This window comes from Phodopus roborovskii, unplaced genomic scaffold (assembly GCF_943737965.1).
Source record: "Phodopus roborovskii unplaced genomic scaffold, PHOROB, whole genome shotgun sequence".
Taxonomy (NCBI): Eukaryota; Metazoa; Chordata; class Mammalia; order Rodentia; family Cricetidae; genus Phodopus; species Phodopus roborovskii.
In genome coordinates, this window is record NW_026126459.1 from 8,486,513 (window position 1) to 8,630,336 (window position 143,824).

A 143,824-nucleotide genomic window follows, 5' to 3' on the forward strand; every position below is an offset into this window, starting at 1 on the left:
TACACCCACTGGAGTGTCATGTAAGAGTGCATCTTCTTCATGATGACTGATGGGGGAGGCACAACTCATTGTGGGCAGTGCTACCCCGTGGCTGGTATATCTGGGTGTGAGAAGGAAGCAGGCTGAGCAAGCCGTGGGGTTGAGCAGCATTTCTCTATGGCTTCTGCTCTCAGGTCGCTGCCCTGACTTCCCTAAGCTTAAACACACCCTTTCCTCCTCAAGTTGCTTTCGGTCAAGGGTGTTTTATCATGAACTGAAAATGAAACCCTAAGGCAGCTGTGAATTCAGGTCCTTGTGTTCGCAAGGCTAGGGCTTTAACAACTGAGTCATCCCTCTGTCTCCATGACCGACCATCTTTAACTATGAGGTTCAGCAGTGCTGAGTTCATTGACCTCGCTGAAGGACCATCACCACCTTCTCCACACCAAACTGTCCTTATTAGGTAACAGCTCTGCCCCCTTCCCCAGCTCTTGGCAGCCACCAGGCTATTTCCTCTTGATTCAGCTCACATTTACTGTCTAGAGCCTGGCTTCTGCTGGAGTGCCATTCAAACCCCTCACCTCCAAGTCAGCCTTGCTCTCCCTGACCCCACCTCCTGCCTTCCTGCCTTGCTCTCTTTGATCCACCCTTTAGTGTCATATCCCCCATATCTGAGATCAGTGGCCCATTCTTCCCCAGTCTGAGCACCAAACCCCTTCGCTTCTCTCCAGTCTACCTTCTCTACTTATCCCCCCCCCACACACACACACAAGTCTAGATCACTGGTCTCCCTGCCTTATCCCCTCTAACTGTAATTCTAGACAGCCTGTGTGACCCTGTTTTAGGACCCTGGCCTCTTTGAAAGTTGTTCTAACCCTCTGCCTAGTCTCAGGCACAGAGGAAGCTGCTGACTCATGGTCTAGTCTCCCTCCTGCCTCCATCCAGCCTCAGTTACTGCCTGGCATCCCCAAGCTCTCTCCAGAATGCCTGATGTCATCTCTGCCCAAGAGGCCCGATACCATCCATCCAGAAAGACACCATCCCCCGTGGGAGTGGGGCATCCCCAGAGTTTGGGAGAGGATGCTTGCAGGGGCAGGGGGTTGCAAGTGGAGGAAGCCCCACAGGCCCACAGGAGGCTGAGAGGAGAGAAGCCCTTCCCATGCTTGCTCCGCAGTCCAGCGGCTACTCCTGCCTCCTCCATTGCATGAAATCTGATTCCAGTTGCAACTGCTGTTGAAGATGGAAGCAGGATAATTATAGTGGGCTGAACGGGAAGATGGGAAGGCATCCAGGACGGGAGGAGAGGAGAAACTGGCAGCTCTGGTGGGGCACACAAGCAGCTTCGGAAATGCCTGGAAGGCTGGGGTGCCTCGGAGTTGAGCCTATTCCTAAAATAATCTAGGGGCAGCTGTCTCAGCTCTTGAAACTGGGTCTGGCCACGGGAGCCCCCGGCCCCACACTAGCCCCGCTGTGGGAACAGATGGTGTTAGTGAGTTTCCTTTCTCTTACCAAAGTCAGCTGGTGAGGAACAGCTTGCCTGCAGAAGTGTTGCCCACTCCCTGCTCTTTTGGCTACGGATCAAAGTCACCCTTCCCCCCTCTCCTTTCTTCATAAGTCTTATAGAGGGACCTGCAGCTCCTCCCATTCTAGAAGGATCCTCACCAGGTCTATACCAGCTCAGGAGTGTAGCCCAGGGAGCATCCTGGCCTCCTCTGTCAGTGGGGGTCTTGATTGAGATAGGGCCACAGAATCTGAAGAGGCCTGGTTGGGTAGAGAACAGTTGACAAAGAGATCACCCCAGAATCGAGTCTTCCAAGACCTGGCCCACTGTCCCCCACCCCCAGGCTGGCCTACAATTACCTGGATTCTTTCGTTCACCCACATGGCTTTCATACTGACTGACAACTGAAAAAAGGGTTCACCACCCAAGAGCCTTCATTATCTAAACTATCAACAGTACTTTCTGAATGCAAGGCTTGGATCAGGGAGGGGGTAGACAGACTGTAGCCTGAGGAGCTCACTGCTTGGCCTGCTGGTTTGGATATAATGTTTGGGCCAGATTTTGCCATATGATCCCTGCATGCATCCTTTCCTCACAAGAGACTTTGAACAGATTGCTTACCTCCCTGAGTCTCATAGCCCTTGTCTGTTAAGTGAAAACAAGAAGGAATCTATTCTTCATGAGATTTTTATGAAAGTTACAAAGAAAATCCATCTAAAGAGCTTGAAGTAGGACTAGACATATGATACTCAAGTATTGCAAAATATCATTATCACCATCACCATCATCACCACCACTATCATCATCTTTACTGTCATCATCACTATCACTATTACCCTCAATACCAGACTACCATCATTGTCATGGCCATCACCACCACCATCATCACTCTCATTATCTTTACTGTCACCATCACCACCACGATCACCACCACCATTATCTTTACTGCCAACACCACCATTATCACCATTATCATTATCTTTACTGTCAACATCACCATCATCACCATCACTATTACCATTAATGCCAGACTATCATCATCATCATGGCCATCACCACCAGCAGCACAATTATTATCACCACAATCACCATCACTATAACAACAGCAACACCATCACCATCATCACTATCCTCTACCAACATCCTATCCTCATTATCATCACCATCAATATCATCCTCACCATCACTATCACCACTCCTCTCAAAGACCCCTCCTCCATTCTAGTGAGCATGCAGTGACATGAGGTGTGTGTGAGGTCAAAGGCCTGGTTCACAGTTGGCGTTCAGGGTCAGGAAGTAAGAAGCATTCTATATGTCTTTGCCCTAGGCTTGCCTGTGGCCACACAAGTGGCACTGTGTAAATACTTGGGGGAAGACAATGGTGGGCTCTTAAATACTTGCACCCCAGACCCCAACCTCCAAGACCTTAGCACCCCCCAGAACTCCAATGTTAAAGCTGGAACAGACTTCTGGCACTTCCCTGACCCCTGGGCAGGTCCTGTGGGATCCTCAGTTCAGCCAAGAAAATGGGGATGAAGGAGTTTACTCCTCTATTTCTTCCCGCTCCTGCTATCTAGAGGGAGTAGCAATGGTGTAAGATGGGGAGGCTGGGCCCCATCTCTAACCAGTCCTCTCAATAGCCATGTGCTCTTGGGCAAATGATGGCCTCTTTCTGAACTAGAGTTTCCTTATGTCAAAAACGAGAGTGAGCCTCCCTGATTGGGTTGAATAGCAGGGAGGGAACTGACAATGTAACTGAGATAGTGATGGATAGTGTTTGAACTGGGCTATGTGCTAGACAAAGGCCACAGTTAGCTTTGGCTAAATCCTCCCCTTTCATCAGCAGCCATATCCCAGACAGTCCAGATGCTTCCCAATCCCCTTTCTTCCTCCCACTGGACTTCCATTGGACTACATTACCCAGCCCCCTTTGCAATCTGATGTAGCCCAGTGAAGCCTAGTCAACAGAGATGAGTAAAGTGAGATGCAGGCTCATGAGCCTGGTTCTGGCTGATGCATGGTCTCTCTGACAATCCAACATGGCAGTCTTGGAGACTGTGTGCTCAAGGTGGTGAAGTCACAGACAGAAGCACCAGAGAGCAGAGCGTGGCAGTTGGGAGCACCTGTTTCCAATTCCAAATTCATCGTCTGGTACTTCTTACAGCAGCTGGTGCACCAAACCTGTACACCTTGGTAGGATGGCTCCATCATTCACTTTGTTTCTGTCACAGTCTGGATATGTTGTTTCTAGACTTTCTAGCTGTTCCTTTACCAAAATGCCACAGCCATTTCATAGTCTTTCAATTCTTGCTAAGCAGAAACCATTGCATCTATAACAGGAAATATGTTAGGAGTAGAAAAGAAAGCTCTCGTGAGTGGGGCCCCTGAGTGGCCACCTCCATTTCCTTATTATGTGTTCTAGCTTTGGCCTTGAAGTGAGGTGGTAAATGCGGTGTAGGGGGCTGTCATGTGCTTCGTGGCCCTGAAACACAGCCCCATCCATGCTGGAATGCCAACCGTGTCTCTGGGGATCTTGAACGAAGACTGGCTCTGTCTCCTGGCTGACCGTGATATTGGCTGAGGGGGGATCAGAACCATCAGTGAGGATAGGGGTCAGGGGAAGGCCTGGAGTGTGCTGGCTATGCCAGTCTGTTGCTTACCTTCTGGTTAGTTGGCTTGGCTGTGTCCTTCTGAGCCACATAGGTGATGCCTGTCCAGCCTGGAAAGGTGGGTGGCTGCGGTCTGTGTGGCAGTCAGCTCATCCTATTGTCAGGCCATCTGTTGTTTGTTCAAGTAGAGCAGTTTGGGTGTGTTTTAAGGCTATGGTGGTGATGATGGGGATGGGACCCAAGGCCAAGGGAAAGCTCCGGATGTCTAGCCTTGCTCCATGTCCCAGAGCTCCTTGGAGTATCTACTTCCAGGTTATTTCTTTGCTTTCTAAGTTGTCCTCGTCATTGTAGCTGTTCACACCAGCAGAGAGGACCACCTGTCACACCTCATCCTGTTATCCTGGGCTACAGGATTTTCCTTCTGCTCTGCGGTATGTGCTCAGGCTCCAGCAGATGTCAGAGTTAGCGCAATAGCCACCATGCTGGTCTAGAACATTCTAGATGCTTCTCACCTTCCCTCTACCCTGGCTTTGTTTCCATAGCAGCCTGGATCAGCTTCCAGTAAAGGACAAAATCAGCACTGGAACCATGCTGGAGGCAAGTAAGACTCCTTTGCCTGGGGTGTTTAGAAAATGTTAAGCTTTGGGGTAGAGAAGAAACTGGCATTGCACCACAACCACTAAAACCACCCCCACATCTGCTTTATGGGGGTAGCACTCTTGTGTGTGTTGTGACTGGTCTCACAGGTCTTTCCTATAGGCACACTTGATGATGAGAGTATACCAGGTCTCGCTTCCAATGGATCAGCACCAAATGACCACTGAGAGATTATGGACAGCAGAGGTGACTTGAGGTCCAGCAGGAGATGTGGCCCCATAGGCAGCAGAGTGGGTCACACTGTCACCCCCAGGTGCCAGCCTAGTCCTTCTCTGAGTAAAGGCAGAGGGTGTGTTGGACCTGGGTTTCCCAGAGTTCAGATTCAAGAGCATCTATAGGCCTGCATGGCAAACCCAAGGGAGCTATGCAAGATGCTGGGAAGGTTCTAGGCTGTTTAATTTCCAGGCACAGAGTTCCCATTCTCTCAAGCATTAGAAAAGAGCCACACATGCTGCGCAGCTAGACTTTAGCTGTGCAGTGTCACAGAGGAAGGACATCCTACCCCTTGATTTCTGAATACCTCTAAGGAACATCTTACAGGATGACTTGCCGCACCTGTGGGAAAGACATCAGCCTCAGCATACCCTGTGTTTGGTGCAAGGTGCAGGGTAGTGACAACTTTCCCGAAAGGTGGAGGAGATACATCGGTGTTACTGCAAGCACACCTACCATGTGTTGCTCCTGGCTATGTGTTTCCAATCCCCTCCTTTGCCCACAGCAGAAGCCCACATATGCACATTCATCAGGAGCCTGGAATCTCCAGGACACAGTGACAGGCTGATCCAGGAGAACCATGCATGGCAGGCATTGGGCAAGGCTGGGATTTCCGAGGGGACCAGATGAGGGGGACTTTTTGATGTTAGCAGCAGCAGGAAGACCAGCTTAGGGATGCTTGGTTATGCTTGTGCTGGACCAATCACCCATCACCCTTTCTGCTAATGTTTGCAGAGCCCTGATCTTGTTAGCATGTTTTTTCCCTTGGTGCTGAAGATGAAACTCTGGTCTTGCTAATGCTAGGCAATGTCTCTGTCACTGAGCCTCATCCTGGCCCTCCCCCAAAATGGTAACAGGTGATAGATAACAAGTTGGGCAGTTTCATAGAACAAGGCTGGCTTGCTCACAGCTCTGAAGATTAGCATCTGCAATTCAGGTGTTTGCTGGGCTGAGGCTCCCTGGAATCCTTGAGGGAATCTAACCTATTCCCGGCCCTTTCCAGATCTTGGTGGTTCCTTGGCTCTCTGCTTCATCGCTCCCGCCTCTGTCCCTGTCCTCATTTGCCTGCCCCTCTGGATCTCTTCCCCATTGTGTGGCTCAGACCTCTCTCCCAAACACTCATTACATTTTAAAGTGTAAACTAGGAGTCTGGGGAAATGGTTCATTTAGTAAGTAGCTTTCCGCTCAAGACCTGAGTTCAGTCCGCAGCACCCACCTAAACACCAGGTGCTGTGCACATACTTGCAATCCAAATGCAAGGAGCTGGGAGGACAGTGACAGACAGTACTCACTGTCCAGTAATGCCACCTAATTGGTGAATCCCAGGTTAGTGAGAGGCCCTCGAAGAAAGTGAGGTGGAGGTGATCACACACAGACAGACACACTCAGTCATATGCACACACCCATGAACTAGGCTGGGTCCAGTAGTGCACACCTATAATCCCAGCACTCTGGAGGCAGAGACAGGAGATTGCCACAATTTTGAAATCAACCTGGGTTACATAGTAAGTTCCAGACTACCCAGAGATATACAGCAAGACCCTCAAAACTCCCAAACAAAACCAAACAACAACAATAAACAAAAATCAAGCTACAAAGGGGAGGCTGTAACACTTCCAACTGTCCCGGGAGGGTGTAGACAGAGTGGCTGTGTGCATGGAGGTCAGCTTAATATCATCAGATAACAAAGAGACTCTCACCAAAGTCTTCACCTTCACAAAGCCTGGGTCCTCCCCCCCAGGAGGCTGCCTGCCCTCATGGGAACAAGCCCCTCTGTCCTCAGCTGAGGCCACATATCCCCTGCCTCGGGGCTGCACATGAAGTGAGGCTCCCCCATTGAGCCAGTGACTGGCCTGTCACTTACACACTTGTATGCATTTCACTTCTGTTATGAGAGTTTGAATGCCTTTTCAGAGGGGCATTTTAATCAATGTGTTCTGTAAAAGAAAACTCCAGGTTTTGAAATGAACATTTTCATGGGTTTAATTAAACAGCAGAAGCTTAATAGGGGAATAATTCTGTACAGTTTAAAGTAATTCACATCTGCAGGGATGTGTTCAATTGAAAACATAACCAAGGTGAGTGGTAGGATTCTGGAAACCAACCCTGGCCAGGTCTGATGGAGCAGGCCTGTAGTCTTAGTTCAAGTCCTGCCTGGGGACTTAGTGAAACCCTGTCTCAAAGAGGAAAAAAAGAAAAGGGAAAGAGATGTAGTCATTGACAGACCACTTACCTATGGTCTGTGAGGCCGTGCCTGGTAGTTTTTTTTGTCAGCTTGACACAGCTAGGATCGTCTGGGAAGAGGGAAGATCAATAGAGAAAAGCCTCCACCATTTTGACATGTAGGTGAGCCTCTGGGGCATTTTCTTGATTAATGATCGATGGGGGAGGGCCCAGCTCTCTGTGGATGGGGTCACAATTGAGCAGGGGGCCCTGGGTCTTATAAGACATTAGGCTGAGCAAGCAGGTAAGCAGGTGACTCCATGATCTCTCATCAGCTCCTGCCTCCAGGCTCCTGCCCTGACTTCCCTCAGAGATAGGCCGAGATGTAGTCAAATAATAGTAATGATGATAACATTAACAATAAACCTTTATTCTCCAAGTTGGGTTTAGTCAGTGTTTTATCACAGCAATGAAAAACAAACCGAGACAGAGGTCACGGGTTCAAACCCTGGTACTGCAAACAAATGATAAAATCCCAGCCAGCCAGGCCATGGTTGTACACACCTTTAATCCCAGCACTTGGGAGGCAGAGGCAGAGGCAGATGGATCTCTGTGAGTTCCAGGCCAGCCTGAACTACAGAGTGAGTTCCAGGAAAGCCAGAGCTGTCATACAAAGAAATCCTGTCTCAGGGAGAAAAAAAAAAAAAGAAAAGAAAAAAAAAAAGATATACCCAGGCAGCCACTGAGGACTCAAGGCAGTTTCTCCTTGGTGGCAATGGGCAGCATTTGCAATAGCAGCACTGATGTTATCTGTTATCTTTTTGTGGTTTCAGATGTTCTGGTGAGTCTTTTCCCCTGCTTCCTCAGTACCACCTTGAGAGGCAATTTAAGATTGTTAGTGCAGGGACTGGAGCGATGGTTCAGCAGTTAAGAGCACTGGCTATTCTTCCAGAAGACCTGAGTTCAATTCCCAGTAGGTTCCACCTGTCTGTAACTCCAGTTTTCCATGGGATCTGACACTCTCACACAGACATACAGGCAGGTAAGACACGAATGCACATAAAATAAAAATAAATAATTTATTAAAAAAAAGATTATTAGTGTTCTTTCTAGTCAGAGGTTGAGCATCGATGGCTGCCATGTGTGAAGTGCTGGCCATGCAACTTTCTCCAGCCATTTTCCTCACTTCCTGCACTGGCTGCACCCTAACTAATCCCTGGGACATATGGGAGACAGTCAGGCCATTGCCACTTGCTCAGGACAGGTGCCTGTGGAAGCTGACAGGACCATGACCTGCCTGCCATTTCCTTGCACCCTGGCAAGGAGCAAGGGGAGTCCGTCTCTTGTCAATCTGTGAGTCTAGACACAGCTTCTTTGTAACCGTATCTTCAAAGATCCAACAGTTTACATCATACCTTCTGGGGCCTGGGGTATGAACACATCTTTTAGGGACACTCTTTAGCTTGATGGAGTAATGGTGAGGGCCCTGGAGGGACAAGATTTTCCTTTGAGGGCCTGTTTGAGGTCTCTGTAGAGCTGTCCCCAGGGACAGTCGGCAGGAACATGGATCTCCTGGGCAGGAGTGGACAGTAGGAGAGGTGGAGAGAACATGCTCACTGAGGGCACAAGCCCATTACCACACTCTCATTCCTCTGTCTACAGCGAACTACTCCCTCACCCTCACCTTCTCTCCTCCCCATACCCCCACCCCATCCCCGCTCTAATTTCTAGTGTTTCCCTTTGCTGCAGTGGCTTTCTGTGAGTCTTTCCCCTGAGGGCGGGAGCCCTGGAAGTCTTATTCAAGGCACCCTGTGTCTAGAGCACTGCACAGATTTCAAAAAGAACCTTGTCAGATGGAGAAGTTGGGTTCATTTGACAACAGAGACTACCAGACCCTAGTGAGCTCCCCACCCTGGTGGCATGTCAGCTGAATCTAGAGACAAATGACTGTGACCTGTGTCTTCTGTCCTCTAGACCCGAGTGACCCCCCTATCCTTCCTTGGGCATTCCTGCAGTCCTGAAAAACAAGAGGCAGCAGCATATTGCCGCAGAAGGAAGGACAACTATTCATTATCATCTTTAGACATTAGATGGAGAGCCACAAATAGATATCACTAGCAACTGTTCCTGCCTGCAGGGCTCTCTGCACTTTCCTCCCTCCTCACATCTCACCACCTCCTCTGAGAATTGGATATTTGCCAGTCGCTTGGTTATTTCATGGGGGATTAATGAGAAGGTGGGCCATCCGAATGCCTACAGGGTATTATTCTGAAAACAGGCACCCCCACCCCCAATTTGAGCACCAAGGCCACATGCACAGAGGTTGGCCTTCTGGGACAGGCAGCAGACTAAAGGGCCATGAGGCACCCTTGCAGAGCTGGGGCTTCAGCTTGGGTGCAGTACACCGACTTCACCTTCTGGTGTGCGCTTGGCTGGAGTCCCTCTGCACCGGCTCAGGATAGGTGTGTGGATAATGCCCTTCCACCTTCGGCTCCCAGCAGCTATATTCACACAGCTGTTGTTTCTCTAATTTCATCCATTCTCCTTTTCCCTGCCCATTTCTTCCTCCCAACAAAGCTCCATGATACGATGCTCTGGACCAGCTCCTGGTGAGGCAAGCAGGGATTTGTCTGCATGACACAGAAGAAACTGAAACTGGAAATAATAACTGGATGTTATAAAGGGTATACTAAGGAAATACTAAATAACATGATGTGGAATTTAGCTAAAAGAGTGCTCGATGCTGCATAGTATATGCTGACCAGATTGTCATAGAAATGTGCCTCTAACATAACTAAGCTTTAAGTCTGTTTCTTAAAATTCTGTCATAAGTTCACTAAGATTGATGCCAGCCTCTATAGGGTACTTCAAAGGGGACAATACTGGGTCAAGGCTGCATTAAGTCCAGGTCCATCATTAAGCCCTTGCCTCTTATTGGGAAGAGCATAATTCTGCCAGGCAGGCAGGATGACCTTGGTACCGGCCCAAGAAAAGCAGCCTTGGTCTGTCTCAGGATAACTATGGCAGTTAAGTATTTCCAAACCTTGGAGCTCTATCTCTGTGGAGCACGTGTTACTGCTCAAAGTGTAACTCGGGGCCATGAACCTATATAAACGGGTTTCCATTCAGGGCCTCTTCCCTTTTGTGCATTTGCCAGAACTGGTCTAATGCTATTATTAAAGAGTTTCCCTCTTATAAATATCTGTGTATTTGAAATGATTTCTCAATGGAAAGGCAAATTAATTCTTTGACACTAACCCAGAGCTCAGCATCACCCCTCAGTCACACCAGTCTTTGGGAATATTTGTTCCCAACACTAAGTCACCTCCCTTACCTGCCTGGCACCCCCAGGAACTACACAGTGTGAATTGCTCCAATCTCTCTAGTTGGTCTTCCTTGCCCTTCCTCCTGTACCTGTTGGTCCGCTTGACCTTGATTGTATTGGAGTTCTCTTGAGTTCTATATCTCCCCCCACCTCTGCACTGATCTGACTTTGTTTGGCGGCTTTACATGCCACTGAGATGCCCATGTCTCAGCTGTCACCTCCAGTTGAGTTTCTACCTGTCTCCATGGCCGTGGCACTTGCATGTCAGAGCTAAGTCTACACAAGGACAATGAAGTAGCTCCCAACTGTCCTGCCTCTCAGAGCTTTAGAGCCCAGGCTGATCCACAAGGCTTACAGCCCAGCTATCAGAAAGGCCCTAGCTCTGCTTGCTTCTGTCCATCAGCAATGCCCCCTGGCCTTTCCTCCTCCATCCTGGCTCCCTGCAGTCAGCTCTTCCACAGTGCTATGGATCTTTACAAATGGGAAGCCTCAGCACACCACCCCTCTCCTCTAAACCTCCCTGAGCCATCCTGCCTTAGAAGTACAGCTCAAGTCCTTACCAAGGTCCCCAGAGTCCCCTCAGGGTCTCTCTGTGTCTCCTCTCATGTTACCTTCCTGCACTCTCCTCCCCTTTTTGTGGAATCATGCTCAGCTCCTTGAGATTCCCCTGACAATGCACCAGGCACACCCACCCCAGAACCATTGTACTCGACATTCCTCTTCTTGGATGCCATGCCACTGGGATCATGCTTTACATCCTTTAATTCTGTTCATCGTCTTGGTGGGACCCTTCCCCACACTGTACATTCTTGCCTTGTTGTACTCAGTCTTCTCAGAGTGCCCACTGACCTTCTATTACACAATGTTTAATTGGTTATTGTTGCTTTTCCATCCTCTACTATTGAGATGAAGGTTCCTTCAAGGGTATACAATAGGCAGTCAATGTATGTTTGCTGGATCCTAAGTAAACAGGTGAGCATGTATAAAAAGGTGTGTGCACAGCTAACTTCAGCAGGCACTTCTTGATGTTAGCTGTCAGATGTGGGAATCATTGTTAATCTTTCTGACTCGCAGCATTGTCATCCATAGAAGAGGACAACAGTGGACCAACTTCTGAGGTTAATTACAAAGAAGTGAGGCAATAGACTACTGCAGTGCCCAGTGCCGTGCTGGGAGCAATATGTGCCTATGTTTTCCTGTGATAGTGACATCACGAGGATGCTGGATACTGATTGTTACTGCTTTTCATGATATCACTGATACTGGGGGAGCATGAAAATGCAACTTGTGTAGTGCTTGCTCGGGACTTCAGGAACATCTTTCTCTATTGGGGCAGCTCCTTCCTCACCTGTCCATTAATGGGAATATGGCTGAAGCCCTCTGTTTTACTATGATATAATGCTACTCACAGGCCACCCAGCCAGCCTCCAGGACTGTCACTGATGGTTACAGGCTGGAAACTTACCACAGGGAAATGAGGACTGAGGAACAAGGACTGAAGTGATTCCTATAGGAAAGTCAGGTGACAGGCATCCACAGGTATGCCAGGCTTCAACATCCAGCATGGTGCCCAGGATGTGGGTAGGTAGACGGAAGGGTACCAGGTGAATGGAGGGGCAGTGTATTGGTCATTTTTCTCATTAGGGTGACAAAATGCCTGACAAAAACATTTCAAAGCAAGGGGAATTAATTTTGGGTCACATTTTAAGGACACAGTCCATGGCAGAAGGAAGGCATGGTGGCAGGAAATTGAGGCAGCTGCTGGTCGCACTGCATCTGCAGTCAGGATGGAGAGAGAGAGAGAGAGAGAGAGAGAGAGAGAGAGAGAGAGAGAGAGAGAATGAGATGAAAGCTGGGTTTCAGCTCACTCTTTCTCGCATTTACCTTAATCAAAAGGCTATGGAGTGATCAATTTCTTCTTGTTGTTCAGTCTAGTACCCACAGCACGTGGGATGATTCTACCCATGTCCAGGATGGGTCTTCCTTCCTCAGTGAAATCTTCATGGAAACACCTTATAGGCACACTCAGAAGTGTGTTTCCATGTTGACTCTAAATCCAGTCACACTGACAGTGAAGACTAATCATCACAGACAAATGAGTAGGCAGATGGATGGGTGGGCAGATGTGTGCAGGTGCATGAACATGCATGCTTCTAATTATGTGCAGATGGATAGTGTAGTGGTTGAATAAGAATGGCACAGAGGCTGGAGACATGGATCAGTGGTTGAGAGCACCTGCTGCTCTTACAGAAGACCTGGGTTCAATTTCCCAGAGCCCACATGGCAACTTACAACTGTCTGTAACTCCAGTTCCAGGGATCCGACATCCTCATACATACCTATATGCAGGCAAAACACCAATGCACATAAAATAAAAGAAATGAATAAAAAAATGACCCTCATAGGTTACTATATTTGAATGCCTAGTCATTAGGGAGTGGCACTATTTGAGGAGGATTAGGAGGTGTGGCTTTGTTGGAGGAAGTGTGTTACTAGGGGTTAACTGAGGTTTCAAATTCCCATACCAGTCACAGACTCACTTGCTCGCTCTTTCTCTCTCTTTCCCTTCCCCCTCATCTCCTCCCCCCTTGCTTTCTGTGCCTATGGATCAGGATGTTGCTCTCAATTACTCTAACATCATGTCTCCTGCATGCTACCAGGCTTCCTGCTATAATGATAATATATTAAATCCCTGAAACTGTAAGCAAGTCTCCAATTAAATGCTTTCTCTTATAAGAGTTGCCTTGGTCATGGTTTCTCTTCACAGCAATAGAACAAGGTCTAAGACAGATAGATATGAGGTTTGCGTAGGTGGGTGGGTGGGTAGGTAGGTGAATGGAGAGATGAATGAGTGGATGGTGGATGGTGAATGGAAATACGTGTGGTCCAGGCAAGGATGGTAAAACTTGTCTTACCAATCAAAAGTCTCTAGAGAAACAAGAATGACAAAGGTGCTGTTTTGCCTGTAGACATAGCTGGCATCTGTTCTCTGTCTCTATGTGAGGGCAGACACATCGCCTTGCCTTCTTGATTCTCTATTTTCCTGTTACCAAATGAGATATTTGTTGGATGCTCACTAATGATCCCGCCATCTCCCAGTCTCAATGAATCCATGATTCTGTGTGGATTGTGTGGACCTGGAGGACTCTGATGATTTCCAGAGGGCCCCACAGTTTCTGCTACCATAGGCAGAGGTCTCATCCAGTAGCTGCCAGTATTAGTCACCAGCCCAGGGAGTTCATGTGAAGCCCCTACACCCCACACAACGCAGAGCAACAGGAATACAAGCACAGTCCACGACTTTGCCACAGAACATGGTGATGGATGACTGCCTGCTCTACATCATGCTGGCTCAGCAGCATGCCCCATAGCCAATACTTTATTTATAATGAATAGAAATTTATGTTCTTGTAGTTCTGGTGCCCAGAAGTCCAAGATAGAGTCCAGCATCTTGCTGCACCTTCAAATGTTTGAAGGCAAAGGGCAGAGAGTATAAGAGCAACCCTGCTTGCCTGGACCTTTTTATGGTGGCATGAATCTACTCCTGAAGGTACAGCTACTATGATCTAAGCATGTTCTAGAAGTTTCCACCTCACAGTATAGTCACTTTGGGAACCAAGTTTTCCAGCTGAGGCATGCTGGGAGTGTTTCAAACCAAAGTAGCAGTTTCAACTGGGAGTGGCTCACTGCATAGGCAGAGACTCTAAACCACTGTCCAGAGAGACCTTGGCTGAAAAGTAGAATTTTAAGCAACATAAATAAACTAAATGCATCCATAGATTTTACACAAATGCCAAATGGGTTAACATATGCATGGTTTGCTTTCTTGGCCACCTCTTTGGTTCTGTTTTCCTATTTTGTTTGGTTCCTTTTTCTCTTTCCCACCCAGCCAATCCTTGGGGCAACCAAGCTCTGTTTTATTCTTCTGAGGCTTATGGTACTGTGCAAGTGTTCACAGATGCATAGAGAGAAGTACCAAGGGTCACGGTGCTGTAAAAACACGACCAACAGTCTGCTTTTTGCCATCTTAAGTCTTCTCTGCTTTGTTAATTGACAATCCTTTTAAATCTACTGCACGACACCTTTTTAATTCATCCTTCTAAAAGTTGCATGGAAGTCCAGGCCCTTCCATCAGTCAGCAGTGGGCTGAGACAGTATGGATGCCTGTGATGGTAGATTGTGTATGCCCCAGGGATTTTATGAGTCAGCTATTAGAGTCAATGAAGGTTCATAATGGGAACTTGCCTAAACACATTATGCCACCATCCCCCACCCTAGCTCTGGGACTATCCTGGAAGAGGGGATGGAAAGATTGTAAGAGCCAGAGGTCAGGGAGGACCTGAATGACACAGTGTCTCTGGGACATGACAGGGCTGCCGCACACATGAGTTCACAGCAGCTGTGGTTGTCTGCACAAGATCAAGCCCATTAACACTGCAGCATGGAAGGAAGGAGCTCAGAGCCCCGCCCTTAGCTGAGATCTCTGGGGAGCGAGAGACAGTTTTCTTTCAGGGTGTCCCTGGCCCCTGGTAAGTCAACCGCACTCCAGTGGATGGCTGCACACAAAAGAGTATATGTGCAGCTCAGTGGATTTTCTTTTAAAGGAGAGAGAGAGAGCATGAGGTTGGGAGTGTATGAAAGGGATGAGAGTGGATCTGGGAGGAGTTGAAGGATTGGGGAAGAATATGATCAAAGTACATTGTACAAAATTCTCCAAGATAAGTAACAATTTAGAAAAGCAAAGGTAATTCATGTTCAGAGTATTCCTGGTGCCTCCTTTACCATTGTAGGTGTTCTGAAAGTTGTTGACTGTTGCTATGGAATACGACCCAGTGGTGCACGTCAGATCTCTCCCAAGATAGTACTCGAGGATGACATGTTGGCATTTTGAGTTGGCTATGGGCCGTGGGTGCCCCATGGAGCCTGGCAAGCACTGCACCTCAGGGCCAGATGGATTGCTTTGTTGACTGTCTAGACTTGAGCAAATCACAGAGGGAACATTACCAACCCGGTCAACTTCAAGGTGTGTCGTGTCTGTGGCTGCTGTGTCGTGAACAACAGGATGAAACTGGAAAAATGTTCTTCTGAGATCTGAAAACTCTTACTCCATCCAGAAAGAGGAGGCTCATGCCAAGGAGTGAAGCACCTGCCCACACCATCACTGCACCTTACCCATCTCACTGTAAGAGTGAAAATCACACTGTTATCACACTGAGTGTTCTGGATGGAAGATTGTTTATTAATTACTAACACATCCTGGGGCCTATCCTTTGTAGATAGAACACACACACACACACACACACACACACACACACACACACACACACACACGAATTTGTTCCCACCCAACACAGAATTCCATTCTATTCATGCAGAAGCGTAGGGGATGTTCCTTTTTGAAAAGATATTTTCAGGTTATTTTTAGACTCTTTTCTAGAGTACAGAGCAGGTGGCCTACTCATGGACTTACAGAATTGTTCCTTCTAGTCTGGTGGGTGCCTCATCAACCAGGTGCCCTGTCTCATGGCAGCTTCTCATGATCAGTGTGTCTCCATGTCCCTCACATTTTCCTGCTGAGTCCCTTGTTCCCTTCTATCAGTGTGCCCATGTTCACAGCATGCTCAAACGAGACTTGCTGTGATTTTTGTGTTCTGAGTCTCTGCTTCATGTGTTGATGTTGACTGTGTCATTTTCTATCAGGTGAAAATCAATTTATTTTTAATGACCAACTGTTCATCTGCAACAAGGCCATACCTCCTAATCCTTCCCAAACAGTTTCACCAACTGTGGACCAAGTGTTCAAACATATGAGCCTGTGGGGTCATTCTCCTTCAGATCGGCACAGACTGTTGAGGAGACAGGACAAAGGGTGCCCAGTTTCCTCAGCCCAGTACAGGGGTAGCTTCTCACTGATTCACATTAGATTCTGTGTGAATGATGGGTGTGGTTTTCTTATGCCTGCCTATTTTATTTTCAATTACTTTGAAATTTCTGCCTACACAATCATAACAAGTTTTCAGGACACAGGCAGAGTGCAGCCAGATTCTTGGCTCCAGCCCAATTCCTGGAAGAGTTTGTTTGCCTCTCTGACACCTCAAGTGTTTATCCCTCCTTTTTAACATAATGGTTGTATTGATTATTAGGGAATTTCTTATAATGCACCCCTATCAACTCACTTCTCATTCCTCCCATATTCACCCTTTCATTTTGTGCCTTCCCCCAAAGAAAGGGAAAAGAAAAAAGCATATATACAGAAGCCTCCTATGTCTCCCATTCTCAATTATGAGTCAAGTCATCACATCAATACCGCTGCAAAAGCTTTCTTTCTCATAACAGCCAGTGGCAGCTTGGATCATAGTCTTCCACAGGGTTTCTGGCAGTAGCATGAACCAAAGACATTCACACAACCTCAGGTGACAGCATGGAACACTGACTTCAAATTGGTCCCCAGTGGCATCACAGACCATGGACTTCAACACGGCCATAAACATCTATAGTCTTTACGATTCCTACTGTACTTGGCATTCTGATCTTCTAAACTCCCACATGACTGGTCTGTTACTCTCAGCTCAAAGCATTCTGGGGTTTCTTCAACTCTCAGCTCTAAACTCTTCCACATTCCTTCCATAAACCAGTTCCAAGGGCCCAAGAACCACATGGCCAGGTTTATTACAGCAGCCCTGATCCTCTACATCACTTCTTTGTACCAGTTGCCTTCTCTGTGAACAAACACAGGCAGTCTTGGAAGAGAGACTTATTTTGGCTTATAAGTTGAGGTGATACACTCCATTGGGATAGGGAAATGGCAGCAGGTGTCTCCATGGTGATGGGGCTTGTGGCAGATGTCTGCTGATACCTCAGCAGGACAGGGAAGGCTGGAAGCAGGGTCACTCTATAAACTTGGATGCCTGCCACCTTCCTCCCCAGAGACCTACTTCTTCCAGACTGATCCCACCAGCTAAAGGTGCCATAGCTTCCCCAAATAGGGAACTAAATGTTCAAAACACTGAGCCCCAGGGGGATATTTCACTTTCAAACATCTCTGTCCTTTATAAACAATAAAAATGTATGGAGCTTGACACATTGTCTAACCATACTAAAGAGGCAACTGCATGATTGGATTTGAAGGCCAAGATCAAGGTGACTGCAGGCATGGTGCTGGGTGGGGGCTACCCTCTATCTCTGAGGTATCCTTGTTGCTGGCTTTCTGGGAGAGCATGCTGTGTGCTCACACAGTGAAAGGGACAGAGGCTATAAGGGCTGTGGCAGGAGAATCAGAAGAACAGGGCCTGGTACTTCACCGAAGTCCTTTATAAGGTCACTAATCCTATTCATGCGGGCTTCATGGTCCCAGCTTCATCCCATGGCAGCTCCCAGACTCTGTGTGGTCCTTATTTTCACCCTGAAGAGTTTCACTGAGGATCGGTGGGATGTATTAGCTTCTCTTGCAAAGCATCACTTGGCCTTGCGGCCCTCTTTGTTGTGTGTAATTTCTTCCCGCTTGGTTGTACGTTTATCATCATTGCTCTTTTCCTTCTGTCTTGTGTTTCTCTAACTATTCTATTTTTAATCTGTGGGAGGTGTGGCTCGATCACTAGCCTTCAGCTAGCTAGCTAAGCTCCAGCATCAGTTTGGAAGCAGTTTCTGATCATGAGCTGTCTACTTCTTAGTCATTCAGATCTTTTCCCTCCCCTCCAACCCCCCTGCCCCATCCCTTCCCCTCCCCTTCCTTTTCTTCCACTTCCCTCTCCTCTTCCCTTCCCTAATTTCATCAGTACAAGCTCTGCTTGCTTTGCTGGCTTGGGATTAGTGACTTTAGTATATTTTCCTGTCCTTTCACTTTAATTTCTCCCTATATATTCATGCTCTGAATAGCTTTTATAAATACCCATTTTATAAAAATTTCAACAGCATTCTCATTTATTTATCTTCTGTGCATATGCACATGTGCACACATGGATATGTCACATTACACGTGCGGAGGCATCATCAGAGATTTCCATTCACACCTGCTTAGTGGGGTCACTTTGGGGCTTGGGTTGAAAGTTTAATTATGTGCTCATGTACTCTCTGTTTTTTGTTTTCAAGCATTCCTGGAACTACCTAGACCAGGCTGGCCTCAAACTCACGGAGATCCCCTGCCTCTGTCTCTTAAGTGCTGGGACTAAAGGTCTGACCTACCCCTCCTGACTTCTCATAAGCACTCCCACTTCCCTCCACCCTCCTACTGGTCCCTGGCAATCATTAATATATTAGCCATATCTTTGATAAACTTTAAGCATGGTGTAGAAATGGAGTCATCCAGTATATAACTTCTATATAGCGTGCAGTATATTACAACATATAACTTCTATATAATATTTAATATATTACAACATATAACTTCTAGATGATGCACAGTATATCTTTTACTTATTTTTTTAAAATTTTACGCACATTGGTGTTTGTCCATGGGTGTCAAATCCCCTGGAACTGGAGTTAGGTAGTTGTGAGCTGCCATGTGGGTGCTGGGAATTGAACCTGGGTCCTCCTGAAGAGCAGTCAGTGTTCTTAAGCACTGAGACATCTCACCAACCTCCACAGTATATTAGTTTTATTTAATATATAGTATGTTACAGTATATAACTTTTCCCCCTCTGAACACTAATTCTAAGATTTCTGTATTTATCAATAGTTCATTTTTGTTGCTATCTGGTATCCTGTGGAATGGATGTCCCACAGTTTATTTAGTCACCAGCCTGGAGAAGAAAATCTATTTGCAGCCTGATGCTCTTTCGAGTGGAGCTGCCCCATGAGTAGATCAGGTTTCCTATGGATTTTAGTTTGAATCATCTGGAGCAGATGCTTGGAGTGTGACTTCTGGGCTATGTGCTAGTTTCGTGTTCAATTTTTAAAGATTAATCTCTTATTTTTAATTACATGCAAGTGTGTGTGTGTGTGTGTGTGTACTAGAGTACAGTGTCTGGGGAGGCCAGAAGAGGGCATCATATCCCCTGGATTTACAGGCAACTGTGGCTGCTGGGAATTCGGGTCTTCTGCTCTTATCTACTGAGCATCCCCACCTCCTGCCCCTTTAAACAGAAACTGGCCGATTGGCTGCCCACTGTGATGTGGATGTCACCCCCTTTTCCATGTGCCCTCCAGTGTTTGCTGCTCTTGTTGACTTTGCTGCTGTGCTGGGTGTTTGAAGATGTCCCACTGCAGTTTCAGTTTGAATTTCTGTTGTGAGGTCTTACACTTTCACATTTTTTTAAACATTTAACTAAAACAAAAAGGTGTGCTGATTTCATTCAGATGCTGTGATAAACACCATGACCAAAAAGCAACGTGTGAAGGGAGGTTTTTGTTTTTGTTTTGTTCCCCTCCCCCTTACAATTCTAGACCATAGTCCATCACTCAGGGAAGCCAGGACAGGAACCCAAGGCAGGAACCTAGAGCAGAAACCATGGAAGAACACCGCTAATTGTCTTGCTTTCTGGTTCATGTTCAGCTCTGAGAATGGAAATGGAGTAAGATTCAAGCCAATGATAAGACACCCCACGTTCATGGACTGGACAATGTGGTGGTGTTCAGATGGCCATGTTCTTCAGGCTGATCTGTAGACACAATAGAGTCCCTCTTGGCACCCAGATCGCTTCACTGAGTAAACTATGAGACAGCTCCTAAAGTTCACACCCTCCACAAGGAATCAGAACAGTCTAGACAGTATGGAACAGAACAGAGAGGGCTCAGATGTCTACAGAACCTGCTAATCAGAACAGTGTGTTCTTGGCTTTGGAGATGTATTAGTCACTGGGAGAGAATTTAGAGTTCAGAAATAAACCTCACATTTATAATGAGTTGATTTTTTAATACAGGATGATTTCTCACAGTATTGAGACTATTGGATATTCACATGCAAAAGGGTGAAGTTGGATGTAAACTTCACCATACACAAAATGAATTCAGGATGGACCAAAGAAGGCATATATGAAGAGGCCAAACTGTCAGGCTGAGAGGAATCTCCATGGCCTTGGATTACGTTTTTTTTTTTTGGGGGGGGGTTTGTTTTTGTTGTTGTTGTTTTGTTTTGTTTTTTTGTTTTGTTTTGTTTTGATACAAGGCTAAAAGCACAAACAATAAAATAAAAATAGGTAATTGGCCTCCATTGGAATCATTTGCCTCCTGGGCTCTCTTTAGTGAATGTCTCTTCATGTCTAGTTTGATTTTTAAACCATTTTCTCATCTCCTTCCCATTCTCTCTCTCTCTCCTCCTTCTCCCTCTTTGAGACAGGCACTAACAAATCTCAGGCTGACCTCCAACTTGCTTCGTAACTGAGGGTGATTTTGAATATCTCATCCTCCTGCCTCCATCTCCAAGCCGTGCTTCCCCATGCCCAGTTTATGTGGTGTTGAAGACTGAATGCAGGCAGGGATTTGAGCATGCTAGATGAGCATGCTACAAACTGAGATACAGCCCCAGAGCTTAATGTGATGCTTCATTGTTAGGTTCTGAGTCTCCTTTATGTATTTTGGCTACTGGTTACTTGTTGCCTATGTGTCTGCAAATGTTTTCCTCTGGTCTATATAGGGCTTGTATTTTTTTCTTTTAAACAGGACCTGTCACAGAGCAGAGCTTTGGGGAGGAAGAGTTTATATTTTTATCATGCTGGGTCTTTTTATTTGTTATTTTTGGCCCATTTATGAATTTTTAAAAATATTTTGTTTTTCAGACTGTGCTCTGTTTGAATGTTTGCCTGTTCACCATAAGAGGGCATCAGACCTTATTATTGATGGTTGTAAGCCACCATATGGTTGCTGGGAATTGAACTCAGGACCTTTGGGAGAGTAGTCAATGCTCTTAACCTCTGAGCCATCTCTATAGCCCAATGCTGGGTCTTTCAATCCACAATCAAGATATGTCTTTCTTTGGTTTAGAATTTTTTAAAATTTCTTTTGTTTTTTTTTTTTTTGTTTGTTTGTTTTGGGGTATCTAAATCATGTACATTATTTTCATATCTGCATCTAACTATTTACTTTGGGGTAGAGGGGCTTGTGGCTGTTACAGGATTTTAAACGTTCTTGTTCTTACATTTGAGATTAGTAGGTGGAAATCAATTGGTTAATGGCTTCTCATCCAGTGTTCTGCATCTCTTTGAACTCATGCTTCTGAATCTCTGAAAATTCCTTGGAATTTTTTATGTCATATGCAAGGAGGGATTTTTTCTTCCTTTTCTGTCTTCTTACTCTGGTTGCAGCATCCAGTACTACCCTGAGTAACACGGATGAGTGCAGGCATTTTGCCTTGTTTCTGAAGACATTTGCTTTTGATTTTGGAGCAACAGTTTTTTAGAGCAGTTTCAGGTTTGTAACACCACCAGCTGCCTCCCCCCCAACACTGCCCCAGTATCCCCAATTCCAACATTCCACTAGAGTCATGTTCACACCACAGTCAGTGGCCATGTTCACAAGTCACCATCCCTGGGCTTTGGTGAGGTGATAGGGACCCAGCCTTACAGCACCATACAGGGCCACTCCAGCAGAGTGCCTATAGAGCAGCAGGACAGCCACACCCAGGCTTCCAAACCTTACCCTGCTGTCATCACGCGACCCAGGCTGCACCCACTCAGAACAGACTCTGCCTGGCCCTGTTTTCTGTCCTGGACTTTGAACAAACCTTGAGGTGTTCAGGATGGACCTGTGACCCCACTCCCACCCCTTGCTTGGCTGAGCCCTCAGACTCTGGTCCTCAGCCCACATCGACAAGTTACACTGCTCAGATTCCCAGCGTGTGTTTGAAACATCAAGACCAACTTCAATCAGGAGAACAGTTAACTGGACTTCTCCTTTATTAAAACTAAGGACGTCATTATAAAAACCACTATGTAGAAAGACAAACGCAGCGAGACAGCGCCAGTGTAAAACACATCATTACATCAGATTCGGAAGGGGAAGATTATCTGATATCAGTATTTTGTTTTGTTGTGTTGTGTTTTGGTTTTACAGGTCATGGGATCTGAGAGAGACCCCCATGCCCTCTCAACACGAGCCTGGCACTTCCAGCGTAGAGATACCTTCCTGCGCCACCCTGCCTGCCTGCTTTATTTCACTGACTCAGGGAGGAACACGTCCTTTGCAGGAAGGCCCCTTGCCCCTCTAGGGTGGCCGGGCTCTCGCCCTGCAGCTTTGTTGGTTATTGCACGTTGCCCGTAAGCTCACCCGTGGGTATTAGATGGGGACATTTTTCCCCTAGCTTGAACATGGACTGTGGGGAGAAATGGGAAGAGACTGGGTCTGAGAAGCAAGCCTAAGAGCTCACTCTAGTCAAGTACCAGCTATGACCAAATGGGAGGCCATGGTGGCCTGTGACTCCAGCTGCTTAAGGTTGACACTGACAGCAAGGGGACTCTGTGTGTTTCAGAGGGTCGTTTGAGTTTGTCAAGGGTAAACAGGTCAGGGCTTTGACATAAAGATAGGAGTGTTAACCACCGAGTGACTGACTAATGGTTAAATTCACTCACTCACTAGCATTTCTAGCACCAACTACCTGGCAGGAATTTGGACTGGAAACAGGGTGGGGTGGGACAGGCAATGTCACCTCCAAGGTCACTTTGTGGGAGGGATAGATGAATGTTCTGTTTATTTTGTGGGTGGGAGTGTTTCTGTTAGGCACCGTGAGTCAGGTCCACAGTGGCGGACCCCAGCCTCTCACTGAGCCAGTGCATGTTCTCTGATGCAACATATCTGTCTACACAGGAGGGGCTTCTGGTGGACGCTGGTGACAGAGCAGGGTGGCAGGGGCTACTTAGCAAGTGTCTGTTGAACAGTTGAGAATTTGTGCAGTGTGTGAGTGGTATGTGCCTCTGCTCTGGACCTCAGTGGCCGTTCTTTCCGACCACAGCCCATGAATTGCAGACACATTGTTGAGGCTACAGAAGGGTTAGGGAACCATGGTGACACCCAGCACACAGTAGACATGAAGGCTCATCTTCTAGAGGGTACAGGACACCACATTTGTCCTGTGACATCATCTCCTCATAGTCTTCTGACCGGGCAGACACTGGCACACACATGGTGAGCTGTGTCTGCCAGAGCTCCCTGACAAACAGTGTGCTGGCTCCCTGCCCTTCACACACACAAGAAATGCCCAGGAGGCCTCTCATATAGTCACTTGTGCCCAAATGCCTGGGGAATCTCGTGTTTACCTCCCAAGCAATTCCTGTTAGTGGGAACCAAGCAGACAGATGGAAAATTGAAACAAGCTGATAAGAAATGTCTGTAAGCCTGAGGCTCTGGATGCTCTCACAATCTCTTGAAGAGCCAGGGACCAGCTGTGAGGAGCAGTCAAGAGGACAGTGGCTGGGATGGCAAGTGAGGCTTGCCCCATTGGTATGGACAGGGTTGAGGGTTGGTGGCAGTCAACACAAGGCACAGCCACATCATGTCCTTCTGTTTGCAAGGACCTGGGAAGGGGCACTAGACAGGATGACTGAGACCCAGCTCTTGACTGAAGACAACCTCAACCATCATCGCTGGCTTGTTTGCCTGCTACCCAAGTCCTTCTTTCCACTTTGGAGCTAGGGTTGCCTGATGGGGCTTTTGGATGACCTAGGAAGTGGCTGTGGCCTTGTAGCACAGCTGCACACACCACTGTTTTCTGCAGTATCAGAGCTTTTGAGGGACCAAATCAGAATCATGTGTGTGCATGTATGTACGGTTCACATGTAGGTGCATATGTATATTTGTGAGTGTGTTTGTGGACATATGTGTACATGTGGCATACATGGGTTTGTATGCATACACAGGAGCTTATGCAGGTATTTATTACTGAACATGTAAACATGTGTAAATTACACTCACAGGTGTGTGTACATGTGCACACATGGATGTGTGCATATTCATATACATGTGACTGTGCATGTGTAGATACATGAACAAGTACAAGTTATGTTCATGTGTGTGGGTACATGTATACATATGTATGTAAATATATATACAGGGGTATGTGTGTGTGTGTGTGTGTGTGTGTGTGTGTGTCTGTATGTGTGTATGTTTGTGTGTATGTGTGTGCTCCTGTTTGGATTAAGGCCTGTTGCACACTGGTGACAGTCACCAACAGATGCTTGGCCACTCCCACACAGAATGAACAAGCCATTTCCTTGGTGATTACAGCCAGCCAGGGAGGAATTCTGAATGGAGGTTCCAGATCACACAGAGGACAGGGCATTAAACTGCTCAGTAAGGACATACAGTTCCCAGAGGAAAAATGTCAGACAGACACAGGGATGTCCCATGACCTTCTTGAGCACACAGTGCTCTTTGGTTCCTGTGGCTACTCGTTGCTACAAGAGTATACTGTGGCCTGAGGTTCACAGAAAAAAAAAGTGTGTGGGGAGGGGGGGGACACAGGCAGCTGGAGGAGGCAGAGACAGCTCAATACCTATTCAGGAACTTGTCTCTGCTCTGTGTGTTTTCAGGACACATCTGCAGCCACAGACACCATGGGCAGGGAGCAGATTTTCATCATGGCCACCTGGGGTTCTGCATCCCACCCCAGTGCTCTCACATCTGCACAGACATAGCTCTTGTCTTCAGTAGCTCTGTGAGGCAGCATGGGGTAAGAGCCTGACCTTTAACCCCTGATTGCCAAGGGAGGAAAGGGGATCAAAGGCTGGGTGGGTAAGCCAATGTCACTCAGCTGGAAAGAGTAGGGTGCCCAGGGCCTGCAAAGTCAAGGCCTATGCTGGCCTCGGTGTCCTGGAGAGTATTCAGACTAAGCCTCAGACATGTATTTGAGACATGCAGACCCTCAACCAGAATCTTCATGGGGCTCTTCAGCTATTCCCTAAGAGACCTCTGTTGGAGAACCCCACCCCCACTCAGTATCCTGCTGTCTGCATGGCTATGGCCGCCTGTGTCTGAGGAATCCTATGTAAGCAGCTACAAGGGGAACTCAGAGTCATCCAAAGCCAGAAATCCCCTCAACATCCAGTCTGACTCCTTCCTCTCACTACTAGGGAAACTGAGGAAGGGGGCTTTTTATCTTGCCTGTGATCTATTTGCTGGGGTGACATCAGGATCTGTGCATTGGGGAAAGGGTCCCTTCTTCTGCATAGTCTCTGCCTAGGGGCAGCACATGTAGCCTGATCAAGCCAGTCCATTGCTAAGAAGCCTTCAGGGCAATGGCTGGCCCACATACTAGGATGCTTCAGCATGTGGGAGAGGGTCCATGTCATTCCTTAATCAAGATCCAAGCTTAGGCTTTCCAGTCTGTGGGCGGGGCAAAGCAATGCATCTGAGGAAAACCAGCTGGGTGCAGAGACAGAGGCCTTTGACCCAGTAGGCCTCTAGAGACAGCAGAGCAACAGCCTCCAGGTGATGTGGGATGTCATTCTATAAATATGTTTCTCATATTGATTAATGAATAAAGCACTGTTGGCCAATAGGAAAGCAAGATAGGTGGGACTAGGAGACAAGGAGGATTCAAGGAAGTAGTAAGGAGGAGTCAAGATGGAAAGATGGGAGAGAGCAGACACCAGCCGCACTCTCTGGTAAGATGAGACCACATGGAAGAACTTAAATTAACAGAAATGGGTTAATAATTAAGACAGAGCTAGCCGATAAGAAACAAGCAACAGGCCAACAGAATTATATCAAATACAGGGTCTCTGTGTGTTATTTGGGACAGGCATGGTGGTGGGACCAGGGGGGAAAACCTTACTCACAACATCCAGGTCCACAAATGGGACTATCTCTCCCTTATGTGGGGCCAGCCAGAGTGGAAAGAGCTCTGTGTTCCAGCACACAGTACTCTTGATGGAGAAACACTGTATGTGTATACCATTATGGTGTACCTGCATGGGAACCATCCTTTACCTCTGCTGTGCTTTGTCCTGGCCACCCTAGTTTGTTTGGGAATTTGACAGTCGTGTGTCTCTTGTGGCCTCCTCTTTGACTCCTCTTTTCTAGATCCTATTGTTGGTCTTGTGTGTCATTTGGACCACCCAAGCCTCCACACTCAGCCTCCACACTATACCATTGTGATCTCCAAGGGCACCTCCATACTGGCTCTTCCTACCTCACTGCCCCTTGCTCACTGTGCCCCACAGTGTGTGGTGGGCAGGTGGCCAGCTCATGTGGGGATATCACTGATCAAGTGAGGATGCAGATTCAAGAGAATGGGTCAAAGGGCTGAGGGCAGGAACACTTTGACCTCATTCATAGAGGTGGGATAGCCATGTGTACATTGTCAGTGTGGCCGCTGAAGATTGACAGGGTCACTGGGGGGGGGGGGGAGGAGGCGTGTTTTCTTCCGTGTGCCCCAGGGCAGTGGGTTTGGAGTAGTGATGATGAGCTCTGTGGGCTTACTTGTAAAACCCTCATTTTAAGTAAACAGAATCATAGAACCCTCTGTTCTAGGTTTCTTTAGGAACCTTCATCTTGTCTGTGTGGTTTTCTCCCTTCAGTGTGCAGCACCCCAGAGCAGAGCCTGGCATTCCTACCCCCTGGATCTTATCGATCCCTGGCCTGGTGTGTGGCAGGTGTGTGGCTAGTGTGAGCTCATGGGGGAGGCTCAGACAGTGATGGTGGAGGACCTGGGTTGCAAAGGTGCTGTACTCACTGTGAAAATGTCAGGAACCTGCTCCAGTGACGATACTGGGGGACCTCAGTTAGGAGCTGGCCACTTCCTAACCATACGATGGTGGCACCCTTCCCCAAGCTGCATTGTTAACCACAGTTTTATACACCCACCTTCCAGGAACTGTGATAGTGCACACAACACATCCAACCTAGGCTGCCCTAAGCCAGGTGAAATATTTCCTTATTACTGCTGCCTTGGGAATAAATTCCACCACAAGCCATCCTCACTGGTATGCTCCAGTTCCTGTGACACAGGAAGGCTGGGTCCCATGCTCGCCCACCCTACCAGCTCACAATTGCTGGCCATAGCAAAAGGCCTGAGCCTCAGAAAGGACATGGGCAAGACTCTTCAGCCACACAGTGACCTGTGCCCACCGGAGAACCTACAGCCAGTGGTGATGGGGCTCGATTAAAAACTAGCTGAATGAACATATAGAAAGAACACCCTGATCACACATGTGCGCGCACACACGGTCAATATTCGGACATGGATAGGCCTAAGGGGGCCACTATTGGAGGGAGTGGAGGCAGGGAAATGTCAGTGTTTGGGCCATGGTACGACTCACGGCCCCAAATCCTTCTGGCTGGGGTCAGCCAGGGCAGCTAAGTGTTGGTCATCTCAGTCCACACTGAGTCTCTTCTCAGAAGCCACCAGCCCAAAAGAGAACTATTGCTTGCAGACAGGTGGCTCAGAGCCCCTGTCTGTCCCCAGACCCTGAGGTCGCTCCTAATCTCAGAAGTTCTCAGAAGGGGTTTCTGGGCACAGGTGGTATTTCCTCTTCTGTTACCACACCACTGCCCCGGCTCTCCCTGGGGTCTTGGTTGAAGCTGTTCTCGGAAGCTGGGCCAAGTGATCTGGGTCTAGCCTCCTCCATCCTGAGGCACAGCAAAAGGGTTTTCTGGAAGAAAGAAGTATCAAGCATCAGAGTGAGGAGAAGCCAAGAACATGTGATGTTTGTACTTTGGATGCAAGAAACTCTGTGAAACTGTGGTTGCAAGGGATATTAGAGCTCCTGCACACTAAGACACACACACACACACACACACAAAAAAAAAAAAAAAAAAAAAAAAAAAAATGGAGTGCCAGGATTTGAATACAAAAACCCAAATCACGATTAACTGTAGATAGTCTGCCTGGAAAATCTAACAGAGCCAGCAGGGCTGCTTGTAAGAGCAGAGCTTGTAAAGGTAAATATAATTATCAGTCTTTAAACCATATGATCAACTTATGAGACCCAGTGAGTTTCCCCTCCCACAGCTTGACTCTATACCTTGGCTTGAGATGGTTCCAGTGAACATAGTTATTTTAACTTTAGCCTTCCAAAGTACTCTGATTTGAATAAAAATGTATATGGTGTCTTTGTGTAATTATCTAACAATTATTCAAATCAAATGCCATTCATATGACTAACAAAATCCATTATGCCTCCTGGACTCACACCATTGGACAGGTCTCCATGGTTTCAGACCAGATGAAGTCATGAAAAGGAACTCAAGGCATTCCTGGACCAGGCATGGGCAGGAGACCAGTGGGTAAGGACAAGAATGTAACTGAGAACTGAGGACTGAGGGCCCTGAGCTATGGGCTATAGGCAGGACAACTGGGAATGGGAACAAACCCCATCTATTCCTGTTCCACAGACCTCCATGCTAAGAACAACTACCCAGGACTGGTGATCTGACTTGATGGTAAATGTGCTTGCTCCCAACCTGGTAACCCATGTGGTGAAAGGGGAGAAGTGACTCTCAAAAGTTGCTCCTGATCTCAGACATGTGCTGCTGTGCACACACTCACACACATGAAATAACGAGATCATTGTAATTTTGAAAAAATAAATATAAGTAAATAAAACAGCTACCCAAATACAGATCCCTGTCTTCCTAGAAGCATTTGCAGATGAGGGTGACCAAGTGATGGGAGTGACTGACATAGGGAAGTCAAAGTCTACTAGACTGCAAGAGGGCCAAGTTGGCTGGCTGTTTCCTTATCCTGTATTTCCAAGTTCTAGAATGGCAACTGGCACCCAGCAGGACTCAATAAATACTTGTTGGATGGATGAATGAAGGAATGAATGAATGAACTAGGCAACTTCAAGCCTGGGCATGGAAATCATCTTTCAAGTGTGAGGCTAACCAAAAGACTTTTTTGATATATTTTCGAATTACTGTCCAGTGGACTTGTCTTAAATACATTACCAGAGGACAGGCTTGTGCATGTGGCAGGGCATGGAGGAGGTGCTCACTCTAGGAGTATGTTTGAAAAAGCCCAAGGGTTCTGACAAGTACAGAAGAGAATGGAAATGAAAACAGGGAATTGGTATAAATAACAGATCGTAGGAGGGACGAGGTGAGGAGGAGGCGGTGTAGATAAACGAGGTCTGACTCATTTAGAGTTGGGGGTCTGAAGAATTCCTAGCAGTTAAGGTCAAATCAGAGGTATGAAGAAGCAAACGACTAAAGAACACTGTGATCGGGAGACAAGAGGAGAGAAAGGCGAAGACACTGAATACTGACACTGCTCATTGTGGGGGAAAATAAATGCTGTATCACTAAATAAATGATTAAGCCTATTGCATCTCATTATAATTATGGAGGTAACCATGGCATCCAAACACAGCTTTCTGAGTGATCAGAAGACATTTACACGGAAAATAAAACAAAGAAAACCCAGGCCATATGGGGGAATTGACAGCCCCCACCAAAGCTATAAACGCAAAAATGTATCATAAACCAGGATGACAAAAATGGGACTGAGTGTGTCTGCTGCAGCAGCAGACATTAGTGAGCCATACGGTCTTGCTGGAAAAGATGCTTGGCGGGGATCGCAGTATATTGCACTGCAGGTCAAGCAACTCAGAAGAGCCAGCACTTCCCTCCACTGCAACCTATGCTTCAAAATGGTCAGGTTCTGCTTCATGCATCCTACTCTATTTCAAAGGAAAGCATGCGTGGTGATATATGCAATAGTACACCAGGAGGAACTCAGGGTCACAGAATACAGACAAAGCCGAAGTTGGGTTTAGCTGGGATGGAGCCCAGGTCAGTGCTTTTCCGGGGCACAGTCCTGGGGTCCGTCCTCAGCACTGAATGATCTGGGTGTGGTTGGAGTTCTAGGTTACCTGGGCTACATGAGACCAAAACAAAATGGGGGCAAGTCAAGAGGCAGAGAGAATAAGAAAAGCAAGGGCAGTGTGTGAGAATGGTAGGCACAGTCACAGTGAGGTCCAACCCTAGTGAATCCCTGTGCTCAAGACAACACAGCTTTGCTCTACAGGGACAGCCAGGAATGCAGGAGAAAGAGGCAGAGTGCACTATCGTTGGTACATCCAGTTCCACTCTCTCCATGACAGATGGAGGGGCCAACAGAAGGGAATCTCTTCTCTCTGTGTCTCTCTCTGGCTCTGTCTCTCTCTCTCTTCCTCCCTCTCTCTCTCTCTCCTTTCTCTAATGCACACACACATACACACACACACACGCACACGCGCACACACACACACACACACACACAAACACACATGCTAAAAATCAAGCCTAAATTTCAAATAACAGAAATAAAACATTGGTCATAAAGTAATAGAAATTGAGCAAAAAGTACAATTCAGGTGTAAGAGGTTTAAGTGGTACATATTTGTAATCTCTGCTCTCAAGACACAGAGGCAGGAGGATTGCTGCAAGTTTTGAGGCCAGCCTGGGCTATATACCAAGACTCTAAATAAACAAATAAATGGCTGGAGCTCAGCTAGTAAAGTATCTGCCAGATAACTGTGAGGACCTGAGTTCAGAGCCCCAACATTCCCATAAAAAGCTAGGTGCCATGATAGCTCATGTAATCCCAGCACTGAGTAGGCAGGTAGGAGGATTCCTGGGTTTGCTGGTCATTTAGGCCAGCAAAATTGGTGAGCTAGTTTATTGAGGGACCATGTCTCAAATAATAAGATGGGAAAGAAATTGAGGAAAACACATGATGTTACCCAGTAGCCTCCACATGCATGTGCACACACATATACACATGAACACATACAACACAAAGTAAAGTCTACCCCTAAAAACTTTTTAAACATTTAAAAATAGCACCTAAGTCAAAGAGTGAGAGAATGAAGAATGAAAATCACAAGACAACAGACAAGAAAAGCAGGAGTTTCAAAATTGCCCAAAAATGAAAATAACATTTCAAAGCCAAGTGATGTAGTCAAAGCTGCACCAATGACATTTTAAATATCTTATATATAAGGAAATATTTTAAAATCAATAAATTTGGGGGAGAATCCATTCTATATTGGCTTTCTCAGTGGGTTCAGTCCTGATACCTGGGCTGGGACCTCAGGGCCTCTCATTGCTGGACTGTACCTCTTCTAAGTTCATGGCCTCCATTCCGAAGGTCATTTCAGAAATCCCAGTATACTTTGCTAGACACATTCTCCTCCTTTTTCACCTGGGAAACTCCTACACACCCATCAAGAACCCTCATTGGGTGTCCATTACTGAGGCCACGGGCATCAGTAACATGTTACCCATATCCCACATCATTGTAGAGGGGCCTGGGTTTTTATTGAGCACTGTCCAGGGTTTCAAAATGCTGTGTGACTCAGGGCAAGTTATTTAACATCTTAGGGCTTTAGGCATCGGCTTGATGCCACTCCTAGCCTATAGGAGTTTTTCACAGAGTGGTCACTGTTAACCACTATGACACACTTTGCCAGGGCATTAGCCACAGCATAGACTGTGCATGTCTGGATGCCTAGCATTGGCCTAGCCTTTTGGAAGGAACTGTTGGCTTTCATGGTGATCACAGCCGATCATTTGGAGCCCAGCACATAGAAACTGTCCCTGACTGACTGCCGGCTCCTGTCCCTCAGGGGTGCCTGTCTCCCATAAATCTTGCTGGACCCAGGCCCTCACTGGCTCCAGCTGCAGGAGAAGTAGGCCCAGGGCCAGCCATACTCCTTCACTCATGGTCAATAACACTATCTCTCACATGAGTTTTGGAAGCCTGTCCTGGTAATGTCTTCTCCAGTCTATCTGAGCTTGTGCTGGGATCATGGACGAAGTCACATGTCCAGAACTCTGAGCTGGGACAGAACAGGAGAACCCCAAACAGGAACAGGATATACCTGCTGTGTTAGTCACATTAGAAATTGGTTTCTAGGGGCCTGGCCTGGTCCTCAGCTCAGCAGGGGCCTGAGAAGGAAGTTGGTGGATGCTGCATATGGCTGGGAAGGGGACAGCCTGGTTGATGACATTCAGAAAACCATAGCAGGCCTGGTAGGAGGGACAATGGCTACTACAGGCTTCTAGATGAAGGTCCTCAGACTCCATCCCCGGGCCATGGGATTCTAGAACATTCTTTGAAAGGCAAGTTAGAGCTGGGCAGTGCTCCTGACCCAGGCATCCTCAGAATTCTCTCCCCTGTACTGGTCAGCTCCATCTTCAGTAGTCTATTAAAAAATTTTTCTAGAAAAGGACTTAGGCTCTGAGGGGCTCTGAGGGGACAGTTGACTTGCCCAGGGTCAAGGTCCAGTCTGTGCTGGTAACCACTGGACCACACTGCCTCCATTCTGCATAGCAGCACCGGTGAGTGGTGTTGAGCCAATCAATGGGCAGGGGCACAGGAGGAGCAGTGTAGCTGGTAGGTGGGGCGGGCTAACATCTGCTGCCTGGTTGGAATGAGATGGAGCACCTGGCAATTTGAATAGTAATGAAAGCTTCCAGGAGAGTCTGGAACAATAAAGGCAAAGGAGAGATGAGAAGCTTCTGTCTAAATGCAGGTGAAGTGTGGACATGGCTCCTGGGATGACAATAGCTTATAGCCATTTAGTGCTGGCTGGCTGCCTGGCCAGGGCAGGAGCCGTGACACATTTCCTGGGGGGTTCTCCCAGCAACCCCACAGTTGGGACAGCTCTAAGTACATTTTTACAAGGGAACAGAAGCAGGGATGCTGGGAGAAGCATTGGAGGAGGGGTAGATGCAGTACCAGGGTGCAGTGGCAGCCTGGGTAGCAGATGTGGTCACAGCAGGTGGCAGGTCTCCAGGAGGAGGTGCTGTCCCTGCAAAGGATGGAAAGCGGCATGCGTGTGTTCAGATGCAGCATGCTGTCAGTGGGGCTGGGTGAGGATGTGAGCTGGCCAATCCCATCCTCTAAGCTGCAGGAGAGCTGAGTACACACCCACCCTGACCATCTTACACCTGAGTAGACATATGTGGACAAGGCCTCTAAAGTCCCCTGCCCTGATGTCTGGGGACTGTGGTTCCACCTTGTAAGTCAGACAGCTTGCTTCTGGGATCCCATTCAGGGTCCTAAGAAGAGGCATGCTCAGACTCATCTGGCTGGGCATACCCAGGAGAGTCTTAGACATGAAAGAGTCTCAGAAGCAGTGGTTGAAGAGATGGCTCAGCAGTTAAGAGCACTGGCTGCTGGTGCAGAGGACCCAGGTTCGATTCCCAGCAACTACATGGAGGCTCACAACTGCCAATAACTCCAGCTCCAGGGGATCCCCTCCCTCTTCTAGCCTCAGCAGGAACCAGACTTGCAAGTGGTATACAGACTTAGATTGAGCACCCATACACATGAAATTTTGAGAAAGTTTTAAAGAATGAAGCAGAAACAGGGGTCAGAGAGCAGCTGCTGGGAGGGTGCATGGGCCAGTGAGGGTAAGTACCTCAAGAGTCCCCATACAGCCTCCTGAAGGAGCAGGCCTGTCACCTTGACGTTAGAAGTCACAACATCCGTGGCTCTGAGGTCCTGGGTTCTGGGGTCCCTGGGTTCCAGGGTTCTAAGACTCTGAGGCCCCTGTGTTCTAGGGTTCCTTGGCTCTGGCGTCCCTCAGCTCTGTCCCACACTGTAGAAGTGTGTGTGTTTGCCTCTGCACCCAGATGCCTACAGCTCATTTTAGTGTCCCAAGTCTTGGGTGGTCAGCAAGGATTCAGGCCCTGGCTTGGCTGCTAGCAGCATGAACCGGGTCCTGGTTAGCCCTCAGGATGAGATACTCCCTTCCTCACAGCTATCGTCACCTGCCTCCAGCACCATTAAATGGTTAAATGGCAGGGAGAACTCCCACCTGAGAGGTTGGTAGGGAGGTCTGGCTTCCTTTCACTCCCAGCTGGATCTCCCTGAGAAAGAGTGATGCTTCTCTATGATGACGCTGTCAGCAAAGAGTGTCCAGTCTGCCTGTGGTACTGTGAAGAATTTAATGTGTGAGATGAAGGTGTGTATCAGTTGGTGGAAGGCTTGCCTGGTATGCATGAAGTCCCGTGTTTCATCCTCAGAACCACATAAATTGGTTATGGGAAGGTAAGAGGATCAGAAGTCCAGGGCCAGCCTAGACTACGTGAACATGAGCCCTAATCTCTCCTTCAGACGGAAGCTGTCTGGCAGCTGAGTACACGGCCTCGTCATGCTGGCCAGGGAGCCTATGCAGGGTTACAGCCTGGAGGACAGGACAGGTATCTCTAGGGCATAGGACAGCAGGCAGCACATCTTGGGATGGGGCTGCAGGGTGGGTTGGGGGCCCTGGAGTTCCCTGATTCTAGTCCTTCTTGCTGCCCTCCTTCCGGTCTTTCTCTCTCTCAGCTGTGGGAGGCTCCGGCCTTTTAACACACACATCCTGGCAGTTAATTTTTAATGTCACACTGGTCAATAATTGATGGGACTGCTTTAACAGGAAACTTGTGTTCTACATCAGCCGCCGCTCAGGCCATCATCCTTCCCTCAAAGGCTTCTGTCTGGAACTGCTCACCTCCCCTGTGGGAATCAGGACAAGATGCTTTCACCTCCTGTACCAAAGGTTTCAAAGCACTCACCCACCCTTGTGCTATTAGCATCGCCAGCAGCCCAAGAATGTCAGGAGGTTCTGTGTGCAAAGGTGACATGGAGGGTCATGGCTGCTCATGGTCAAGCAGCAAGGGGGGGTAGAGGGTAGAATAGGGTACCCACTCCTACCCAGGACTCTGCTACGGCCTTCTGGTCTCTGGTGACTTAGGCATGCCTTGCCCTCCTCCCTCAGGGTGTGAGGGGGTGCAGACCAAGTGACTAGGGCTCTTACTGTAGTGGACATAGGGAGAGAGGGTCCTCAGAAGAAGGAGCTCCCCTCCATCAAAGAAGTGCTCTCAGCAAGGTTCTGAGGGATGAATAGGAGTTTGCTGTGGCTGGGAAACTGTAATAAGTGCTGGGATCAAATCTATTCTGTTAGTCTGCCCTGATCTGCAGCCCAGTCTTGGGTATATGTCTTGTGAATCATGTGGAGTAAATGCCATCTACTGTGCCTAGGGTGTCACTCCTTGTCCCTGGTCATCCATGACTGTTGGTCACGCTGGTCCCACTTGAGTTCTCTCAAGTTCTCTCAAGCCTGAGTACAGACTGGGACCTGTTTCTTCTTTCTGCAGTCTAACCTGTGAGTCACTCAGGCCCAGGGCAGGCTCTCTGTCATGGTTAGCTTTAGCAGTCTACTTCGCACATGCCTGGAGTTGTCTGGGAAGAAGGACCCTCAACTGAAGAACTGCTCAGATCAGATCAGACTGTGGGCATATCTAGCTACAGGGCATTTCCTTGATTGCTAATTGTAGTGGAAGGGCCCGGCCCACTATGGACAGTGTCATCCCTAGGCAGGTGGGTGTGGGCTGTATAAGAAAGCCAGCAGAGCAAGCTAAGAGGAGCAAGCCACTAAACAGCATTCTCTGTAGTTTCTCCTTCAGTCTCCAGCCTTGACTTCCTGCCTTGGCTTCCTGAGATGTAATGCATAAGTCAAAAAACTCTACCCCCCCCAAGTTGCTTTTGGTCAGTGTTTCATCACAGTTACAGAAAACTAACTAGGACACCATCCTGCTACTCTCTCACAGAGGTAGGGTGTGGAGAGAAGCTCCCTCCATCTAGGGTCAAACCCAAGCACATTCACTTCCTGCCTGGTGTACAAGGACATACTATGTCACACAGATACCACAGCACACCAAGTGCTGGTACACATTCAACCATGAATCAGAGATCATAGACACAAAACTCCACACACACACACACATGCGCGCGCGCACACACACACACGCACACGCACGCACCCACCCCCCCACCCACACACACACACACAGACACACACACCCCACACACAGACACACACACCCACCCACACAGACACACCCACACACCCACACAGACACCAACACAGACTTACATGCACACAAACAGAGAAACAGACACAGACATTCACACACAGGCACACAGACACATGCACACACACCACCCCTTACCCTTGTCTACTGTTACCAGAACAGCTAGAAACAAGCTGTTTTTTAGGAGTGGTGGGTTACTCAGCATCCCTCCTGGGCCACCATGCCTGCTGGAGACCCACCTGTCCTTTGGGCATCTCATGCCTCCTGTTCACCTGTGACTTGTTCTGGCTGCTCAGCATCCACCCCACCTTCCTGTTCTCCCCCGAAACCTAGAGCCCTCAGTCCCTTAGTATAGTGACCTACCATGCCATGCCCAAGTCTCTTTGGAGTCTATTGTGCTCCTTTACTAAAGCCCTGAATCCACCTTTCCCAAGTCCCACCCACTTCTAGAATTGCCCTTGCGGCCCCCACCCCTGGCCTGGGCACAGCCACGGTTCTCTTGGTGCTACCTGCCCACTGTGGTACTAGGCCTTCCCAACCCCCACCTGGCAGCTCAGATTTCTCAGACTAATGGACTACTGTGCTCCTGTCCCCAGGCTCCACAAAGAGTTCTGCCCCCCTCCTCCTGCTGTCAGTTGGGAGACACACTATTGCCATCGACTGACTAATGGCTTTTAGGAAGACAGCATCGGTCCATTACATGCATGTATTGATTGGGACACATCTGGATTTGAGCTCTGTGAGGCAACAAAGATGCGTCCTTGGAAACGTGAATGGCCACAGTAGAGGCAAGGACACAGTGATTATAAGAGAGACTTGGAGGTGCTGCTCTGGTGTCAACTAGCCCTCCCTACACCCTCTGACCCCTAACCCCAGCCTAGAGAGGCTATCGGGTAGCTCAGGTCAGGAGATCATGGTGGGGGGTCAGTGCAAATGAAGCCTGTCCCCCTGCTAAGTAGCAGCCAAGGATCCCTGGATGGGAGGAGGCTCCTGTCTCCACAAGACTCCAGCCAAGTGTCTTAGGTGTTCACTTGGCTGGGGTATGGATCTTGGAAAGGAGGACTGGAGAGTGATGGAGACTGCCGAGGCGCTGGGGCTGTGGGCCCTGTACAACTGTGCATCCTGGCTCTTCCCACTCAGAACCACAGCACCCAGTTCCAGATGTTGAGTCTTTCTAAATGCCAGTCTATGGCAGCCAGTATGACTGAGGAAGAGAATGATGCATTACAAAGATCCAGGGTCTAAGCAGATAGTAACAAATTCGACCCCAGCTCCCTTCTCCTGTGTGGCTGGAGGAGCAGTGGCATAAGGTATCCTCTACTTCCAGCTGGGGTAGGGCCTGGGGCAGTGTCCCTTCCTCCAAAGCACACTAGCGGGAAGGCGTTTGGTGCCCTTCTCATGGGTAGGTTGCTGTGGCTCAGACTGTGATTATAGGGTTTCTGTCATGGACATGGAAGGATGGCCCCTCCTCTCATGAAGGGTTATACCTGGCCTTTATGAAATGCCTCTTTACTTGTGACTCATGGGGCTGGCACCTCTACTTATGTAAGTACTGTGTTAGGAAGTGTGTGGATTGGATCACTGTGGTCTCCACAACTGGGTGCAGGCCTGTGTGAGGGTAGCCACCTGGGAAATGGATGCCATGTTGCCAAACTCCCAGCAGACCTTCCTGCAGCCTCCCAAAGTCCCTGTTTTCCTAGGTAGGCAGGTAGGGGTTTACTCAAAGATGCAGGGATCCAGACCCAAAGGCTGCCCTCCCCCACCCAGCCTGCTGAGAGGCTCCTCGCCTTCCAGACCTACAGTCTGCTGGTAACTGAGGCTGGAAGAGGCGCCTGTAATCTCATCAAGGTCACTCTGGAGTGGTCTTTGAAGTGGTTTCCCTGGCTGTCTCTAAGGTGTCATTGATTTTTCCAAGCAAAGCAGGTGGAGGTCAGCATGGGCCTTCTCCAAGTCAGTAGTGACTTCTGAAGGCTCTGGGCTGTGCCTTCTTCGTCTCTTGGCTCTTAACCCTCAACACAGGGCCTGGACCCCAGTAGCCGTCCTCCAACAGGCACCGGTTGTCTGAGTGAGGGTTCTGTGATGTCTGTGCAACCATTGCTACCACTCAAACTGACACAGAAGCAGGCTGGGACCAGGAAGCTGGTGGAGAGGAGCCTATGATGACCCCTTCAGGCACAAAGGATCCAGCCATACAGAAAAAAGTGGCCAGTCTGGCTTTCCACCTACCCTGGAATGGCCCAGAGCTGGAAGGAGCTGATAAACACTGACCTTCTAGAACCACGGTGGTCCTATGTGCTGACCACCTGTGGGTGACCCTGTAGACACCGAGTGACTTGTTAATATGTGCAGAAGAGACACATTCGTCCCCAGAGAGGTCACAGTCCAAGGGGCAGGTGAAGCTATTTAAGGTGGCAACATTTCTCATGCCTGGTGACAGGAAAAGAGTTGGCAAGCACTGAACATCCTGTCCTCAGAGGCCAGCAGAGTCCCCACACACTGGCTGAACCCAGCATACTGGGCAGAACACACACTGCTTGTTTTTGAGGTGCAAATACCCCAGCTCACTATCACTAAATGCAGAAGGGATGCCCCAGGCTACCCATCCTGCAGATATCTCCCAGACAGACAAGACAGACCAGTACATACATTCCTTAACTCAGTAGCACAGCAATAGCCAAGGCAGAGATGTAATAAGAAGAGTGGAGCTTTGAAGGGTTGCCCTGGCCGTGCCCATTACAGTGTATCTAATCATTAGCTTACACAGCTTAACTTTTTGGCCATTTAACAAGAAATCTCTATCTTTCTAGCCAGTCATGGTGTGGAATAGGGAACTCCATTGCATGTGGGACATGAGTAGGAAACCCTGAAAGTCCAGCCAGAGTTGTGCCACTCAGATCAGGCCTGGTTTTTACAGAAAAGCAACTTGACTGAAAGTTAATTAAAAACGTACTTAGTAAACAGCGAGAGGGGAGTGGAGCAGAACCCCAGGGAACCAAGATTTGAGAAATAAATGCTGCTTTATAGAAACAGAGACAATTATCAATGGTCTTGGAGGCACAGGAAAATAGAGGCTCACTAAGAGAAGAGACAGAATGGATTAATAATATCTCCATGACAATTAAAGAGATAGCACCCCAGAGTTGCATCAAGAACCAACCTGTCTGTGGTGTCACTAGACCCAGCAGCTGTGCATGGAGCCATCAGACTGTCATTCCAGGCTCAGGCTGGAGTCTGCCCAGAAGAAGAAACTCACTTTGGGGAGAGGCCAGGGCCAGTGAAGTGTTGGTTGCACCCCTGGTTTCCCACAGCCCTGCCACTGTCACTGATATTTGTCACAGCGAAACAAAAAAAAAAAAAGTGTGAGCGATCTTAAATGTCGCTCTGTGGGGAACTAAGTTAATGCCAGCCTGCGGGAACTTCACAACCTAGTAGATGCTAAAACGATGTTTAGAGACATTAAGGAAATCCGCATGATAATGGCCAATTTACTGTGAATTAAGCTAGAATGCTAAGTGCTGCACATCTTTGAAGGGAAGGCAAAAAGCAGGCACAGGGAGACAGCAGGAAACTGAACAGCAGCCAGGTGGGCCTGATGGCTTTTCCCTCTCCATTGTTCACTAATTAAATAACAGCAATAATAATAACTCATGTTCACTGAGAAACTGACCATACCTGGAACACTGGAATCCTCGATAGGAGTCTATGAAGTAATCTGGTGTGTACCCATTTCACATAAGGGAACACAGAGGTTCCAAGCAGCTAAATGATTGGCCTGAGGTTCCTCTAGTGGCCCCAAGAGGCAGGTGTGTATGAATCCAGGTTCAATTCTGAGACAGCTGCTCTCAGCACTGCAAATCTGCCAGAGTCTGACAAAGAAACATGGGGATTAAACTAACCGGAAATAAGTGTGGGTGCTGCACAGCTGCACTGCCCAGCCTCCTATGGTGGGAGGGAAAGACAGACAGACCAGAGAGCCGGTAGTTGACTGGCTAGGTGGACTGTCAGGTGAGGGGGGACGAGGGGAGCAGGCAGGTGGGCAGGCAATGGGCAGAGGTTGGGTGGGGGTGGGCTGTAGGCAGGGAGTGGGCAGGGGGTGGGCATGGGATAGGCAGGTGGCTACTTCAGCTAGATCCTTGAGTGCTAGGAATGACCTTGGTGCTGGATAAAGACCCTGCAGCCCAAGTTCCCCAGCCAGACAAGTACCAGGACAACAAACCAGGCCTCCCGAGGAAGCGCAGACTGAGTTCTGATCACTGCTGCCTCCATGCCAGAGGCTTCTTATGAGGCTACTTGGAGCCCTAGGCTTCCTGTATTTTCAGGGACACTCGGAGCCCCTCCAGGGACAGGTGAAGCCCACTTAGGGAATCTGCCACTCTCCAGCTGGTGATATTATACCCAGCCTGGGTCAGGTGTCCCAGGTGTCTTAGGAGGCAGATGTCCCGATAGAGAAGGAACTTACATTTCCAGAGCATGGGCTATGGCATCAGCCATCCTGAATCCCACGTCCTGCCCAGCCTACAGACCACTATAGTTCCCCTGGGTCTGTCTCTTGGATTGGCTCTAAGGACACTGATGCCACAGGGCTGTTGGGGACATTTAGCGGCCCATTTGTAGGAGCTGCATGGCTGTGTTGTCTCAGGCAGTGAGAACACCTGTTGGGCACTTCTTGGTTCGCTGGCTGAGCTGACCTGCATGGGGAGCCTTCAACATACCTACCATCCTGAGTGACACTTAACCTGTGTTTGCTGGGCACCCACCGTGAGTTAGGTGAGTTTTCAGTGCTGGAGCCCCACAGAGGCCAGCTTTCTAGGGTTCCCTTCCAGTGGGACAGACAGACAGACAGACACCAAACAGGAAACCAGACACACTACCAGGTGGCAGTAACACATCAAAGGGACAATGCAGGGAGTAGACTGTAATGGGGGGGGGGTAGAGGAGATGGAGGGGAGATATAGGCAGAGACTCTGGGCATGTGCCTGGCAGAAGGAAGGGAGCCAGCCCTACAGGCTTGGGAGAGGTGCTTGTTGGGTTGGGAGCAGCGGCTGCTGAGGCCCTGGGACACCGTCAGAGAGGGCACTGTGCTGGGTGATCAGGTGAAGAGGATTTTGATTCCATTAGCTGGTGTTGATTTATGTTTTAAAAGGGTCACTCTGCTGTGAGGGACAAAGGATAGGGCAGGGAGACAGGCCTCAGTGTGGGCAAGAGGGGACGGCCAAACCAGCCAAGCATCCTTCTAAGCTGGCTGGAGTCAGTCCGTTTGCATTCAAGTTCTGACCACTGACTGGCCTGGTGACCCAAGGGCAGTCACCTAATTGCTATGTGCCTCAGTTTCCTTACCTATAGACATAAGAGGTGTGGGGTGTTGGGCAAGGAACATAGCAGATGAGCTGTGCAGATATTTGAAATGTTCCCTCCTGGCACAAGGGGAGAAAGGAACAGAAAAGTGACAAGATGCAGGCCCTGCCAGGAGTTGGTAAAACAGTGAAGCTCAGCTGGGGAGTTGAGACTTCAGTGGGGCTGACTGTGAGGTGTACAAGGAAATCCGGGGAGTGCTGTGAGCCACCACACATTCCAGAGTGGCCTTTTAGTGATGCAGCTCCCCCAATGGAGTCACCTATGCTCCATCTCTTCCTTCAGCACCCTCACGGTCCAAACCCATACTGTACAAGTCTCAGTTTCCCCATCTGTGAAGCGAGGACAACTCCAACCCTGAGATCCTGATGAGCCAGCTGCCAAAGGTGTGTGTGTGTGTGTGTGTGTGTGTGTGTGTGTGTGTGTGTGTGTGTGTGTGTGAGCACACTCTTACCCATCTTCCCCAGATAAGGATGGGATGACCAACCTGACAAATGACCCTTCCTTACCTGTCACAGGACAGGCAGATGCAGGGGCAGATATGCTGATCTTGAGGGCACCAGCAGCTCCCCCAAGGTGGTTCTGGGGGCCTGGGCTGGAGCGGGCCACACTCAGCCAGATCCTGCACTGCACCTGTGCACTGGTTGACCTGCTGCACAGTCACAGCAGACTCGCAGAGCATCTGCTACGAGCCACAGGCAGTCCCAACATGGGCTGAGAGCCTGCAACCACCAGGAACCACAGTGTGACAGGAAAACAAGCTTTGGGGCCATCAGCAGGGGACAGGGCCAGAGAGGAAACCTATTAGCCTGGGTAGGCAGATGGTCTGGGGATGGCAGAGGCCACAATCCGCAGCCAAGGAGGAGGCTGGAGTGCTTCCTCCTGAGGAAGGCAGAGCCCTGGGGAAGGTAAAGAGAGATTCAGGCGTGGAGGGCACTGGGGCCTTAAGGAGCTCAGTCTTGGGTCTCCTGAACAGAGATGAAGCCTGAGAATCTCAACAAATGTTCCTCTGTAAAATTCAACGAAGGCCAAGTCTCCAGCTCCCCTGCTCCCTAACTTGGTTAGAGACATGGGACAGGACAGCTGGTTGAAGTGCCATATGCCTGGCTGTTTAATTTGGCACTTGGTTCTGCCTTCAGCCAGGGAGTCACATTGCTCAAGAAGATGAATGGAGTGAATGTTCACAGGGCCTGAGGGGCCAGGGCTGTGCCACAACCCCCAGGGTCTCCAGCATTGCTACAGAAATGGCAATTTAGGGACTACCCAGGGCTTACCATTCACTAAGGCCCATCTGGGAGCTACAGGCAGGGTGGTGGCCCTGCTGTTAGCAGGGTGGTCGGTGGCACAGCTTTCCCATCTTCCCCATAGCAGGGCAAGGGTACCTTAGAACCCGGGCAGTTGAGACCACACACAGCTGCCTGGATCTCCATCTTGCAGGGGCCATTGACCTGACCTGCCCAGCTGGCCACCTGGCCTTTAGCCTCAGTCTCCCTAGAGAGTCCAGACTCAGCTCAGCTCAGCTTTCAGAAAGCCTCTCTTTGGGGCCAAGTGGCATACAGGTCTGCCATCATCACCCTCTTGGTAACCTGGCTCCTCTGCTGGAAGAAGCTCTGTGCCTCAGTAAGGGGAGGCTGTGTCAGAAACCAGAGAAGCAGGCAGTTATGATGCTGAGGTCTTCAACACAAGTCAGGATGAAGAGGAAGAAGCCGCAGGCAGAGCTCAGATGTCCTCCATGATCTCATACCATGTCCCTCTAGGCTCCCAAGGGATCCCGGGGTGGCAAAGGAGGAGGTCCCACATGGTTGTCCAGCCCTTTCTCTTTGCTTCTCCCTGACAAACCTGAAGCCTCATCCGATATCATGGCACATCCAAGGGCAGAAAGGGACTGGGAGGTGGTGTGCAAATATGGGCAGTGACTAGAACATTCCATCACACGCATCTAGGCCATGGTTTGAATGGGCTCTCTGGTGGCCTCATGTACAGTTTCCAAAGTCGGTAGAAGGAACCATGAGAGCAGGAACATCTGAGCTCCACGGTATGTGAGTCCCAAATGGCCAGGCTTACCCTCTGCCTTAGACTCTATAAACTCTAGCTTTTGTGCAGTTCCAAGCTCTGGGCACACCCCTGCCACCTCCTCTACTCCAAAGGTGCAGCATGACATTTGGCATACAGTCAGTGCACAATATGTTCATGTTGGTGAAAGCCAGTATGGGAAGGGGGAACACAGGGCAGCCACAGCACTCACAGCAGGTAAAGCCAGGGACATCGGGAACAGAAGTGGCGATTCAGTACATCTCCAGGTACCATGGGCCTCCATGGAGGCAAATGCCCAGCTGAGTGTAGAACACTAATAACCTTCATTGCCCTCTTGGGAAGCAGGTGGGGACTCCAAAGGACAGGATGAAGGAGACCTGTTCCACCTAAAACTTGTCCACATCAAGATGTTTCCCAGTGACTCTCAGCACCCCACCAGACCAGGCCCTCTTGGCCAGTGAACTCTGGGTGCTCTGTGACACAGATGTGAGGATCACACTTCGGGAAGTCCTGCCATTGGGTACAGTAAACAGACTGCTCACTGTGTAGATTTCCCTTCATCTGTGTCCTGCTCTCCACCTGAATGGCGGCTCTCCACGCCCTCCCCTCCTACCACAGGAGCCAGCCCAGGGCCCATGCAAGGGAAGACAGACAGTGGCTGTCTCCTGCATGATAGACAGGCAGTTATTCTTCCATAAGCACAAGAGGCTGTAAATGCATCCCATTAATTATTTATGCCATTCATTATTGAAAAGGTCACTACCTGGGAGCTGCTTCAGTGGTGGCTAACAAGCTCAACTGTACCTCCTAGGAGAAGCAGGCACCCCAGAATAACCCAAGAAGGGGTACACAGCCCTTGACTTCTCAGGAGGACTGGAAGGTCGAAGGGTGACAAAACAGCCTGAGCTTGTAGTACTGGGGAGTGACAGACACTAGGCTTGTGCCGGTCAGTTGCCCACGGAGTCCAATGGTCACTGTGCTAGGAGGTACAGGTCACAGACAAGAGGGCTCAAGATGACCTTGTAGCCTGGGCTCTGGGCTGTAACCCCCAGGGAAGCTGTGCTCAGAGTCTGGGTGCCCAGAGTCTGTGCCCACAGCTACTGCCTAGGCCCCCAGACTCTACCCACCCAAGACCCTAGGTCAAGGAACAGGCCATGCCCATCTCTGTCCTTGGGTTGGTTGGCCCCATGAGACATCTGCTTTCAAAGTCTTCAGCTCTGGGCAGCAATGCTGCCACCTTTTACCATCACCATCACAATGGAGTATAGGGCAGAGATGACAGCTGCCCAGATGAGACCAGACCTGGCCATCCCCAAAGCCAAGTCTTTGATATGTCACCTCCTTTGCCAGCAACCTTCTCTCTGAGTCACTACAGGACAGCCTGCCTGAATCACCTTCAGATGTGTACAGAAAAGGAACTAAAGACCAGGTTTCTTTCCTGGCCTCATGCTGAAAACTCTCCCCCTGATCCCTGACAAGTTTCCTTTTCTTTTGACCAAACCACAAAAAAATTGAAAAGCCATCCAACTTCCCCTTTCACCTTGGCAACTAGGAAACTCAAATGACAACCTGTCCTTTTGGCTTCTCCTCTAGACACACGTGTGCCAGCATCAGTGGCTTCAAGTCCTCCTTGGCAAACAAAAAGGACAGCAAACAGCCTGGTCATGCATGATCCAAATTCAACAGCAATAAAAGCATCAAGTCCACCCAAGCTGTTATTGCAAACACTCACCAGGCAGATGAGCTTTGGAAGGCCATCAGGGGTGGGCTGTGTGTGTCTCCCCGCAGCATGTGCACAGCCTGAGGGGCTTGCGGCATGGCACCAGGGGGAGGCTGTGGCTGTGGGGCTGGCTGTCCAGGCCGAGGGGCTCGAGCAGGGTTCCCCCACCGCCGGGGGGCCTGTTTCATCCACCGTCCGTGGATGCCCCACCGGGTCAGGTAAACCTTGCAAATGTCGTAGTTCATAGCAGAATAATAGAGCAAATCCAGGACCAGGAGGGTGAGCACGAAGAAGCCGTAGATCCACACTCCAAGAAGTGCTGTGTAGTTACTGGGAAAGGAGAGGCAGAGACTGAGCCACACTCCCAACAGCACCAGCCCTGTCTGCCAGCATCCACTGCAGGCATTTGGGCTCACCATCAGCTGCCTTGCCTTATCTCCCTGGTATCCCATTATCCTCTGCCCTGCCCTGCCCTGCCCTGTGCTCTAGGCTAGGCTCCCTGGGTCCCTCCCTAACAGGCACTCTGCAAGAGCTCTGAGCTTTCTCAGTTGAGTATCTGGGCTCATAACTGGGGATCCTACCTCACCCTACTGCCTGTGTGCCCTGGCTCCCTGCTGGCTTTGTGCACACCACAACTGCCCCAGGGCACCCCTATTCCATCCCTACTAGCCTCACTCCCAAGGGCAGAAGCTGGAGGCCTGCTATTGTCTTGGAAAAAATCAAACCAAGTCACACCACATGTGTCTCAGAGCCCCATGCTACCTGTCCTCTGCCAGCATGGGTGCTACTCCTCCAGGCCCTCTGCAGAAAACTCCCTTCCCAAATGTTTGTGAGTCCCACATTAGTTCAGCACCACCTTTGCTGAGTTCCTTTCACTCTGATCCCAGAGAAACCTTAATCTCCTCCATCCACGACATCATCATCATTATTATTACTATTATTATTATTATTATTTTAAAGTCAGGGCTTTATGAAGCCCTGGCTGGCCTTGAGCTTGCTATGTTGACAAGGAACCTCCACTCCCAGAGCCTTGGGATGACATATGCTTGGTTTTTGTGGTGATGGGAGGGGAATGTGGGGCTTCAGGCATGCTAGGAAAACACTCTACTGGCTGAGTCACATCCATGGCCTCTCTATTTCCTCACATAGCATTTTCCCCATAGAAGCTACAGACACCCTGCAGAGGTAGCCAGAGCCCTTAGGACTTAGCACTTCAGATGCTCTTAACCTGTGGCAAGCCCTGATGACTCTTACAAGTTGGCTGAACACTGAGGCACACATCTGGCCACTCCCAGCACAGGTCTTCTGTACAGGCCACGCCCTCTTTCCTGGTAGCCTTTTCCACTTAACCATCCCTTTCCCCACTGCCCAGCCCAAGCCTTCCTTAAGCCCAACCTCTCTTCTAGTCCCTATCACCTGGCATGTCTGTCTCACTCACACCCCCTCCCCCAGGATGGGGTCTTAGTCCCCTTGAGTGGGCTGGTTCCAGGTTTGCCACTGAAGCTGCTGACCTTCTGATAGCACCCACCAGGGATTGGTTTATCAATGGCTCAAGTGACACCCACCTTAGTCTGTTCCCTGCCATGGGCATCTGCTTGAGTGGGTGTGGGCCAGCCAAGGTGTTGAGAAGAGTCTGAGTGGCCTGGCAAAAGCAAAGAGGACACCTCCACTCCAGGGAGACCTGTGGCTCTGTCCAGACAGGACCCTTGAGTGCTGCAGCCCCTGGAGGCCCCATCTGGAACTGGGGCTCCTGCCTGCCTGAGCTAGGAGCCTTGGCCTGTCTGCTTTACTGTGTGATCTATGAGAAACCTTGCCTATCTCCGGGTCTGTAAGGTACTGTCTTAAGTGTGTCCTCAACTTAGATTCCTGGCTCTGCATCTTCCAAAGCTGGCTCCTAGTTCCAGCTGTGGCCTTAGATGGTGAGATGGTGGCTATCCCTTACCGAGCCCTGCCAAAACAGAAGCAAACCCAATAAGCCCACTTTCATTCACTACTCAGGGGAATGTTTCCCAGCTGGCCAAGTTATCGGTCTGAAGACTTTTCCTGGGAGTCAGGGCAGTGGGGAGGGGGTTGGGGCAATGGGTAGGCTCTGCTTGTTGTGCTCATGGAGCCTGGCAGCCTCAAGATAGGTGTTCAGAACCTGGGCTCAGTATCATTCAGTGTCCAGATCCCAGCAAATCCTAAACACTAGAAATCTTAGCTCCTTCCTGCAACTCCACCTCTCAGCCAATAATACCACTCAAAGGTGTGAATGACTGACAGCCAAACCCGGGGCCTTTTATTAATGGACACTAGCTTTGCCTGGAAGTGCCAGGGCACAGCAGAGAATGCCTGGCAGAGACAAAAGGCCAGGAACCCAACTCAGCCCTTCTAGGCTGGAGTCTCATGGGAGACAGATGTCTAGGTGGGCTCTGGTCCCAGGCACCCAGCTCTCCCCAGATTTCTCTCTCTTGCATGGCGCGGCTCTGAGAACCAGGCTGTTCCTGGTGGTTCCCATGGCAGCAGCCTGGGGGCTGAGGAGGCGGGGAGGGAGCAGGGCTATTCTCTGCAGATGCTGCTTGGCACCCAGAGCATGAAGGGTGGTGGCCCTGCCTGGAGCTAGGAACACTCCAAAAGTGAGCACAGGGCAAGGGGCAGCTGCAGGTCTCGGCTCTGCATAGAGCCGGGCAGGAAGGAAATGGACCTCTCATGCCTAAGAGGGAAATTGGGCAATCCCACCTCTGGGGGACTGAAGTCTACTCTCTCTAAGACACCCCCCCCCAGCCATGTCAGCAGTACTAGCATTCAGAGCACCTGGGCCAAACCCAACACAAACAGCTCCAGAGGTGTCCCACCCAAGACTTAGGGACCAAGCCACCCCACCTATGATTCATCTCTACTGCATTCAACTCCCCATCTGGTATGTGCAGAGCAGGCTCTGGGGCAGGGTCACAGCTTGGCCATAGGAAGCAGCCTTCTAGAGCTTCATGTGGGTCTCAGTATCACCAGGCTTCTGAGGTCACCCTGTGACCAGTTTTCATTCATTAACACTGTTGCCCCATGATACTGGGGACTCCCTGAAGGCAGGCAAGGATCAAACTTGTCATTGCATACCCAACACAGTGTTGTAGTGTGGACACAGTGAGAACTGAGGATGGGCAGGGCATGCTTGGGTAGATGTGGCAATGACCAGCGCTGACCAGGTGCTATAATTGTGTGAATGACCAATGGTGGGAGCTTATGCTGCATGTCCTGGTCTCAGAGTGATGACCCGATTTTCCGGATGAGCCCCCTAGGGACAGTCACATGCCACTACTCACAGTGATTAATTCACTACTGTTTTATAGAAATGGAAACTGAGGTCATCTCCCTAAGACTATGGAAAGTGAATTTTGAAGAGTTGAAATTGGGTCCCCATGACTCCCACCTGCTAAGTTGACTGGGACACTTCTACAGTGCGTTCTTGCTTCATAGATGAAGTCTGCAGGGGGCTGTTTCCATTCCCACCCAGCCAACCCAACCACAGGCCAGGGATGCTGCAGCCTGTGTCTTCCTGCTCTGATGCACAGACTAGGACATTGTTCCCATGATTTTATGGTGGAGATGGGGAGTTCTATCCTGGGCCAGGAGTTTGGAGCCAGGTCCCTACAACCTCAGACTGCTGAATCCTGGGAAATCCCAAGGTCAAATCTAAGCTAGACTTCAGAAAGGGAATCCCCAACTTCTGTGCTCTAACCCTGACTCCACCTGTGCCAGCGATAAGAACAAGTGCTGTCCCCTCTCCCCTGAGCATTCTGCCTAAGGAAATGTCTCTGTTCCACCTGTGGGCATGGCTTGGCTGTAGGCCCCTGCAGCAGAACAGTACCCCCTTTCTATTTGTACTTCTACAGAAGGTGCTGCCTACTGGGAACATGCCCTGTGTGTGGCAGGTGGGGTGCCAGGACTGCAGACCTCTCTGCAACAGCTTGCAGCCCCCAGGCCATGTCCTCCAAGGTTGCCAGCTGCAAGGATTTGAGTTTTTAATTTTTAAAATGTAATTTGAAATATGCAATCTGCAAATTAACTGCACCCAGATGTCAGGGCCCGGCCCCTGCCTGTGTATAGGGAGAAGATAAAAGACAGAGGCTGTGGTGGGGCATCTGTGACCGCCCAGCCTCAGACAGCGGCAGGCGCCTGTGCGGGACTGTGTGACTCAGCTTCCCTGGGGTTTCCAAAGTGATAATAGAGCCTTACCACTGGAGGAATTGCAGTGTGTCTGTGGAGTAGAACCGCTACGTCGGCAGCCATCAGCAGACAGCTGCAGACTGGCCTGGCCTGGAAATCCCCATCCCCACCATAAAGTCAAGGGAGCAATGGCCCAGTCTGTCATTCAGAGCAGGAAGACCCTGGCTGCAGCATCCCTGGCCTGCTATTTGGGTTGGCTGGGTGGGAATGGGAACAGCCCCCTGCAGACTTCATCCATGAAGCACAAATGCAGAACACACTGTGGAAGTATCCCGGGTCAGCTTTACAATGGAGACACATGAGCTCTGCAGGTGGGAGCCTGGAACCTAAATTCTGCTTTTCAAAATTGAAGTAGGAGTGACATGTCCTACTTTGGGGATGTAACTGTGAGGCTTTGCAAATTGACATGGGGTCCAGGAAAGAGAAGGGACCTTGGAGGCTGCAACTGGTAGAGTTCTTTTTTTTTTTTCCCCTGGAGTGCTTGAAGCCTTGGGTTTTATTTCCAGTACCACATAAAGGGTTCATGTTGGCATATGTCTGTAATCTCAGCACTTGGAATGTGGATACAGGAAGATTAGACATTCAAAGCCATCCTTGGCCATACAGAGAGTTGGTAACTAGCCTGGGTTACATGAGACCCTGTGTCAAATAAAACAGAAAGAGACAGAGAAGAAACCAACGAGGACAGGCTCATGCAAAGCACAGAAGAAGCCAGGTGTGGTAGCACACACCTGTGACCCTAGCACTCGGGAGGCTAAAGCACAAGGACCTTCAAGTTCATGGCTAGCCAGGGCTATACAATGAACCACAAATAAAAACCACAGAGAATGTGCTTAATAGGTCTAGGCCCAGGTAGGCACAGTACCTCACCTAAGGCCACACATCAAGACAGAGGTCAGACAGTGCAGTAGTGGGTGGCACAGGCCTGAGTCTTGGGTAACCTGGGGGGTAGAGTTCACTTCTATCAAAAACGCCATCTTCCTTGCCAGGGAGATGTCCCAGTAGAGTCAGCTGCCTTCTTTTCTGGCCCTGCTGCTAACAGGCTTGACCAAAGGACTGGGTTACTGGATCAGGAAGCAGCATGCTGCATGCAAGAGCCAGCTAGACCCAATGGCAGACCCAGGCCCAGCCCCTGAATAAACCCACAAACACCTATCTCCAGGGCTGGGGAAGAACCGGGTATGACGGGGCTGGCACTGGCTAAAGCCGTATGAGCAGAGGTGCCATGGCCATTCCTAGCAGGAGCCACCAAGTGCCACATGTGATCTCACCACTGCTCTTTCCCTTTGCCACAGATCATCCATCCTGCCCTAGATGGGGACCACTACACCAGCCTGGGCCATGACAGTCCATGTGTAGAGCCACTAGTGTCCCAGGAGGACATCCCCTCAGTGCAGCTGGATCCAGGTGACAGCTAGACAGGTGTTGCTGTGCTTTGGTGTGTTGTGTGGTTTCAGACACACTTCCACCATCCCGTCTCTGGACCTCAGGCCTGGCAATTGGACTTTTCCACATGTAACCACTCTGTATGGATGGCAAGGAAGTTCCGGGGGAGTCTATTTGGAGTTGGAGGAAGGGGTGTTCAGGCAAGAAAGCATGGTAGTTCTAGAAGATCTCCTCAAAGAGGAGGATATATGAAGAGCCTTTACAGCCTGACAAGCCCTGGCAGGACTGTGGGTTGTGTTAAGTGACTCGGTAATTCTCACCCTACTCTGGCCAGCCAGATTCAGAGTTCAAAGTATGCTTCAAGATGCCAGGAGGGCAAGGAAGGGCTACACGGGGGAAGCAGGGTGCTGGGACCCAGGCTGACAACTCCACACTGTGGAGTTTGCTGTGACCACTGAGAAAGGAGGGCTTTGGCCAAGCCCAGGAGGAAGAGGCCTTGACAAGCCTGTGAGGCTCAGGAGGGCCAGCTGCCCTGCCTCCCCGGAGACACCATCCCCCTACACCTGCAGGCCCCTCTGCTCAAGCCAGCTCCTGGTGTCCTGTCCCCGGAGACAGAGAGAGACAGAGACAGAGGGGAAGGGGGGAGAAAGAGACAGGGAGATAGAGAGACAGAGAGACAGAGGAACAGAGGGAGAGAGAGAAGCAAAAGGAGAGAGACAGACATAGGGAAAGAGAAAAGGAAGGGAGGGAGAGAGGGAGGGAGGGAGGAAGGGAAGGAGGAAGGAAGGAAGGGAGGGAGGGAGGAAGGGAGGGAGGGATCTGACTATAACTCTAACAAAGGCCTCCCCTGACTCATCAGGGGCAAAGCCTGCCTAGGACAGGGGTGCAGGGATGCCTGGCTGGCCCCCATTTGGCCCTTGGCTGCCTACATGGCTGGAAGCAGGCATCTTGCTGCGGTGGTGGATTGGCAAAGCAGCCTCCTTTCATTCCATGGCTTGCCTTTCTGCCAGGCAGCCGGAACCGTCACACACCACTCTGTTCATCCAAAAAAACAAGTAAATAAGGCAGCAGGGAGAGACACAGCTTCACTAGGTCACCAGCCCACCTCCTGCTGACTCACGGTGGAGAAGGTGGAGCCTGCACTCTGAACAGGGCCCTCTGGGGTCACCATGGCTGGCCTAACATCAGGCTGTGCCCCCAGAGATTCTGGGTCTCCAGCCTCAGTGGAGATGTGACAGCTTTTCTGGCTTCAGACAGCTTCCTAGACATGAATATGGAATGACAGTACAGACCTCTTGTGTCCCTAGCCTCAACTCTTGTTATCACCTGAAGACCTCATCAACTTGTTTCTGGTCCCTCCCTTATTTTACCCAAGGGTCTTTGAGACCGATATGACACTGGTGTGGCAAAGGCCCTAGATGGTAGGACAGGTGGATTCTCACTATAAGCCTACCCTGCAGTGACCTTCTTTGGTTCTGTGCCAGGCTATCACCCTGACTTCTGCTTCCAACGACTCATCCTCCAGTCACCCCTGTGCTACTGACCCCACCTGGAAGCCAAGCCCTACATGGCAGCTCCCTGGGCCTTGGTCGTCCCCACAAAGTCCATGAACCTGGAAGCAGGACAGAGGGCTCTCATGGATCCCTTAATGGGATTTGCTTCCTTCACAGACCACATTCTGGCTTCTGTGAACTGATTAGGTACTCAGAGGCCTCATCCTAAGAACAGGGTTCTGTGATACAAAAAGGATTCCAGTTCCAGCCAATTGAGAGGCCCTGACCCTGGCTGGCAAGCCCTGTCCTATCTGGGAGGCCAGGCCTAACAAGGTCCTACCCCTGTCCCCTCCTCCTGTGCAAGGAGTCTGCCCAGAGTTACCCTTCCTGCCACCTGTGTCTACCCTACTTTGCTTCTACATCCAGCTGCTTCATCTCCCTTAGAAGAGGTGCTAGCTTGGTGGTGAGGAGCAGGGCCTCAGCTGTCCAAATGGGCTCACCTCACATCCTCAGAGGGCCATGCTCTCATCTGTGGAAAGGGGGTATCAGGAAGGTGGCTACTTACAAAGGAGGATGCCCTAGGACAGCAGACCCCACATCTGTCTGCAGAGTGTGCAGACATCTGGCAGGTAGAGCCCAGGAATGGTCCTACAAGGCATAGGCCTAGGTGATCTCACAGCGAAGAATGACCAGACCCCAGCATGAGCAGTCCCTGCCTGGGACTCTCCCCTAAGGTATGCCTATATCAGAAGACTCTTCGGAATTCCTCTTCTCCTTATGTGTCAAATAAACTGTGGCTGGGAGTCCCTATGGCTTCACAGCAGGATGAACAGACAGCATAGAGTCATGGATGCTGTACCCCAGGTGTGCTTCTGAAGGCCAAGGAATAAAAACTCAAGCCAAGCTTTGGAGAATCACTGTTCCCACTCCCTCTGGGGGAAGGCCCTTGTACTGGCAGCCAGAAGCTACAGTCAGGTCCCTGTGTCTACATTGTGGGAAACCCTGTGTGAGCAGATTATAGAAACCTGTGGGTTTCTAAGGGAGGCTCCCAGACCCTAGGTGCCAGACCTTGAGGAAGTGTGGCTATGGGGCTTTCATGAGCTCCTGTGGCACCCTGAAATGCCAGCCGCAGTCCTGTACTACACTTCTCCCTCGTGGAATTAGCCCGTGGTCTCACAGAAGGCTTAGGCCAAATTCCAGGCTTGGTTCCAGCCCTGCTGTGATGGACTGGGGGCTTGCTGAGCTACTTCACACACAGGATTATTCCAAGGCCCAAGCAGATGGCAGGATATTCAGGGGGAAGCACCATGCATCTGAGAAAGGAGCTCTCAGGAGCTGGCCTTGGTGGATGGAGGAGGGGTTTGGATGGTAGTCAGAGAGTCTGCATCTCCTACCCACCCAAAGGAAACAGGCTCCTTCCCCAGCCTGAGCAGAGTCTGGTAGCGAAACCTCAAGCTCTATCATCAGATAGAGGTAGAGGCTCCACTTCTCAACCCTGCTCCAGCACTACCATGGACCTTATCTACAGGCACTGCACAATACCCCTATCCAGCCTATTACTCCTACCAGGGGAAAAATGCTTCAGCAGCAGGACTCAGCTTTGTGTGTCCTGGGAAAGTATTTGAAGCTTCCCAAAATGGCAAGGAAAAGAAGAATGCCTGACCATTGACCTTTTTAGAGATACTAGTCTACAAAGCTGGAGAAAGAAAGAAAGAAAGAAAGAAAGAAAGAAAGAAAGAAAGGAAGGAAGGAGGGAGGAAGGGGTGGGAGGAAGGAGAGAGAAAGGGAGGAAGGAAGTGGGAAGAAGAAAGGAAGGAGAGAAAAAAGAAGGAAGGAAGGAAGGAGAAAGAAGGAAGGAAGGAGAAAGGAAGGAGGAAGGAAGGGAGGGAGGGATGAATGGAGGCCAGAAAATTGTGAAAGTAAGCCTGGCATCAAGGCCCCCTCTGTGACTCCAGGCCTAGCATGCAAGTTCTGGGGCTATCCTGTGAATTCTTGCTTCGAAAGCAAGGAAGAAGGGATACAGAGTGATTGCTTCCAAGTGGCATGATTGGAAACAGGAGAGAAACAATTGAAAAAGTGTTCCAAAAACTGGGGAGGAAATTCACAAATAAAGATCCCTAATTTTTATCATCTATAGTCAGAAGAGTAAAGGGGAAGAGACTATTTCTGACAGCAACGTGAAAAGAACAAGCTAGAAACAAGTGCAGATGACACATACGACTTGCTTATGAAGAAAATCAAAAGCATTACAAAAGGAAATTTGAAGGCCTGGACTTAGCTCAGTGAGGAAACACTTGCCTAGAAAATTTGAATCAGTGGGCAAAGAGGCTGTGTGTTCTTTTTTTTTTTTTTTCTCCAAGACAAGGTTTCTCTGTGTAGCCCTGTCTGCCCTGGAACAAACTCTGTAGACCAGGCTGGACTTCAACTCAGAGATCCACCTTCATCTGCCTCTCAAGTGCCAGTGGTGGCGCCACCCACCACTAGTGAGACTGTGTGTTCTTGAGTAGAAACAGTAAACATCCCTCATCCCCCAAATAAAGAAAGAAAGAAAAAAGAATATCACAAAGCATTGTTTCTTATATGAAGCTGTAACTCGGTAACTGCAGTAGTAGAGGATACTAATAGGATTTTGGCTTTGTTTTGATGGGGGAGGGGGAGCAGGAGCCTCATTTAAGCAAGTTCTAAAACTCAGGTGCTAAAGAGCCCGGGATGATTAAACCACAGAAACAAGAAGACAGATCAGAAGTTAGCAGCTCGAACAGTGTCACACCAGCATATTACATGGGTCAATCAGTGAAGGCCACAGAGCTATGATACTCAGCAGACAGAAGAAGGCAGACAGGCCAGGTGGTATTGGTGCACGCCCAGCACAGGAGGCAGAGGGAGGTAGCTCTCTGTGAGTTCAAGGCCAGCCTGGTCTACAGAGTGAGTTTCAGGACAGCCAGGGAAACACAAAGAAACAAACAAACAAAAAAACAAAACAAAAAGACAGACATTCAGCAGGGACATAGGCTTTGTTGGCCTTGGAAGGTGAAATGGTTCTCACAGTCTCTGGTGCTTGAACAAACATATAGTCCCCAGCTGGTGGCACTGTTGGGGAAATCTGTGGACCGACTGGGAACCTTGCTGCAAGAGGTGAGTCTAGAGTGTGGCCTTCGGACTTTATAACCTGGGCCCACTTCCTCTTCGCCCCCTGCAGGTACAATATGACCAGCCAGCTTCCTTTCTTCTGCTACACTTTCCCTGCCTGCTGCCATGTGTTTCCTGCCGGGCTGGCTGTATCCCCAGGAACCATGAGCCAAAATAAGCCCTTTCTCCCTTAGGTTGCTTTAGTCATGGTATTTTATCACAGCGATGTGGAAAGAAAGTAAGACACTCCCTGTGTGGAACAGATGATGATAATAAAATCCAGTTCTTGTTGGAAAACTTACATCAGAACAAATCTGACCTAAGCAACAGATCAGAGGCTGGGAGGGAAAATCCAAAACACAAAATAGAAGACATAGGAGAACTTTCAATGATCTTAGAAGGAAGGTCTTTCTCAATAAGGGCCAACATTAGCCACCATGAAAAAAATTAATAGTTGTCCTGTGAACATAAGACTGTTAAGCATGTGCAAAAAAAAAAAAAAAAAAAAAAAAAAAAAAAGGAAAGGCACACTGAAAAACATTTGTGTCATTTATCCTTCATATATAAAGATTTCCTGTTAAAAAATACAAGAATGTAATAGACGAGAAATGCCAAACCCACATCAACAGCCAGCACACAAGAAACTCGATGACCCTGAACACAGTGAAGGGCGGTCAACTCCACTCAAAGATGTGTGTGCCACTTTGACCCTCCTCTCCGTACAGCCCCCTGCAGCTCTGCCAGCAAATCCCTCTTGAAGACCTGACCTCAACATGGTACCTCCAAGGGATAGATCTCCGCATCAATGCTATTACCAATGCTATTGGATGAAAACTAAATACACGAAGCCAGGAAACAGTTCTGGTAAATTCTAAGCTTCACAGACTTGATCCCACTCTATTTCTGCAGCAGGACTCCCAGGCAGACACCCTACCCATTTCTCAGGTGGGAACAGTAAAGCTCCGAGAGTCAGGCCGGGAACCTAAGTTGCCTGAAGTCTTTGCAGGCAACCTCCTTCTAGGCCTGCCTTCTTGAACATGCTGTCTTGAGCATCCCAAGGGTAGGGGTGGGCAGTGGCTAGAGCAGTTGGTGGGGACTGGGATGGTACTCACTTGTGCATGTAGCCCTCGGGGCCAGCCGTGAGGTTTGCCTGCATGACCGCCTGGAACTCTGTCTCGTTGCAGCAGTATTTGAAGACCGTGTTGTTATGGTGACAGCAAAGGACGAAGGTCTTGTTGTCTGAGAGCCGGGGACAGTGGAAACCGAAGTGGTAGCGGCCTTTGTGGTCTGTGTAAGGCTCACAGACCCGGAAATGTGCGGACAGGACTGGAATACAGAGACACCAGGTTCACCAGGGTCCCTTTGGCAGCCTACAGGTGCCAAGCAGAAGGGACCAGCAGCCTGTTCTAGGGTCCTGTTGTCTTCTCCCTTCCCTAGAAGTCTTCCTGCTCCAGGAAGGGTCTCTCCTCTACCCCAAAGCCTCCTGGACCCCTGGTCCCCAGCTCTGTCACAACAACAGCGCTACTATCCCAGGCTGAGTACACCTTGGGGCTCCTTGAAGCTCACCCATAGGTGGGTCCCCTCCTGCATCTCAGCCCTTAGTGACCAGGCACCTATTCTGTGTATCAGGAACCTCCCGACTCAATCCACGTGGTCATCGTAGCAGACAGACTTCTGATGTCATTTCATAGGTAGAGAAACTGAGAGGTCTAAAGGACTTGATGTAGTTGGTCAGTGGAGATCACAAAGGACTTAAACAAAGCTCCTGCAATCTCCTGCCCCTTCCCCACATTAGCTTGCTTCAGAGTAGGTTGGGTATGAGCCAGGCTTTCCTCAGTGTCAGCCTACATACAGGCACAGGACCTAGGGTCCACCTGTATTGAAAATGCCAGTTCCTCAGTACCTCACATTCTAGGAGTTGTTGCCCCAGACCCAAGCAAGGTCCTATCTGGGCCCCACACATACAGGGCTGTGCTGGCCCCAGATCCTCCTCATCCCTGGCCCACAGAAGGAGGCCCTATTCAGGCTCTGCTGCAAACCAGGATGAACTGATGGTGATAAACAGGACTGAATGTGAACAAAGCAACCATGGAAAAGCTGGAAAGGCTGTCTCTGGCTTAATTAGTATCTTCATAAAGGGCTCACTGTATCTAATTTGTATCACTGAAAAGGGGCTTCTTGGCTCAGGCATCTCCCAGGCACAAAGGCCCTGGCTTCTTAGAGCTCGCACAAGAAGCCCTATCCGTTGAGAGGTTATTAGATTACAGCCCACACAGTGCCACCACAGGGGAACCCAACAGGCCAGCTGGCAGGGTGCTGGCACCCTGAAAGCTGGCACATAGGCTGGCTCCAAAGGCCTTTTCCTGAAGGATAATTCCTCCTTCTGTGGACACAAGCGGGAAGGTAGTATCTTTCCAGGCTCCAGCCCACTCTTGTTCTTGAACAGAGCCCTGCCTAGGGATGCAGAGGCCTTAGTGTGATGCCCCAAGGAGACATACCACCAAGTCCCATCTACTCCATCCAAACAGAAGAGAAAAGCAAGACTCAGAGCCATGGCTCACCAAGCATGCTAATCAGAATGGAGCCTTTTTGATGCCTCCGCAGCACAGAGTTCTGGGGAATCGTGTGTGGGGGGTGTTGATCTATTTTGCCCCTGCCACAGGGATGTCCATGTACGTGACTTGAAGCCCTCTTGTGGCTCTGTGTGCTCAGTGTGGGCACCTGGGGATGCTGGACACACCTAGAGTGTCTGCTGAAAGACCAAGCCTGGCTCTGGGACTGCCATGAGATACAGCACACAGCCAAGGGCCATTAGGCCCTTGCAGAGGCAACTGTGAACCCAGAGGTGAGACAGGCAGGTTCTGTCCAGGACCCAGCTCACAGCCCCACAGCCTTTCTGGATGCTCTGGCCACCAGCCTTAGTCATTTGCCAGTGACCAGAAAATCCTGCCACTTTCCCAGAGACAGAGGAGCCCTGGACTGGGACCAAGATGGTTGGGCAGGAGCCCTGGTGGAGGATGATACCCCAAACTCTTAGTCTCCTCCCTCCTCCTCCCCTTGTTGGAGAAGGAGCAGTATCCCTGTGGTGCTCTTTGCACACTTCCAGGTGCAGGCTCACTGCCTCCTGTTCTGGTAGGTTTTAGCATCCCAGCACTTGCATGAAGCATGGTGAACCCCAGCTCTGGAGTCAACAGTCTCTACTTGTGTTACCACTACCCACTTGCCTTCTCTGATAACAAGAAGTGACTGGTTCTTCACACCCAGGATGATGAGGACATGAAGAAGATCTGGGGAGGTGAGGGCCAGCCCCTCCATCACAGAGACAAGAGCTAGGGAGGTGAGGACCAGCCCCCCCCCCCCCGCATGGCATGGAGAAGAGCTGGGGCGGGGGAGGCTCCAGACTCTGGCCTCAGCTTAGCCTCTTCTCTGCTCTCCTGGGAGTCCTGTCCCCACCCCAGCCCCTTCACAATGTCTTTCTGAGCTACATACACCCCAAGCAAAGAGTGAAGGAAGGAAGCTTCCAGTCCTGAGCAACAGCTTGGCCACAGTGTGGGAAGGTTCAGAGAGAAGAGAGAAAGAGCCACACACAACAGACAGAGACATGAGATTGAGAAAGAGATATAGGAGAGACATATGCAAGAATCAGAGAGACACATAAGAGAGATACACAAAGAAGTGGGAAATGTACAAAGAAACAGCATGGCACAGAGACAGGAGAAGAGAGAGTGAGACAAAGGCAAGAGCTTCTGTGCAGGACCAGACTCCACTAGGTCCTGCCTGGCCAGCTGCGCTGTCTTTGTTCTTGACTCCGCTCTAGTTTGGAGGCACGGAGGGTCTGGTTTCTGTGAGCCCAAGCTTGCTTGCAGTATCAGTCCAGGGACTGATTGGTATCAGGAGGGTGTGGCTCCCGTGCCCTGGGTCTGAATCCTAGCCCCTCTATTAGCTCTGTTCTCCACCCTCAGTTTCTCACCTATCAGTAAGGTAGATTGGCATTACCTACTTTTGACTTGCTGAACTAGAGGGACCAATCTGAGTGCAGACTCCTGAGAGCCCCATTGCCTCCAGCATCCAATAGCTCATCCCCTGATGGGGGACAATATCAGGAGACTGAAGTACCTTTGCCCAGCTGCAGCCCTGCTCTGGAAGGGACCCCCACTCCCCCTTAGCCACTGAGCCCTACAGAGGTTTTACCTGCAGGAAACAGCAGGGAGAATACTGCGAGCAAGTTCCAGGACCGCTGGCCACAACTGGTCATCATCCGGCTGGCATTGACCCGTCCGGCGCTGCCTGTGTAAGACACAGAGAGTCTCGGCAACTGTCTCCCCACACTTGCTTTGTTGCCCGCAGAGGAGGGACAGCAGACAGGCAGCAGCCGACAGGAGCTTGCGGGGAGAGCCGGGGCGGGCGAATGGAGGATGGAAACACCTCCATCCAATTTCCTCTCTGGAATGAATGACCTTCCCCCAGCAGCCCCGTCACCTCCTTTGCTTTTCACGGCAAAATGAGACTTAATCAAAGAATGCCGATGGCTCAGGTGGTGAAATCACCATTCAAGTGTCCAGCAGGAGGGGGGGAGGAGGAGTCCACTACCCTGCCCCCCTGCTGAGTCTCTGAGGGTGATTTCCATTAACCTTTCTGCACACAGACACTGGCCAGTCCACCCTCCTAGGCACCAGGCACACAGCAGCCCATTAAAGAGGAAGCCAATGGTGGAGAAGGAAGCCTTCTTTGATGGTGTGTGTCCCAGGGTGGAAACCACAGCACTCACAAGCAAGCAGGGGACAGTGCTGAGGAACTCGGAACACATCAGAGGTTCCACTGTATACTCACTCCCCCCACACCCACAGTCGTTATTTGCAGCAGCCCAAATAACCCAAGTCTCCACAGACATGAGGGTTAAACCAGACATATGTATATACATGGTGGAATATTACTCAGCCTTAAAAAAGGAAGGCAATGAGCTGGGGGATACGGCTCAGAAGTAGAATGCCTGTCTAGCATTTGCAAGGCCCTGGGTTCAATTCCCACTAGTACCAAAATGAAAAGAAGAAGGCTCTGAAACATTCTACGATGTGGAAGAATTTGCTGGGCATCCTGTTTGGTAAAATAAGATAGATCCATAAATACAAGCTCACTCTCACTCAGGGTCAAATGCTTAGAATTGTCATATCTGCAGAAACAGGCACCTGGAACTTGGCTACCACAGTTTACATGGTGCATAGGTAGGCTGTGTACACCTATCTTTGCCATTTTCGGGGTAGATTTCTGCCCCATCATATGGTTCTAGAGTCTCCACAGCAAGGATCAGCTTCTCAAGGATAGTCAGGGACAATGCCCAAGTACAAGTCAAAAATACAGTTCAACATGAAAAGGGCCATGCTCAGTCCATAGAGGGGTGCCTCTCTCTCACCCCACACTGTCCCCGACCCTTGCTCAGCTTTCTGCAGCCAACTTGGTGCCACCCTGCCCTCAGGGACTCTCCACCTAGTCACAGAGCAAAGAAGGGACCCAACTCAAGCTTCACCTTGTACTCTGCCTACTTAGGGATCAGTCAGGGTTGGCTGAAGACCACTAGGGTTATGTGGAGGTTGGCAACTGGCTCTAGAGTTGGGCATATACGTGAAAGAGCCTTCTCCCAGTAGCCTGGGGCTTGGGATATATATGGAACAAGCTTGCCTATCAGACAAATGTCACCAAAGTCAACACTGTGGTGGCATGGCCCCTCTAGGCCTGGGGAGGGCCCCTTTGCACCCCTTCCTCAGCTTAATTGCTCTGAGCTTGGCCTCCTGCCCCTGCTGGGTGGAAGAGCAGAGATTAAGGCTTCTGAAAGCACTTAGGAGAGGATTTCCATATGGAATGCACTGGGGAGGAAACACCTCTGAAGTACCAGCCACCAGGGTGGGGGGTTCTCACACTACAGGTTTAGAGAAAGAGAGGCCTGGGAGGCTGGCTGGGTGTTCAGGTGCCCACTCCTCTTCTGGCCTGTGAGGGCAGGGCTGCCCTACAGCTGACTCTGTATCAAGGAGGAGCTGGGGGGGAGAGGTTAAATCTAAGAGCTACCCAGCATCCACCTCAACCCACCTCTTAGCTTTCACTCCCAGCAAAGACCCAGTGTACCCGCTGATGCTGAGGCTGTCATTCATGCTGGGGTGAGTCCAAGTCCTGACACCTTGGAGTCACAGACAAACTGCCTCCACTGCCAAGTCTGCCCTTTTTTCAACTTGCCCCTCAACTTAGACCTGTGGAATCTCACACTCTCCTGACGCCAATGTGTGAATTCACTTACTCCCCTGATAGGCTCTCCTCCATCAAAGTGAACTCAAAACTCCTGGAGCATCCAGGGCCTGTGAGGCCTTCTGGGGAATGCATGCCACTGGCCTCCTTTGAGGTGTGTGCTCCTGTATCCCAGCACTTTGAGGGCTGACCAGGCCCTGGAGTTGGGCTCTGAGCTCACGGAGGAGGAAGTCATTGTCCAAGGGGAGGCTGTTCCTGGTATCCACAGCTGGACTTTAAGGGTTCATCCTTGGGTTCCTTTGCTAGGACCTGACTGCAGGGGGCTTAGCTTAGGGTCTCCAGGCTCTGTGGGAACCCTGGCCCTACAAGATCCCAGCCTCAGGTCCTCAGGCCTCTCTGGGAAGGTGGCACGCTGCACTTCACCCTGTGGTCCCAGCGGTTCCTGCCCATGCTAAGTGACCATCTTCAGCTTCATAGTCCAACTGAGTGCTCAGCCCCCACCTGAGTCTGGCCTCGGAGAAATTAAACCAGGATTGAATGCCCCGGTGGGGAGGGAGCACCAGGCTGTCAAATAATCCAACCAAAGTGACATCTGCTGGATTTCACGCCACTGGAGAAGGGAGGGACTGAAAGATGTCTTGCCCCCCCCCCCCGCCCCGTCCTGCCTCTGAGGGCTGTGACACTCCTACAGGTGGCTGCCTTATGCTGGGTAGGTCTTCACTGAGCATGCTCACACATCATCATATCATCTCAGCTAATTTTCACACTAACCCAATACTGGCAGGCCAGTTCAGCAAAGAGGAAATGAGGAAATGAAGGCTCAGAGAGGTGGGGTGAAGTGCCCAGTCTCACATAGCCACTCAGACAGGAGGCAAAGAGCATTCTACCTCTAATGCCAAGGCAGTATGGTGTGGCCTGTGAGGCCTCCCAGGGGACACATGGTGCCGGCTCATCTGAAATTTATCCTTGTGTGTTCTAGCACTTTGAAAACTGATCATCTGCCTAAGATGGTAGCTTGGCTGCCAACAATAAAACCCCCGGGTAGTAGAAGAGTGACGTGGGACTTCACTGCCTGAGCTTTGACAGGGTCCAGGATCATGTTCGGCACGCACTACCATGGCCCATAGTCTCCTAGGGTCAGCTGGGGACTGCTGCTCTGAGATTTCATCGTTATTTTTAAACACCGAATTTGGTGAGGCTGGAAGGGGAGGAAGAAGGGCATGTGAAGAGAAACAGGCCTTGGTGAGATAGATGAGACCCCACAGCCAAGAATGGATCTGTTTTCCCATCATCAGCACTCTGTAGGGCAAGGGCATGGTGAGCAGGGCAGTGGGGCAGGAGGGAGCTAGGAGATACTGGAGGGCCTCCTCAATGGCCCATGGCCTGGGCACTGAGCAACTTCTGCTGCTTCCTGCCGCCCATCTTCAGTCCTGATATCAGCCTGTTGGGTGTGGGGACAGTGTCCTGATGGCCTAGAGGGTAAGGGTCAGCCAGGCTTGCAGGTGGAGTCCTCAGGGCCAGCCACTCTGTCTGGGGCTATTTTCTGGCTCTGACACCTTTTTGAAACAACTACAGGTCTAGTGACTGGGAGAGTCACCTCCAGTCTCCTACCCCCCACCCCCAGAACAAGGGATGAAGCGGACTAAAGTCACAGTTACTGTGCTGTCCCAAGACTTCCTGTGGCATGAAGCCCTCACATCAGCATCACCCACCAACCCAGCTCCCAGGCAGCCGCTAGCCACCACTCACCCACCTTAGAGGTCAAGGCCTTGCTGGACGCTGGGGCCTTGGCTCTGCCTTGTCACCCCATACCACCGGTTGCATAGATTTCTGACTCCAGGGCCTATGGGTCCCCTGAACCTTTGCAGGTGCCACCTCCCTACACCAGGGCCACCCTCCTGACGAGGGCCAGAGGCTCCATAGGCAGAGTCCACTTACAACTTTCCTTCCAAACCATACCTCAAAAGACCCCCAAAATGGTGCTCCATCCTAACTGTCCAGATGCTCGCCTGGGCAGGGACTGTGGGCCATGGTGCTCATGTGGCTTGTGTCCTATCTTGAGAGTGAAGTGAGGGGCCAGGGGCTTATTCCTCTGCAGGCAAGAGCCACAAGGAGAAGTCACTGGTCAGCCCCAGGCCTTGAAGCACGTGAAGAAGCCAAAAGTTGTGGGGAGGGAGTTCTCCTGTGCTTTTCTGGGTTCCAAGTGGACTCAAGTGGAAGCCTAGAGTCTTGCCTGTGCTGCAGCCACCTGTGCCCAGGTGAACTGTCTGGGATGTCCATATCAGATCTGCCTGTGTGGCGCAGGTCAACGTCACCTCACCTCTGAAGTAGCCATGCTATCCCATGAACACCAGATGGGCTGCCACAGGGAGCCAAGCAAAACTGGTAGACAAAGTCCCATGGCCTTGGGTGAACTGGTAGGATCTGGCATTAAACCAGTCACGTGATGAGCTAGTGATTAAACCTGGGCCCCACTACTAGTGGTAGTGATGTTAGTGTTAGCATAAATAATTCCACCAGGCCTAGGCCCTCCAGGGTCTCACATACAGTCTTGTGCATAGCAGCACTGTGGCCAGATGGGAACAGGGAACACAGGTGGCAATTAGCAGGGTTGGGACAGAGCTCGGCATCTCCCCCTTACTTTGCTTCACCATCCCAGTCTGTGCCAGAGGCTGTGCATGGTGGAAGAAACAAAGGGTCAGGAAAGGTGTCAAGAAGTGAACACCAGAAACCAGGATGTGAGGCTGTGCAGCCAGCTGATGGGGACATGGGCCCATGCACACTCAAAGACACATATCAAAACAACGCACATGCCCTCATGTCTGCTCGACACATACAACCCAAGAAACATGCACTCATACATGCACACACACACTCCACAACCCAGAAGCAAGAATATGTAGACCCAACACCCAACAGCTCCCACACAGTCTTGTGTAGAAGCACCATGAGTGACAATATTCACTCAAGTTCCCAGTGCTGTCCCCGACAGTCAACCTGATATTAGCTTCCTGGGTTTTGGTTTTTAGGACAATATGTACCTGGAACTAGGGACACATCACCATTAGTTTGAAGGTGGATCAAAGCTTGTGCCTCTGATCTGTCTGAGGCAGTAGGAGGGACAGGGGGAGGGGAGCTGAGTTCCCTCACTGTGCTAGCCAGAGTGGAGTGGGTGCGGGAAGAAGCAGGAGAGGTAACCTGCCAGCTGCAACCAGGGTGCTTGGCCAGCAGAGGGAGGGGTAGACCCAACCTCATACCCTAGGACAGCTACAGTGAGTCTATTCCTAATGGTGCCAGCCCTGTGTCACCCTGTTCAGACCACTTTCCTTTGGCTCTATGTCTTCTGGGGTAATGGGTGTGGCTCACAGTAGGCATCTCATAAACCCACAATGAGCTGGCTAAATGGAGCCACCACCTCCTTTTATGAGAGCCACAATCCAGAGCTCAGAAAGGCCAAGAAGTATGCCGGACACCGCAGGCTGAATGGAGCTGCTCAGCTTCAACTGCAGAGGGACTCATTGGATTTGGGATGTAGACGCCGCTCTATATCAACACAGATGGCTTTGAGCTGGAGCCTTGGCACTGAGCTAGCTAGGAGAGGGCAAGGGCAAGCTGCTTCGCTGGTTTGTTTCCTGGTGTGTGAAAGGGGACCCATGCCACCCACCTTGCGGAGGGTAGTGAGGCTAGACAGAGGACTAGAAGCCGGCCAGGTGGCAGACACATCTACAATGGCTCTGAGCTCATAGGTGGACATGTTCATATGCAGCTTCCAAAGTCCTGAGAGGCTCCATGCCCCTTAACAAATGTATAAAGACCATGCCGAGGCCACTCCACCCCTCCCTGGCTCTGCTAGGCTTTTCCTCGGCCCCCATCGCCTTTACTGAGCTTGCTGTTGAACAGCTTTACTGCCTTGACAGTCTCCCAGACTTTTAACTCCAGCTGTACATTTTGTACACAGTAGACCCTAAATAAGTATCCATTCCCCCCCCCCCGGAACTCCGCAGACACTCTGGACATTGGCAAAGCTTTAGAAACTTCTAGAGCAGAAAAACAGAGGCCAAACAGAGGCATGATGAGAATGACTAGCTCTTGGTGTTGAGACACTCAGGAGCCACCTGAACCTGCAGCCTCTTCAATCAAGGGGTCCCAGCTCCAGGGTTGGTGGGACAGACTCCCACCAGGCTCTGAGCCCCAGTGTGCACAATGTCATCTCCTTGTCTGAGGAAGAATGCAGCTTCCCTCCTTCCTAAACCCCCCTTCCAGAGCAGAGTTTATCCCCATTTAAGGTTCCTTCCCCTCAGCGTCTGCTCCCCACCTCACAGCCAACCAGGCTCTAGAGGGTCTAAGTTCCTAGCTCAACCAGGGCTGCCCCCTTTCAGAGCCTCCCATGTGTGCTTGCTAGATATTTGAGGCAGGCTGCCACTGCCATCCTGTTTCATAGGGAGGAAACTAAGGCCCGAGGAAGGGAGGCTGTGTGGGGATGGCTAACAGGCTTTCCAGGCCTGCTGAAGGAGCAGGGGGCCTTGCTCTTTTGGGGCTACTACCAGCTCTGTACTGGGTTTCAGTTTCTCTCTGTCCCAAGTAAAGGAGGGTCTGGCTGAGATGACTTTCTACCTTTTCTCTATGACCACCCTCTGCAATGACCACCTCTCAGCACTCAGCTCTTCAAGAGGGGAGCCAGCCTCAGGAAGCCCGGGCTCATGCATGCACACATGCAAAAAGATGTGACTTGAGTTACAGTAACAGGTGGGAGGAAAGGCAGGCACACCCACTGCCTATCAGAGTGTGACGTGGCATCTCTCCAAGACCTCCCTTGATGCCAGGGGCCCTAACCAGGGACAGGAGCAAGGCATTGAGCCTGTTTCCTGTCTGCAATGGGGCAGCCCATACATCCTAAGGCACATAAGGAGGGCTAAGGAGGAGATGAGACATTGTGATTGATTGATTCATTCATTCATTCACTTCTTCATTCATCTACCCATGCACTCACTGACTCATGCTGCATGTGAGACTAGCCTGGGAACCACAGATCTGCAGAAAGGAGTTAAACAGATAGGAATCCTGAGGGCAGAGGGAGGGCCTAGACTGGTCTAGGTCAAAAGCCCTAAATGTTGAAGTCTGGTAGGCAAGCAGGCCCAAATCAGATCAGAGGAGACTAAGTATATATGAGAGGCGCACTGCCAGCAGTGAGCCCAGCCGTGCAAAGGCCCTGGGCCAAGAGGTGGGTTTTAAACTGTTCAAGTAGGATAGGAAGAGGGAGGTAAGGCTGGAATAGCAGGCCAGCAGGGCCTGTTGAGTGTTCTGGACACAAGGAAGGTACCACGTGTTCCATCAGAGTCACCCCACAACTTACAGAGACTCCCAGCACTGGGGTGCAGGGGAGGAGAGGATGGGGGGGCGTTGAAGGGAGAGGCTTCGCCATTTGAATACCTACTATGTACTAGGGGAGGGCTTGAAATGAGGTGTGGCCCACTGCCCCTGGGAACCTGTTCTGTCCTCACTGTTATTCTGCCTACTGGAGGAATAGAAAGATATTCCTAGACCCTGGGCAGGGAGAGGACCTCGTGGAATCGTGCATGTGTCAGTAGGGTCAGAGTTCCTAAGGCCAGAAGCTGAAGAAGTAGTAGGAAGGTCTGGGTCAGCTCCCCACCCCCATCCCACGCCACTGTCATGTCCTGCTGGTCCATGGAACAGTCATCTTACCCCCACCTCAGGCCTGCAGCTCTCAGCACACAATAAGCCCTGGTCTCTTACCTGATCTCTCTTCCCAGTCACCTTCCATGCTCTTGCATAAGGACACTGACACAGAGGGAGAGCCAGCACTAGCCCAAAGTCACACAGCAGGGGGTGGCAGAGCTAAGACATGGACAGGCCATGAACCAGCTGTCTGTGCACCCCTACGGAGCTTCAGCCTCTCGACACCTAGGCTCCTACCACTGGCCACAACCATCTTTCCCTTTTTTCTGGAAACTTCCACAAGACAATGTCTATTTGCATTGTTCTGTGAGGCAGGGGCCAGAAAACCTGCATACACACAGTAATCGCTCTGCAGCCACTGGCTTCTCTCCTGGCTTTCAGTTGCCATCAGCCCTTAAACCCCAAGAAAGGCAAGAAGCTGGGTCGGGCCTTGTTTAGGCAAAAGAGGCTTCCAGCCCGCCAGCCCGCCAGCCTGCCTGCCTGCCTGCCACCCACCCACCCTGCATGTGCTGGAAGAAGTCAGGCTGCTCCTGGGGCTGCAGAGGCTAGAAACATGTCACCAGTGACACCCCTCTCCCCACACTCTCTGTAGGCCAGACTCTGGACCTCACTGTCCCATGGGGCCCTTTCAGCACCCAGTGAGAGTCTCAGTCCTCAAATGGGCAGATCAAGACAGTCCTGTGAAATGACCCAGCTGTGGCATGACTCTGGGGGTCTTTTAGCTGGGACTTAACACACATGTGAACCTCCCGAGTCTTGGCTCAAAGAAGGCAGATAGGAGGCAGAGTGTCACCATGTGGACCCATCCTGTGCCCTCATTGCCCCAAGCTGTGTAGGGCATAACAATATCTCAGGAGCCTGGAGAAGTGGCAAGAACCCTAGGGAATTGGTCATCATTGGCTGACTCCTTACTGGCTTGACCAACTTTCTGTCCTGATTCCATAATGGCTGCCATCATCTCCTACCCTTCAACCCATTGCCCATAGTAGCAGTCATGTCCTGCTGGTCCATGGACCAGCCAACTTATCCCCACCTCAGGCCTTCAGCTCTCAGCACACACCAGGCCCTGGTCTCTCATCTAGCTCTCTCTTCCTAGCCTTCTTCCATGCTAGACTATTGCTATATGGCCACAGAAGCACAGACAGGGTCAGCACTAGCTCAAAGCTAGGACACGGGCAGGCCTGGTGGGCTTCTGTGTTGAGACCCACCCTTCCCTGCTCTTTGAGATACTTTTGTCAAGCTAGACACAATCATGGACCCTGAACCCTAGTTTCCATATCAACCCCGTTCCTGGCTGCCCCATCTCACAGCACTTCCCACACCAGATCTGTGTGGCTCAGCCCCCCTGCATGCCTTGGACTGGCTGGCATCCCCACAGCAGCCTGCACTTCAGCTTCTGGGTGGCATTAAGAGTTTGGCCATAAAGGAGGCCAGCTCCCTGAGCTCCCGCCCGCTGCCCCTGGAATCCATCCTCCTGAGCCAGGCCAGAGATAAACCATTTTTATTCTTTTTGGCAGGCAGCATGCATGGGTCTCTGTGCCCTTATCTAGCCATAATGCAGATGGACTGTGGCAGCCCAGAGGGCTGGGTGCCACAAGGGGCACACAGTCATGTGACCACTTTGTGGTAGGGGCTAGGAGGCTACATCATCCATGAGGTTAGGGGTGCTGTGGTGATCCCCGGTGTACAAGTGAAGATATGGGGTGTGAGTAGTGTGCCCAGTTAGCTTGTGACAAAGATGAGGCCCAAACCAAGGTAGCTGGCAGGGAGCAGGAAGGGCTCTGAGCTTGGAGTCTGGACGCAGGTTCAAGTCTTAGCTCTGCCACGTCTTAGCCAGGCTTCCCTGAGTCACTTTGCCTTTCTGAACTTGGGCTACCGGGCTACTTTTGTCACTGCCTCCTGAGTGCCATAGTTGTACAAAGTTGGTACCATATTAGAATCTTCTTTTCCTCGCTTGGCAGAGGTAGGGCCACACAGAAACCAGCTATGTGCCAGCCGAGCAGAGAACACCTAGGAGGGACCCATCAGGGAGGCTCATTGTATCACATCCTGGGTCATCGCTCTCTACCGCCCAGACACCAGGTCTAAGGAGTGTGGCTTATACCCCCTTCTTAGCCAAGCAGAGAGAGGCCCAAGGGCACCAAGTTCTAGAATGGCCTCACAGAGGCACTGTTTATGAGAGACCTGGAAATAGCCCAAAGGCAAAAAGATGAAAATCTGTTGACTCAAGACGGTCAAATGCTGGAGCTTCCTCAGCTGTCAAAGCAAGGAATGATCACACCAGATATCCCAGGCCACCTGGCTGTACAAAGCCAAGGGAGCCGCTTATATTCCCAAGGCTGAATTCAGATTGACACCCTCGTACAAGGCTGAAGAGAGCTATAAAATGTGTATCTACTGGATGTATTGGGATACATGCAGCTATGACAAGGCCCACAGGAGAGAATGGGGACTCTGCCTGGACCCACAGCAACTGGCACCTGGCCCTGGTAAAGACAGACAGCCAGGGATATTTACTATATCACTGACCAACTACAAACAAGCAACTATTGAAGGCACCACATGGATGTAGATGGGAGAGAGCCGGGAGCCAGGGGCAGCAACAGCTCTGATCCCATGGTCTAGGTCCCTCAAATAAAATACAGAGCAACTTAGAGAAGTCCTGCATTAGAAAACAACATAGGAGCCAGGGAGACAGCTCAGTGGGAAATGTGCTTTGTCACGCAAGCATGGGAACCTGATTGTGGATCCCTCAGCACCCGTGTAAAAAGGCAAGTGCAGCTGCTGGTGCCTGTCACTCCAACACTGAGGAAGCAGAGATGGGTGGACCCCTGGAGCTCAGTGACCAGCACCAGGCTAAGTCAGTGAGTGACCCCGTCTCAAAACATAAGACGGAAAAGCAACAGGGAGATCCCAATGTTGAACTCAGCCCTACGCGCACACGCACACACACACACACACACACACGCACGCACGCACGCACGCACGCACGCACGCACGCGCGCACACACACACACACACACACACGCACGCACGCACGCGCACACACACACACGCTGGCCATGCCTTCAGAGAGCTGAGACACAGAGGGAACACTGGAATCCAACTGGGGTTGGGCTCTGAACCCAGGAGAAACTTGCCTGCTCCCTGCCCTGTGATTCCCAGCATCCTTCATCCCAGCATCCCAGCCCCAGAACCCTGTCCCTTAGGGAGACGTTTTTGGTCAGAGACCCCCATCCCTCAGTTTTCTCAACTGTCAACTGGGACCAGCAGTCACAGATGACCTCATAGTTTAGTGCTTTGGTCTAACCTGGGGGGTTCCATCCTCAGAGCCCAGGTTACCTCTCACTTGACCCCATTGCATGGCTAAGGAACACCTGGCCTCTTCGAGGCTTGCTCCTTCCACTGTAAATAGTTCCTCTCAGTCTGGGGAAGGAATAGACCTGTGCTCTGGTCTCCTTTTTTGCCTTCTCTAAGAGTTCACAGCCCAAGTGGGTGGACACCTGGACAGATGCCAGGAGCAGCAATCCAGTTCAGCATACGGTGGGGAGGGGGGAGGAAAAAGAATAGCCTGCATTGGTTCTCCAGAGGATCACATGACCACAGCCCAATGGGGACCAAGTAGATTACTCTAAGACCTGCCTGAAGGGGGCACTGTTCCTAGCAGAAGCCTTTGTTTGGCATCTAGACTAGGAAGAGCCAAGAGCGGCAAGACAGTTGGCTGTGTGATACTGTGGTAGAAGGGAAGTGTGTCAAGTATGACAAAGAGCATGGTTTTCCAGCTTGGGACCTTGGGCAAATGAGGAGTCTCTCCCAGCCTCTGTGTTCCATCTGTCTAATGGGATGCTGCTCGGGTCCCAGAGTTTAATGTCCATTACTAAGGGTTTTCCTGCTTGGCACTATTGGAAGGTGGTGGTCAGTTCTCACCGAGGCTAGCAAGAAGCCCTCCAGCCACTGGGGGCAATTATGAAGGGGGTGCTGAGGCCCCAGCCCCTCTCCCTTACTGCCTTTTGTTCCCAGCAGGTGGGTAAAGGAGTTGCCTCTGCATTTCTATCACAATGCTCTGCCTTACCAGAGGCCCAAAGCAACCAGGCCAATCCACCGTGGGTGATGTTCTAAAATGATGAGTAAAATAACCTTTCCTTGTTTTATGTTGGTTGTCCTACGTATTTTGTTGCACTGCAGAAAACAGATCCCCAGATGTGGCTGATCACCGTGCCTGGAGTGTGGCTGTTGCAGATATTGGTTAGTGAGTTAGGAAGGCAATTATCACTGCTCCAAGACAGAGCTAAAGAAAGGCTGATGGTGTGTCCAATAAAGCTTTATTAACACAAACCATCAACCCAAGTTTGCAAGCCCTCAGGCCATTCCTCTCCTGTGAGCTGGGTAGAAATGTAAGCTCTGGGTTACCCCATCCTGCCTGGGAACCTGGCTACATGCTAACTGCTCTGGTGTCACAGATCCTGGTGTCACTGTTCTGTGTCAGCAGGGTTGAGTTGCCCTAAGCTGGAGTACCCTTTGGGGACCATACTGAATGGAGGGAGTGAGAGGGAGGGAGTGTGGGGAAGGGCAACAGTGCCAAGTCACCAAGGCGGCTAATTGACAGCGGCTGCTGTTCCAACCAGAGGTTTGTCATCTGTGATCAAATGAAGTTGCCTCTAGGCCAATCAACTTCAAATTTATGCAAATAGGACTGCCACAGAGATGGGAGGCCCCACCCCCACCCCAGTCACAGTCAGCCTCTTAGTCAGTCTGGAGGACTGTGGCTACTCACATATCTGTCCCCAACCTGGTCCATGGCTGGGACTGATGAGCCCCCATTCACACTCACTATAATTGGCACTAAAGCAGCCACCGTGAGACTGGCAAGACTTGGATACTCCTCCCAACAGTGACTTAACCCCTACTTGTTCTCATTAACTGTCATCCAGGATGGCTTCTCAGAGGCAGGGCTGGACATAGAGAGGGCCAGACATCTCTAAAGGCTGCAAACAGTGACTCTTGCTCCCCTTGGTGAACACATGTAAACTCTTACTGGCCTCGACCTGAGCAGGCAAGTCTCTCCCTTGCTGGCTTGCAATCCTGTGGCTCCTGGCATCCCAAATGTGTCAAGCCCTCCCCAACCAGAATTCCTCAGTGGTCCAAACCCCAAATCTAGCTTGGATTGTCGCCTCCCTAACTTGCTTTTCACCCCAGGGCTGTGGGCAGTGGGGGCCCCAAACCAGACACTAGCTAAGACACAAATCTCCTGTCTGAGTTACTGACCATGTGGGGTCCTCACTTCTTACCCAGTAAGGCCTAGGGTCACAGCTTCCCTCAGGACCAGACCAAACCTCTGATCATCTCACCTGGAAGTGGGAGAAACCTGACTCCCAAGGGCTTTGTTCTGTTGCCTGTGCCTCCTCCCAAGTCAGGCCCCAGGGTTTCTGCCTCAGGGGTTCCCTCCTCTGGCCCCTCAGAGCAGAGAGAGCATCACTTACTACCTCCGCCTTCACTTTTCTCCTCAATCCTCACCTCCTGACCAAATGGAGGCTACAAATCTAATCACACTGGGACAAGAGTAGCCTATTAGTGCTTCTATCCGCAGGCACCTGGCCTGCCCCTCCCACCACTGCTCAAGATGCCAAGAGGAGGCAGGTGATGGAAGGACCTTCCACCAACCCACCTGGCTCTGGGGGCACTCATCTTTGGGAGAGCTCACCTTGGGGGCCCTTCCTGAGGAACTTTCTTGTAGGGAGGCTCACCTTAGAGGAACTCAGAAGCTGTGCCTGTTAGTTTTTCATCAACAGGACACAAGCTAGAGTTTATCTGGAAACATCAACTGAGCAAAGGAGGTGGGAGGTCAGGAGGTGGGGAGGGGGGAGGGGGGACATGGGGAGGTGGGGGAGGTGGAGGGAGGGAGGGGGGATGTGAGGGAGGGGGAGGGGGGAGGTGGGGGGAGGTGGGGAGGTGGGGAGGTGGGGAGGTGGGGGGGAGGGAGGGGGGATGTGAGGGGAGGTGGGGAGGTGGAGGGGAGGGAGGGGGGATGTGAGGGAGGTGGGGAGGTGGGGAGGTGGGGGGAGGTGGGGGAGGTGGGGAGGTGGGGGAGGTGGGGAGGTGGGGAGGTGGGGGAGGTGGGGGAGGTGGAGGGGAGGGAGGGGGGATGTGAGGGAGGGGGGAGGTGGGGAGGTGGGGGAGGTGGGGATGTGAGGGAGGGGGATGTGAGGGAGGGGGATGTGAGGGAGGTGGGGAGGTGGGGAGGTGGGGGAGGTGGGGAGGTGGGGGAGGTGGGGATGTGAGGGAGGGGGATGTGAGGGAGGTGGGGAGGTGGGGGGAGGTGAGGGAGCTGGGGGAGGTGGGGAGGTGGGGAGGTGGGGAGGTGGGGAGGGGGGAGGTGGGGAGGTGGGGAGCTGGGGATGTGAGGGAGGGGGGATGTGAGGGAGCTGGGGAGGTGGGGAGGTGGGGAGGGGGATGTGGAGGGAGCTGGGGAGGTGGGGAGGGGGAGGTGGGGAGGTGGGGAGGTGGGGGATGTGAGGGAGGGGGATGTGAGGGAGGTGGGGAGGTGAGGGAGCTGGGGAGGTGGGGAGGTGGGGAGGTGGGGAGGTGGGGAGGTGGGGAGGTGGGGAGGTGGGGAGGTGGGGAGGGAGGGGGAGGTGGGGAGGTGGGGAGGTGGGGAGGTGGGGAGGGGGAGGTGGGGAGGGGGAGGTGGGGAGGTGGGGAAGGGTGACCTGGAGTGTGTGAGCCACACATAACACTTCTTCATATTGGTTTAGCTCAATATTTTAGCACAACAATAGAAAGCAAGCTAGGATGAAAGCTCACTTTGGGGGCTCGCCCTGGATGGGGAGGGGGGAACAAAGCCCATCATGCATACTCAGGGGGTACCATGTCCTCCTGGCCCACCCTAGGAGACATGGCCTGTTCCACTGAAGGGTGTCTGGTTAGGAGAGGAAATTGCTATGTCTTGTAGTCTCCGTTGATGTCTGGGTAAACAGCATTCTGGAGGTCTAATTAGCACCACTTTGGGGGGACTATGAACTCAAAACTTTCTTCTACCAGGGAGGTAGCACCAGAGGTTGTTTGTGGAAAGAGGTTGGTCTGCAAAAAGGTAAGGAGAACCAGAGACAGTGTGGAACTGGGTGGGTGGGGGGGGGGGTGGATGCCCTTAGAGGGCAGCCAGTTACAGCCACTGAGGACAAAGTGAAGCCAGTCTGGGAGAGAGGGCCCTGCATACATGACTCAGTCCTTAAAGCAGGGTGCCAACTCTGGTCTGACATGGGAGGCTTGAGAGTGAATCTTTGACCTTAGAGCTGTTCCTCTTCCTATCCTCTGTGTGTGCTCAGGGAAGGCAAGGAGTGGCCAGACCACTCGGGAGCCTCACAGGAGGATCAAGACCTGATCTGAGACATTGCCTCATGCAAGGGGCACGTACCCTGTGGCAGGTCACACGCAGCAGATGGGAACTGGAGCAAAGTCTCAGACTCCCTGGCATGGGGCTGTCTCTATGCTGCCTCCAACCAATCCAGCCCATCCATGTGGTTCCTGTGTGGCTCAGTGAGGTGAGTACTCAAGATACCCAGGACTCAAGGGTTCTGTTGTGCTCTGACAATGATCCCATCATCACCTGAGGAAACACCACGGTCTCAGGGACTGGAATCCATAGAATCAGAGCCTAAACAGAGTATCTGCTTCCACACAGTGGAACCAGGAAGGAAAGACTGCCCTGAGCACCTACTGTGTGCCAAGCTCCACAAACCTCAGCAGCTTAAATATTCAAAAGAGGAAGGGCCCCTGCTATCTGTTTACAGGGCAGAAAACTAAGCCCAGAGAGATACTTTGCCTGCCTAAGATCACACAGCTCCTGGGACTTAGACTGAACTTGTCTGGTCACCATAGCCCAGAACCTTTCTGAGCCTTGGCTATTGGCTTTGAACTTTAGAGAGAAAATGGGATTTAGAGGAGAAAGCTGCCAGTCACTGAACCAACCAACTTAGGTCTCCAGGAGTCCCCTCCCACACCTGTAAAGAAAAAGCAGGAACATTTGAGACACCAGCATTCCCACAGCCCAGAGGTGCCTACAACACCTGCAGATATCAGCTCCCTAGGGCCCCCAAGCCTCCCTGGGGGTCACTCAGCTACCAGGGAAGTGTCAGCTTTCTGGCCCGGCCCCTCCCTGACTGTGCTCTGGCTCTATACTTGGCATGTCACTTTAAAATAATTAGCTTGTGCCTCAGGTTCAAGTTGCAGGGTAGAGAAGAGTGGAAAAGGAAGTGCTCTCAGTCACAGGGGCTCTGAACCTTCCAGGCCTACCTCCTGACCCCAGAGACAAGGCCCTGGAGACCAACTGGGCTGCAGTGCCACCCCCACCAAGAGCAGTGTGACCAGGAACTGGACACTTGCCATTTTTGAGCCTTATTTTTGTTCCCCCCACCTTCTCCTTCCATTCACCATTCAGATTAGAACTGTTTACTGACCAGCTACTATATATTCCCCCATCCTAGGATTTGGGGACATGTGCTGTCCTGGGTCCCGGTTTGGCCCAGTGCTTTCCCTGAGAGAACCCCCCCCCCCACACACACACACCAGGTGCCCTGGGAACACAAAGCCCACCATGGCTGTCTCCTGGGAACACAAAGCCCACCAGCGTTGACTCCCAGAGGCTGAAGGGGGGTGATGCCATTCAGTGAGCCCCCAGGTGTCCAGCTGGAAGTGGGTGCAGAGGAGGCGGCTGTGGGCAGGGAGGACATGAGTGGACTATGGGTAGGGGAGAGGCCTGGCTAGCCTTGGCCAGGTTACAAATAAACTCCAGCCCAGCCGCTTCCCAGCCGCGCTGAGGGAGAGAAAATAGCTTTCACACTGTATTTGCTGATTTTTTTTTTTCACTCTGCTGCTTCTAAATCGATCCCGAACAGATTGTCCAATTGTTTGGATTTCAGGAGAGAAGTCGCACGCCTTTGGGCTGGTCTCTCTCCTGATGACATTCTCCCCTCCTATTTTAGTCAGGGTGTAGATAGAGACCCATGGCTGTCCTGGGCTCATCCTGGGACTTAGGACCTGCAGGTGACAGGTGAGGGACTGGCTATAGAAGGGGGGTCCCTGCGCTCCACAGGGGAACCGCTGACGAGGGATCCATAATAATGTGGTGCCCTTGGTAGGATATCTCTACTTCCTTAGGAAGGACAGGATCCTCCAGGCACCCTGAGACCATGGGGCCCTACCCTCCAACTCAGGAGAGTACTGTAGGTGCGAAGCTGAACCACAGACGTGAAAGGGTTACATCAGCTCTGTGATCCAGTTGCCTACAGCAAGCAGAGTAGCTACTTGTCCTCTCAGGAGCTCATAAGGCCATATTGCACAGAGGACTGGGCCACCTGCCCTGCTAGGATGAGTTGATTAGTAATGTCTGCTTTGGGTACAGCAGTGAATGGTAGTGAACTCCATGCTGTATCTGAGTGGATGAGGTATGGATTCTATGACCTCTGCTTCCACTCCACTTTCCATGGACACCAGGCCACGAGAGGCTAGAGGCTCTGACCCTGTTGGGCAGTCCTAGAGGTCAGACACATGGGACAACTGGCCCTCCCAATCCTGCTTTCCTGCGCTTCTTCCAGCCATGGTAGCCAGGCTTCTAGCCCTTCCTCACTCGACTCATACCCTAGATGAAGTCAGACCACCCAGAGAAGAGTTCTGGGCCTCTCCTACAGGCTGTTGCTACCCTGTCTTGTTGTCTCAGGCATTTAGGTAACAGGAGGTGAGGAAAGGATCCTGTGCCCTCAGTCACCTGATGTGGACCCACTTTACAAAGAAGTAAACTGAGGGTAGAGAGAGGAAAGGGTACCTGGTGAGGGTGGGCCCAAGACAGAGACCATGTTCCCCGCCCTGGTCTGCTGGTGGGAGAGGGAACCCAGCTGGCTGGGCTCTGGGGAGTCGTGCATTAGAAAGGCCTCTGCTGAGATTGGCTATGAACCCAAAGCAGGCGTTGTTTGCAGAGTAGCAGAATGGAGCTGTGGCCAGGGGTGGGGCGTGTCTTCCAGGCACTGGGCTCCAGGGGAGCTGGCAAAGTTGCCCAGCCCTGTGGCTGCTTTCCAGCACCTCTGGCTTCTGACATCCCTTGTTTGTGCTGTGCCTTGGGCTCTTGAACTGGCACGGAGGACAGTCACTGCTGTGCCTTGATGCTCCTGGGTGCCAAACCCTCCCATCGCTGCAGCCCTGACCCTCCGAACACGCTGTTTCTGCTCCCAGGGCTCCGAGCAATGAAAGATAGCACAAGGAGCTATCTTTGTATGATGGGGAGGGAAGATTCAGAGACACTCCAGGGGGATGGAGAGAAGTTCAGACTGAAGAATGTGGCTCTGTCCAGCTGCAGGATCAAACTCTGGGATACCAAGGCACCTGGGCCTCAGGTTGGGCCATCAACCCACTCAACACATAGTGGCTGAGAGAGAGACTGGAGAGCTTCACCTCTGTACTTAGCTTTTGAAGTTTCCCTGGGCTGCTCTGATATGATGTGATATGGTGCTTCCCCTGCCATGATTCATTCATTCATACATTCATCCACTCATTCATTTACTTAGCCATCCCTCTCTCCCTTCAGTTAAAACAAACCTGTCCAACATGCTAGGCCTACTAGGGAGCAAGAAGCCTCCACCTTGCCCTGGCCTGGCCTCTGTGGTATCTGTGTCATCCTATGACGAGTGTACTGAGCATTTACTGCATACCAGACTTGCTTAATCCCACAGGAACCCTGAGATGAGGAAATTGAGGTTCAGAGAGGAGTCAGAGCTGGAGTGGGACAGAGGAGCCATCGATGGAACTGGTGGGGTACTCAGAATGCTACAGTCCCTGCTTCCATCCTCTCTGCACCCATGTGACAGTCATAACCGTGCTCATCCACTACACCTGATATTAAGACCCTGGGGCTGGGAAGGAAGCGCAGGCCCCTGGCTGGTTGACAGGCATGGAGGGGGACAGACTCCTAGTCCATCACTGCCACTTCACCCGCTGCTCAGCAGTTGCTACGGTGCTAGGGCAGCAATGACACTGGGCTGAAGCATCCTCTCCTGATATCCCAATTCCAACCACCATTGTGGATATCCCGGCTGCAGGGTTGGGGCACTGCTGGCTTAAGTCCTCCGGACCCCCTCATTGCTGAGGCAGCAATGGCAACAGAGTAACAGGAGTTTATATCACAGTGTGGCTTCTGAGAGCAGTAGGTCTGCTGCTGAAGGCAGCAACAACGTATTCTAAACAGACACCCATTTTACAGGTGAGGAAACTGAGGCTGCAGGGCTACATAACTTACCCAGGCTCCCCCAGTGAGCAGCATACAAAGGAGAGACTTGTCCAGAATGGAGCCCAGTATAGCCTCCATGACTCCCAGGGCTTGTTGCCTTGGTGATGGTCCCCAGCACAACAGCTGGGCTCAGTCCCAGAAGGGCTCTGATTCTAGGCAGTTATACCCAGCAATGCCATATTCCATATCTGCTCCCAGAAGCCTGGACCATCTAAACATCACAGTGGCACAAACAAGGTGACGGGGCTGTGGGCTTCCTGCTGTGCTAACAAGAAGCTGGGCCTCTAGAGCCCAGCAATGATGCCACCCTGCCTGCAGACTCATGAAGCATCCATCAGCCTGTTTCCGGGTGTGCTGAGAGTGGGACTCAGCATGAGTGGGCTTGGACAGCCCCAGGTCCCACATCCCCAAGTCCAGTCCCTACTACAGCTCAGGATGGAGAGCTCCAGGGCTGGTGTCTGAAGCTCTTCAGCTTAGTGTTGAGTTTCAGTAACAGCCTCCCCATCCTCACAAAGCCCACTCAGTCCAGGGTCATGCCACAGCTGTCTACAATTGGCCACCATCCCTCCTACTCTCAGGACTCAGCTCTCCTTAGAGAATCAGAAATCTGCTTCAGGCAGTCTAAGAGTGACAGGTGACAATGGTCACAAAGTGCTAGGAAACAGACACATGTCAAGTTAGATTGTAACAAAGGAAATGTATTCAAGCCTGAAGATGTCACTCTGGGGCCAGGCCTCTATGTGACATATAACTCCTTCTAGAAATGTCCTCTGCTTCCTCCGCTGGGCATTTCTCCTACACACCCTTTTTGACAGCCCTCCCAACCCCTCTCAGGTACCTCTGTATTCCTGCTTCCAGTCTGCACAACACAGGAGGGCAAGTGGGTCAAATTCTCCCTTTTGCTCGGAGCCTGGCTTCCGAATGCATGGCATGCAAGGTGCTCTGGGAGCTGAGAGTGAATGAATGCTAACTACGCTTGTTCTCAGCTGGATTCCAGCTGCAGGTTCCCAACAAGCCTCATGAAGCAGTCCCCATTGCGCCGAAGCAAGCCTGAGAGCACAGATGGGATGCTGGAAGGAATCTGCCTTTAATTTGTGCTGATGTCTAAGAAAGTGACATTTTATCATGAGCCCCTCATGCATCCAGGAGCTTCAGGACCTGGCACAGGAGTCAAACTTTCCCAGTGTAGGGCTCTCAGCCAGGGCAGCTATATGTCCCTCCTCCAGCCTTCCCTCTGCCTGTTCCTAAGAATCTGCCAGGCAGGGATAGGTAGATTATGGTGCTGGCTTTTTAAAAGACCAAGATTGCTCTTGTTTTCCAGGGAAGTGTGAACAACAAAAAATATTTTTTTCTCTCTCCTAGGGTTCATAGAACTTAATTCAGTGTTAAATGGGTGTGTGTCATTTGAGAGGGGCAAAAACTATTTCTCTATTCTCCAAGGTGTGTGTATGCCTTCTGGGGTCAGCTGTGCAGACATCTGGCTAGGGGTGCTCAGCACCCCCACAAGGGGGCAAGAGCGGGATGCTGGGCACATGGGGACCTGTATGGCCTATTCATTGACGCTTACTTGAAAATACAGATGGATGAGTGTTCACATGTCCAGGGAAGGGATTCCAGAGTTGGTCTGGATGAGGGATACAGGGTTAGAGAAAGTCTATCTTTTAAGGCATCTGCACACCTATCCCCAAGCTCTGAGTGACCATCACTGGCTAGATAACCTCAGCTCTCAAGAATTTCCTGGAGATATGTCCTGTCCACTCAGACTCCCAGTGTTCATATCTATCTATCCACCTCCAAAATAGGCTATGGAGAGTGGGGTTCACAGGCTAGAGTTGTTAGTGCCCCCAGCACTTTCCAAGACAAGGTGCCCCCAGCATGCCAGAGACAGGCTAAGTCAAGATACCCTTAGAAGGACACTGATTATCCTCAAAGGGAGGGAGTGGATTGAGCTGTGTGTCTATGGGGGCAACATCAGCAGAACCAGGGCAGCTGGGACAGCCAGGGCCCAGTTAGAGAGGGTCTGTTCAGATAGCCAGTGCTCAGATTGTATCTAGATGAGGTCCAAGGGGTAAGTGTGAGCAGGTCTAAGGTCCCTGCCACCTTCCCAGGGTGTGTGTGTGTGGGTGTCATCTAAAAGCAGCCACAGTAAGGGGCCCTGGAACGTGATGAGCTTGCTGGAAGGAGGGAAGGGCAGGAACGAACAAGGAGAAGGAAAAAACAGGACCTCATCCGAACAAGGAGAAGGAAAAAACAGGACCTCATCCGCCAGACCTGCAGAGCAGCAGCTCCTATAGGGCAGGGGACATACAATGCACCAAGGAGGTGTGACCGACCTCAGGCAGGACAATCTCCTCACTTACACCTGCTGTTGAGCTTCTAGAAACCATTGTATAGGACAGTGGCTGGGAAATAAGGGCTCATAATGCTTAGGGATTTGCCATAACAATGAAGGATGAATTAACAGAGGTAGAGCACCTCCAAGAAGGAAGCAGCCATATTCTGAGGCCATGACAAGGAAAACAAACAGGGCAATACTGGCAAGCAACCCATCAGTGGTCACTACAACCTCTTCAGAGCCAACTCTTTCCTCTCACAAGGGTGAAAGACTGGGTTCCAGGCAAAGTGGCCTGTCCTCGGTAGTAGGGTGCTAGCAGGGTTCTGATTATTGGTCTTTCCCCACCAGGTCCCCCATTTGTACAGAAGAGCCAGCAAACGTACCCTCAGGGACTCGTGTTAGAGTCCATAAGATACTCAGTACAAAGCTGGGCTTTGCTCCGAACAATGGCCCTTCCTGGCACTGTCTGCCTCGTGGAATCCCATCACTGTAGGCGCAGTGTCAGCGAAGTCCCTGCCTGCAGTCACAGGCAGCTGACACAGCCAAGCCTGGAGTCCACCTGCCATGTTCCCCCAGGAGCCAGGCCCTGGGCAGCAGGAGAAGGGCCAGCAAAGGGCTGCATTTGCGCTAGAGGAGCACCTTCCTTACTTGGCCCACCTCTCCCCAGTGCTCCCCTCTGGGAACCTTGAGACCTAGGACACTTTGTTCCTCACTGATGCCCCTATTCCCAATCTCCACTCCCAGGCTGAAGATAAGGGTGTCGGTTCTTAGGACCCTACTGTGTCACCTCCGCTGCCCTCCCTAGCTAGCACTATAGCCTCCTAGCCCTGCCTGGTCAAGGAGGTGCTGTCCCCTCCACAACGTCCACAAGTTTGCTTGTAGAGAGTTCGTCTTCCTCTGTCCTAACTAATCCACGGCTCTCTCAACCCTACCCTCTCCTGTATGCCCACCTCTTGCACCCACAGTCAAATGGCTCATCAAGGCCTCTCCTCAGCTGCTTCTTTGAGAGCCATCAAGGTCAAGGCCCTGAAGAAGGGGAATGAGGGAACAGATGGATGGCAGGTGATCAGGGAGTGGCCCTCAGCTGCCTTCCTTTTGGACAGGTCCCAACTGCTGTCTTTTCTCTCGCCTCCCTAAAGGGCTGAGCAAGCAGAATTGCCCTCAACCCCAACTGTGCCCCTTCTTCCAGCCCAGCTGCCCCAGCAAGTCCCAGGCTGGATGACCCAGGACAGCAGGGTGGCTGCTTTCAGAAGCATCTCTCCCCCACTCCCAGTCTATCTGCAGCTGCCCCAGTCAGTGCAGGAACTCAGAGTGCCTGTGAGGTTAACACTCCCATCCCCCACTGCACTTCCACAGACCATGGCTGGCCAGCAGCAGTGGCTCCCACCTGTAATCCCGGCCCTTTGGAGGCTGAAGGAGGAGGATTGAAATTAATTGAAAGCCACCCTGAGCTACTGACAGAGTTCCAGGCCAGCCAGGGCTACAGCATGAAAACATGTTTCAACAAAACAAAAAACAAAGCTAAAACAAAATTTAAAAAGAAATCTTAATTGGATGCTTTTGGCTTAGCTTGAGCCGGGTGGGAGGTTCAGGGGTTGCTGGGCAGCAGAACTTTCTAGCTATTCTCTCTTCGAGATTCTCCCTCCACTAGGACAGATCCAGCAAGCAGCTCTGTGTAGAGGAAAGAAAGATTGCCCTAGAGAGGTCTTAGCATTGGGGAGAAACCTCAGTTCTGGGAAGCCCTGACCAGCGTGGGTTGATACCAGGGACCAAAATCAGGCTTTAGAATCCTTCCAAAGGATATTTCCAATCAGCCCCCACAGTGACAGGACTTAGACAGTCTCAAATGTTCCCGAGGACATTTAGACAGTTGGAATCAAGCAAGAGAACAAAGAGGGTTAGAGTGGGGGAAGTTCTGAGTTGCCTGGCTCTGGGTGGATCCCCACTAGCAGGACCGTCAGTATTTCGAGTCATAGAGTGTCAGTGACCAAGGCATCTTAGACAGCATCCTGGGAAACAGGTCCAAAGACCTGCCTGGGATCACATAGCATCGCTGCTCACTGGAACTTCCCCAGGCTGGCTTTCTCGGTATGACCTGGGTTACAGCAGTCTCTGCTGATGGGAACCACTCCCCTTCTATCTTACAGATGGTGAGGAGAGATGGTCTCAGAGGAGTTGAGAGCCCTGCTCAAGGTCACAAAGCCTCAAGAGTGGCCCCTGTAGTTTCCCACACAAGGCACTTTTCTCTACCTATGCCAGGTAGGGGTTCCCCGGGCAGGAGCACCCACTAAACGCAGGGCACCAGAAAACACAGAAAAGTCTTGGTGGGGGGAGCATAAGAATTCTTACATATAAATACTCTCGGGACACATTATATAACTATGGCTCCCCCATCCCTCCATGGCCCCAAGGGTCTGACTGAGGCAGTAAGCACCCACTTTGGCACCCACCCGGGTACCCTAGCCTGGGGGACCCCGTCTAGAAGCAGACTCTGACTTGGCCCATCAGGCAGTCGGCGCTGCTCCTTCCAAGGGGAACAGTTAAAGGCGCCAGGATGCGCTGACCCCCCTTCCTTTCTTTTTCCCTCTGGCTGGATAAGAAATACTAATACTAATAATGATAATAATAATTAGAATAAATAGAACCCGAAGACGCTGGGGTCTCGTTGCTATGACAACGGCCGGTGCTAATGAGCTTTTCAGAGGCTGTCGCCTGCCCGGCCACCCAGCCCCAGGCGCAGGATTACTATTGATCTGGCCTTGGGAGGCGGCAGCTCAGCCTAGGGGTTCCCGGTGTCGCCAAACGGGGACCCCGCTTAACCAAGCGGCTCCATAGCCCTGCCCCACGCGCACTGGGTCCCCAGCCGTCCGCGCTCCGAAGCGACTCCCAGCCCGGCCCCGTTGCGCTCTGGGACGCTTGCCCGAATCGGGCGACCACTACCTCGCCCCTCCCTGGCGCCCCTGGTGCCCCTGACGCCGTACTGCCCGCGCCCCGCAGCCGCGCGTGGACCCGGCAGCTCCGCGCCCAGCTCACCTCGTGCCTGCGCCGGTCGCTCCTCGCTATGCAGCCGGGAGCTGGCGCCCTCGGGAGCCAACTGCAGGGGCGCGGGGCTGCCCACGCGCGCCGCCGCAACAGTTGTCCGCCAGGTTGCGGGCGCGTGGGGCTCCGGGACTCCGGCCGCGCTCCGCCCGCTGCGCCCCACGCGCGTCCCGCGCCGCGTTCAGCCTGGCCGCCGCGCCCTCTGCTGCCCTGTGCTGGCTCGGCCTGTGCTCCGCTCGCTGCCTCTCTCTCTCTGCCTGTCTGCCCCTCTGCCTCTCTCTCTCTCTCTCTCTCTCTCTCTCTCTCTCTCTCTCTCTCTCTCTCTCTCTCTCTCTCTCTCTCCTCTCTCTCTCTCCCTCCCATTCTCTCTCCCTCTCTCCCCACCCCCTGTCACTTCCCTTCTCCACCTTGTTCTCGTTCAGCCTTTGTTTTTTCACCATCTCTCTCTTGTTCTGGCTCTTTCTCTTCACCCCTTCCCCCTTTTCTTTCCTTTCTCATCCTTTTGCTTTCTTCCTAGCTTTCTACTTTTTCCTCTCCCACTTCATCTCCCCCTCCTCCTCTCCTGTTCCAATTCCTTCTTTCTTCTTCCTTACCCCCCCCCCCCACCACCAGGGGGTTCTCCTCAATTCCCCTCATCTCCTCCTTCCACCTGCTCCCCAGCCCTGCTCTGAGCAAGACTCGGAGAAAGACCAGCAATTGCGTGCCCGGAGGGATCCAGCCTCCTCTCTTTCCAGGACAGACCCCCGCCCTGTGCAGCCAATGGCTTTCTGCCCCACCCGCTCTGTGCACATCTCTGGCCTCTAGCTGAGAGAATCTTGCCAGCCACCCCTGAGCCAGGCAGTCAGGGGCAGAATTGGTTTGAGTTTCCTTGGGAGAAAGCCCTGATTCCCTAGCCTCCTAGATCTGGCTCTAAGCCCTCACCCCACATCTCTCCCCAAGAACCCCTAGTTTGACTTCACCCCATTTCATCTCCTACTTGAAGGTCAAGGACATGCTGGACTCCAGCCTCAAGCCTGTGGGCCTATATTTTCCCACTGCCTGGACAACCTCAGAAATCTTGGTTGATAGCTCATGGGGACCTTGAACTCCTCTCAGGGGACAGCCAGGACAGGGCATCTTTACTGTTTACTGAAGGAGGAGAATTCCCTGAGCAGCTGGAAAGGCAGACCCCATGAGATCCACCCCTCCAGGTCCAAACTGCTGCCACCACATTTCCAGGTCACTTGATTTTTTAAAAAAAATATTTATTTTTATGTGCATTGGTGTTTTGCCTGCAGTAAGTCTGTGTGAGAGTGTCAGATCTTGGAGTTACAGCCAGTTATTAGCAGCCATGTGGGTGCTAGGATTTGAACCTGGGTCCTTTGGGAAAGCAGTCAGTACCCTTAACCGCTGAACTATATTTCCAGTTCCAATCTTAGATTTTTGAGACCTCAGTGGAACCTCAAGGAAAACCAGAGTGAGCGATTCCTACCTTGAACTTACTCCTTGCCACAGCACTGAGTGGTTCCTTTCCACTCCACAGACAGACAGACAGACAGACAGACAGACAGACAGACAGGCTCAGAGAGATTTGGCTTGTACCTCAGAGCCACACATCTGACAAGGGGCAGAACAAAGACCCCAAGTGAAGCCAAGAGCCTCACACTCCTCTCCAGGTGCACACATAGACATGGAGGAGTTCTTCCAGAACAGACTCACCCCCCCCCCTTCACTATAGAACCAGACTGAACTTTGTGCAGGCCCAAGGAAAAGCCCCATGGCATGCTGGAACCTGCCTGGTGCTTCAGCTGCTTTTGAGGCCAAGGGGGCTCCAAGAAGTGCCAGATGGGAGGGACCAGTACCATCTCTCACCCAAGCCTGTGTGCATAAAGCCCTTGGCCTCCATCATCACAGCATCTGTGCCCTTTGTTCCATTCATGGATAGAGCCTGGACTGACTCACTTGATCTATCTGAGACCAGGGCTGCCCATGAGAACGGCTTCAGCCAATGAACAGAGCACCAAAGCTAGGTGAGGCCAGGCTCTGGAGAGGGCCTGGGAGGTGAAGGCTGCTTGAGGGAGGGGCTCCACAGCACTCAGGGTTCTGGACACAAACCAAAGCAACTGTGTGTTCTTTCTTGACCACACGGCATTTGGCTGACCCAAACCCCTCCTTCCAAAGAGAAAGTTGAGGAAGATCCTACTTCAGCTGAGGTCAAAGATGACAGGAGGCCCCTCTGACTGCTCTGACCATTCCATATCAGCATGGGACCAGAGGGACTGAGGAACTGCAGGTCCTCTTAGGAGCAGAGCTAGGTAAGGTTTGGGCTCCCTTGCTCCATTGAGACCTGGGCCTCAAGCTCTCAGAAGTGGAGGCTGGGACCAGAGACACTCCCATGGTTAGCAAGGGAGTAGGGCATGCTGGGGAAGCAGGGTGTAACATGTGATATATTGTGTGGGATGCCTGTGGGTGATATCTGATGCATGTGTGTTAGGTGTAAGTATTGTACAGTATATGTTGTTGTGTTATGACTATGTTATGTTTGTGTGTCATCTGTATATATATTTGCATGTGTATTATATGGTATGGTGTGGGGCATTTGTATATATGGTATGGTGGGGTGTTTAGGTGTTGCAGAATGTGTGTATGGTGTATGTGGTGTGTACAGGAAGTTGGATGTGGCATGTTTATGTGTGCATGTGTGGTGTGTGTTGGATCAGGTGACTATGCCATGGTATAGATGGTATCTGGGGGATGCGTCAATAGATATTTGGACACAAGGGGTGGGTGGGATGAATGGGCATCTCATTTTGCCAGGCACTCCCATGTGGCCCCAGGCATGGTATGCCTGTGTGTATCCTATATGTGGGGAGGCTGTCTTGGGTGAGAGGAATCTGTGTATGGTGCATTCTGGGTAGAGGTGTCTTCTTCCTCCCTCCAACACTGATATAGGGCAGGCTCATGTTGCAATGGGTATAGGCACCTGAAGACATGTGGAGCTCACTGCAATGAACCTCGCAGGTTGCTAGTGACAGCTGAAGTCCAGCCTCTGGCCAGCCCAATCCCACAGGACACAGCCCAGGCCCCTGTCTTCACCCCTTGACTACTTCCTCTGCAGCCAGCCTGTGCCAGCCACACTGAGGCCAGCATGGGCACATGAGGCCCCTCACACCTCCCCACACTTCTTCCACAGGTACAGGATCTGAATCTGCAGTGCCCCCCATTACATAGGTGTCCCTGTCTTAAACAAAATCCCTTAGCCCCCCCCCCCAGTCTCTGGTTCCTCATCTGTGAATGACTTTCCAGAACCAATGGGAAGATTTAATGACAGACCACACCACATCAGCCCTGTTAGCCCAATAAGCTGGCCCTGACATGGTTGGTCCTTGGTTCTGCCACTGCCTCTAGTCCTTTAGAGAGAAGGAGGCTTCATTCTTTGCCTGGCCCCACTCCATTTTGCTGCCCCTTGCCTCTGCATCCCAGTGCCCTATGGTTGCTATAACAATGACCACGCAGGAGGCAGCTTAACATGTCACATGTCTATTCTATTCCCTACAGTTCTGAAGCCTAAGTCAACAGTTCTACTGGCCCTGGACCATGATGTGTCTGAGGGGCCATGTTTCCCTGGGTCTCCAGGAGAGGGCCCTTCCTACACCTTCAGTCCAGGTGACCCCAATAACGTTTCGCTTGTGGCTGTATTGCTTCAGTCTGTACCAGTCTGTACCCAACTATCCCTGTTAACCTCCTATCTGAGCATCTTTAACTCCACCCCATGAAACCTTCTTCCTTCCTTTTTTTTTTTTTTTTTTTTTTTTTTTTTTGGGTAGGGTCTCAAATAGCCCAGGCTGGTCTCATTTCCAAGGCTAGCATTATAGGCATGCACCACCATGCACAATTTACGTGTTGTTGGGGATGGAATCTAAATGTGTATGCTAGGCACAACCTCTACCAATTGAGCCACAACCCAGCCTCCGTTTCTCTTTTTATTTCATTTTATTGATTTATTTTGTGTGTGCATATGTGTATGTGCACACACACTCATGTGTCATGGTGCACATGTGGAGGTGGAGGACAACTGATGGGGCGGTCAGATCTCTCCTCCCACTACATGGGTCCCAGATTGAACTCAGGTCTGTCTGGCTTGGAAGGTAGGAAGGCTTCTACCCACTGCACCATCTTGCCAGCCCTCGAGGGACCTACCACAGACTCAGAAATGGGGCTGAGGTGCCAAGCGGGGGGAGGGGGGAAAGGTGGGTGTTCCCAGCCTCCTTCCCTTTTGCATCTGTGGATCAGGGAGCAGGAAGGACCCCAGAGGCAGGCAGCTCACTGGTCATCTATGGAACCATCAATACATCTGTGCTGAGTCCCCTCCTCCACCCAAACTGGGAGGTGGGTTTGGCTTTTTCAGAGCTGATCAAGCAGCTGCTCTCAGCCCATCTCAGCACCTGCACTGGGGAGCCCTGCTCTGAACCCCAGCACCACCCTCATCCCCCAGCCTTATTTACTATTTCTCAGCCTTCGGGAGGCTTGCTCCCCCGCAAAAGCAACTGCTCACCGGGCAGGCAGGCAGGCAGGCAGGCGACCGGCAGGCGGGCCGGCCTGGCGATGACTCATGCTCTCTCTCTGTGGAGTGCAGCCTTTTCAAAGGGCTGGCTGGGGAGGAAGCTAAATTTAAAGCCAGGCTTCCCGAGAAGATCACCTGCCACGTCAAAATCGCTGCCATTTAATTAGAAGTTGGGGGCATAAGGCTTTCCACCCTGCTTTCTCTGGAATCCTCCTGGGGAAGGCTGAGGGGGAGGCACAGCCCCAGGGGGCAAGAGCCAACTGACTTCCCAGCTGTGACAAGTCCCTTCCAGACTTCCTTTAGGGAGTAGCCCCCACCTTTCAGGGACCATCAGTCTCTTCCTTCCTCATCTTCAAGCTTTTGGGGTTCTAACCCTGGACCCCAATTCCCCAGTGTACAATACATGCAGAGCAGGGCTCAAGAAGTCTAGAGATTCCTGTCCTCCCAAGCAAGAATAAGGCCACACCAGGCTTCAGACACATGCTGGACCATGGCACTTTGCAATCCTTGCATTGGGGTGGGGGTGCCCCTTGCTTTGCTTCTCAACAAAGGATTAGAGACCTTTGCTGGAGTACATGGAGGAGCCCTGGAGGGCTTCCTGGTGGGAGATAGAGACCTTGAGGTGAAAGTCACCCAGGCAAAGCCTATTGGCCACTGCTGCCCTTCTGCCTTGGTCAGACCAGCTGACCACAGCTGTGCATTTCTCAGTGTCTTCTGAAGATACAGATCACAGCACAGCCTTGCCTCCCTGTGCCGTGGGAGCAGGCTGCTAAAGCCAGGCTGCTCAGAGGCTTAGAAAGCCAGCTATGGTATCAGCTCTGAGCCAGGCTGCCCACTGACTGCATGTGTTCCTGGCCTCGCTGCACTTATCAGGGAGGTAGATGCAGCTGACTAACCAGGTCAGACATACTGAAGTGAGCAAGATGCATAGGCCACAGCCAGCTTGGGGACTTGGGAGCTCAGACTTGGAGAACTGGCCCAGGGGTCCTGAAAACTTCCCAGGCCACAAGCACTGCAGAATGGCCAAAGACCTGATTGTTTACACTGGGGCTCCTTGGAGATTCCCAATCCTCCCTTCTCTCCCACCTGCTCCCTCTTGTCTGCAGCTGTCCTAACCACTTTCCCTGCTAGTCTTGAAGGAGGTGAGGCAGGACAGCTCACATTTCTCCAGCTAAGGCAGTCACTCATGGCTCACCCAGGTTCAAGATGGCTCCAGCAGCTGACCTGGAACTTTACAGCAAGGAAGAAAGGGGGAAAGGTACAGACATCACAAAGGATGTTGATCTGTTGAGTGTAGGATGAGGAAGCTATAAAGTGTGATGACTGTACCCCATGGGCCCTTAGAAGTAGGGGTTATGCCCAGTGCCCAATGTAGGAGGGGTTTGGTGTGAGACTGCCAGGTGCTGATGAGGTTCTCTCAGCAAGGAAGGGAAAGGCTGAGGACATTCTGGTCCCAGCAGGGAGACAGGACCCTGTAGATGCAAGGGCCTGGGTTCCATCTGATGATACCATTATGACAGCCTGTGCAGCTTGAGCAGAGGAACCCCAGAACCCAGCTGGATGTCTATCTGCCGCTGACCATGAGGGCCAAAAAGGGATGCTGGTGGCGTGCCAAGCATAACTTTCTAACCTTCATGAAAGGGCTCATGCCTGTGGCTTCTGAAGTCATCCTGTCTGATAGCTCATATGTCCCATTCCAACAGAACCAAGCCAGAACAGCTCTGATCCGCTATCCCCCTGCTTTGCAGACCTGTGGTCTAGCCTATGGAGTGGACTGGGCCCTGTTCTGGTATTTATCCTGGGAAGACAAGAGCCTGCCACCATCGGAGGCAGCAGCAAGGGCCCTCAGGCTCCCAATTTACTGAGTTGCCCAAGTCAGGCCCTGCTATGTAGCACATTAAGCTACCAGGGCCATCTGCCTCTAGGGTCAGTAAGGAGCCAAGGGATAGGTCACCCATTTCACTGCCCAAAACTGGAAATAAGATCCCTTGGAGGCCGGGGTCATAACTCAGTTTTCTCATCTGTGTCTTCACTGATAGTTCCCTGCCCCCTCGAAACATACACCCAGGACGCACCAGACTCCATTCTCAGGAGAGAATACACACCAAATTGTAACAAGTCCAGGGGAGGTGATATTACACAGCCTGTTCTCACAAACAGCTCCCCAGGTCACAAGCTGACTATAGGGATGACAAGGCAAGGTGTGGGCTTCTATTCAGGCTTCAGTGACACTTTGAATCCTGGGCCTCAGCCCCAGTTCACCCTGTGCCAGTGGTGACCCAGTCAGAGGGTCACCAAAACCCTGCTTCTCATGGCTTATTCACAACAGGAAGCGTTCATGCCCAGGCCTTGAGGACATCAGTTTGTAAGGGCAATGGCAACCTCCCTCATTTGGTCCACGTGGGTTTGGATTCTCCATAGCTGGTGCTCTCAGGGCTTCCCACAGAAGCATCATAGGCCCAAACCAGAGACCACAAAAATGAACAGAGTATATACATCAGCTGGCTGGGCGAGAACCCTAGCCACAGGCCTGACCTCCACCCAGCCCTCATTCCTCAGCAGGCCCAGAATCCTGGTGCCAACATAAGGCTAATTATGGCCCTGGCACAAACAGAAGCTTTCCTGGCTCACCACGTGTCCTTGAGAAGTACAGGGGCAGGTTCCGGGCCAACCATGTGTTTAGGCTGCTGCATGGGAGCTCCAAGAAATTGTCTAACTGGCCCCAGGCCACACAGCTCAGAAACTGGGCAGGAGGAGAGATCTGAGGACTCCCATTGGCCTGGGCTAGAGGGGGACTCTGTATTGGAAGGTTATTATGGAGGGCCTTACTCCACAAACCAGTTGTCTTAAGTTTCCCTGGCTGGAACAGGAACCTTGTCTTGGCTGTGTGGTTTCACGTCACAAGCAGATACTCAGCCTCTATCTCTGACTTGCTTGTTGAGGCTGGAAATTGCCTTCTAGGGTTAGGTGAGAGGGTGGATGTGATAACATGTCTGTTTAACTGAAAGCCCCTACCCCAGTACCACTCAGATGCCCCTCAAATCTTCACAACTGTCATGGAAGTCACTTCTGAGTTCCTGTTAGAGAACACAGCAAGCCCAGAGATGTTAAGTGACTTGCATAGAATCACACAGCTAGGACCACTACTCTCTCCAGGCTGCCTGCCACCCTTGACAGAAGAGAAGGCCCTAGAATGGGGAGGGGGGCAGGATGTTTCTCTGCCTTCTAGACCTCAATTTCCCAGCTTGCTTCATGCTTACTGCCAGCCAATAGAGCAAGGATCTGGCAAGCTCAGCCTTACTGACTTCTGGGTGGCTCCACCTAGGCATGAGGATGATGACTATCCAGGGTTAATGGCTCAAAAACATGAACCCCATGAGATTCCAAGCCTTTTTAACACCCTAGATTGTTTGTTTGGCCTCACTATGACCTTCATCTCTGAAAAATTGTGTTTCTGTACAGCTCAGGGAGTGAAGGGCTTGAATTCTATTCTGGGGAGACTCCCAGTAGAGAGTCAGTCATGGACTGGCCACTGGCCAGCCACAGTGGCTCACATATGCAAAGATTCTAAACTTCCAAAAGGCCTGGCAGGGTGTGGAGTAGAAGGCTAAGGGAGGGTGTGTCATGGCCAATGGCCTAGGGACACCCACGGGCTCTGTCAGAGGGGTTTTCTAGCTGATTTACCAGCCAAGCCTCAGCTCCTCTGGAACATGGGAATGAAGGAAATGCTGATGTTCACAACCTGGCTCCACACACCTTAGGCCAGGTCTGGGTCCCTTTGCATGTTTTCTCATGAGTCTCACCAGTGCCCTCATGAGCAAGGTATTAGTTATACATAGCAAAGGCTAGGGAGGATCAGAAAGGTTTAGTATCTCTCTCAAGGTCACACAGCTTCTAATTAGAAGATGATACCTACACCATATTGATCACAGCAGTATCATTTGTGTAGATAAAAGTAAACCCCCAACCTCAGAGGCTGAGAGATACTCTTACCTAGCCCTCCCCACCCAAGCCATGCAAGAGGCTGAAATTGTGTAGGCAGACTCATTCATGGTTGACTCCCAGTCTCCATTGACTACAGGATTCCAGACAATGGAGACAGGCTGCCTTCAGCTCCAAAGCACTGTGGGAGCAACTGAAACTACCTGTTAAGATGGAACCCAGAATCACAGACCATCAGTGACTCTAAGAAAAGCTGAGATTAGCTGCAAAGGAGGAATCTGAGGATGAAGGCTTGGGTACTTGCTCCAGGCTACCCTGCTCTGAGCCTCCATGCAACCTTCATGTCCCTTCCAGATGTGACAGCTACAATGTAAACCCAGACCTCTGCATCTGCTGCTTACCAGGGACATGTCACTTGGAATAACTAACTCACTCACATCCTCAGTGGCCTCATCTCCTTCCTGGAGACCCTGAGATGTGGTTTCATCTACCAGGGCCTTGGCAGGACATGGTGCTACCACTGGCCCCACCTTCCCCAGCCCTCAAAGACATAAACCCAGAGCTCGCCACTTCGTTTGCATCAGGTCTCCTGTGTGGAGGGCTCCTGTCACTTAATGACAGGATGCCATTGAGAACAAAGACATTAGGAAACTCTGTCACAGTGCAAATATTCCATAGCAAGATAGACTGTTGCTCCCAGGGTCACAATGAGCAAATCCACACTAGGGTGACTCAAGTGTAAGGTAAAATAATGGCACTGAGAGACACGGTCAGCATAGAAAAGGCAATATTATAGCAGACATGGCATAGCAGGTTGGCCCCTATTAACTCCTCCCTGGTGAGCATAGAGCACACAATCCAAAAGAACAATATCAAGTCAGGCAATGCTGGTTACACAGCCACTCACAGCCACTGCCCAATGCCTAGCACGCAGCTATGCACTGGCCATGCCATATGTTCTCAACGTCAGTACCACAGACACACAGGGACCTCACTGCCTGAAGTGCTACTAGACAACAGGAGCTGTTCCACTGTCATAATCCTAAGTGGTGGAGTGAGAGAAAGTCCTCATTTTATTTGTGACTACAGCCAAAGATGCTGTTCGTGCCACTTGTTGGGTAATGGCACTCAAGCAGGGGTCATATGTCACCTGCCCTATGGTGATAGGTGGCTGCCATCATTGTCAACCCCACCTCACAAACAAATCAAAGCTGAGAAGCAGTGTGCTTAGGGACCAGAGCCTGGCACCCTTTCTTGTTGCCATGACTAGTGCCCAACATAGGCAACCTAAGGAAGGGTTTGTTGCGGGTCACAATTTGAGGGTACAGCCTGTCATGGTAAGGAAGGAATGTGGAGGCAGGAACATGAGGCAGGTACTCTGTGCCCATGGGAAGCAGAGGGAATCAAATGCTGGTGTTCAGTTTCCTCTCTTCTTGTCATTCAGCCCAGGACCCCAGCCCAGGGAATAGTGATGCTCACATTCAGGATGGGTCCTCCTTCATCAGTGAAACCTCTCTGGAAACACTCCAAGAGACAAACTCAGGGGTGCGTTTCCATGGCGATTCTAAATCCAGTCACGTTGATGATGGAAATCAGCGGTTGCAGCTCCATCCCTCACAAACTTGACACAAACACATCATTTAAGTCACAGCATCTCACCCTGGCCCATGAAACCTCCCTTCCATCTCTGAAAGTCCCCATAGCCCCAAAGTCTCTTCTGAGACCCAGGCAATCTCCTACCCACAGACCCCCATAAAGCCCAGTTACATTTTTATTTTTCTTTTCTTAAGATTTTATTTATTTATTTTATATATGCAAGTGTTCTATCTCCATGTGCCAGAAGAGGGCATTATATCCCATTATAGATGGTTGTGAGTCACCATGTGATTGCTGGGAATTGAACTCAGGACCTCAGGACCACTGAGCCATCTCTCCAGCCCCCAGGTACATATTTTTAATGGTGTTACAGAATGAATGTTCTCATTCCAAAAGGGAGGAATGGGAATACAGCAAGGAAAGGTTGGACCAAAGCAATACTCAGATCCAGCGAGGACACCACCAAACACTGCAGATCCATACCTGGCATCTGGGACTCAGGATAGAATTATCTTCATGCCAACAGCCTTGGGCCACCCTGCCTACCTAGCTCTGCCACCTAAACATATCTGACCTCTCTTTTGGGCTAGCCTCACTCCACGCTTGCAGCTTTCCTCAGTGATGTCCATCTCTGAAAGTCCTGGCGTTTCCAAAGTCCCGGCATCTTCATGGCTGTGTAGGCTTCATCTTCACAACTTAATGCAGTGGCCTCTCAGGCCTGCTTTCTGCATTCCCCAATGCCACTATAACCCCTTTACTTTTGTATCTTTCTTGCTTGTAAAAACATCTGGGCCATGATGTCAGCTGTAGGAGTAGTGGGCCTCTTTGGGCCACAGCTGAGGTGATTTCTGTTCAGCTTCAAGGATGACTCTGGAGTAGGGATCCCCATGGTGATGACTTCAGCTCAGGATCTCCCCTTTCAGATAAGTTTGCATTTCTGCCAGAGCCTTTAGTTGGTGATAGCTTTGACCCCAGGGCCTCTTTCCTAGTGTCCCAGGGGAAACAGGGAATCTCCCTTTGGTGGTGCCAATCTCTTTAACTGTGATAGCTGCTTCTGCTGCCCCTTGAGCTCTCTCGTCCTCTCCCCTTTGCCGAATTGTAGGTTTCCCCACATCTTTCTCTTCTGGTTGTCACTTTCTGTTACTGTGACCTGTATAGAAGCAGTGAGCACTGACCATGCTATAGTCCCATGCACTGACCTGGCACTCTGCTGTCTCGAAATGTCCCCATCTAACAGATCAGTCCTTTACTTTTGAGTCCAGTCTCGCCCAAGTTCTCAGGACATGGACAGAAGGAAGCTGGATTCTTTGCCAAATACATTGATCTAGGCCCAATTCCTGATAGAGTCCCACTGCCACTCTGAAAGTTTGTGATCCCATGAAGCTTCACTAACTCCAAACTGCCCCATACCCCTCCCACAAACTGGTCCCTAAGTCCTGAGAACCACACAGTCAGGCTTATCATGGTGTCACCCCTACCTCCCAGCACCAGTTTTCTATTTTAGACACCTTCCTTGTGGCTGTGGGCAAATACTTGACAGGAACCAGATGGAGGGAGGGGGCTTGTGGTTTAAGAAGGGACACAGTCTGTGACGGTGGGAAAGGCACGGATCACATTGCATCTGCAGTCAGGAAGCAGAGGGGGAGGGAACGCTACAGCCCCAATGGCTTCTCCTTTTCATTCACTCCGGGACTCAGGCCCCTGAGTCGGTGCCTCTCCACACTCAGGATGGGTCTTCTCAGTGAAACCTTGGAGACCCTCATAGACACACCCAGGGCTGTGCTTCTGGATCGTTCTAACCCAGTCGACAGTGAGGATTAACTGTTGCAGCTGTAAGTCAGGACACATCTTTGCCAGCCTGGGGGACTCTGCAACAGAACCTGCCTGGCATGAGAGACAGAGGAAGCAACGGGAAAAGTGGGTAAGGGGTGGGGATGCTTGCCCCCCCCCCCATGGTTGTCAACAAGGCTGAGAACCCTTCCCAAGGTCCCTTCCCAAAACTGGAGCTGGAGTCAGGGCAGAAGATTTGTGCAGCGGCATGGGGGCTGGTCTGAGAACGACAGGAGGAACCCACCCTTGCCACCATGGGCTTGTTCACCCTTGCCAGACAGGCTCCCTGCCACCAGCATGCTGGCCTCACTGAGCAAAGCTGTTCTCCTTGGGCCTCCAGCTCTCGCCTCTCAGCAGCTCCTCCCATATGTTCCCCTTGATACCCACAGGTGCCCCTTGGCCCACACCTCACTCTCCCCCACGCTGGCTCGTGTGACAGTCATTAAGCCTTACCTCAACTCCATTCTCAGGCCCCTGAGTAACCAATTAAATACAGCACAAATATGTATATGGAACTCTAGTTCAAAGCGCCACTCCCTGCTCACAACCCTGTTCTGGCTCCCTACTCCCTCAGGTAAGTGCTGCTGTGCTCTGGCCATCCTGTTACCAGAAGGTAGCTGACCCTCTCAGCCTTGCTTAGATGGGTCCTACAGGCCATGGGAGTTGGCACCATGTCCTGTCCTGAGCATCTTTCAAGTCCTTGTTTAGCCTCAGGTCACTGCGGCCATTTGTCTCCTATGAGCTTCATTCAGGGTCCTGCATCCCTTAGGCCTTCTGTCTGTCCCAGCCCTGAGCATGGAATGTGTCTATGCTTGTATGTTAGCATCAGGGGTTCCTTGGGAATTCAGTGTTGCCTGTGTCACAGGGCTCCCTGTGTGTAGGGCTTCATAGTGTCCTCGAAGATCCAGGCTCAGTGACTCCTCCCCTGAGAAATAACATGAGATGACACTCAAAGCTCCTGGGATGTCGTGTGCAGTCTGGTCATTGCGCAGCCTGATGCTGGTGGTTTATTAGTGAACACAATTGTCACTGGTGTCACACCTTCATTCTTTCCCTTTGAGTGTACCTCCAAATTTAATCATTTCTCCCCATAGCCTAAATGCAGAGACTCTTCCCATAGCAGATAATTGTGTTGAAATTTTGTTTGTGGTCTAATAAATAAAGCTTATCTGAAGATCAGAGTGTGGAGCTAAACCACATGGTAGTCATAGAGGCCAGCAGTGGTGGCGCGCGCACGCGCACACACACACACACACACACACACACACACACACACACACACACACACACACCTTTAATCCCAGCACTTGGGAGGCAGAGGCAGATGGATCTCTGTGAGTTCAAGGCCACCTTAAGCTACACTAGATTGATCTAGTCTCAAAGAGACACAGTACTCACGCCTTCAGTCCCAGCACTTGGGATCACAGGTCTTTAATCCCAGCACTAGGGAGGTGGAGACAGGAGTGATGTGGCTGGGCAGAGAGGAATATAAGACAGGAGGAGACAGGAACTCATTGCATTTAGTCTGAGGATTCATAGGGACAGGATTGTCCCTTTCGCCTGAGGATTCAGGAAGAGGCAAGAACTAGCGGCTGACTGGTCTGTTTCTCTGATCTTTTAGCATTTACCCCTATATCTGACTCCAGGATTTTATTATTAAGACCAATTAGAATTCATGGTACAGATAATGACATCCAGTACCTTTTGTGTTTTATGAAGGTTTTGTAATTAATTTTACACACGGTTAGGATTCTCTCTTCAGCCTTCTGGCCTCCCCATAAGTCCACAGATAGACTGGTGGCTCCATCAGGGGTGTCAATGTACCATGCTATGGTTATAAACCTATGAGCAAGAGCACTGCCTCTAGATCTCTGGTGACACTAGAAAGATAACAAGATAATTTGGAATGCCCACTGCAACTGAGTTTATGCAAGTCACTGGATCTGCTCAGTGGACATGGAAACTCAAAACTTCCCCTGTCCAGGAAGCTTACCAGGCCTAGCCAGTCCACTCAGGGTGGCCTTGCACTTTGCAACCTTCCATCCTTAGAGTAGTTAGGCCTAGCTTCCCTGACTAAACTGAGAAGCCTCACCATGGATTCAAGTTTCCATAGCTGTGCATCCTGGGAAATGATAACAAGTGGGTATCCAGAAGGTAATGTGTGTGGGTAGGAGGATGCAGGATTGAGTAAATGAAGAGCAATGAGAAAGATGGACATGTGGGTAGATGGATGGATAGTTGGGTGAGTGGGTGGGTGGGTAAATGGACAGAAAGGTGAGTAGATGGGTGGATGGATAGATGGATAAATGGATAAATGGATGGATGGATGGATAAATGGATGGATGGATGGTAGGTGGGTAGACAGATGGGCAAGTAAATGGATTAATAGATAAGTGGGTGGGTAGGTGATGGATGAGTGGTTGGGTGGGTGGTGGATGGGTAGGAGGGCTGGTGGATGGATGAATGGACAATTGCCTGTGCCTTGCTATTTATCCTTGCAATTCTCAGAGCTCTGAGTGTCTACCCCCAACTTACTTCCCTCAGAATCTTGCTGGATTTTGTTCCATCTTCCTCAGCTGTGTCTTACATGCTCCCACCATGGCAGCTAAAAGGGCCTTGCTAGCCAACTTCATTTTACTGCCCCACACCATGTTATGTTCTGCCCCTAGGTCACACATATTTAATGGGTGCAGATTCCAGAGGACTGAACCACCATCCAGCCATCTACAGCCTAAGATCTCTCCATCTCCAGACATGGCCACGGCCATCATCATCACATCCAAAAGTCAGCATCACCTCACTCACCTGGTCTGTGACCAACACATGGTGGTAACCTTGGCCTCTTATGTAGCCTTAAAGCTGGCCCAGCCACACAGAAGGGTGGAAATGACTCCAGTTCATGTCTTGTCATGAGGACTAACCAAGAGAAGTAGCTATGCTTTCATTGCTATTATTACATTACTGGCATCCAAAGCCAGAGTCTTACACACACTAAGAAAGTGCTCCACCATGAGCCACACTACCCTCTAACCTTGATTTTACTTTTTATTTGGAAACAGGATCTCACTGAATTCCTCAGTTTGGCCTTCAACTCACTGTGTTTCCCAGGATGACCTCAAACCTGCCATTCTCTGTCTCAGCCTCTTTCTTAAGTAGATGGTGTTAAAGGTCCCCACCATGCAGCATCAGCATCCAACTGTGATATGTCTGCCTTCCCCCACCAGATGGTGGGTTTCTGGAAAATGAGACCCCAGTTTCCTCAGGGATGCACATCTGAGAAGTATTTACAAGATGCCTAGGAGATGGACACCTCAGTGAGTATGGACGACTCCAAGACATGGTCCAGGCCCTTGCCACTTATTGAAGAACAGTGACAAATGTTGGGATCATGGATCTATCTAAATGACAGCAATGGGACAAGACAGTTGACAGTTGCTAGATGCTAAGCATTCTCCCTTCTGCCTGGGCAAACCCACTACCTGTGTCCTCCATCAGAGCATTGCACTGAAATCAGTTCCCTCCCAGGGACAGAAGGTGACTTTTTCCCTTCTACAGCTCAAGGATCTGAGATGGGCCTGGGACACAGCAGTCCCATTGCCCACCCCTGCTGTGTGTCATACTCCCCACAATGTGGACAGCTGCTGATGGTGTCTCTAGGCACATGGCTAAGTCCTGCCAGCTGTTGGAGGACAGGAAAGATGCCTTGGTGGAGAGACATTCCATCTTCAAATGTGTTGAGCCAGCACCTGGCTGTCATTCCTATTTCCAAAGTCTCTGTAAAATGAGGACATACTTCTGCCACTTACAAAGGGGTGACCTTAAGCCTGCTGCCCAGAAGAACCTCAGAAGACTGGCCTCAAGGTGTGGGAATGGTTCCCTACTATCCTGATTCTGCCCCCATTGAGGATATCAGCCCCTGCTCAGCCCCCATCCAATTCCACGGTTCTCTAGTCTTGCTATCTACCTGCTTGGTTTCACTTGCAGAAGCTGAGTGCTTCTCCAAGCCCTATGTCTGGACCTGGTGATATTGGAGAGTCCCTGCACCTCTCCCTACCTGCCGTCCTGTCTCAAATGGGGATGTGCATGTGCATGGCTTACAGTGGAGCTTCCAGCACTCAGGAGACACCGCCTGCTTCCTCATGGGACAGCCGCTTTGATAATGATGCTTGGAGAACAAAATGTACCCCTGCTCACTGTGTCTGAGGGTGGGAGACCTTGGGGACACCCAGAACAAGAGCTCCAGCAGTCGCTTTCTGAGCTGGAAAAGACTGTCTGCATGGGCTGCTACTCCTACTAGGATGCTTCCCACTTCTAGAGGCTATCAAGTATCCTCTGGGCCTAAGGACAGCACAGCACAGGTACACATGTGTGGGTCGGGGACCATCACAGGATTTCATGACTCTGTGGGTGGTGTAGCTGCACAGGCAATAGATTCAGACTAAATAGACCCTATAGGCCCCCTCAGTCCCCTACTGGAGATCTGTGTCCCATTGCAAAGGACAGAAGACCAGCAATGTAGACCCCATATTAGGGGCCTTCATCCCTGCCTCCTACTTGGAGACTGGGGCCCAGCTAGAGACTGGGCAGTGAGATAGGTTTGGACTCCAGAAGAATCTATTGACAAAACAGAGAGAAAATGTCAGTGTATTATATTAGTCAGGATTCTCTAGAGTCACAGAACTAATGGATTGAATCTCTCTCTTTCTATGTATGTGTATATATATGTACATGTATGTATATATACACATACATATGCATATGTGCACATATGCATATTATATACACATATTTGTATATAAACATATATACATGGAAATTTATTGGAATGACTTATAGGCTGCAATCCAACAATGGTTAGCTAAATGGAAAGTCCATGAGGATGGGAGTCTCAGCTGGTCTGCTGGGATCTCGAAGAAGGAATGGTTGTGCTGACAGAGGTGAGGGGAAGCAGGCGGAAAAACACAACCTTTCCTCCTTCCAACAGGTGTGACCCAGATTAAAGGTGTGCCTTCCAGCCTCAAGATCTGGATTAAAGATGAGTGTCATCCAGCTTCAAGATCCAGATCACTAGTGTGCCCTTCATTTCTGGGTTATAGTACATTCCAGATACAGTCAAGTTGACAGCCAGGAATAGCTATCACAGGCAGCCTGCTAAATGGAAGCAGGACGCGTTTCCCCCTCATGCTGCCCTGAGGAGTAATGCCGACTGTAGCCCTACCCACTGCACCCTTGCTCATGCAGAAATGGGCTCTGGTACATCAACCTGCAACAAACCTCTGCAGAGGCCTCTGGGTACAAGGAGGCCCAGGAATGCTGATGGGGGAACATGGAGAAGCCTGCTGCGTAGATGATGACAAGTCAGTCAGCAGAGGTCATGCAGCCTCTGTTTCTAATTGGGCACTGGGCATGTTGCAGGGACCCAAGGAACATGATACTCCATGTTCCTCAGCCCTCCATGTCCCCTGTGCACCCCTAAGCTATTGCCCTCTTTCTAAAATGTCCTAACCTAGAGCTAACTGGACTGGATCATATGAGCCTTCACAAATGCTAATGTCTCATCAGAGCCCTGGCCCAGCTTACCCATCCCAGGATGTCCACCTATCTGTTCCTTTTCTAGTGTTATCTCTTGTTTACTCCGATGGTTCCCAGCCCTTAGGCAGCTTGCTTTATTATACTTGTTACAAACTCATCCCTTTATTCTAGATTTGATCTCCAGAGACTATGGTGGGTCTATGTGTGCCTCCCATAGACCTTAGGGATAGGCAGCCAGATGAATAGATGAACCCTCGGGTATCACTTTGAGGGCATCAACTGCCTGGGGCTCTGGAAACTGGGTGGGGGAGTGCTGGGCAGGTGGCTCTCACTTGGGCTTGAGAGTTTTCTCTTTTCATTTATCAACACCCATGAATCTAACACAGAGTAACACATTAGGAAGGGAGGGATGCTCGGCAGCAATTAAGGTGAGGCCAGAGGACACAAGGAAGTCTACAGATTCCTTTGTGGTTTTTCTAGAGGGAGGGATCTGATTCTCACACAGCTGTGGGCTTTGTTTAATTATTTCCAGGGCTTTCTTCAGCTCTCTGCCCACAGTTACACGATATCATTACATAAAGACCTCACTAATGAAGCCTACGAGGCTCGGTTCTAGCTGTTGTAGACCCGGCTCAGTGCACACAGAGAACAGCAGCTGGGGCTTGAATGTGACCTGGGTTTGGGTTTGGGATAAGGAGGCTTCCCCTGGCACCAGGGACAGGAAGGAGAAGGGACTGGACTCTGGAGAAACCAAGTCCTGGGCTGGGCTGGGACCCAGAGTGGCAAACACCCCAGATCTCCTGTATTGAGCTCTGTGGGCCTTCAGCTAAGTAGTCTCTTGCCTCAGGGCCTTTTTACTAACTGCTCCCTCTCTCTTCTCAGGGTAGTGTCTCTGACATACCTATACCCAACACTTTATTCTCCTCCTTCTTGGCCACCATTCTCTCCCTACACCCACCCTGACTTACGTACTTATAAAGAGTGAGCAACTGGATTCCAGAATTCTGTAGACTTTGTGTGAGTGGAGGCAGAAGGACTCAGGAATGAGGAGTGATCCCCTAGTTTGTGGTCTGAGGGAATGAGTTATAGGTGAAGCCATTGGCCTTGTGAAGAGATTCTGAGATACTACTTGCCCAGCAAGGTCAGGTTTCCACAAGTTCCCAGTGGTCTCGGTGTCCCATGGGTACCTCTTTACCTCGGCTGTTAGGAGTTGCACCTGGTAATTGGCCTAACTGTAACAGGCCCCAAACCTTAGCATAACTGACTCCATGATGGAAGTACCATCTAGGCTGTAGAACTTAGTACATAGACAGCACCACCCACCATAATGAAAACAAAGACATAATCCATCCAAGTTCTTAGTTCTGGGAAAGTCTCTAAGTGTATTAGCCTTAATTTTTGGCTTGAGTAGTTCTGCTTTTGGCTGTTATTGCTAACTGAAGTATGTCGACTCAGGATATGGTGTTTGTGCTTAAAAGCTCACCCTGAGGAAGGCTCAGGGCTACACTGGGAGACTGAACGTCCAGTGTAGTTAATAACTAGCTAATAAAAACTTCTATTGGCTTAAACCAGTGTGTGAGTAGTCTTCTCTGGTGGATAGACCACAACACTAACCAGCTTCCCAGGTCTGCAGCTGGTTTCTTGCAATGCTTGGATGCTGCTGCCTGGGAATGTACTGTCTCCAGATTCATATGAAAAGTCTAAGCCCTGGGCCTCACAATGTGACTTTGTGTAGAAGGAAGCACCTGCCCTGTACTGATTGACAGGAGAGTATACCAGCTATTCCCCAACCCAGCAGGTCTCAGGGCCTCACACTCTCAGTTTCTACATAGCAACTGGCATGCTAGGAAAACTGTGCTTGCATGTGAAGACAGGGTGGTGTGATTACAGGACCAGGAGGGCAAGGGCAGATGCTGAAGGAAGCATGCCATAAGAGGAACTTCACCAGCTCACACTTAGGTCATTGATTGTGAGTGCCATATTGTACACCTCTCAATGGCACCTGTGAAGACAGCCTTTGGAAGTTAATGGTGTCATCATGCTAAACCAGCCTGTACCTGATGCTAGACCTTCTGCCTTGTGCATTTGTGACATGTGTGGGAAGCCCAGGAAGCCTTGAGTGGATGTGTAAAGAGCAGAGAAGTCTTGAGTAAATGTGTTTTGCTGACAGCCATGTCAACAATCCAATGCATCAGACCTGTGGGAATGGCAAAGCCTTCCCCCAGGGTCAGTCTCAAAGAGATGGCAAAGCCTTTCTGTGATCTGAGTGCAAATGTTGACAGTGCATGCAAAAACTAGCAACCACCGCTTTCTCCTCCCAGACTCTAGAAGAAATCTAGGACCTAGATGATTGCAACTCATAAAGAATCCCCCTCATACAGAATCCCCCACCCCCATCTAACACAACTCTGCACAGCTGTGCAGAATATATGTGCTGAGTTCCAGGTTGTGTTGATGCTGCTCCATCAGAGTGCATGCAATCTGCCCGACCTCAGCTTTTCTGTACTTGTGTCTGTATATCTGTCCTTTCTTTCTTTCCTTCCCAGTCATGGGTCAAGTCTAAAGCCATGTAAGGTGTAGTGGACATACACACCAGCATCCTTATCTTTACTGCCTCTCTGCAAGCTCATTGACACCAGCCTCCAAGGAGGGAGTTGCGCCCAAAGGTAGGTCAGATGATCAGGGCTCTGAGGATATGACTGTGTGGGCTTTGAAGGCTCAGAGGGAACCTGACCCAGCCTTAGAGAGGCCAGGCTAGTCAGAAAGTGCCACAGAACAGGTGGTCTTGGATGGCTCATAATAGACAAGAAATGGGAATTCCCAAGTCACCCATTCCCCGGGAAAAGGCTCAGAGAGGACCCACTTATTGAACCTTAGATCCCCTAGGCCCTTCTCTCAAAGCCAAATGATATAAGGACACATGCGACCTGTGAGACACTCAGGTAAGACTGACTGTACTGACTTCACAGCTAGAGCTCAGAGCTGTGTGCCTGAGGATAAGAAAGGCCCCTTTGACCAGCTGCTGAACATTCCCTAACAAAAGACAGAGCCCATCTGGAGGGACACCTATGCCTCCAACAGCCTCCCGCTCTGGTGAACAAGGCTGGCCCACCCACTGGTCCTTTTGTTGGCTGAAAGGAGGGCTAAATGGGGAAGCTGGCAGATGTGGCCAGCTCTGAGAGATGCCACCTGGGATTTTGCTTTTCCCATTGAAGACAGAATGCCTCAGTGACACACAGTCTCTCTTTGCTGGCAGGTTTAAGTCGTGTAAACAGGAGCTGGAAAAAGAAAAAGAAACAGGCTTGCCAAGGCCCATTCCTGGTTAGGTTCTGGGCTCCAGGCTCTGCGTGTGGTTTCTTCATTACACAACGATTTTACAGAAGACAATGAAGGAGCAGGGGCTGAGCCTATTAAGGAGGGCCATGGCCTGGGTGGGGCTTAAGTGTGTGCTCCAGGAGGCTCAGGTGTCAAGAGGTCAGTCTCTAGTGTGGGTGTGTAAGAGGCACCCGGATCTTTAAGAGCGGGCCTAATGGGAGCATACCCATTTTGATGAGATCTCTGAACTCATTGGAACCAGGCACACTGGTTTCTTCTTCCTTCCTCTCCTGTACACTTTCCCCCCTTATGCCTCACAACATTTGCTAGAGACAGCCTTATGCTGTTTGGTCTTTCAGCCAAAACAGTAACCTAAATAACCTTTTTTTTTTTTTTTTTTTTTTTTTTAAACTATCTGCCTTGGGTATTTTACTATAGTAAACAGACTAAGACATGCTGATGTGTAGTAAAGCCACCCTTTTGAATGTCAGGCCCCAGCTAAACGAGCCATGGACTAATTTCAGGAACTTTCAGCAGAATGCTGCTGGGGGCTCGTGGTATGTCCATGGAAGATAAATTGCACCAGATGAGGTGCTAGTTAAAGTGGAGAGTTCAAGGATTGGGAATGCAAGGGCCAGCCTCGGGGACATAGCAAGTGGATCCAGGGCTGATGAGGAGGTGAGGTGATGCTCTGTGGCTGAGGGCTGGGACTGCAAGGGTGGGAAACAAGGAAGCTGATTGAAAATGGGGATCCCCAAAGCCGAACTGAACAGTAGGGCTCTAAGTGCCCGGGAGCAGCCTCCTAGAGAGCTCAGGGCAGCTGCTGGAGCTTAGTATCAGGCTCACGGGATGCTTAACCAGCGATCTGGCAGATTGGGACCAGCCAAGGCCTCCACACACTTGGCAAGGCTCAGCAGTATCCTAGATAATGGTGACAGTGGAGGACAGGTGTCCAAGGTCAGGAGGAGCATGAAGAAGGGCCATACTGAGGACCTGACAGTGCTGGTACCCAGAACTTGGGACCCCTGTGGGTCCTGACAGAGCTGGGGTTTCCAGCCATGGTTGTGGGAAGAGTGAAGGGTTGGGTTGACAGAGGGAAGGCAGTGGACTCAGGGCTGGTATGGACAATCACTTGGTTTCCCATGGTATCAGAGGGGAGGTCCTCGTCTATAGCTGAGAGCATTTCTCAGGTGGATGAGTAGGTGGTGGCCCCCAGCAGCTGTCTCCCATTTCCTGCTAGCAAAACACAGTATTTGGTCAGATAGCAACATGCCCAGTCTCATAGGGAGAAACCAGGACAAGAGATCTGTCTGTCAGGGGCAGGTCAGGGCCCCCACCTGCTACCCCCCCCCCCCGGGGTCTCTAGTGAGACCAACAGGCAGGGTCTTTGTGACTATAGAGACCCATCCAGCTTGTCCATGCCAGGCAGGGAAACACAACGTCTGTCCAACCCCAATTCTTTGGCCTGAAAACAGGTAACCAGGGCACCCCGCTCCCTGGGGAATGTCATGAAGTTTACATGGCCTTAGCCTGGCAAGGAAGTGACTTCATGATATGAAGAATTAGCTTTCCCAGTAGGCTCATGTTGGGCAAGCCTGGCTGATGCATAAGTCCCTCTTCTGTAGGGCTGCATAGGAGCTTGTGCAAAGGGTCAGGGGAAGCTGGTGGTGACATTCTTCGACACTTTCTTGTTAGAAAGTCATTCCCTCCTAGTTCCCATCCATCTTCCATGACCTTTGACTGGACCATGCTCAATGGAGGAAGAGACTGAGCAAGTACGGGAAGGTGGGCTGCCTAGGTTCCCACTGAAGGGGAAGAGTTCAGAGGACACTAAAATTTGGGACCCAACAGGGGCTTCCCTGTCCCCATCAGGGGCTGATGTGGGCTGAGAGAGAACAACTCAAAGGAAGCAGGAAGGAGATGGGACCTGCAAACTAGGGGGGAGATGTGAGAAAAGCCATCCACTGAAACATACTCCAATTACACTCCAAATATTACAGCCCTGTCCTGCCAGGCAAAACTCTGTCCCTTCCTGGGGCACAGTCTGCGCTGTTGAATTGACCTCTGATGAGGGATTTGGACAGCCTAAGTGGGTGGCTAGGAGCACCTTGTGCACACAAAAGGAACTCTGCTGGTCCTCCTCTGCCCAGTAGCTCAGGGTTTTGCAAATTGACTGTTTGCAGGGCAGGTCCACCACATGCAATACAATCTGGGGAGAAAATTCTCAGCAGGAGGCAGGCCCACATTCTTCACTACGGAAGCTTCTTTGAGCCCTGCAATGGCTTGGGCTGGTGACAGCTGGCAGGACCTGGGGACCGAAGTGGAGGAATTCAGGGCTGGGGCCAGCACAGCATGTCCTTCCAGCCAAGCCGTGTCCCTGATGCATATTTTGGGTGATGTGTCAAGTGGGCCCATCCAGATGGTGAGGAAGGGGCAGAAGGAACATATGGGGGTTTCCCTGGGGAAGGCCCCACCTTCTTAGTGACTCAATGAGGGCTGTGGGCGGAGCCAATGTGGGGCCATACTAGAATCTGACCCTTGCTCTCAGCCATCCTTTGTGTCCAATGTTGACTGCCACAGGGAGGACAGTGTACACTTCTCAAGGCTGGAAACCAGCACCGTGTCACCCACAGATTCAACCGACAGCTGCCAGGCAGCAGCCGTTGCTGAGAGCAGTGTGCCAGGCTCTCCATCCATGTAATAGCTACCACTGGTGGCTTAGGACGCTTGGAAGACAGACAGCAGGGCTGGTGAGATGGCAGGTCTCATGGTGCAGTGTGGGTCTGTCTGACTGGGTGACACTGCGGGGACCTGAGTAATGGGTGATCCGTAACTCTAGAGTCCTAATAATCTTGTGGCTGGGGTCACACTGCTCTCCCTTCTCAATGAAATTCAGCCCCCCAGCTCCTGAGGATGCAGCAATGTTGGAGGGAGTCTTAGAGAAGTGATTGAGTCAGAAAGAGGTAGTTGGTGTAGATGGGGTCTTAATAGGAAGGGGTCAGGACACCAACCAACACAGACAACCTTATGAGGACAAGGACAAGATAGTCTCAACAGCAGAGGAGAGGGGCTCCTGGACTTGGAGCATGCAGAACAAAGCAGTGAAATCTCTCTGTCATTTAACTCATGCACACAAACTCAGGTGTTTGTGGGAGTGGCAGATAATTGAATACCACAGTGGTGAGGGGCTGAGTACCACAGTGGTGCGGAAAGGAGAATGTCCTGAAGGTCAGAGCCTGTGGTAGACACCATGGGGTCTCATTGACATCAACCGGCTCTCCTCACCTTGAGATTCCGGGTTGGGATACCACTGAGCAGCAGAAGCCTGCCCAAGGTGTGTAAGGCTCTGGAGGCCATCCCCAGCAATGCAAAATAGAGAAGCAACTTGAGGCATGCGTTTGTTCATAGTGATGTCACCCTGTTCACAAAACCACTGAGAAAAATGAGTGCATCAATATAGTTTGCCTTAGCCCAAACCTGATGGATCTACAAGTTACAATTGGGGATGAGGGGCTGGGGACCCTGGGTACTTACTGCACGATCTCCCAAGTGGCTACTGGCCCCCAACCCGCCTTTTATTTTATGTGTTTTCTTGTCACTTGAGGACAGTGGATATTTTTATCCTGGCTTTACTCTCCAGGTTGAAGAACACACCCCAGAGTATGCAGCAGTTAGCCTCGGTGCTGGGTTAATTCATTGACCCAGGGAAACAGATTTAATCCAGGCACAGGGGAAGCAGGGTGAGCCTCACAGTGGCATCCTGGCCAGGAGAGGATGATGGGATTGGGGGTCTTTTTTAAAAAACACCACCACAAAAGACAGAACAGGAGTATTCAGCACAATGTCTCCCGGAGACCACTGCCATCCAGGCTCACAGTCTTCTGAACTGGTCATGGCTTTGTCTGCCAGTGTCCTGGGCATAGTGAAGGCAGGAACAGTGACTCTCCACCTCCCCCCCCCATGTCCCTGCAACAGCCCCTCAAGGTTCTATGGCAGAAAACAACTGGGCAACAAGCACTGGTCAGTACCCTAAAAATGCTAACTCATATCCAGTGCCCACGATGGCCAGGCTCTCTGTGGCCACTTTACAGATTCATGGATGGAGTTCAGAGACGTGCAAGTGACCCGCCCAAGGCAATCATCCGAAACACAGCCAGAAGACAGGTGGTGGTGGCATGCGCCTTTTGTCCTAGCACTCAGGGACGCAGAGGCAGGCGGATTTCTGTGATTTTAAGGCCAGACTGATCTGCAGAGTGAGTTCTAGGTGGGACAGCCAGACCTACAAAGAGAAACCCTGTCTTGAATAAGAAAAAAACAAAAAAACCAACCAACCAAACAAAAAACCTGCCACCACTACCAACAACAATGACAAAAATATAGCCAGAACTTCAGTGTACGAGTCCATCCTTTCCTGGCTCTCTGGCTGTTGAGTGGCAAGTGTGTGGCTCTGATAGTGAATGGCTGCGAGGTCCGAGCAATTCCCTTAGCCTTACCTACCATTGGGCCTCTGCCCCACCAGAGCCTCCTCAGAGTGCTGTGGGGAAATCTGACAGGAATTGGTGATAAATGTGTGAATGGCAGACTTAGATGCAGAGGGTGGTGGCCATGAAAGTCCACCTGTGACTCGGAAGCTGGGAGTACATACAGCATACGAGGGACAAAAGCAGGCTCAGACTTCTAAGTATGGTGGCTTTTGCCTCCTTCCATCCCTCTGCAGTCCTAGAGTTGGCTCAAGGAATCTCCAATGGGACCATCTGCATATTAGCAAGTCCTAGTGCTCTGAGGCCAGCCAGGCTCACTTCTAAGCTATGAGGTCATGGTGTCCCTCTGCTCAGGACAGCCCTGGCCCTGATGGTTTCCAGCTCTCCAGAAGGAAAGAGCCCCTCCCACTAGATTTGGGATGCTGGCAGTTGAGAAAAGGGTTCCCTGTGAATGAGAGATGTTCCATCAGTGGATGGTGTGGCCTGGACAGAGTCCAGAGCCTTCCTTGGGCATTCCGGGAATCCCTCCCTGGCTCTCAATCTGATGTGGCTGGAGTTGGGGCTAGAACCAGCTGGCTCTGAGCTAACCCAGAGATGGAAAAGAGTACAGGAAGAGGCCACAGCTCTGATACAGATGAAAAGGTCAAGACCTCAGGCCTGCCTCCTGTCCATCACTACCACCCCTTCTCCTCCTGTTACATGTAAGATAGAACCAGTGTGATAGGACCACCTGTGCTCGATCTCCTGTTACTGGGGACTCACTTAGCCCTGGGAAGACGGAGCTGTATGTGTAGAAAGAGACCCTCTAAGGCCCTCTAAAGCATAGGAAGCCACAGCAGAGGCAGGAACACTCTCAGGACACCCACTTCCATGGACCAAGCTGGGTCTGGCCCCCCTGTCCCAGGAGACCAAAAGCCCACACTAACCATGTCCAGCTATGGATGGCATAGAGTGACTCTTTCTTCCCCACCATCTGAGTGTTCCACATTTCCTGAAGCTGTACCTTTATGACAAGCCTTTCCATCTAAGCCGGGGACATTGAAAAGAGGCTGTGGTCTTCAAAAGCTTTTTGAAGCAAATACATCCTTTCATGGCATAAATGACAGTTTGAAGAAGCCAAATCTGGGCTGTAGCTCTGATCTATCCTTAGGTTCTTTCCCCAGAAGAGGAAATAGCTATTCAACAAGCATGCTCAAGTATGTGCCCACACACATGAGCATGCATACACATGCCCATATATGCTCACACACATAATCTAATTCATGAATATACATGTCTGTGCATGCACACATACACACACCTATACATGTGTGTGTATGTGCTACATATGCTCACATACTGACACACATACACACAGAGATGCATGTATACATATGGGCATATGTACACACATACATGTTCACACACAGATACCCACAAATGCATTAACTCTTGCCTGAGGCTCATGATCACCACCAGTAACAAAGCAACTACAAACTGAAGTCAGCATCTGGAGAGTAGCTCATAGTGACCTGCACCAGCCCAAGCAAAGAGCCTTAGCACTGAGACCCAGGGGCCAGTCGGGGTTTAGCTGGTTGGTGGAAGGACTGGGCTGGAGGAAGCCTATGCCAAGGCAGGATCTTGGGAAGTAACTGAGGCAGAGAAGGATCCAGAGTGGCCCAAACAAGACTGGGGAGGCTTTGAGAATTCCATTGAAATGTTTGGTTTTTCCTGAGATTTGGGAGTTCTTGAAGGTTTCTTGTGGAGAATGTCACCAGGCCCCTGAGCTCTTACTTAGCATCACCCTGGTCTCTGGAAGCACTTGGGGCCTTTCTCCAGCAGCATCCAAACCAGATGCCATGGGCAGTATTAATGAAGTGTTGATGCTCGAACATCCGGAACCTGTTTCCTGGTTGAGGGTGGGAACTGACTGCAGCTGCTCCTGGCAAGGATAATTGTAAGTACAGGATCCCACAAGGTAGCCTGAGGGAAAGTGACCTGGCTCTGGTTCTGGAGGAATTGGCTGGAGCTGGACCCTGTGTGGAAGGTGTGGCGGTTCCTTGACAGTTACATGTGACAGCACGCGTCCTTTGGCTAACTTGTTAATACCCACAAGGCTCTTTCACTTGCAAGCCACAGTTCATCATTGAGGGAAGTCAAAACCAGAGCTCAAAGCAGTCATGTTTGCTATCCACACAGTACTACCTCCAACCAATGGACTCATTTCACAGCCAAAGACATGTGGCAGGAACCACAGAAGAATTCCTGGCTGGCTAATGCTCAGCTAGCTTTCTTATACAGTTCAAAACTGCCTGCCTAGGGAATGTTGCCACCCACAGAGGGCTGTGTCCTCATGTATCATTTAGCAGTTGAGACTATTCCCCCATAGACACACCCAAAGGCCAATTTGATCTAGATACTCTGAACTACGAATTCCTTCTCAAGTGATTCTAGGTTGTATTATGTTGATAGTTAAAGCCAATTAAGAACTTGGAAACAGAATAGGATGGGGGTTGATGGGATGGGATAGGGATGGGATTAAGATGTAATGGGGATGGGGATGAGATGGAGATGTGATGAGGAAGGGATATGGATGGATGGGGATGGAATGGGGATGGGATGAGATGGGATGGGATGGGATAGGGTGGGATGGGATGGAGATGTGGTGGGGATGGGATGGGGATGAGATGGAGATGTGATGAGGAAGGGATATGGATGGATGGATGGATGGATGGATGGGGATGAGATGGGATGGGATGGGATAGGGTGGGATGGGATGGAGATGGGATGGGGATGAGATGGAGATGTTATGGGAATGGGATGGGATGTAATATGGTTGGGGAAATGATGGAGATGTGGTAGGGAATTGATGACAACTTTCAAGCTCTGAGGGATGAACAGGAGTCTACAATCATGGCCTAGAGATTATAGGAAATGGTTAGCAGATTAGCTGTGGGCCAAGAATATTCTGGAACTTTGGAAGGATCAACCATCTTGGATACAATACTTATGCCTCAGTCCACATTGCACTATATATCTCTACTGGTCCCACCTCAGTATCCAAATCCATCATAGGCCCTCAGAAATTCTCCATATGGCACCTTGAGTGGGTTCTAGTGTAGGAGCCCTCAATGGTGGCTTTGCATTCCTCTTCCCTCCATCCTTGTGCCACCCCTGCCCTTGTGTTCTTATGCACCCTCTGTGCTGGAGCCCACTCCACGGGTGCCTCCCCGCCATGTCACAGCTAGTGATGGCTGCCTTTTAGCTTTCCCAGGCTGCTGTGAGCATAGGTTTCCCCCAAGCTCCTCCAACCTAAGAGTGGGAGGAGGCTTAGCCCAGACTGCTTAAAGGCTGAGAAGAGACCAAAGCCAAGAGAGTAGCAGAGCAATAGGCTTGGGACTCAGTGGCCCAGTTAGAACTGAGTCCAGGCATGCCAGATGCCTAGGGGACAGATGGTATGGGGCTTAGGGACCATCCAGCTTCACCATGCCACTCAAGCTTGGGCAGGGTGCAGAGCAGTGGCTTCCAGGAGCCTCTTGTCTCACCACAGCTCACTGTTCATCAAATCCTCATACCTTTAACCAGTTGGTTCTCTTATGGTGACTGGGCTCACTGTTTGAAGCATGGCAGGGGGGATCAAGCCAAGCCAAGGAGATAGACAAAGACATACACAATGGACATATGGAATGGCCAAGGCTGTAGTAGGGTGCTCAAGGGGGAGGCTAGGAGCCCTGCTAAGCTGAGGAGGGACACTTGGTGATGTAATCTAGCATCTCAAAGGGACAGAGTACATACTTTCACTATGGGTCCCTTCTCTTCATCTGATAAATCCCCAAAGAGTTTTCTCCCTCTTTCCCCTCACTAGTAGATGAATTTTTAAAATTTAAGTCTCAGTCTCTTACAATAGCATCAGAAACACAGAACATCCAAGAATGCATCTAAAGAAAGCCGTGTGTAATCCGTCCAGAAGCATCAAAACATTACCAAGAAAAGGAAGCAAGGCTTTATAGCAACAGAGATACCCATGGTAAGACTGGGCCCTGTGAAGTTTCTCATCCCACCCCTGGTGACCTGGTCATGTCACATTCTCCCAAACCCAGGAGGCTTTGGGGTTTGCATTTAGAAATTGACAAATGACCTCTAAAACTTGCAGAGAAACAAAAGTGTCTTGTTTGTTTAAACCAGTACAGAGCTGGATACCACAGTACCGGATCTGAGACTTCCTAGTGAGTCTAACACACATGGCTTTGAGCATGGAGGGCCAGGTAAAGTAGGCAGCAGGGGTGCAAAGACAGATCTAGTAACAGACCAGGTACTGGGAGAGTGACAAGGACATCTGCTATCTGCATGACAACATAGAAAGAATACATCATAAACTCATTCATGAATGGTCTGTGGGACCCCTTGTTCTCCCATTTCATAGGTAGGTAAACTGATCTCAGAGAGTGAAAAATCACTCACCCCAAGTTACCCAAGATTGGGATTCTCACAAATAGTCTAGGCTTGGACCAGAGAGGAACCCCAGTAGAGATCATAGAAAAGCCACATTGATGGGCCTACATCATCGCTCAGAGGCGAGACCCTTCTGAGGGATGGACACAATGTGTCTGGACTGTCTTCACTTTTCCTCCTGCCAGCAGGTTTGGGACCCTGTAGCCTCCGAAGCTGGGTGGCTTCTGTCTCTGCCTCCTAGGTCTGGGAGGGAAGTGAGCGTAAGATGCAGCGAAGGGGGAGGAGGAAGAGGAGAAGATGCAGTAGCCTCAGAGTTGGTGTTAGTGGGCCAGGCAAGAATGGACCCCTTGCTGTGCAACTGAGCTCAGCCACAGCTGGGAGGCCTCTAATAAGACCACCTGAGCACCTGCCCCCAAGCAGAGGAAAGTCATGAATTGCCCAGAACAGCACCAAGGCCTGCAGATCCTGACCCGCACCATTCTGCTCTCATCGGTGCTGTTACTGTAGGCTTTGTGCTAAGGAGGGTACAAAGGAGACAGGGACACCAGGGCCAGGAATGCTTATGACTTCGCAGCAAGGAAACATCTTACGGGATGTCCCCGTGTGCCCCTTATCCCTACTCTCTGTGGACATGATGAGAAGGACTCGGGAGGAAGAATGAGCCCACACTGTGACTGGAGTTATGAGAAATGTGTGAACCACACCCTCATGGTCTTTGGGAACAGGTGTGGAGCAAGAGGAAGAGACACAGGCAGAAGTGGGAAGAGGCTAGGGCAGGTGTAATGCCCATCCAAAACCCGGTTCGCCAGGATGGTGAAGACTGGTAGTGAGCACCCCATCATTCAGGGTGTGTATGCACAGGCTGGGTGTGGGACAGGCTCCTGGGCTGGAGGTGCCTCTGATTTTCTGAATAGATGTGGGATGGCATGACATGTGGATGACTGACAGTTTATGGGGTTGCTGTGAGTACAGAGTACATACCTCATTTGCAAAGCTGAGGCAGATTGCTGGTATACAGGGACACTGGCTAGGACCACCATCCTGTGCTTGTGGGATCTAGATAGATAGCAATTCAACCTGATGCCTGGCTCCTCTAGACATTAAGGCACAGAGGTTGGGGGGTGGGGCTGGGGACCAACGCTCAGCTTGGCTCTGGCCCTCAGAGCATTCGTCTTTATCCCAGATCTCAATTAGCGTTGCTAGACCGCAGGGCGGCTTTATGGAGTGGAAAAAATCCATTAAGGACTTTAAAGCAAAGCTCAGGACATCATTGCCTCATTGCCAGGGCTTACATGAGCAGCGGTCTTGGCCAGCTCTCAGGAGGCCCTCGCCCTCCACCCACCTGGATCGGGTGTGGGTTGTGCCTAGGGGCAACTGAGTGAGCCAGGCAGCAGAGGTCCCCACAGCCTCAGCCACGCTCACAAGACTGGGGCAGGGAAATGTGTGCCTGTTGGAGCTGTCCCCTACTTAGGAGTTCAGCCAGCCACCTCCCCTTCCCCCATGAAGCAGCCTGAGACAGTTCAGACCTGATATCTGTCCCCTGTCCCAACACCCAGCTTGGTAGGCTGTTTTACCCAGGTTTCCTCTGCTAGATGCCAATCCTGCCAACCACTGGTGGCCATCTAGCCTCTCTAGCCCCGTACTCCTCATCTGTGTCATGGTAAGTTCAGAGGAATGTGGGGGGGTTGCTAAGGAAACAAGTGAGTTGACAGGTGCAGTGGTCAGCATGGTGATGGCCATCTCCTTTACCTCTCTACCTCCTCCTTTCCCATGGGTTGGCTCTGTGCCCATGGCCTGGCTGCTGTGTAGGCTTGGTCAATCTTTGCCTCCAAGAAGCCCTCCCTGGTTACCTAGAACAGCCCTCTTTTCTCACCCCAGTCTGAACCACACAGGAGGAGTTGAGGTGGTCGGTCCTTGCATGACCAGCCTTTCTGAGGCAAGGTCCAGGTTGAGGTCCCAGCACAGAAGATGCCCCAGGGATTCCAGAAGCTTCTGACAGAGCCTCGGTCCCTCTGTGTGGGCTCGCAGGCCCCCTTCCCTTCCCTACCTTGATTCTGTGCACCTCTTATTCCTCCCTCTTTTACTCAGGCTAGCCCTTCTACCTACTCCTCCTGCCCTGGCTTTCCATCTAGGTTCACTGAATTCAAATCCACCAGCTGCTGGAAGGAAGCTCCCAGCTCCCATCATGTTCAGTCTACCCCACCTCCCGCCCCTCCGCCCATTTTTGCTGTTGGCCCCAGACATAGTCATGTGGGCATTTCACTCTGAGAGCAAAAGTGAACACACACAGGACTGAACCAGAGGTGTGTTCCACAGCCCATCCAGACAATTCAATGTCCCTGAGCCTGGCTCAGAACGGGCACACACCAGGAGTACAACGCGAACTCAGTGCAGCCCTGTCTCCATCCTGACTCAGACAGACCTTTCCTCCAGCTCCCACTGCCCACAGAGCTGAGTCTCCCGGGCCATGGCTCATTGTGCTAGGCAGAGTGGGGAGAGGAGCTAGGAGGGCCCTAGAGAGAGATGAAGCACACTTGCCTGGAATTAATGGGGTGGGGGGGAGAGCTTCTCCCTAATTGCCCTCGTTTCCAATGTTTACAAGCACTGATTTCCCCTGGCTCCAGGCTGCCTGTCTGTGGGGCCAAGAATGCAAAAACCCAGGTTCTCTGAGACCCTGGGCTTGACTGTTGGGTATGCTGCAGACAGAAGACTGAGAACAGTCTGCCTTGAAGGGAACGTGGAGAGTGCCTTCCAGAACCTGGAAATAGTCAGAAAACAAGCTTGAGGAAGAGCTAGGGGTCCTAGTGTCTGGGTCCTGCTGGAGGTGTGGGGTGGGAGACCACCGATGCCACCACCACTGCCACCACTGCAATGGCCAGATGACTGTGACCCTGAGGGCAAGGTCTAACTCAGAGGCAGGTGGGAGCAGATCTGTCTTATACCCTGTAAAGTGCTAATCCCTAAAGAGAGTGAATTCAGAGACTTGTCCTAGGATGGGTAAGGACATCTGGCCAGCTCCCAGACCTTTTGGGTCAACTTCCCTGGCAGGGACAGTGACATTGTGTTCCTTACTGCTTGTGCTCCCTGTGAAGTGGCTTTCCATGGTGTCTGTACTTGTATCCCCAGAAGCTGTGTGTCCCCTCCGGTGGCAAACGGGCCACCCACCAGGGGTGGCTGTGTGCTTTCTCTTTTCCCCACTGGGATGCAAGGCCCTGGCCAGCAGGGACCCAGTCCTCTGCATGTCACCATAACATGGCCTCAGGGACCTGTGACTGCCCCTTCTATGATAAAAGGACTTTCCAACTAGTTTGAGGGAGGAGCCTCTTGGTGAAAACTGGGCTTTGCCACCTGCCTGAGGCAGGGTTGGTCATAGTCCCTGGACCAGGAACCAGGAAGGAGGATGAACTGGGAAGATGGCAGATGAGACCTCAACTTTGGGCTCAGACACTGTGGCAGAGATTGTGAGCTGGGATCACAGGTTCCTTTGGGAAGATGAGAGTAGCTCTCTGCCTTCATCCAGCAAGGGCACAGCGGACCCAGTCCTCCACCTTTAGGAGCAGATTTCCCAGAACCTCTGAGTTCCCAAAACTCCACAGGGAGTGCAGCTGCTTATGGCTTGATTTCAGCCAGGGAAAATGACCAGACTCCTTCTCCACAGATAGGTGGGAGAACAGGTAGCTCTGGAGCTGATTTTGTTTGTTTGTTTGTTTGTTTGTTTGTTTGGGGTAGCACATGGGGCCTCACATGTGTTAAGCAAGCATTCTATCCCTGAGCCATCTTCCGGCAAAAAAAAAAAAAAAAAAAATGCTGTTTAAATCTCTGAGTTTGTAGTTGTTGGGGACACAACAATAGGAAAGCAATCCACCATAAAATCCCTCCAGGAAGGCACTGCCTGAGAGTTTGCAGTGGTCCTCGCTGACTGCTGACAGACCCTGAGGTACAAGAATCCTCAGGGCAAAGAGCCAAGGAAATGTAGAAGACGCTGGCAGAGACCCAGGCAGTTAGTGGAAAGATGACAGGCTCACCCCAATCCCTATGGCAAGGGTTTTCAGAGCCAAAAGATAGCCATCTTCTGCTTGAGTGGTGCTGAAGACTGGCGGTCCTAACATCAGTGGGTCTACAAAGAGACTGTCCTGATGGCCACAGGTTGCTTCCTCTGGTTGTTGCTGGAGACAGGGCTACCTGAACATGGAAGATCCAAGGAGATGGGCCGAGCCCAGAACTATCCACAGCCAAGGCACACCAGCCAATCGGTACTTCTTCTTTTCCCACTTGTCACCAGGCATTCCTGGAGGCCAGGGATATACTGGTGCCCGTGTGTCTCCTCTGCCCTGTGCAATGAATGCGCAAGCAGCTAACACCCACAGCAGGCCAGTCCCTGGGCTGCAGGAGTTTCGAGGAAGGGGCCTCTCATGAGAGGTGCGCAGACCTGGATGGTGATGATGGTGATGTTGGTGGGCATGGAGAGAAAAGCAGCTGTGGGGATGTGAGGGGTGCAAGTGGCTGATGGGAAGTGCAGGAGTGGTGGTGGGTGTGCAGCTTTGGGGAGCTAGCAGGGGCTTCCTGTAGAAACTGAGGCAGTGTGAGAAACAAGTAGGAGCTGAGCAGGGGAGGAGGGGGATGTCCAAGGTGTCAGGAACAACATAGGCAAAAGTACAGATGGCCAAGGGAGGGTCATCAGTATTCTGGAGAGACTGTAAAGGTCAGAGGGATAGGAGCAGACCCCACGCTCTCAAAGGAGTGGAGATTTTGGTGTGTGGATAGCTGGGGGGGGGGGGTAAGGGAAGGGCTCTAGGGAGAGGGATCCAGGCAGGTTTATGTCTTGAGATACTGTCACTGCCCCTGCCCCAAGCATTCTGCAACTATTACCAGAGGCAGCTGGCCAGCCCTGCTGGGAAGGTGGGACAGGAGGGGCCAGATCCAGGACTCTATCAAAGCGGCAGGTCCCAGAAGGCCTAGTTCCTCTCCGGGATGCCTACAGCATCTCCCTGACAAGTTGCCTAAAACTGTTCTTGATTAAAAACAGAACATCAAGTGACAGAATTCAAACAGCCCGTCTGTCCATCTCTGTGGATTAGCTGCCGGGAACTAATGATTTTTATTAATGCCGTTGGCTGTCACAAGTCTGATTACAATGACCACAGCCTGTGGTCTCTCCTGAGGACTGAAGGAACATTAATCACACTAGATGATTACTTCTGAATGCTGATGGACTGAGCTCAGGGCCCATGGCCAATGGCAGAGACTAGCAGGATAGCCAGACGCCCTCTTCAGGCAGTGATGGCGATGGATGAATACCAACTTGGCCACAAATGAGCTGCCTGTCCTTCTTGGAATCTGGTCTCATTTGTCACCCCTTGGACCCACACTACGGCTTCTGGCGGAGAGGATATTATTTGTGTTCTCTGGTGTACAAGAGCTGTGATTCAGCGAGGCCTTTGGCTTCCCGAAGGCCACACAGCATTGCTGGTGTTCAGTTGTACAATCAAAGTCTGGGGATACTGGATCATATTTCATCTTCCTCTTTGGGTTGATTGTTCTCAGAGAAGCAGAGCAGACAGAGGTAATTCTCACAAGATAAAAAAAAAAAAGGGCAAAGAAAGGAAGGCAAGAGGAAGTGGTAGACATCCTCTGTGATATTCACATAAAGGGACCACACACATGGGTCCTAGGTGCCGGCGGTACCTGCTTCATCTCCAAATAATGACGCAGACTTGATACCAATCTCCCCTGTCCACTGTGTGGTTTTAAAATGTGAATGTGATGTGACACTCTGAGTCCCTCCTAGTGCCCAGTCCTGGTCCATGGGCCTCAGAGCAAGCTAGTAAGCAGCACTCTTCCACGATCTCTGCTTCCCTTCCTGCATTGAGTTCTTGCCCTGGCTTCCCTCCATAATGGACTGTAACCTGTAAGGAAATAAACCCTTTCCCTTGCAGATTGCTTTCAGTCATGGTGTTTATTGCAGCAACAGAAGGCAAACTAGGGCGTTTGATAGCAGCCTGAGGGGCCCAGGGAAACTGAGGCAGGGGTGGTGCTGCTTGGTGGGGCAGACACAGGGTGAGCAGAGGCACAGAGGGGGTGTTGGGGTGGAGTGAGTTCATCGGCTGTCCCAGGCTCAAGACCCTGGACAGCTAGAGTCCAGCCTTGGCCAGAGGTGCTGTTTGAAGGTGCTATGAAGTTTGAAGCAGGGAACAGCCCTGATGTTACCAGCACTATCTTGCTGATGGAGGACAGAGGGACAGGAGGATGACAGGACAGGAGGAAGTTACGGTTGGATTCAGGCAGGCCTAAGAGGCCCAGGTTTGAGATCATGGAACCAATTAGAGTTGATAAAGGAAGAAAATACTGAGGGGGGAGGGCAGGAGATGAGGAAGGATCAGGGCATGGAGAAAGCCACACTTCACAGCAAGGACCCAGGTGTGCTGTGCCGCTGGTAACTTGTGTGAACATGTGTTGTTAAAGGTATAAAGAGAACAGACAGGATTCAAAGCCCAAACTGAGAAGAGGCTTTGGCTGAGGGGAGAGAGCCCGAGTGGAGGACGGGAGCAGGTGAGGGAGGCTGGCACACTCTATTTATATACTATCTGTGAGATGTGCATGTATAATTCACATGGTCATGCTCATGGGTAACTTTTTAAATTAAAAGTGAGAAGCTAGGAAGATGTGGCCCAGGCCCCCTTCCAGAAGAGTCATGTTACTAAGACCAACCCTGTGAGGGAGGAGCCCTCATAGTTAGCAGTGTTACCTTAAGACACACAGCTGTGACCGTGAAGCTGATGGGAAGAGGCAACCCATCCAGGAAGCCCGGAGCCTAAAGGATGTGGAAGTGTTGATTGGTGAATCTTTGGGAGGTGGGAGCTATGAGGTCCAGAGAAGCTGTGAGGATGTGGGAGACTGTCCCACCTTGTGAGACAGGTAAGGAGATGAGGCAGGAGAAGGCTCTGACCTAGGGTTGGAAGGCATCCCTGGATTTTGGGCTGTTTGATGACAAGCCTGGCCCCATGTGTAGCTCATGGCCATGTCTGACAGTCTTTGTAGGCAGATGCTCTCTGTGCCATGCCCACACCAAGCATGGGACACAGGCTGCTCTCTGGCCCCTTGAAATGGGCCTGTACAATTGTGCCCATTGCATGGATAACCAGGTGAAGGTTCCAAGGGGGAACATTAGCTCATCCAGAGTCAAAGGACTTGTCCACAACAGAGTTAGGACCTGAACTAAGATAGGTAGCTACTGGCTTCCCATGGGCAGCTCTTGGTGCTTCCATCAAGGAATAGGGTCACCTCTTATAGTCTCCACCTGCAGGCAGGTGACAAAGGCAGAAATATAAAACCATCCTCACAAGGAGACTCCATGACCGTAGTACCAATCAGTTCCAGGACTTCCCAGGGAACAAAATTCAGTTCAATTTGTAAATACATCAAAACAGCATCAGAAACCTTGGGTCTCTGGAGACCCCCCAGAGCACAGAGGTAGGTGGCGGCAACCAGTCTTGCTTCCTGACTAATATCCCAGATATTAGCTTATGTGTCCCTGGCTCCCTGGACTAGAAATGCTAGGGCTGTAAAGGAAGTATGGCCAAAGCTGGGGCCTTGACTCTTTGGAACAGAGTAGGACAGGTGACAGAAGCCAGAAGGAGCTGCAGAGGCAAGAAAGGGCCAGAAGGTGGGAGGGGCTTTGTGGTGGGGTGGGGGCAGCTGATGGGACAGAAATGCAGAGTGTGGGATGTACTAGAGTGAAAGGCCAGGGAGGAACTGTCCCAGCTCTATGCAGTGTTGGTAGGTGAAGGGGGATGTAATTGATGTAACTGCTGTAATCAACGGACTTCCTTATTGACATGGTACTTTCAGGTCACAGAGAAATCACACACAGCCATATAGTCTAGGCAGTCTTCATTCAAAACACATCCTCCTGCCTCCTGAACTGTACCTCCTAGGACCAACACATATCAAATCTGAGGCCCTGACCACACATGCTCACAACACATATGAGTTCTAGCAACTTCCTTTGCCGTCTGCACAGCACTATTGACAGCAAAACATCTGGCTGCATCTTTCCATGAGATCTGGACAACAGCCTGGTGAGCAGAGCTTCTCCAGCTTCCGGAGAAGAGGGAGGGACCTGTCCAGGTACATGATGAGCCAGAGTTACCTGTGCCTGTCAACTGGCTAGCCTTGTGCTTAGTAGCTGTTTACTAAAAGCTGTCACCGTTCATGTGTTGGCCTCTCAGACCTTGTCACCCATCCCAGTAGACCCACAGGCTAGGGCGAGCATTCTGAAGGCCCTGTTCTTTTTCCTCACAGTGCTGGGATTACAGACATTTGGTTCCACTCTCAGCTTCTATGGCTCTCACCACAGGTTGAGGAAGGTCCAGAGTCACTCACCAAGGTCACACAGGGCACCACATAGGGGATGAGCCCATTCCAACCTCATTCCCAGCCTTCCCTCAGCACTCTGCTATGAAAGCTCAGATTTGACAGCAGGGTGAAGCCTGTCCCTTTGTGCCCCTTGGCCCTGGCCCCCTTGGTCCACCCTTGGAGCTCTGACCTCAGACTGGGGACATCAACAGTCTTGACAGTGCTCAGAATCCTCAGTGCAGTGGCTCTTCTGGGGAGCAGACATGAGAGCCAGGAGGCACAGTGACCCTAATTGCCTTCTAGGCTTCCATCATGTGTGGCAGCATTCTCTCCACACATCTACAGAGCTAATTGGCAGGCGAGTGGAGGTTGCCAGGAGCAGCTCTTCCCTCCAAGCAACTGATCTCAAGGAGATCAGAAAGCTGGGAGCCACCCTCTGAAGAAGCTCGGTGACAGGACTGCACAGTGCTGTGGGCTCTGGTACAGAGGTGGTGAGAAGATTTGTGACTTGGAGCCACCAGGGAGCTCCACTCTGAGGTAAGGTGGCCAGGTCAGGAGGGATTGGGTATTGACTCTAAAGTGACAGTGAGGGCACAGTGCAGGTTGACAGCCACCAGGCTGGGAATTTCTATATTACCTAACCCCAAAGAATTGCCAGTCCTATGTCCAGACCCTGCACTGGGTCCAGGTCAAGGAAACAGCAAATGACGAGGAGCAGGTCACAGCAAACTCTACCCTTGGGTTGATGTTTTCAAATGACCAGAGAAGAGGGACCAAGTTCTTCTCTACCCAGCCTGCAGATTGCTCAGAATCTCACATGCTCTGCCCAGACCCTGCAGACAGATAGACAGACAGACAGACACATACACACACACACACTGCCCACTTCTAGCAGCTATCTCAGACCCCCTTGCATACCTCGGGCTCATTTGCATAAATTTAAATACCACCTCAGCCCTCCTCAATGATTTTCTAGCTTTCTCTCTACTTCACAGACTACTGTGGAGAATCAACCATAGTGAGGACAGCTCCAGATGGACCCAGCTCTGCCCTTCCCCTCAGTTCAGTCTTATTAGCCACAGCGTCTCTTCCAATTCTGTATCTCAGAGATCCAGGGACCAGCTGGCCTCAGGACTGTCCTGGGATTGGAGGGGCAACACAAGTGTGTGGACAGATCCTGCCAAGCAGGTAAATGGCCGGGGCTCCTGTGCTGTAGGCATTGTGCTACTGGGGTTCATGGGTGCTTAGGCTACCTCCTCACCAGGTTCCATGCCACAGTCCCCATCAACCACTGCTCCTGCTCTTAGGCAACAATTGAATGGGGACTACTTATTGACCAGAAAGTCAGGTGTACTTGGAACAAGGAGAATAGCAGAGGCCAATGGAAGGGCCAAAGAACAATTGAGAGAGATGAAAGACATGGTTTTGTAGTATCTGGGTGTGGGCTGGCCTTTCTGGATCAGTATAATACATGCTGTGTCCTTTTAGTTATTTCCACTAACTAAGTGACCAGCAAGTTCCTTTCATCCTTAGTCCTCTTTTTCAGAAGGAGAAAGAGTGGATGGCACGTTCTGGAAAAAAAAGCAGCTAGGAAAAGAGGCTGGCCAGTAGGACCCCCAGACCCAACAGAGTCACCTGTGTCTGAGACCCTAACAGTCAGTCTGCTCCAGTGTACCAGGGCAGGGCTCCATAGGACAGAGGAGAGGGGAGGTCTGCACTACAGAGGATGAGCTATGGTCTCTGGAAAGGGTAATAAGGATTGTGTCCCTCACCATCATCACCAGCACTGCCATCACCCAATGACAAGGAGAAACTGGGGCTGGACCTTCAGGTCCAACAGGGCAGGTTCCTAGTTTTAAGTACCTCTTGCTGGGGAGTGTTAACATAAATGATGGAGGGCCAGAGGCCTCTCAGGGAGGGCTGGAGGACGACTCAATTAGCTCAGGCGAGTGGCTTTTATTGCACATTTGTGAGACAGGAGAAGAGAAAATGCCCCACTCATCCACATTTCAAATCAAGAAGGGAAAACACGTTCTGCATTTGAATTGCTGAAGAGGCCACTTGGGATGAGAGAGGGAAGAGAGGAAAGGGGTCAGCAGAGAAGAGAGGCAGGTAGAGGACAGGAGAGGCAGGCATCCCACACAGGGGACCATCTGCTCTCCTCTCCAGGAACTCAGAGGTACCTCAAGAGGACCCCAGGTGACTCATCTGCCTACACAAGTCGGTGACTCCAGTCAGCCATCCTGTTCCCCTAGCACAACTCAGAGGGTATGTCAATTAAGGCTGAGCCCAGGGAAGGCTGGGAAGGGAGGAAGGAGACCCAGGAAAGAAGTCCCTGGGCCCTTTGCTCCCTCCAACTGCCTATTGCCCCACAGTCAGATAGGCTTCCTGGAAGACACAGGCTCAGCCAGGAGTTGCCATACTGTCTCTAACCAAGAGTTCAGGTGGTAGTCCCTACATGGAGAATGTGGTCCCCCACCATCCCACAAGCAGGGCATTCCCTTAGAAGAGATGGTATTTGAAAACCCACCAAAGGGAGGATCAGACTCACTGCACAACAGTCTACTGTGCTCAAGGTGAAGGCATGCCCATCTAAGTCCCTGAGGCTGGCCTACCCCCAGGAGCTTCTGTGAAAGGGGCATTCCTGCCTAGGACTATGGGAGGTTTGTTGTTGTTGAAACAAGATGTCAAGTAGCTCAGGCTAACCTTAGATTTACTTTGTAACTGAGAATGGCCTTGAACTCCTGCCTCTACCTCCAGAGTGCTGGAATCAAGCCCAGGGCTTCACGCATCAGGCAAGCACACTCCAAACTGATCCACGATTCCTGTGCGTTCTGTACGTTCACTCTGAGCAGGGACAGGTGCTGCCGCCACGAAGTCACTGAAAGGTAGTGACCACTCTCATGGTGACAAGTGGCAGTCTAGAGCTATGCCCAGGCCTGGCTCCAGAGTCTCTCACTTCCTGAGCACACAGTTACTACAGATATGAAGTGACCACGTTCCTGTCCCTTCTATCTCTGTGGAAACCTCCATATCCCCTCCCCCACTCAGCCTGGTCTCCATTGTCCTGTTGCTTCATTCCCAGAGCCTCTCTGTCTCTGTGTCTCTCTCTGTCTCTCTCCCCCCTTGGAGAATGGTCCCATTCCATGTATGGATAAACAGAGGCTCTGCACTGCTGTAGATATGCTAAGAATATACCCTTGCCAGACACAAGGATCCTGGGCTCCTACCTCTCTGGTCTCACCAGAAGACTTGTATGAGGAGGAGGCAACCTGACATAAATGCCTTGATCTTAGATTCATGTCTAGAGCGTTAGCTTTCTGCCCGGAGCCTTAAGATCTTGGGGGACCAGAGAGTATTTAGCCAGGAAAAATAAGTCTAGTTTTCTTAGCCATCTGCACCAGCTGGCATTTAAACACCTTCGTCGGTTAAGGGCACTGAACCATGGATTCTTTATGTTGCCGATGAATGTGAAGCAGTGCTGATGGGTGACATTTAAACGGCGGGTCTCTCTTTAATCGGCTGGCTGGCGACCTCTCCAGAGCCCAGCCACTGCCTCTGAAGCTACATTGGCATGAGCAATTGAAGAGGGAGCTATTCCAGTTCTAGAATCAACATTGTGGGGTCCTGGGCCGGAGCCACAGGGCCCGTAGTAGTTCTGAGGGGTCAAGTCCGGTAAGTGGCAGGGCCTTTGATGGGCTCATGTACTAACCTCTCTGCAGGGTCCATACTAGAATGAGATGGGCTTGCTCAGCTTGAAGCAGCAAGACAACCATATTACAGGTAGCCTTCCAGCTCATCCCAGGTCCCCTCTTCTGTCTGCTGAGACCCAGGCATTTTGCCATTTGGAGGACACCTCCCTGGGAAGAGTCTCCTATCTTCTCCAGCATCTTCAGATGCTTGCTGGTCTCCATTGCTGGTCTTTGACATTGTGTACTGGGAGGAATGTTTCTGCCTGCTGGTGTCTCTGAACTTGACTTCATTGATTGTTATAGTTAGGAAGCAGAGCATTGTTTGGGTCACAGTTCTAGGGCACAGTCCATCTGGTGGGGATGGCTTGGCAGCAAGTGCATGGGGGAGCTGGTCACAGAAGCAGAGAGAGATGCACACTGGTACTCAGTAGTCCAGGACCCCAGCCCATGACATGATACTGTCCATTGTATACAGGGGTTTCCACCTTTAGTCAACCTAATCTAGAAACTCCCCCACAGGTGTATCTAGTGGCTTATCTCCTAGGTGATTCTAGATCCTGATGAGTTATTTATGTTAACTGTCACACCTGATGACCTATGCATCCACAGCTTAAGATACCTCCACTCTGCCAACCCCCACCATGGGAACAGTGGCATGAGTGGATCTGCCTTCAAGGAGTCATTAAAAAGACAGAGGAGGGTAGATGAACCAGAGAGAGGAAGAAGATGAAGGTAGGTGTGAAGGACAGGGTCCTCTCTCTGTTCTCTTCTTTCTCTACCCTTTGACCTCGCGGGGTATCCAGAAGAGCAAAGGAACTCTGTGGCCTGGAGTGCAGCCCTGTGAGTGAGTACTGTGAGCAGGTAAGCCTTTGGTGGGCTAATGGAGTTTGCTTTGGTCTCTCTGCAATTATCAAGAGAGGCATAGACAGCAGACTGGCTAAGAGGCAGCATGCCCCACCAAGGCAGCCACGCCACAATGAGAAGGAATGGGAAGAGGCCAGGTGTGCTTCTGCAAGCCACCTGGGACGTTTATTACACAGCACTGTTGCCTCAAGAGCTGACCGGAGTAGTGGAGATGTATGGTGACCAAAGGAAGGTTCCTTCCTCCCTGGTGGGCATTTAACATGACTGAATGGTATAGTAGTGAACCAGGGCACACTTATGGGCAGAATTCATCCTGTGCATCACCAGCTGACCCCAAAATTTCTTCAAAGGCAACACACAGAACAATATTTGGATCTGCTATGAGAAGAGACAGATTATTTTTCAGTGAGAATGGCCAGTTAAACATCCATTCAATCCTTAAGTGATAAGCAGGATGTCATTACTACTCTCGGACCTTGCTTTGGTTTCCAGGCATCCTTTGCAAAGCCTGCCTGACCATGGCCTGGGCTCTTCTGATGTCATGCCATCTCTGACTCCTCAGCCTCCATGGGAAACCATGGACACAGAACTCCATCCAGCCCCGTGCAGGTATATGAGCAGCCTTAGGGAACTAAGAAGCTAAACTCAGAGGCACCAAGGGAAAGGACATGACCCCAAACCTGCATTCAACAGGAAACCACGTGGCTGACACAAAGTCACTGTTCCCAGGATAGAGACTCAGTGGTTAATAAACTGGCAGTGGCTTCTGGACTGAGCCTCAACATGGATATCCTCCCATAGAAAGCATTTGTGCAGGGCTGTAGGCCAGCCTCAGTCAATAATACTGGCTGGACCCTGAATGCAGAAGCAGTTGGGGTAGGGGTGGAGGAGATGCTCCCAGGAAGGTCATCATCCTGACCAGGTGATCTTGGTGTGAAAGTTGGAACCAAGGAGATGAGGCCCAGACAGAATTACTGCAGGTTGCCTAGCCTATGTCTGAGTACACAAGTACATGTGCTGTGAGCATGTAAATATGCTTGTTCAACCACGCCTTGCTGCAGGTCTACAATGTGCTAAGGAAAGTTGTTTCTGGAGGCATAGACTTTAATCAGAAGACAGGAGCCATCACTGCAGCAGCTGAAGGGACAGGATTACCACAAGTTCAAAGCCAGCCTGAGCTACATCACAAGTTCTAGTGCAGCCTGGATTGCAGAGTCAGAAGTCCAATAGAAGACTGTGATGTGCAAAGCATGCTCCTCCCTGGGTGCAACCCTGAGGGTAATGCATGAGGCATGCTCCTCTCTAGGCATGATCCCATGCAGCTCCCTTTCCTGCTTCCTCTACCTGCACTGTTAATCCTCTGGTTCCTTGATAAGAAGGAAGCCTCACCCCATTATTATTGATGAGAAGAGGCATCGCTGAGGGATCGAGGGTTTTGTCAAGTTTGCAGAGCCAAGCTCTGCTGGCCCCGAGCTAGCCCATGCTGGAATTTTAACTAAGATAACAGTCACCTGGTTTTAATCACACAGGTCACACACAAAGATTGGGCATTATGTGGGAGCTGAGAGTTGGGGGTAGGTGGACTAGGATAGAGTTAGAGGGCAGGGCCCCTAAGTAGATGGTCCAGAAACAGCCAGAGAAGAGATAGCAGGAGTCAGCCCTTACATGACTGTGAGAGGGCGGCAAGGAAGATGTGTGTGTGTTGGGGGGGGCGCATGGGAGACACAGGTACTTATAACAGGAGCCATATGCCTAACTCTACCCTCTGTCCCAGCCTCCAGCCCAGCCTCTCCTACTGTGGCTGCCTGACATTTCTCAGCTGACCACTGTGGAATGCCTCCCTCCCAGGCCCATGCCCCTTCTTGAAGCCACATCCACGGGCCAAACACTCCTGAAAGCCCCTGTGCCACCATTCCTGTCTCACTAGAGGAACAGGCTATAGCAATTGCCAGCTCTTCCACAACAAGGAAAACCATCACAGCTCATTCCTCCCTCTCTGAGTTCCACTGAGTATCATCCTAGGCCCCTCAGGCCTGCCCACGGCACCTGCACCCACAGAGCCCATCAGCACTAATGGCCTCATCACTGGGGATAGATGCTCTGTGTCCAGGGACTAGGCACAGAAAGCCAGGGAGGCAGAAAGCCCAAGCTGACAGCCCTTCTGAGCTCCTAATATATGATGGGTTGTATGCTTTCCCATCAGCCCCGTTGGACCTGTGTTAGCACCCAGAGCAGACCCCACTGAAATGGGCTCCTTCTGGGGAACCTTGAAAACTGCTACAGAGTCAGAAAACCATAGACTCCAGCCCAGAACAGCCTCTATCACTTTGGGGTTCAGTAGCCATCCCCCAGAAGAGCAGATCCTCAACCAGACTTCCCCCACTCGCCCCTCAGAACAAGAAGGAAACACCCTTCTGCCAAAGACCCAGTCTACTTGCCACCCAGTACAGCATCTCTCCTGAAGTTGTACTGCCGCACCAGCAACACATCCGCAGAAGGGGACAAGGCTGTGATGCTTGGGTGGTGGCCAGGAGTCATGAAAGACAGAAAGGGTATAAGCACACACAGACATGATCCCCTCACAGGATCCAGATCCTTATACTTGCTTTCCCAGCTAAAGCAGAACAGACATGGGAACTATAGAAAGCCACTCCTGCCTCCCTTTGAACCCCTTTCGGAAGAGCAACCCCTCACTTACCAGTACAAGAAGCTGGTCGCTGTCCAACAGAAGGGGAAGTTGACCTCTCTAAACTAACAAGACATTCCAGGGCCAGGCCACATCTTTCTTCAACACAGCCCCCAAGTGACTCTCCCAAGGCATGAACATCTCATGCTGGGTCACATATATGCCGGTTCTTGTGGGGGTGTGGGTGGGATGTTCAGAGCCTAGGTCTGATATTCCTAGAGGTCACTGGCCACCAGCCCACCCCAGGGGGCCACTACCCCAGAGCAGGGCTCTACAGACAGGCAGGGGCCACTGTCATCTATATAAGTGTCAGGCTCCAGCTTTGCTGGCTGCTCTCGGGCTGAGGCTGGGTTTATTTTTAGAGCCCGGCCCTTCCCCAGACGCCAGGATCCCAGCTGAGATTTGCAACCACTGAAATTAGCCCATTATGGGCAGAGTTGTCCCTGATTGGGAATGTTCTAGAAGGGAGTAGAGACCCTTAAGGGATTTGGTCCTAGGCATCCTCATGTAAAAATTGAAGGCTTGGTCTGGGTCCCAAGGTTCTTCTGACACTAGACCGGAACAGCCTGGGACAAAGTGAGGTAGAGTGCTCCCTTCTCTGGACTGCCTTAGTGTCCTCATCCCAAAGGTGAAGCAGACCAGACCCTTCTGTCCAGAACACATCTGGGTTGGTATCACCAGAAATTCCTATCCCATGCTTTCTCCAGCTGGGGTCACACATGGGGCCCCATCACAGCTCCCCTTGCCCACATCGAAAAAGCACTGGAAAGTTTTTAATAAATCAGGGACAGTAGCCTTCCCTCCAGTGCATTAACTTCAGTCCCATCCAATCCCATCCTACAACTCTGACTGATGGAATCCAAGGTTTGGGATGACAAGGGACTTGCACAGGGCCCCACTAAATGGTGGCAGCACGGGGATCTATCTCCATGACAGAAATTTACTAATCTTTGCAAACTGGCTCAGGAAGCTTTGGCCTCAGTGTAGCAGCCAAGTGTTCTCTTTGTGGGCACTTGAACCTGAGCTGACCTTTAGAGTTGCACAGAGCCTAGGAAAACTCTCCTCTTCTTTTACTACCTGGAGGATGCCTGAACTCCAGGCTGACACCACTGCCTCTGTTCTTTCTGATTGACCTGTGCTCTCAGGGTCCTGCCCTCCGCTACCCTCTTGCGGAAAGAGGAGATTGATCAAATGGTATAGCAGGACAGCTGGGGATACAGGCAGAGATCCCTCGTCACATGGAGAGAGATGTCAGTACTGGCTATTCACACTGCAGGATGGCTTTCTCTGCCATTCCAGGATGGCTCACCGGGCTCAACCATAAAAACTCCTGGCCTGTGTTACAGAAATGCCTAGGGAGGTAGCAGCCTGTCCATCTGCCCCTCTCTCTCTGGAGGGACCAGGACTTCTCCTACCTCACAGAAGCAGGCCAGTGCCAGCCAGCCTGCCCTGCAGGAGTTACTGCTGGTGTCCTGACTTGACTCAACACACTGCTGCCCCGCAACAGGGGACCAATCCCCAACGCAGGACCGTAGCCTCAAAAGGCCCCAATGCCTGCAATTCCTGTTTGAGGACAGGGTCTCCCAGAGGAGGGGGCAAGAAATGATGGGCTTCCCATGCTGTCATACCACAGGGCCATTTCAAACAGTTTTCTAAAAATTATTTAATATCCTGGGGAATGGTGGTGAGGGAGTAAAGTAGATTACAGGCTGTAAATATAGAATGACTTCAGTTTTGTCTAAGGCATATATTTATAGTTGGATACGGGAGCTGGTGCAGCTCCCAGCACCAGCCCGGTGGGAGTGCTGCGCCAGGACACTTTCCTTTTCTTGATGAAGTTTTGGTGGGTTTTCCTTATTTTACACCCTGAGGAGAGCTTGTTCAAGGATTCAGAAAGGGACATGAGACACCTGCCATTCTTCAGCCACCGTCCCATCTTCAGTCTCTTCTCCCAGAGGAGTCTGAGGTTGACAGGAAAAGTGGCCATGACAACCACAGTGACCTCTGACCTCTAGGAGGCTTGGTTCCCAGTGTCCCTTTAGTTGCCTGCTTCATCCAGGCAAGAAGTGGCTCCTAAGGCCTCTGCCTCTGACCCTAAGATATAAGCCCAAGCCCTCCCTGGCCCAGTGACCTCAGGCCACACTGTGGCTGGTGGAAAAGGGATAGCCTTGGGAAGCCCCTGGAGGCCCATGGGAGGATGGTGCACTTGGACACCAGGGCCTTTGGGGGAATAATTTGACGCTATCATTCTGAATGTATGCTCTAAGGAAACCACACTCCCTAAGGCCAATCAGATTGGCCCTAGAGGGATATTAGCTCTAGAGATGTACAGGCTTGGCAGAAGTGTGGCACAGGCCTCTCTGACCTCAGTTTCTCCATCCTCTCAACGAGAGATTCAAGCTGCGGTGCCTCTCAGCGCCTGTGCACCTGACTGCCTGAGCGCTTGAGGGCACCATTAGCAGGTGCCCACTACCCTTGGCTTGATGTGAAATGTTGAGTAGAGGACCCACACTTCCCCACTTGTCACCAGCCAATCACCTGCCTGAGCGGCTCTTCAGGATGCTGGGGACCGGCTGGGTCAGTGCTGTGAGTATGCTGTTAGCACACATTTACATCTTTCCACAGTGTCAGAATGTATTGAATACCAATTCTCACAGTTCGGTGGTTTCAATGGCAGCAATGTGCTGAATATTTCCTCTCCTTGATGGTGCCGAGGATGCAGGCCTTTGCTTCAATCTTAATTACTAACATTAACACTTCCTATGCACCACACAGTAAACCTCACTATAGAATGTGTATACAGGGGCTGGAGATGGCCCAGTGGTCAAGAACACTAGCTGGTCTTCCAGAGGTCCTGAGTTCAATTCACAGCAATGACATTATGGCTCACAACCATCTGTAATGAGATCTGGTGCCCTCTTCTGGCCCGTAGGGACACATGCAGACAGAACACTGTATACATAATAAATTAATAAACCTTAAAAAAAAAAAAAAAGAATGTGTATATACAGGTTACAGAATGCTTGTCAAGGGCTAACAAGGCCTGAGAGGCCAAAGCTGGGAAACAAATGGGGACATAGGAGTCTCTGCATTGATAATGAATCAAGCTGAGCTGGAGAGGCTGCCAGCCACTGAGTCAGGCTCCAGAATTAAGTGAAGTACAGGACCAGGTCCAGACAACAAACAGGTGGATAGACAGTAGATCCTAATGATGAATATGAAGATGGACAGGTGGCAGTTCCAGTGGGCCATGTCAACAATGCGGAGAGAATCAAGCTGAAACCCTTGGGACAGTTCTGAGTTCTCTGCCTTCCAGTCCCTTGGCACATACAATCAGGTTGACCAGTTGGTGGGGATATCATCATTACTGTGCTAGATGTCTACCTCTCTGTAGGTCTAGGTGGGTCCATGTGAGAGAGTTACAGCCTTTCCTTGGTCTAGCATGACTGATAAGTTCTTGGGTTTGTTTTTCCTTATATGACTTTAATATGCTTGTATGCACCTACAGTCCCAAGTCACCCCAATAAAGGGTGGCACCATTTCTATTCTTAGGAATAAGTCCTTTGTCAGTGTGTGTTGCATGGATAGCGCCAGGAAGATGAGCTGCTGTTCATGTGTCCACTCATGTGTCCAGCCATCCTTCACCTTCAAAATGGATTCAAAGCTTCCTGTAAAATGGAATCTCTTAGGCCAAGACAAAGAAAGACTACTGTCTTACATGGTATGAAGTAACACAGGGCAGACAATCTGAGGGAAGCCTGCCATTAGGAACTCTCTAGAAGTGCTGGAGAAGGGCAAGAGGATAGCTAGCGGTAAGGGGGAGTGTCTTGAGTGAGTGCAGGGTTGTGGGGAGGGCACAGAGCCAGAGATGTGTGAGAAGAGAGGAATCAAGGGCAAAACAACTTCTCAAATGGGGTTGGAGAAATTTCTAAATGGTCCAAAACACTGGTTGCTCTCCCAGAGGACCCAGGTTCTATTCCCAGTACCCACATCGCAGCTCACAGTAACTCCAGTTCCAGGGGAATCTGATCCCTCTTTTGGCCTCTGTGGGCACTAGGCATGCGCGTGGCGAAGATATACATGCAAGCAAAACACTTACACACAGAAAAGTTTAAAAAGATAACTTCCAAAGAAGGCACAGTGCCTTTCTTCACAGAACGATGAGCAGAGCCTTCTCCTGTCAGTTGGCACCAAGACTCCCACATCAAGGTCAGCAAACAAGAGGGTGCAGACAGGAGGGATGGCCTCAGTACATATTGCATGACCTTGAGCTGAGTAGACTGTCCAGATATCAACAGACCAGTCAACTGAAGACAAGAGGGTCAAGGTCAGGTGACCCACTTACTCTCCCCCAGCACACACAGCTTCTTTCTGTCAGGAAGCTCCATTTCAAACCTCTCTGCCCTTTATGCTGCTGGTGTTTCCGTTCCCATTGCTTCTGCTGAGAAGCCCACCACAGGCATTCTCCCATCTCTGCATGGGATGTGACTTACTTGGTCAGGCTTCTCCTTCTCCCTTCTCCTTTTCTCCTTCTTTCTTCTTTTTTTTAAAGATTTGTTTTATGTATATGGATGTTTTGTATACATGCAGGGATACCCACCATGTGTTTGCCTGGTACCCTCTGAGGTCAGAAGAAGGTACTGGATGCCCAAGAACTGGAGTCATAGACAGTTGTGAGCTGCTTTGTGGGTGCTGTCAATCAAACCTGGGTCCTCTGCAGGAGCAGCCAGTGCTCTTAACCACTGCACCCCATCTCTCTATCTCCTCTCAGGCTACTTCTAAGATCCCCTCTATACCCTCAATTTTGACAGCTTCAATATGACATGAAGGATGACTTTCTTTATATGTATCCAGCTTAGTTTTACAAACTCATCAATGTTGGGTTTTTGTTTGTTTGTTCTGTTTTCCTTAATCAAATTAACATTTAATTCTTACTTCTTCAAGAGTTTTCTTCTGCAATCTAAGTCTACACTTCCCAAAGATTATCTGATGTTGTTTTCAGCTCTCCCTCCCTCTCCCTCTCCCTCTCCCTCCCTCCCTCTCTCTCTCTCTCTCTTTCTCTCTCTCTCTCTCTCTCTCTCTCTCTCTCTCTCTCTCTCTCTCTGTGTGTGTGTGTGTGTAATAAGTAAAAAGGGATAACCCCTGTAGACAACAACTGAGGTTACTACATTCATCTCACACATGTGCATATATGTGTGTGGGTCAGTGGCAAGCCTCAGTAGCTGTCCCCAGGTGCCATCCATTTTTATTTATTTACTTGAGATGAGGTCTCTTGCTGCCTTGGAGCTGCTTGGAGTTAGGCTGGCTGCCCAGGAGACCAAGGGTGTGCCTGTCTCCCAGTGCTGGGATTACAAGTGTGTACCACCACACCAGGCTGTTTCACATGGATGCTGAGTATTGAACTCAGGTCCTCAAGCTTGCTCAGCAAACACATCACCCGCTGAGTCCACTCCCCACCTAGGTCTCTGTTTTTCAGTATTTCTTTTTCTGGCAGCTTGCATTTGCAGATTTTTTATAGAACCGGTGTGAAATCTTGAACACTTCAGGCTGCTTCTCTATTGTCACTTGTCTGTCACAATGGGGGATGGCTCACCATAAATGAACATATTTTACATGGCTTTCAACCAATGCACATACTTATATAGGTTTCCTAGAGTCTTTGCTATACCAGAATCCTGCCAGAAGACCACGTTATAATCTATTGTCATTAAAAAAAATTCATTTTGCTTTTTTATGGTTTTGAAGTTTCTCCAACTTTGTTTCTGATGCCTTTACAGTGTTAAGGCTTACTGTGCAGATATTTCATAGACTGTTCTGTAATTGGGGATTTAAGATGGGTTTCTTATGGTTAAACTGGGGTGCAGGTTTTGAGGAGGAGAAGGACCGTTGGGGTGAGGTGACCACACCCACCTCACTGAGGACACATGCCATCAATGGGACATTTCTCTGTTGGTGTTGGCCATGTTCACATAACTGATAAAGCAGCTATCAGTTTCTCCCTTGCAAGCTCGCTCTTCTCATCTGTCCACTCTGGAATCTTCGGGGAGAAAGCCATCATGTTCCTCACTCACTTCTGAAGGGAGTCCCTCCCACACCCTTTCAGTGTGGAGTCCCTACATGGTTATCTTGGAAGCCCTCAGCCTGGGAGATTCTCTCCCCATCTACTTGGCTTGTGTAGGTGTGGGCTCATGGGTTCTTGCCTTACACTTGAGTTTTGATGTGGTCACAGCTCCTTTATCTATGGTGCACATCAGTCCATCCATGCTTGGCAACTCTTTCATTGGCTTGTGTGTCTTCATCCTCCCTCGCTTTCAGACACACGATGTCCTAGGCTCAAATTGTGCTTTCTGTCTCAGTCTTGGAATCAGTGGGCACCCTGAAAGGATAGCAGAAAGTCAGACTTTGGTACTGCGTGTGCACTTCTCCAAGATATTACCGCCTTTAGGTGGTTACAACTGGAAATGTGAAGGAATGTGAGCGTGTGTGTGGGCGTGCGTGCACGTGTGCAAGTATATGTGGGTGCACACATATTAGTGGAAGTCAGAGGTCAATATTAGGTGTTCTTGATCACTCTTTACCTTTTACTTTTAAATTTTTTATTTATTTATTTTACTTCCCTGTCACAGTTTCCCCTCCCTCCACTCCTCCAGTTCCCCTCCCCTCTCTCCCCACCCCCCAATCCATTCCCCCTCTCTTTCTGTTTAAGAAAGGGCAAGTCTCCCATGGATATCAACAAAACATGACATATCAAGTTGCAATGAGACCAACCACCTCCCCTTTTATTAAGCTGGGCAAGGTGACATAGCACGAGGAATAGAGTCCTGAAAGCCAGCAATGAGTCGGAAACAGCCTCCATCCCCACTGTTAGGAGTCCCACAAGAAGACCAAGCTGCACAGCTGTAACATACAGGCATAGAGCCTAAGTCAGTCCATGCAGGCTCCCTGGTTACTGGTTCAGTCTCTGTGAGCATCTATAAGCCCAGATTAGTTGATTTTGTGGGTTTTCTTGATCTACCTTACTTTTTAAGGCAAGTCTCTCATTGATCCCAGAGCTCCCTGATTTGGCAGGGCTGGCTCGCCTGTGAATTCAGAGGATCCTCTTGTCTCCACTCCCGAGCAATGAGATTATAGAAGTACATGAGCACACTGGCTTTTATCCTGAGTGCTCAGGTCCTCATGCTAGCCGGGCAAGCTCTTCACCCAGTGAGCCATCTCCCCAATCCCCATACTATCTTCTACTGACCATCACAGTGTCACGGGCAACAGTCTCACAGCCAAAGAAAGACTGCTGTTCTCACCCATTGATCCCCCATCCTCCCACCAGGTCTCTTGTCAATGATGGCTTGGTTTAAGAATCTCTCACTCTCCTCTCTGTAGCACACCTCACTCTAGGAAGTATGCTCAGTACAACTGCTTGCACGGCACCAGCAGCAGTGATGAGCATTCCCGATGCCTCACATCGCTTTCTCCTGACAGCTCATCTCTCTTTATGGCTGAATGATACTCAGCTGTAAGGACTTGGTACAGTTTAGCCATCCTCCTACCGGCCAGTGTCTGACAACTGTGAATAATGGCTCTATAAATAGCTACCACAGGTTTTTGTATGGGCTTGAGTTTTCAAGTCAGTTAGGTGGATACCCAGAGAGCAGTTGCTGGATTGTCAAGTAAGCCAGTGGCTGGCTTTGAAAGAAACTGTCAAGCTGCATTGCTGGATGGCCAAGCTGGTTTGCATTCCCTCCAGCCAGGGACGCAGATTCTAGAGTTTCTTTGTTCTGTGTCCTTGCCAGAGCCAGGCACTGTAAGAAAGCTCAGCTCAAGCCCAAAACCAGGTCGGGTTTCTTCTACTCTTCCACAAGTTTTTCATTTTCCTATCTCCCGTTTAGGTCCAGGGTCTGCTTTCTTTCGTAATCTGACCATATTGCATATGCTGTATGCAGGTAGTGCCTACTGTTGCAACACCATTGGTGCAAAAACTGTTTTCTGCCTTGTTCACTTTTTATATTTTCTCTCCGTGTCCTTGTTTGGGTGACTTCTATTGTTAAACCCACTCAGTGAGTTTATCATTGTACCTATTGTACATTTTATTTCTCAGACTTTCTTTTTGTTTTTTGTTATTGTTGTTGTTGTTTTGTTTGGGGTTTGTTTTGTTTTTCGAGACAGGGTTTCTCTGTGTAGCTTTGGAGCCTATCCTGGAACTAACTCTGTTCCAGGCTGGCCTCAAACTCACAGAGATATGCCTGCCTCTGTCTCCCAAGTGCTGGGATTAAAGGTGAGCACCAACATCCAGCTCGGCTCACACTTTCATTTTTTTAAATGGTTTTGTTTTGTTTTGTTTGCTTGAGCTGGCAAGATGGCTGAGAGCCTGAGAACCTGAGAAGTTCAATCTCTGAGACCTACCTGCACAGTGGGAGGAAAGAGCTTACTCCTACAAGTTGTCTTAGGACATGCTTGTGCACTCTAATAGATTGTAAGAAGAGGCCATCTGGATGGCTGGCCAGTCCCCATTGGTGAAAGAGGCACACTGTATCCTTAGTTCTGCTGACATACTTACCAGCTGTTTCATTTCCTTGACTGAGTTGCAGCAAGCCCTCCTGTGCCCCTTGGCTGTCGGCTGCACGGTGCCTTCCATTAGCACTCTGCCCCCATGCACACATATTCTCATTCATTTTCTTCTCCTGCAGCAGAACCAAGTAGACACCCTATCCTGATAGATCCGGGTCTGTAAGAAGTCTCCATCACAATCCCACTCCTGAGCCCCAAAAGCATAGCAGGAAGTCCCTGAAACAGGATGTGAAGAGCAGGGAGCAGGGCTCACACTGGAGGGTAGACTCTGAGTCCTCTGACCTGGGATGGGTACAGCATCCTGAGATAGCAGCCTTGTGGTTCTGAGTCTCTAAGGGGCGTGGCCTTGGAGCTGGGCAGCACAGCAGGGCTGTAATGAGCTTCCTCTGCAAATCTGGTGACCTGGGTTTGATCCTCAAAGCTGTATAAAGGAGGCAGCCTGGTCTACAGAGCGAGTTCCAGGACAGGCTCCAAAGCTACAGAGAAACCCTGTCTGGAAAACAAACAAACAAACAAAGGTGGAAGTTGAAAGCCAACTTAACGAAGTTGTCCTCTGACCTCCACACATGTGTCAAGGCAGGCATTCACTCCACACACATATATCACCAACACAGACTCAAGTGAAGATATGCTACTGCTAATGTCTGTCCTCACCAGGACCACACACCTACAGTCCCCCAGGAGTGGCTTGGCCTGTATCTTTCATAGCAGCAGGGAGAGTCTGAATCCCCACAGTTAAGGGACAGTATTGTGTCTGCCACCTGTGTGACCCCAGGGTTGAGGGGTTGGGGAGCTGAGTTGCCTGGGAACCTCAGGGAACACTCTGCTGCCTCTGCCTTGTAGCCCTTGTTCCCTGGGCCAGCAGGCACCAGGGCCCAGGGCTGATGTATGGCTTCTGGAGCTGCTCCCCTAGAAGGCTTAATGAAGTATTTGTAAATTAAGTGTCATGGGGTAGCCAGAGTTTTTCCAACTGACAGTTCTGCCATAATCTGTATTTGTTGTCCTCTGCTGCCAGAGGCAAGTGGGAAACAAGAAACTTTAACAACACTGAGTAATGGCAGCCCATGGCTTTAATTCCAGCACTGGGGAGGCAGAGGCATGCAGATCTCTGTAAGTTCCAGGCCAGCCTGATCTACAGAAAGGGTTTCGCAACAGCCAGGGCTGTTACACAGAGAAACCCTATCTTGAAAAACAAAACAAGCGAACAAAAAAAAAAAAAAAAAAAAAAAAAAAAACCAAACATCAACAGTTGCCGAGTCTAGGACCTTGGGGGACAATTGGGGGCTGAGGGGTAGCCTACTCCACCACAGTTTCTTCTCTTCTATTGCCCCAGCCCAGCTGCGGTGAGGCCTGTACACTTGGGCACCCAGTGCCAACTACAGAGCCTGTCCTCAAAGAGTACACCACTACTTCATATGACCCCAAACTCCAGAGACCAGTCTCTAGAAGTGTTCTGCAGGGTTGGCACTGGTACACAGGATATCTCCAGGACTCTTCTTAGAAGAGCTGGAGGACATAGATGGCACATAGAATAGGGGACAGTAGTCCGGTCCATCCCAGGTTCAATTCTGCCTATGCTATGCAAAGACACTCACTCTCTCTGTGAACTTGATTTCTTCTGACTCTGTGTGTGTGTGTGTGTGTGTGTGTGTGTGTGTGTGTGTGTGTGTGTGTGTGTGTTGTGGGGGATCTGCAAATCAGAGCTGAGAGGGAGAGGACTCTCACCTTTGCTACCCTGTCAGTTCTGTCCCCCCCCCCCCCACTTACCCGGTGTCTACATGGGTAGTACCACACGAAACACCTAGCTGCTTTTCTCACTACAGCCTGGCTTTTGTGCAAGATGACTTTTACCAGCCATGCAATACTCCATCTCACATGGTTGTTTGATATTCTTCTTAATAAATGTTTCTGGCCAGCGACATAGGCTGTTTTCAGTGCCCTGTTTAGACAGAATTGCCTTGTTCTGCACCTCTGCACATATCACTGGTGATTCTTCAACAGAAAGCCCTCTAGGGGAATTTCCGGAAAGAAGTAATCAGATTTTTCAAAGCTTATCTCTGGTGTTTCTATTGATTTTACAGTTAGGAGCTATTACCCTCCCCCCCCCCCCACCGCTCTGCAGATGGTAAGCAATTTCTCTCCTACCATCTGGAAAAGACTCCCTGTACACCCTTGCCCTCAGCCTGCGCTACCTGTCTCCAGGCCTCCCTCTAGCCCAAGACATTCCAACCTTGAGAAGTTCCCCAGACCTGCCTAACTCTGGGTTCTGCAATGCATTTTGAGGCTGGAGTCTTGGGGGTGGGAGGGGCTCCCCTTCACTATTGGGATTTGCATCTCTTTATTCTGTTCTGTGAGCAGCATCAGGACAATTGCATTTTCCTCAGTACCTGGGCCTCTCTCTCTCCCTCTGGGGTTTTCTTTCCAGCTGATAGGCTGACCCCCTTCACCAGGCTATGAATTAATTACACACAGTATCTGTCAAAGAACTCAGGAAAATGATTTTAGAAAAGAAAGCCTTTTTTTCTCACCAGGTGGCTTTTGTTGTGGGGAAGGGGTGATTATGAGAGCTATTCTGGGATGTGGGAGCAAGACAAGAGCCCCAGCTCCACTCTGGACTGGAGTTCCAAGTGCTATGGCCTAATGTTACCCCAGCAAGGACAAGAGTATCACCCTCGGGATCTAGTTGCTGAGTAACCTTGGTATAGAGGATTATCATCAGGGAACAGGATGCCCCCAGTTCCTAAAGAGCATCCAGGACAATCTTTCCATTAAGTAACCAGGTGCCCTCAAAGAAGGGAGGGGTTAGTCCACATTACAGAAGGTCTGGTGTTGGCTAACCCTAACCTAACCCTAACCCTAACCCTAACCCTAACCCTGAATCTTACCCCCCATCCCCTTTACTGGGTGACCCCTTAATTTATAAAGGAGGGGCATCATCTTAAGCTGGTTTCCCTAGAAACAGAAATAGAGACTCGGCACAGAAAGTATCGATTGGGAAGGGCTCTCCTCAGACACTTGGGGTGGGCTGTTCAGTAGGTGAGGACTCTCCATAGATTAGTGGTTCTCAGCCTTCCTAATGCTTTGATCCTTTAACACAATTCCTCATATTGTAGTAATCCCCCCAATTATTTTTGTTGCTACTTCATAACTGCAATTTTGTTGCTATTATGAGTCATAATGTAAATATCTGATATACAGGATATCTGACATATGACCCCTGTGAATGGGCCTTTCAACCCCCTAGGGGGGGTCTCAATCCACAGGCTGAGAATTGTTGCCATAGATGCTTCTAGTAGGTTGCATGGTGGCCTCACCCCAAACCCTGAAACCTGAGAACCTAACTTTCTTTGGAAATGAGGTCTCTACCAATGTAAGTTACACATCTCAAACTGCAGTTACTTGGGACAAGCAGAAAGAGCTGGAAATGCAAGGACATGCATCCCTATAAAAGAGGAGAAGACAGGGATCAGACAGCTACGTGCTGACATATGGCAAAGTCTGGGACAGGAATGATGGGGCCACAAGTCAAGAACTCTGCAGCCACAGGAAGCTGAGCCGGGAGGAGGGTCCTCCAGGAGCTGATGGAAGGCCAAGATGCCTTCCGGGGTTTGGGGCATCCAGACTAAGGGGCTGTGCATTCTTTTGTTTTAAGCTACTGAATGTTGAGTACATCAGTGTAGCAGCCTCAGGGAGCCAGCACCATGCACCTGCAGGATGGTGAGGTCAGGCCAAAGGGCCTTGGATGGACCCTCTAAGGGCCTGAGGTCGGGGTGGCTCTTCAAAGGTTTTCAGTGGCCGGCTGGGAGACATGAGACCTGCGTATGACTCCCTCATGCAAGTCTAAGCCCAGTCCAGGTGCGGCAGATTGACATTATGAATACTCAGCTGCACCGTGACAGACTCCTAAAAGGAAAGAAAACAAAGCGAGTTGCTGCAAGTCAGAGGGAGAGAAAGCACGTGCCAGCCCAATAACAAAGGCTTAATCATTTCCTTCTGAGAGTGTGTGAGAAGCAACACGAACACCTCCCAGACACGGTGAGAGCTCGGGTAAAATACGGCAGGAGAGAATAAAAAGCAAACTCTTAACGCCTTGCCTCGATAGCAATCGAGGCAGAATGAAGACAACGCTACATTATCCTCCCCCGCCAGGGTGGGGCAGGATCTGGTGTTTACTTAGAGAACGGGGTGCAGAGAGGTTCTGCTATTGTGAAAGTCTTAAACTCAAGCTGCACACCCACTTTTGTGTAGGCAGGCTTGTGAAGGGGAAAATCTCAGCTGAGCCGCTCCACAGGTGCAAGGAGCACAGGCCAGCCTTGGCTACACTATGCTCCACAGAGCACAGGGCACCTTAATGTGTGCAGGCTGGAGCCTAGCACCCCAGCTGTGCTGTGATTCCCATCGGCATGCATGCAAGCGCAACTCGGGAAGGTCTCCATAAGAACATTCAGCAGGCCAGTTCTAGCATGACTTTCACTTGTGAAAAGGAAGCCACACCAATGAGAGGTGAGCAGACAGCACTCAAGGCCTCCTCATACTCCCTGACCTCTGCTCAGCTGTGACCTTGCCTCACTTTCTCTAGGGAACAGAAGCCACAAGGTGAATCTGTGCCTTTCTGACCTGTGCTTTTCCTACACATGACCCCTACCTAACACAGGTTTACATTGTTATCCCCATGCAGACCCAGCCATGACCCTCCTCCTCTCCCTCCTTCTCATCCAGTGTAAGGATGGAAAAATACAGCCTAACTCTCCAAAGACCCCAGGAAGCTAGAAGTTTAAACCTTAAATTCCAGACCCTGCCCTCAGCCAGTAAATAGACGAAAGGTCACATTCTTTGCTGTTTACGACAGGACCTGTGAGTATGTGAGCTTTGTCACCCCACCCAGGAACCCTCTGAATGCAAACCTTGCAAACCTCCGGGGCTATAAAGCACGGGCTTGGATGGTTTAAATTGATTGGTTGCACCGAGTGGGTTCTGGATGCCATGAGATGATTGGTTTATGATGCACAGGTTTTGTTGTAATCCTATAAAAGCTATCTCTACCCCTGCATGGTGCATGACTGTGGACCCCAGTGCACTTGGAATATAGAAGACCTCATGCTTTTACATCAAGATCGCCTTTCCTGAGTGAGAGTTTGAAGGTCCGCGCTCTGCAGGGCTTTCACTAGCACCCCAGCCATCCTGTTCTCCAAAGAAAAATCTTGTCCTTGGGTGTCCTTCAAAGAAAAAAAAATCGGCAATGTCCCCAACTTCCCCTGAGGACTCAGGTCGCCTCCTGGCATGGCATCCTCCTGGTTCCCCCTAAAGGCCCCTTCTCTGCTTGTCTGCCTTGTTGCTAAGCAGCTTGCACACACCCTTCCTCACTCCTCTTCCCGCCTCCTTTTCTTCCTCTCTTCTCTCACCTCCTTTTCTCCCCCCTTCTCTGGGTGTGGAAGGATGTGGAAGGCAGAGAACAATCTCAAGTGTTCCGTGGGCACCATCTGCCATCTTTTTTGAGACAGGGTCTCTCATTAGCCTGGAGCTTGCTAATTCAGCTAAGATAGCTAGCTAGTGAACCCTGTAAGCCCAGAGTCTGGAATTATAAGTGTGCACCCCAGATCCCAGCTTTTTTTTTTTTAACCTGGGTTCCAGGGATCAAACTCAGGTCTTCCTGTCTGTGAGGTAAGCATTACTGGCTGAGACATCTCCCCAGCCCAAATCTCAATTAGTTTATTTTTACTTTTTTATTTATATGAATTTACATGAATGCACGTATATCTATGCACCATGTGGAGGGCACAAGAGGGCACCAGATGCCCTGGAATTAGAGTTACAGATAATTGTAAGTTTCTATAAGAGAACTGGAAATTGATCCGGAGTCCTCCATAAGAGCAGGCACTGCTCATATCCAGTGACATCTCTCCAGCCCCTTCACTTAATTTATTTTTGAAGTAAGACA

At 50.7% G+C, this 143,824-nt stretch overlaps 1 protein-coding gene across 2 annotated transcripts; it reads right to left on the reverse strand.

Annotated features, from left to right (window-relative positions):
• Nucleotides 1-27,812: 27,812 nt before the first annotated feature.
• Shisal1 (shisa like 1) lies at nt 27,813-84,336 on the reverse strand. Of its 2 annotated transcripts, none has more exons than XM_051189529.1 (5): nt 84,052-84,336; nt 59,672-59,767; nt 56,593-56,806; nt 45,282-45,599; nt 27,813-27,966 (listed from the first exon to the last, which is right to left on the reverse strand). In XM_051189529.1, coding segments are annotated over exons 2-5 (600 nt in total). In that variant the 5' UTR covers nt 59,739-59,767; nt 84,052-84,336; the 3' UTR covers nt 27,813-27,965. The 2 variants fall into 2 exon arrangements, with proteins under 2 accessions (XP_051045486.1, XP_051045487.1); XM_051189530.1 differs by lacking the exon at nt 84,052-84,336 and adding an exon at nt 79,522-79,546.
• Between the last annotated feature and the right edge of the window lie 59,488 nt (nt 84,337-143,824).

Excerpts from the sequence above, each read along its gene's own strand:
- Shisal1 (XM_051189529.1), bottom strand. The coding sequence starts at position 59,738 with ATGATGACCAGTTGTGGCCAGCGGTCCTGGAACTTGCTCGCAGTATTC. Across the intron at positions 56,807-59,671 it reads CTCCCTGCTGTTTCCTGCAG|TCCTGTCCGCACATTTCCGG; the intron begins GTAAAACCTCTG and ends TCTGTATTCCAG. Across the intron at positions 45,600-56,592 it reads CCCGAGGGCTACATGCACAA|TAACTACACAGCACTTCTTG; the intron begins GTGAGTACCATC and ends CTCCTTTCCCAG.